Raw genomic sequence first — 143,130 nt, 5'->3', positions numbered from 1 at the left:
CTGGGGGATTCGGGTAGTGACAGTGGAGGTGACATTTCCTGCGCCAATGGGACGGATATGTGTCATCGTCCACTCCTCTACCTCTCGTCTGGCCCTCAATTGCTCCCCAACACCAACCCCTCTTCAGCATCCTACCCACAACCCCAGAGCCCCTCTGACCGACTTCATCACCATCATCCACATCATAATCATCATCATCACCCGCACCACCCCATGCATGGCCATCATCATCATCATCATCATCATCACCTCCAAGTAATTAATATGGTCAGGGGGCATGACAGTATGAAACAAAATATAGTAGAATAACCAAGATAAGAGAAACGAGAAGGCTAGCAACAACAGCGCCAGTACTGGATGGAGCAGGAGCATATGGGAGAGGGGAGGGAGATGTGATAGAGGGATCATGCTGTAAAGGATTGGGATTAGAACATTAGAACATGATTAAGTGTGCTTGCCGTGTACCTGCCATAAGTATAGAAAACATGCCTCTACTCTGAGATGACAATGAGTTTATCTGTAGACATTCCTTGTTTAAAAATGCATTGTTTGTCCTGCAGGCAAGTACAGAATATTGGAGTAAATGTAATAAAGGGAGCAATAATTCTCCTTTTAATAGATACAAGCAATTGTACTACATCAACATTGATATATGAACTGTGTTAAAGCTAATACTTACTAGGCCACATCAATAACTCCAGGGCTTTGAATTGATTTGATTTTGATTTTCCTCTAGCTGTTCTATGGTTGAAGGAGCTATGTGTGGGGCTGGTAATGCTATTGTGTATGGAATGTTCAGTACTGTTCTATAGCTGCATTCTCCAACCAGGTGTCTGAGAGAATCTCTGTGCAGTATGTGGAGCACAGTGTGAGCTTATGATAATATCTGCTATTATTGCCGTGTATAACCCTGATTACTGTCACTTTCAATCAGTCAGATTATCTGACAGATTATGGACATGTGATACCAAAATGTGCCCCCTGACACACACAGCTAGGCACGATCTCACATCACACACAGAACCACACATGCACAACTCAGACACACACACACACACACACACACACACACACACACACACACACACACACACACACACACACACACACACACACACACACACACACACACACACACACACACACACACACACACATTGAAAGTCAGTCAAAATGTTTTAAGTCCTATCTATTCTGTATAACCGTAATTCATGTCAACGTTCGGAAGTAACCATCTCTCCCTGTGTCTGTGTGCAGTGTGGTGGGCTGGATGAGCGTTTCTCAGACGAACAGCTGGTGAGCCTATCAGTGCGGGAGCTGAACAGACACCTGCGTGGCGTCAGTAAGGATGAGGTGGTGCGTCTCAAGCAGAAACGTCGTACGCTAAAGAATCGAGGCTATGCCCAGTCCTGTCGCTACAAACGCTTGCAGCACCGCCACGCACTGGAGTCCGAGAAACACGTCCTTACACAACAGGTAGGATAAACACACACACACAACAAAAACACACCACTGCCAACAACTACAAAATAAAAGCTCTAATAACTCTCTCCTGTCCGTCTCTCTCCTCAGTTGGAACAGCTGCAGTGTGAGCTATCTCGGGTGCTGAGGGAGAGGGACGCCTACAAGGCTCGCTACGAAAAGCTTGTCAGCACAAACGATGCTCCACCTACCCACGCCAACAACCCCCCCTCACCACCACCTGACTACTTCCTCTGAGGACATACCCAGAGGAGAGGACATAAAAATTGAGGGATGAGAGTGGGGTAAAAGAGCAGGTCAGCCTAAATAAGGCCAGCACTGGGAAATCAGTCTTTGGGAGGAAGGGAGGGAGGGTTGGGGGTGTGTGTGCGTGTGTGGAGGTTGTCAGGCAGGTAGTGGGGTTAAAACTAGGCCATATATGACTGTGAAATCAACCTGCTGAGCTGGCACTTGACTGTTAACTTAGGGTTAGAATTGAGCCCTAGATTGCTTCATAAACCGGACTAATGGTGAAGATTTCAGTTTTGATATCACAGTGACGTTCATAGTAGCACAAAGACTCAATGAAACATCTTCAGGATGCATCCTGCACTGGTCAAATCAGGGCATGGAAGGTCATAGGTCATCCTCAAACTGAACAAACTCCATCGTAGCATTCATCAACCTTAACACTATCAACCTATCTATGCACATTTATTTCAAGCAGAACAAATTAAAAGATGAACTGATATCCAAACAATGGTTGGGTTGAATCCAGCCCCTGACATGCACACTGTGATGGTGTAGGTTGACTGGGCTCATTGGAAACTCAAAGGTCTGAGTAGTGCTGTGGTATTGGATGTGTAGTGGTGTATGATCTTCAAGTGTCCATGGCATGCAGTTGTACTCGCCAGCAAATATTTCACAGTTGCCTACCAAGGTGTTTTTGCTCACCAAGACTTGTTACCCACTATCACATTTCTAAGATGAATAATCATAGAAAAATAACGTACAAGGATCCTTTTTCTGATAGAATTCCTGTGGTTGTGCTAAATGAAAAATTGACATAAACACTCATGTATAAAGTAGATACATAAAAAAAGAAAAATGAAAAGATATCCATACTAAAATAACATACATTTTTGTCATAATGAATATGAAGAATAATTGCAGTGTGATATCTGTGATTTGTGAACGGACCTCCAAGAGACTTCTTCTGTCAACCTGTACTGTAGGATTTCCACAATCAATCAGTTTACTCTAACATGTGAAACAAGAAACTGTGGTTGTTGCAGTTGTTGTCGTCAAATAGGTCTGTACAATGAACATCCCCCCAAAAAGGCAACAGAGGGCTAAATGGACTGTGTTACTATGTTTTGTCTTCAAGCTTTTATAATACAATCTAGGTTGTGCTGAAAACACTTTTGTAAGAGAGCGACAACCTTAATGCAACAAGCACCACAGAGCTGGACACTGTGGATTCTTAAAAAGTGGGGTGAAATGCAAGAAAATGTGGACATTCAAAGACACCTCTCTTAACCAGCTCATGAAATGTTACCAGGGTAGCTACATTAGAGCTAATTGTTTTGGCTAGGTGTAGGTTAATTAATTGATTTATCTGTTTTATTTATTCACTTATTCATTCACAGTATTTATTAATTGTTTATTTATGTACCGATTTATTATTATTTTATTTTACTGGTTTACAATTTAATCTACAAGCTTAGTGTGTACATTTATTTTCAAGCAGGATAAATCCATATTTTAATTATTTTTTTGATTATTTTCAATAGTATGACTACAATCATTATTGCAATCATGGTTGATGTTCCTACTGTAGTGTGGTTTCCTATGAAATAAAGACAATATTTTTATCATCCTTGGCAGTTTTGTTAATTTTCCAATCTTTTTCTGAATTTCTCTCTTTGTCTCGGTTTCACGTGTACTTTAAACACCTAGTAATCTCTCTCTAGCCCTTCTCTGTCCCTCCCACTTTTTCAATCTCCTGTAGACCTGTTCTATTTACCTCATCCCCTCTTCCATTTTTCTCTCCCTCCATCTCTCTGTCATTCTGTGTCCCTCTATAGAGAGGCAGTGACCCCGGCAGAGCGCTGTTTGGGATGACCTCACCCTCGGCCCTGCCTCCCTCTCTGTGGCTCTCGCTCTCTCTGGCCTGTATAATAGGGACAGGATTAGGGCTATAATAGCGCCCTGACTGCTCACTGCCGGAGTCCATTGTAGCATTGTGTGCAGAGGACGTACACAGAGTAACATGAACACTCACCCTACTCACGCTGCTACAAACAGCTACTCACACTTACATTCACTTACAACACGCAAATTCACATTCATACAATCTCAGCTTGCAAATATCAGAGATGAAAAATTGCTCCCTTTTTTCCCCACAGTGTAAAATAATATTTACAGAGAGAGACAAGAAACACCAACAACAGGAAACCCAGTGCTAAGATTTAGATAGCCTAAGAAGGGCTAATAGGAGAGAGGCAGACAGAGAGAAAGAGAGAGAGCGAGAGAGTATGTTAGAGGTTACTGCCCAAGGGATAAAGTGACCGCAGAAACGCACATGTGTATGAACACATGTACAGTACTTTGAATGCCCAAAGACACAAACATGTATATACACACACACACACACACACACACACACACACACACACACACACACACACACACACACACACACACACACACACACACACACACACACACACACACACACACACACACACACACACACACACTCAAAAGGGCAATACATGGTAGAGGTGCTGGAAGAGAAAACTGTACTCTGCTGCGCCCTAGTGCCAAAATGTACACCTATTATTCCAAATTCTGCAGCATCCAAAATAGAAATTAGTGGAGTGAAATGAGCATCTTATCAACAGATGATGATTTATGTTTTATCTGACCCATGTAGCTCCTGCATTCAAACATTTTATAGAGATGGACTCCACATGACATTTTCTCTACAGAGAAAATCCAGTCAACGCAGCTTTACATTCAATAGCCTAAATCAATTTTGTCTAAGAAAATAAAAAGCTGGCAATGAGCATTTATTTACACGTCATGTAAGTGAGTCATAATGCAGAAGAAACACTGCAGGAGGACCTAACTTACTGTACGAAAGCACACTATGGGGGAGAGAGAAGTGTGTTGTCTGTGTAGCCTCTGAGTCTGTGCATGTGATGTTTGTTTCTGAGCGCGCATGAAATAGAGAGAGAGAGAGAGAGAGAAAGTGGAAAAGAGAGAGAGGACCGTTTTTACTTGGTTGGTGCTGCGAGTCTTGTGTCAGGTGAGATCATCCTGTGGCTTTGAGGTAGAGCGCGCGGGAGTGAGATGAGTGGGAGGGCGGGAAAACGCTCGGGAGTAGGTAGTCGATTTCTGACGGGTGTATTTCACATTGCAGATGCAGACAGATGCGCTCATAGACATTATCAATATCGAGGAAACACTGGCTAAGGTAGGCGGGGATGTTTAAACACAATGTGCCGGGCAGCACGTAGCTTTTTAACTGTTTATATCGATGCAAATATGTCATAGTTTGCCTAACGGTTGCCTCACAAGACATCTGTCATCTGTGAGTGACAAAACGTAATAGAAGGGTTTTGATTATTTATTTATTTTTGAGCTTTAGATCTCACTAACATCAAATTTGTCATGGGCATACCATTTAGTTCTTGAGTGGTTCTCTGCATCTCTTAATGTGTGTGTGTCTGTGAAGCAAGAGACAGACAGATATAGAGAGATTAAAATACAAAGGGAGATGGCGAGATAGAGAAGGGGAGACAGGCAGGGACAGTGCAGGTGTTAATGGGGGTCATAGATACAAAGCGGGATACAGTAATGTAAGAGCATTCTATTTCAGGATCACACTGAAAGTGATAACATGTCAGGTAGAGAGTGACTAGCTCCCTATTACAGTCCAATTGGTGTCAAGTCTTCCTGGAGACAGATGAGGTTAAGGTAGTTCATTGGGAAGCACAGGCATGCACATGGACGCCACAACACCTTCCCTGCTTTCTAGACAATTGACCATTTCTGTCTGTGTGGAAAACTGCTACAGAGTGTGGAATGTTGATGGAAATGTGGACACAAAGTCATAATCTTGTTGGTCCATGTTGTATGTGAATGTAATGTGTATATTTATTTATTTGTCTCTTTTAGTGTGACAGTATGACTCTGTCCAGTGCCCCACCTTTACGCAGAGGAAGTACCCCTGTGCCAATCAAACACCAGCTCAGACGAGAGGAAGCAGTCCATGATGATTGTGATTGGACATCAGGGTTGGCTGGACCTTCTCCTCCTCCAATCAGTTTCAGCCCGGCGAAGGATGAGACCATCGCCTCAGCGACAGAGGGGAGACCCCCCTCTGAAGGGCCCTTTCGAATTGCCCTGCTGGGGCAAAATGGGGTGGGCAAGTCAAGCCTTGCTATCGCCTTGGCTGGAGATTTGGATAGAACTGCTTCTGTGGATTCTGAAGGTACATTGATTGGTGTTTGGATGTTGGACAGTGTTTCAACAAAAATAGGCCTATGATCCTAACAGGTAGAGCGTGTGCAATGCATAACATCCCAGCAATGTGTATGTCTTGTAAATGAACATAAGCTAAAAGCCTTCTTCCCCTCATCTCCCACCTGAAACTTGCCTGCTATGTCTCTCCTTCAGGAGAGGGCTATTTACGTACTGTTACCGTGGACGACGAGGACTGCACCATCCTTATCTACGACAACTGGAGGCAGGTGAGCCAAACTACATCTCTGTGGCCCCACTCTACCCCAGCCTTCTCTTTCCACTCCGTTACCCTCCTCCCCTGTCTTATCTCATGGGTTAACTTTTAATGTGGGGGTTTTGGTGTAGTTTTTCTCATGTTTAGTCATAAAGTATTGCCCGATCTCCTTGTCTTTGATCAAGCAGTGGAAATATGACATTCCCCTGTGGGAGTCTGTGATTGGCTGGAAAGGAAGCCTATTATCAGGTTATTTTCCACTGGATTACCTCTGTTTCTCCTGAGCGTGCTTCAAACACATGTGTTCATGGATGTGTGAGGGACAGTGGTGTAAAGTATTTAAGTAAAAATACTTTAAAGTACTACTTAAGTAGTTTTTTGGGGGTATCTGTACTTTACTTTACTATTTATATTTTTGAAAATGTTTACCTTTACTTCACTACATTCCAAAAGAAAATGATGTACTTTTTATTCCTTACATTTTCCCAGACACCCACAAGTACACGTTATATTTTGAATGCTTAGCAGGTAAGAAATTGTCCAACTCTCTACTGCTTCTGATCCGGCTGACTCACTTAACACAAATGCTTTGTTTCTGAATGATGTCTGAGTGTTGGATATGCCTATGGCTATCCATAAATCTAAAAAAAACACGAACAATTGTGCCATCTGGTTTGCTTAATATAAGGAATTTTAAATGATTTATACTTTACTTTTACTTTTGATACTTAAGTACATTTTTGCAATGACATTTGCTTTTGATACTTATGTATATTTAAAACCAAATACTTTTAGACTTTTACTCAAGTAATATTTTACTAAGTGGCTTTCACTTTTACTTGAGTAATTTCCTGTTAAGGTATCTTTACTTTTACTCAAGTATGACAATTGGGTACTTTTTCCACCACTGGTGAGGGAGGGAACTGAGCAGACATACTGGGGACATTTTTTCCCTTTTGCTTTTTCTGACTCAGCTGGAGGTTGGGTATTGCAAAATTATCTCTCTGTAGGAGGTCTCCAGTCTGGAATCACAAGAGTTTGTGAAGTTGTATCTTTCCTTTTCGTTTACCTTAATCAGTAAAATGTGAATTATTGTGTGGATTATAATTAATGGACATTTTTGAAGGGGTTGATACATTTTTGTTAGGGCAAATGATTACAAACTTTAGAAGCCTTTTTCAACCTTGATTACACTACAGGTTCGGAGTTCCTGCAATAACAGGGTGATCAAATTACAGTGTTTTTTTTATCACTTTGGTGCAATTTTCACAAGTATGTGGTACATTTTCATAACTCTAAGCATGAACATCAAAACAGATCATAAAAATGGCTCATGTTTCAAAACTTTAAGCACATTTCAATTTACTGAGTACAACAAATAAATTCACAGTCACTTGTTCACTGCACCAAATCCCTCTTCAATTCGGATGCATTTTCAATCTAAGTATCTGCTTTTCAATATTCACTTGACTTTTTATATGATTATCCTGCATTTTTTAACAATACAATTATCTATCACTTAATTAAACTGCTCAAAACTGATAACTACTGAACCATGTAGTGCCTAGTTAACATATATAGTTTGCTAACTGCTGAACACTGTCAATTTCTATATTTTAGCTTATACATTTTACATCAATTTATGTATGGATGTGGCTGTAAATACTACATAATCATTCTCCATCAGCCACTCTGCGTCAATAGGACAAAGTGGAAAGAGTCACTATGTGCTACCATTTGGAATTATAGTGCAGTATACAATGCACTGCTGAAATACCTGGGTTGTAACTTGTATATAACAACATTCAAATCATTATCTGACTTTCATTGATATGAATTTCATTGATGCACTGTAAGCTAATGAATTTCAAACAGAGACAGGCGATTCTGTATCAGTTTACAAGTCACGTAGAAAAGGTGATCTTCTAAAATGATGCATGAGGCAGAAATGGCATACAACACTGTGCTACATTTTTACAGTAGTGAACTGATGTACAATACCCTATTTCTGATGATTTGCCCTATGTACAGTACCAGTCAACATTTTGGACACACCTACTCATTCCAGGGTTTTTCTTTATTTGTACTATTGTCTACTTTGTAGAATAATAATAGTGAATGAGTAGGTGTGTTCAAACTTTTGACTGGTACTGTATGTACTGTATAAGGTTAATGAAACTGTAAGACTGACATATTTCTCAACATTCTCACAACATGCCATTGGATACAAATGATAAAATAATTGTGCATGTCAAGTTCTAGTCAAATACTGTATGGAAAATGATATTTACCCGCTAATATTCTTTCTTGCTATTGGATTAAATGGTAGTTAAAATGACTAAATCGAGCCTATCATTATCTAATGTACAGTATTGGTGACTAAGCAAAATGTTCTCATGGTATTTCACAGAAAACTTAGATTTTCCATGAATGACTCAGGGGTGAAAGATGTGTGAAACCCCAATGAATGCACAGTCTAAGTTCCTATAAGATAGGGGGATTATAAGTGCTATCCGTTTAGAGTTTTGTACTTAAGAACTTTGGAAATATACAATGTGCAGTGATTGAAAAAAACAGTAAGATCCTACATCTGTAAGTGGATCACTGACGTTCTTTGGTTGTCTTTTAGGAGATACTGATCTTGGTGATACTGCTCTGTCTCGTCTGTTCAGAAGAGTTTGAGTTAACCTTTTGATGCAGTCTCAAGAGTGAAATCTTAAATTCCGATTTTAGAAATCAAATGTAGCTTTGCTCACACAGTGTCCCTGAAGCGTTTTCAGTGACTTATGAAGGATTCGCTCAAAGGGTATCCAGTGTGTGTGTTTGTGTGTGTGTCTCATTGTATTCTCTGTGTATGTCATCAGTAATTGACGTGGTTCCCAGTTGGTGTGGTATGGTAATTTGTCTCTAGGCAGCAGGGAATCATAGAATGAAAGAGCACAGGGCTTCACTTTCACTCTTGACTGCTGCAGGCAGCAGGCTTTCACTGCATACCACCAGAACAATCGTTTGTTTGAAATGTTGAAAAAACACAAGTACACACACTCTTTGATATGACTCTGTCTGTCATAGAGCACTCATCATGCCAGAGTCATAAGGTGTATGCACCAATTTGTAAGTCGCTCTGGATAAGAGCGTCTGCTAAATGACTTAAATGTAAATGTAAATGTTATACAGTGCCTTGCGAAAGTATTCGGCCCCCTTGAACTTTGCGACCTTTTGCCACATTTCAGGCTTCAAACATAAAGATATAAAACTGTATTTTTTTGTGAAGAATCAACAACAAGTGGGACACAATCATGAAGTGGAACGACATTTATTGGATATTTCAAACTTTTTTAACAAATCAAAAACTGCAAAATTGGGCGTGCAAAATTATTCAGCCCCCTTAAGTTAATACTTTGTAGTGCCACCTTTTGCTGCGATTACAGCTGTAAGTCGCTTGGGGTATGTCTCTATCAGTTTTGCACATCGAGAGACTGACATTTTTTCCCATTCCTCCTTGCAAAACAGCTCGAGCTCAGTGAGGTTGGATGGAGAGCATTTGTGAACAGCAGTTTTCAGTTCTTTCCACAGATTCTCGATTGGATTCAGGTCTGGACTTTGACTTGGCCATTCTAACACCTGGATATGTTTATTTTTTAACCATTCCATTGTAGATTTTGCTTTATGTTTTGGATCATTGTCTTGTTGGAAGACAAATCTCCGTCCCAGTCTCAGGTCTTTTGCAGACTCCATCAGGTTTTCTTCCAGAATGGTCCTGTATTTGGCTCCATCCATCTTCCCATCAATTTTAACCATATTCCCTGTCCCTGCTGAAGAAAAACAGGCCCAAAACATGATGCTGCCACCACCATGTTTGACAGTGGGGATGGTGTGTTCAGGGTGATGAGCTGTGTTGCTTTTACGCCAAACATAACGTTTTGCATTGTTGCCAAAAAGTTCCATTTTGGTTTCATCTGACCAGAGCACCTTCTTCCACATGTTTGGTGTGTCTCCCAGGTGGCTTGTGGCAAACTTTAAACAACACTTCTTATGGATATCTTTAAGAAATGGCTTTCTTCTTGCCACTCTTCCATAAAGGCCAGATTTGTGCAATATACGACTGATTGTTGTCCTATGGACAGAGTCTCCCACCTCAGCTGTAGATCTCTGCAGTTCATCCAGAGTGATCATGGGCCTCTTGGCTGCATCTCTGATCAGTCTTCTCCTTGTATGAGCTGAAAGTTTAGAAGGACGGCCAGTTCTTGGTAGATTTGCAGTGGTCTGATACTCCTTCCATTTCAATATTTTTGCTTGCACAGTGCTCCTTGGGATGTTTAAAGCTTGGGAAATCTTTTTGTATCCAAATCCGGCTTTAAACTTCTTCACAACTGTATCTCGGACCTGCCTGGTGTGTTCCTTGTTCTTCATGATGCTCTCTGCGCCTTTAACAGACCTCTGAGACTATCACAGTGCAGGTGCATTTATACGGAGACTTGATTACACACAGGTGGATTGTATTTATCATCATTAGTCATTTAGGTCAACATTGGATCATTCAGAGATCCTCACTGAACTTCTGGAGAGAGTTTGCTGCACTGAAAGTAAAGGGGCTGAATAATTTTGCACGCCCAATTTTTCAGTTTTTGATTTGTTAAAAAAGTTTGAAATATCCAATAAATGTTGTTCCATCCACTTCATGATTGTGTCCCACTTGTTGTTGATTCTTCACAAAAAAATACAGTTTTATATCTTTATGTTTGAAGCCTGAAATGTGGCAAAAGGTTGCAAAGTTCAAGGGGGCCGAATACTTTCGCAAGGCACTGTAATTACATGTTCTTACTGACTGTCATTTATAAGGCTCTCAGCACAGCAGTGGGAAAATGTCGACACAAACCACATAAAGAAAGATTTTTAGGGAGGGAAGAGCTGCCTCCCTCTACCTCTTCACTTGTTGACTTATGTAGACCCATTGTAGTGGGGGGCGGGGTCGAGCTATTTACATATCGGGATATTCTTTATGACGATATATTGTTTTGACAATATCTCAATATTATTTTTGCGCTAGTTGGCTGTACCTGCACTAAAAATCAAGATGAGTTGTTCTCATCTTCTTTTTAAATAGGGAGCCAATTTTTTTCAGCACTTTAATTTCCTTGACTGATCAAAACTAATTTTCTCATGGCTCTCTTTTGTCCCTCTGCAGCGGACATATGGTGAGCAATATGTTTGGAACATCGAATCAGAATAAAATCACAGTATCTGTCACGCCCTGGCCATAGAGGCTTTTATTCTCTATTTTGGTTAGGCCAGGGTATGACTAGGGTGGGCATTCTATGTTCATTTTTTATGTTTTGTATTTCTTTGTTGTTTGGCAGTTGTGGTTCTCAATCAGAGGCAGCTGTCTATCGTTGTCTCTGATTGAGAACCATACTTAGGTAGCTTTTTCCCACTGGGTTTTTGTGGGTAGTTGTTTTCTGTTTTTGTGCCTGCACCAGACAGAACTGTTTCCTTTTCGTTCGTTCTCTTTGTTATTTTTGTTAATTCAGTGTTCAGTTTAAATAAAAGTATGAACACGTACCACGCTGCACCTGGGTCCTCTCCTTCCAACAGCCGTTACAATATCTAATCGTAATACTTATAGAATCTTGAGAACAGCAATACGTATAGTATCGGCACCTAAGTATCGTGGTAATTTTGTATCATGAGGTCCCTGGCAATTCCCAGCCCAAGTTTCTACCTGGTTTGAACATGCGTCCTTTGGCATGATCTTGTCCACATTCTGATTGTGCTCACAGTTTTTGATGGGTGTAGACAATTAAACAGGCACTGTGATCTGATTGTGATCAGATCTTCTTGACCACCTCTTGAGGTAGTCAGACGCATTGTGTCTGGATGTACAAGTGTAGACCGATCTGGACAGTGAAAACATTTAAATCATCATTATCCCACCCTCTAAAATCATTGACAGGCGGCACCCTTCACATATGCCATTAATGTCTTAAAATAAATAATGAAAGATTGTTTGGAAAATATAGCAGTGAAATAATTTTCTTAAAGGGAAGGACCAGGAAATCTGGTCACAATGCAGACACAGTGGATGGATATGAGACACGTTTTAATACCATGAGTATACACATTTCTGAAAATGTGGGCATAATCAGAATGTGGACAAGATCAGGACACAGAACCCATGTTAGAGCCAGATATAAATGACATATAATTACATATAAACAGAAGTTTATTCTCATAAAAATTCCTACGACTAAATGGAAGGTAAAAGTGGTATGGTTGTGCTGATATCTCTTCCTCCCTCTCTCTCTCAGGACCTGTCTGCTCTGCAGTGTGAGGTGTGTGTCCTGGTGTTCTCTGTCACGGACAGGCGTAGTTTCCACCGCACCGCCCAACTTCGCCTCCTCCTCAGGGAGACGCAGCCACAAACTCCCATCATCCTCGTGGGCAACAAGAGTGACCTGGTCCGTTCGCGCGAGGTCAGCGCTCAAGGTGAAGCAGATTGGCCCTCTCTTTGTTACAGCACAGTGATAGAGTGGTCACCCTTTGTCGCTGCAACCTTAACCTGCAGTATTCCATAGTGTATACCTTTCCCTACAGATGATCTATTCCTATAAATACTCTCTTCTCTCATTGCCTTGTCTCTGCCTGCCATCTCCACCCAGTGTGTCGACAGGCTGAGTTTTATGCTGTATCTCTGCACGGTACTGCGGTGAAGGGAGAAATATAGGAATATAGACAGAAAGTGGCACAGCATTTCAGCTGCAGTGCAGTGTGGGAGTATGGCAGGAAGGGACTGTGCGTGCTGAGAACTTTGCATGAGATACTAAGAACATACCCACTGGATCCAGGTCATCTATAAATCTTTGCTTGGTAAAGCTCCGCCTTATCTCAGCTCACTGGTCACCATAGCAACACCCACCCGTAGCACACGCTCCAGCAGGTATATTTCACTGGTCATCCCCAAAGCCAACACCTACTTTGGATGCCTTTCCTTCCAGTTCTCTGCTGCCAGTGACTGGAATGAATTGCAAAAATCACTAAAGCTAGACACTTATATCTCCTTCACTAACTTTAAGTGTCAGCTGTCAGAGCAGCTTACTGATCACTGCACATATATCACTCCAGTGTAAATTGTAATTACTTCGTCACTATTGGCCTATTTATTTCCTTACCTCCTGCACACACTGTATACACATTTTTCTATTGTGTTATTGACTGTATGTTTGTTTATCCCATGTGTAACTCTGTGTTGTTTTTGTCGCACTGCTTTGCTTTATCTTGGCCAGGTCGCAGTTGTAAATGAGAACTTGTTCTCAACTGGCCTACCTGGTTAAATAAAGGTGATATAAAATCAAAAATAAATAAAAATACGCATTAATCTATTCATCTAGATGTACATATCACCTGAGCTTGGCTGTATGGTCACCACAACCTATAACACACATGAACACAAAACTCTCTTTCACCTCCACCTGTCTATGTGATGTGTGTTGCTCCAGACTGCAGCTCCTCAGGCCTGGCTGTTTTTGGGATCATGTTATGAGTGTTGTGTAACCTCAGATCTGTGTGGCCTTTGACTTATTATGAGGCAGAGAGCAGAGCAAGGCTTTCTGCATAATTACTTTTACAGGAACTGGGTGAAAACTCACTTCCGTCTCGCTTTATAATATAGCTTAACGAGCGTGCACAGAAGAAAAAACATGAACTATACTGGTTCTCTCTTCCTCTGCTGTCAGGGATAATTTTATCTCTCTAACAAATAAGATTTTAATTAAGACAAATTTGGGCAATTGCTTCTCATCATCTTTCATCATCTGTCTTCTCATTCCCCGTGATTTCGGTGTTGCACTCTTGCACTCTTTGATATGTGCTTTTTCCATCTTTTGAATAAATGCATTCAATTATGTGTTTGTGTTTGTCCTAGGGATAGTAGTCTGTAATGACAAAAAAAATCCAGAGAGGCAGGGATGTTTATATTGTAGTGTTCCTGAGGTCAACCAGAGGGGAGCTGGGCTGAGTCACAGCACAATAAGAGAATAAGAGGTGCTTCAACATGTAACTAATATGGATGAACCTGTGACAACAGCACATCACCGTGTACCCAATCTCATCCGCAATGCCCTCATCCTAAATGGGTAATGCGTTTACCACTGACAACTGTGCTTATTCTCTCTCTCTCTCTCTCTCTCTCTCTCTCTCTCTCTCAGAGGCCTTCACCAGTGCTACTCTGTTTGACTGTCTGTATGTGGAAATGTCAACCTCTCTCGACCACCGCACAGTGGAGCTCCTGGAGTCTGCTGTGAGGTTAGCCAGAGGCCTCAGTCCGGTGCCCCCAGGGTCCTATGGGCACGACATGGCTGGCGGCCTGGAGAGCATCACCCACCGGGCCAAGCGTTTCCTCGCTAGCCTGGTCCCACGCTACCCCCGCGAGAGGGAACGAGACGGGGGCAAGTTCTTCAGACAGAAGTCCCGCTCCTGCCATGACCTGGGAGCCCTGTGATCAGGGATGAGGGAAGGATGGAATGAGGGATGTATAGAAAGAGAGAGGGGTGGCTAGAGAGCGAGCAAGAGGGAAATAGAATGTAAGCAATTGCAAAATAGAGAGAGGGGTTCAGAGGTAAATTATGGTGAAGAGAAAAGTTCATGTAAAAGTGAGTGATGAGAGGAGGATACAGTAATGGGGATGACACATGGATGAAGCAGAGAAGACCAGGAAGAGAGAATGGCATTAAAGGAGCGATGGACGTATCTGGGTTGATTCATGTAGAAATGTTGTAGTAGAGAACCATAGAGAATAGAGAATTAGCTGTTGAACCCCTGTAAATACAACCCTAAGCATCATACTGCATCATACTCCATGTGATTTCATTGAGGGCCAAATAAAATACTCTGAGAAGTCATGAGAAAGGAAAGTGACTCTTTTTTGTATCTCTGTGTGTTGTGATACTTCAAAGCCCAGAAACTTAATTGCATGCTTTTTGCAAGTGCAAGAGAGCAATCACAGTAGCAGCCCTGATATAACATGGTTTTCACAGTGATTCAGATTTTGAGGATTCACTTGCTTTTTTTAGTATCCAGACAATCTGGTATCCATGGGGATATTGAGAGGGGGTAGAGAAAGACTAAACTTAGAAAAGGCATAAGATAGAAGGATTGAGGCGATGGAGAATGGAGCCAGGATTTATTGTATGTAGAGTGATCATTGCCAGGTTACTGTTGTCAAGGAGACAAGGAGAATCTTTGTGCCATATGAATTTTGTGTTCAACATTTCCCTTATAAAATTAGGGTACACTTTAAGGAGAATTAATTACATTTCAGAATGTGTTTATTTTGGGGAGGAGGAGTGCCAGATGGCACTTTGTCAGATATCAGTATCACACAGCACCACTGTACTACCCTTAGTTCCACTCTCCATTCAATCCCACTCACACCCACACTATTGAAGAGCAAGCATAGAAACAGTATATCATCACGGGTCTTCATATCATTGTCATGGAGTTCATCAAAGAGAATGGGAGAGCACTTCTGTAATCAGGAAGAAACAGAGTTGGAAAAATCACCACCTTTAAATGGTGGCATGAAATCATATTTTCTTTGTGACTCATTCCCTTGGCTCGAAACCCCTGGCTGGGAGCAATGGGGGTGGATACTAGATACTGGATACCTGAAACAGGCAACAGGCTCCCCCCTGTGGTCAGATAGCACACTGAACCAGCATACTGTTTGTCTTAGAATACCTTTTCTACTCAAGCAGGGGTAAAATAAATGCCTGAGCGGAGTTCCCACATCCGATTTTCAGGGCAAACAGAAGCAAAGATGGTGGATAACGATGGTGATCCAGCTTTTGTCAAATTAACAAATTACTTTTTAACATTTCAGCTAACCTTCCTAACCTTAACCTGCCGTTTACCACTGAAAAAAAATGGACAATAAGTAGTCCAGAGTGTCCTCTCCCCGATCATAAAAAAGTGAGGGAATGGGGTGTCACACTTAATGGTTGTGTTTGAGAGCATCAAAACTGTAATATATCATGGGTAAATTGTGACTCACTGACGGATCGACAAATAATGAGTAGAGAGATGCAAGGTGATTTGTAGATCAGTCAGTCGGCAGCCGCCTGCATTGTCGGCTGAGCTGTAGTCAATGAATAGCATTCTCATGTAGGTGTTCCTTTTGTCCAAGTGGGAAAAGGCCGTGTGGATTGCAATAGAGATTGCATCCTCCATGGATCTGTTGTGGCGGAATGCAAATTGGATACTCGGAGTACACGTCCTGGTAATCTGTCTGGCCTGTGGCCTTGTGAATGTTGACCTGTTTAAAGGTCTTAGTCACACTGGCTACGGAGAGCGTGATCACACAGTCGTCCAGCACAGCTGATGCTCTCGCATGCTTCAGTGTTGCTTGCCTCGAAGCAGGCATAGAAGTAATTTAGCTCGTCTGGTTGGCTCGTGTCACTGGGTAGATCACGGCTGTGCTTCTCTTTTTAGTCTGTAATAGTTTTCAAGCCCTGCCACATCCTACGAGTGTCGGAGCCGGTATAGTACAATTCAATCTTAGTCCTGTATTGATGCTTTGCTGGTTTGGTGGTTCGTCTGAGGGCATTGCGGGATTTGTTATACAGGTCCGGGTTAGCATCCCGCTCCTTGAAAGCGGCAGCTTTTTTTTTTTTTTACCCTTTAGCTCAGTGCATATGTTGCTTGTAATTCATGGCTTCTATGTTGTCTTGGCTGTGTGCTTATAGTTGTTATAATTTTGGAAGGTGAACCTTCACCCCAGTCTGAGGTCTTGAGCACTCTGGAGCAGATTTTCATCAAGGATCTCTCTGTAGTTTGCTCCGTTCATCTCTCCCTCGATCCTGACTAGTCTCCCAGTCACCGTCACTGAAAAATATCCCCACAGCATGATGCTGCCACCACCATGCTTCACTGTAGGATGGTACCAGGTTTCCTCCAAATGTGACACTTGGCATTCAGGCCAAAGAGTTCAATTAGATCAGAGGATCTTGTTTCTCATGGTCTGAGAGTCCTTTATGTGCCTTCTGGCAAACTCCAAGCGGTCTATCATGTGCCTTTTACTGAGGAGTGGCTTCCGTCTGGCCACTCTACCATAAAGGCCTATTGGTGGAGTGCTGCAGAGATGGTTGTCCTTCTGGAAGGTTCTCCAATCTCCACAGAGGAATTCTGGAGCTCTGTCAGAGAAACCATCGGGTTGTTGGTCACATCCTTGACCAAGGCCCTTCTCCCCCAATTGCTCAGTTTGCCCGGGCGGCCAGTTCTAGGAAGATTCTTAGTGATTCCAAACTTCTTCCATTTAAGAATGATGGAGGCCACAGTGTTCTTGGAGACCTTCAATGCTGCAGAAATGTTTTGGTACCTTTCCCCAGATCTGTGCCTCGACACAATCCTCATGGCTTGGTTTTTGCTCTGACATTCACTGTCAACTGTGGGACCTTACACAGACAGGTGTCGGACTTTTCAAATCATGTCCAATCAAATTAATCTACCACAGGTGGACTCCAATCGAGTTGTAGAAACATCTCAAGGATGATCAATGGAAACAGGATGCACCTGAGCTCAATTTCAAGTCTCATAGCAAAGGGTCTGAATACTTATGTAAATAAGGTATTTCTGTTTTTTATTTTTAATACATTTTCAAAACTTCTACAAACCTGTTTTTTCTTTGTCATTATGGGGTATTGTATGTAGATTGCTGATTTTTTATATTGAATCAGTTTTTCGAATAAGGCTGTAACGTAACAAAATGTGGAAAACGTGAAGGGGTCTGAGTACTTTCCGAATGTACTGTACAGTCACATCTGGAATGATTTCCTCCCTTGATAAAGTTTAGCAAAAAATACTGAGCTGTAGGCCTTTTGTATACAATTTGTTGTGGGGAATTAAATTATTTTATAGTAAAACAATTGCTCAGAGAAATACATTGGATTTAACAAGTTTTAAAAAATAATTTCAAAAAGATAGGTGTCAAAATTGTTGGCACCCCTAATGATTATCATAAATACATTTAATAAAATGTACTCTGCATTAACATTCTACAGTGGCAAGAAAAAGTATGTGAACCCTTTGGAATTATCTTGATTTCTGCATAAATTGCTCATAACATTGGTTCTAATCTTCATCTAAGTCGCAACAATAGACAGCTTAAACTAATAACACACAAATTATTGTATTTTTCTTGTCTATATTGAATATATAATTTAAACATTCACAATGTAGGTTGGAAAAAGTATGTGAACCCCTAGGCTAATGATTTCTTCAAAAGCTATTTGGAGTCAGGAGTCAACAAAAGAAAATACGCCTTCTGGAGTGGCCAAGTCAGAGTCCTGACCTCAACCCAATTGAGATGCTGTGGCATGACCTCAAGAGAGAGGTTCACACCAGACATTCCAAGAATATTGCTGAACTGAAACAGTTTTGTAAAGTGGAATGGTCCAAAATTCCTCCTGACCGTTGTGCAGGTCTGATCACAACTGCTGAAAACGTTTGGTTGTTATTGCTGCCAAAGGAGGTCAACCAGTTATTAAATCCAAGGGTTCACATACTTTTCCCACCCTGCACTGTGAATGTTTACACGGTGTGTTCAATAAAGACATTAAAACGTATAATTGTTTGTGTGTTATTAGTTTAAGCAGACCATGTTTGTCTATTGTTGTGACTTACTGTAGATGAAGATCAGATCAAATTGTATGACCAATTTATGCAGAAGTTCAGGTAATTCAAAAGGGTTCACATACTTTTTCTTGCCACCGTATTTTTTAAAATTATTCTCAGTTTAAGGAACTGTGGCCTTTCCTGGCTTCTTGTTTCACTGGGGTATAAAAATGAGGTAACACATGTGTCACGATGTCATAATTGTGTTTCAGGGTGGAATTCTTTAGTCATTACCTTTAAAAATATAAATTCCCTTATCAACATGTAAAATCCATTTATCATCCATCACCGTGGGGAAAGGAAAAGAACTCAGAAAATGAAAAGAGACAAATATACCAATTGCACACTATGGTAACAATTAAAACCACAGAAACAGTGATAGACTTGGGTCCTCTACCAGGCATGTTTATCTTGTTTTTGTGTAAAGATCAGTATTTGTATTATCTATTTTATACAGTATTTCTTTCTTACCTTTATCAAAGGTGCCAATAATTTGGATGTGACCACAATACATTGCATTGCCATAGTCAAATATGGGTAGGAAGGTGTCTTGTACAAGTCTTTTCTCAATGTAATATGAGGGAAGGGTCAATGCCGCGTTGGTTCTTTTTTATTTCATTCCATTTTCATCCAAGTGTTGCTGAATCTCCCTTCTACTTAATTTAATATGAGAAACAAGACCCCCACCCCCCCAAAAAATAATAGTTGGACTTTTAGTTGCTTCAAAGACAGTTTATCATCTAACCATTGTGCATGCTGCAAGTCTTGCAGTCACTTGACAAAAAAGTCATTGTCCAACTGCCCACATAACTGAAAATAACTGCTCAGTTGTCATAAACCTTAGTCAACTCAGATAAATTTCACTCACATCTTATAATATAAAATTATTTCAACTCCCAAATGTATGTTTTATCTCAAATGGACCACCTCACATAGGTAACAACTAATGACAGTTAGATTTAATTTGTAACCCTAATGTACAGCAGTCAAGTTCTGAAACTTTGGCAACAACTTGTTTTTCATCACAGAGTCAAATGATGATGAAGAACAGCACACAATTTAATCTTTATCAGGACATGACAAGACTTATTGTTTCTCAAGAATCTGATAGGAAGAGTAAAAGAGGAAGAATGTGATCTATATAAACCCAGAGATGTCTAGAAAGAGGTATTGCTCCTGAATCACACTCTTAAACCCCTCTTCAGTTCATCACCTGATTTTGAATCCAAGCAGGTGAGTAAGTCTTCTTCTAATTGTCCAATTCATCCAGATGTGTTATCTTTATTAATCCTCTCTGTCCCATTTTCCCTCTCTATGCATATCTGCTTTCTACACTTGAATACTTGATTACAGTAGTTTAAAAGTGTCAGTTCACAGATCACAACAATCACATTTTTGTTAGTGTACTGTTCATCAAATAATTATTATGTTTCTCACAGCTGCAGCAATGGGAAATACAGGTACCCACATTGCTAATGCAACAGACGACAACATTAAGATTTTCTGCAAAAAGTCAAAGTTGGAACTCCAAGACACCACTGTTGACATTGGTGGAGAAATCTGTATAGGGCTCATGGACACCCATGCCAAAGCTACAACAGCATCAACGTTGAACTTCGCTCGCAGTAAAGACGTTTCCATCCAATTCATCCCAGCGAGAGACTACATCGACTGCCCTGCCTTCGAGGTCATGTTTGTCACTGGAAAAACAGACAATGGATATCTCTTCCAAAACTACAAGGCGGTTAATTTAATTGAACAGCCTAGATCCTTCATCATCACCGCTAACAAAGCCATCAAGTATGCCAAGTCAGGAGAGATCTGGGTGGATGACCAGGGAAAAGATCACAAGCCTAAAACAGCATATGACGTTTCTACTCAAATTAAACCAATAACAGAAGATAAGGAAGTACAGATGTCTGAAAAATAATATCTATTCTGCAATCCAAGCCAGAGATTTGCTCCAAAACCTAAATTTTTAAACATTTGTAAAATTATTTTTTCAGTTGCATGTGTAATTTGGGAAAATATATGCTTAATAAACACTATCAAGATGATCTTGCATTCTTGATAGTGTCTGTGATATTGTCACCATTTGAAATTCTAGCTAATAAAAACTGTGTGTAAATGTGTTACTCTTAATAATGTATGTCCAACAGGAAATACAGTGCATTTGGGAATGTATTTAGACCCCTTGACTTTTTCCACGTTCTGTTACATTGCAGCCTCATTCCCCTCATCAATTTACACACAATACCCCATAATGACAAAGCAAAAAAAGGTTTTGACCCAGATGCAGACACAGGAGGCGGATGGTTCAGTTCTCAGATAATTTATTATAACACAAAGGACAGGCAGAGGTTTGTAACCAGGTCCGACAGGTACAGGACGGAAGACAGCTCAGGGTCAGGGCAGTCAGAAGTTCATAAACCAGGTCAGAATCAGGCAGGTACAGAACGGCAGGCATGCTCAGGGTCAGGGCAGGCAGAAAGATCAGAACCAAAATGAAACAAGACGAAATGGCAACAGACAAACAGAAATCAGGAGACAACAGGCTGTAAGACAGAAGTTTAATCCTAGACATGTGAAAGTTGGGATGTATACGGAGGGTGCGGGGCAACAGAAGATGAACAGCAGAGGGGCTAAGAATCTTAGAGATTTGGAAAAGGCAAATAAAATGGGGGGAAAGTTTATGGGAATCCACCCGGAGGAGCAGATCCCGACTGGACAGCCATAGCCTCTTCCCGAGACGATAGCGGAGTGCAGGGGTCCGGTGGCGGTCCGCCTGTCGCAGATACCTGGTGGTGGTCTTGAGAAGAGGGGTGGTGTTGCTATCTGATGGAGGGAGACCAGTAACGAAGTCCAGGGATATATAAAGACCAGGGGCATTGAGGAACAGGTGGCAGACGGAGCTTGCTGCAGTCTTATTCTGAGCACACACAGTGCTGACGGCGACGAACACGGAGACATCAGGAACTATGGTGGGCCACCAAAAACGTTGTCATGAGAGGCCAGGGTCCGACGGGAGCCAGGCAAGTCTGGAGGAACGTGCCCATTCCAGGACCGGGGAACAGGGCAGAGTCCAGGACAAACATCCGGTTAGCCGCCCCCCCCACCCAGGGAACGCTGCGCCTCACGGACCTGGTCCTCTATACCCCAGATGAGCGCAGCCGCTAGACAAGAGGTAGGGAGGGTGGTCTCTGGGTCCAACGGTGTAGCAGCGGGGCTATAGAGGTGTGAGAGCGCATCCGGCTTCACATTCTTGGACCCCGGACGGTAGGAGATGGTACAGTTGAACTGAGTGAATAGTGTCGTGGAAATAGTTCTTAAAAATATATCTTAAACACTGGAGTTTGTGAGTTCAGAATAGGCTTTATTTCAAAGTAACAAGCCGAGCTGTTCCGCGGGCATATGCCGGTCCCAGACTCGGAGATCTCTTTATATACAGTTTCAGTTTGACACATCATACATAGTCACTCATGCCTTTTGCACACATTGTATATAGACTGCCCATTTTTTTTCTACTGTGTTATTGACTTGCTAAATTGTTTACTCCATGTGTAACTCTGTGTTGTCTGTTCACACTGCTATGCTTTATCTTGGCCAGGTCGCAGTTGCAAATGAGAACTTGTTCTCAACTAGCCTACCTGGTTAAATAAAGGTGAAATAAAAATAAATAAAACTCCTCTTTATGTAAATGACCAAAACCTTTTGGCTTTCTGACACTATTGTTTCCTAGTCTTACTTCTAATTTATCTAAGCCCATCGTTTCTTGGTTTCCCCTCCTCTTATTAGTACATACTCCAGGACGTAGATTTTATTGGTGGCGTGACCATAGTAATGATACAAAAAATAATACACATATACACACATAATGCAGGTGCATGTGTGAGGATAATTATAAGATTATGTATTAGCTTCCCTTAAACCCATAATGATTCTGTTTACTACTTTAAGATTTCACAATACATGTACTGGAAAATTACCCATAATAGCAGGGCCCATCGAGCTTGCCTAGAGCCTCCACTCCTCCAACACCATTTTGACGCAAGTAGTTCTCGATTTCCCACGTCGTAGTTTCTCTCAGCGGGGTTAAGACAATGGGAAAGGAAAGCGCAGGGATGCAGCTTTTGGTCCAGGGCAGAGCGCTGGGACAGGACGGCCCCCCCTCCGACGTCCGAGGTGTCAACCTCCATCACGGAAGCTAAGGTGTTGTAACCTGGGAGTAAGCGGCGGTAGAAATGAGCAAACCCCAGGAAACGTTGCAGCTGCACTCTCGAGGTGGGTTGAGACCAATCCCCCACCGCTCTCACCTTGTCAGAGTCCATCTTAATATTTCCAGCAGCAATGGCCTACCCTAGGAAGGAGATGGTGGTGTGATGGAATTCCTAATTTTCTGCTTTAACAAAAAGCTGGTTCTCCAGGAGATGCTGAAGGACCTGTCTTACGTGGAGGACAAGTTCTTGAACTGACCGGGAAAAAACAAGGATGTCGTCAAGGTAGACAAGCACGAACCTGTTCAACATGTCATGGAGCATATTGTTGACTAGGGCCTAGACAACTGCGTGAGCATTGATCAGTCTGAATGGCATAACAAGGTACTCGTAGTGCCTGCTAGCCATGTTTAAAGCTGTCTTCCATTCGTCTCCTTCCTGTCTCTGAACCAGATGGTAGGTGTTCCAAAGGTCCAACTTTGAGAAGTATTTGCCCCCTGGAGAGGCACGTTTTAAAAAAAACGTGATGTCATTCAGGCCCAGGAGGTCGATACACGGGCGCAGGGTTTTGTCCTTCTCTACAAAGAAGAACCCTGCACCGGCGAGGGAGGCAGATGGATGAATACTCCCTGCAGCAAGAGAGTCCTCAATGTACCTTTCCATGGTCTTGGTCTCTGGACCCGACAGGGAATAAAGCCGCCCCCCGAGGAATGTGTAGTTTCCGGGAGAAGGTCCATAGCGCAGTCGTAGGGTCAATGCGGAGGGTGAGATGTAGTGTGGGCCTTGTCAAAAACCTCCCGGAGGTCCTGGTACTCTGCGGGCATGGCGGAGAGATCCGAGGAAGACGTCCCGGGGCAGGCTGCGCCGACTTCAGACCAGTAGCCCAGTTGATCAGAGGATTGTGCCTCTGGAGCCATGAAAACCCCCAAACTACGGGTGCGTGAGGGGATTCAATGAGCAGGAACTGCATAGACTCACTGTGATTACCTGACACTCTCAGGTTAATGGGAAACGTATTGTGAGTGACTCTGCCAATAGAGCGCCCATGTAGCGCTCTGATGTCCATGGGAATGGAGAGGGGTTGTGTGGGGATTCCCAGCTCCGACACCAGGGTAGCGTCTATAAAGCTCTCTTGTACCCCAGAGTCAATGGGCACCCGGAGAGATTTGGACTGGTCACCCCAAAACAGGATAGCATGGAGAGGGGTACGAGTAATGGAAGATGGGAATCTTCCCGTACCCGTACGGCTCACCAGCGTACCTACTTGATGAGCCTGGTCTTTTAATAGATAGATTGATATGTCCTGTTGTCCACAATACAGAAAGCTCTTGGTGTTCCGTCTGCGTAAGCGTTCAGCAGGAGACAATCTGGCCCTGCACAGTTAAATGGGCTCCGGAGGAAACGATTCGAAAGCACCTTTGTTATTCCCAAGGGTACTCGGGTGACATCGGAATCTCCCGGGGACTTCTCAGATTCCTCGGAGGTGAGGTCGGCACAGTGGATGAGCGAGTGTGACCGGGAGCAGACCTCCTCTCCCTCCTATGTTCCCGTAGCAGCCCATCGATCCGTATGGTTAAGGCTATGAGAGAGTCGAGATCCATGGGAAGCTCCCAGGCTGCGATCTAGTCTTTAAACACCTCCGATAATCCATGCAGGAACATGTAGAACAGAGCTTCAGGGTTCCAGGTACTCTCGGCGGCCAAAGTGCATAAATCTACAGCGTAGTCTGCCATACTACAGGAGTCTTGACGCAGTTGCAGTAGCTTACGAGCAGCCTCTCTCCCGGACAACGAAGAATCAAACACCTTTCTAACCTCTACCACAAACTCCTCCAGACTGAGGCAAACAGTGGATTGTCGTATCAAGTACGCTATCCTGAAGCGATCCGAGAGAAACGAAGAGGGCTGCAGCTCAAAGATGAGAGAACACTGGGAGAGAAACGCATGGCAGGATCCTGGATCCCCAGCGTAGTGCTCTGGAGGAGGTCAACAGGGTTCTCGGGAAGCCGGGGTAGATTAGGGAGAAGCGCCACTGGTAGCTGGGTAACTGAGTCTGGGGGGTTTCTGTTGTGGCTTGCTGCTTAGTAGATAACCCACAGAATTGCTCCAGCAAAGCAGTGAAAGCGTGGCATTCTGCTGGAGTCCTTCCATAAGGTCTTGAAGTACTTCCTCGTGTTACCAATGGTGACTCCTTGGACGGAGACAGCGTTGCGGAGCTGGTCCGAGTCTGGTGGGTCAGTCATGGCCAGTTCGCACTATCACGACTCAGGATATGACCCAGATACAGACACAGGAGGCCGATGGTTCAGCTCTCAGATAATGTATTATAACACGGGGGGCAGGCAAAGGGCAGGTTGAGGAAATGCAGAGGTTTGTAACCAGGTCAGAGTCTGACAGGTACATAATGGCAGGCAGGCAGAAAGGTCAGGTCAGGCAGAAAGGTCAGAACCAGAAAGGCTAGAAACAAAGAACGAGAGAGCAAGGAAAAATATTAAAACAAGATGAACTGGCAACAGACAAACAGAAAATGTAGGTATAAATACACAGGGGAAAACGGGAGCCAACTATTGGGGGGTGGAGAAAAGCACAAGACGGTTGAAACAGATCAAGGTTTGACAGGTTTTTAGACAATTGAGCAAAAAAATAAATAAAAACTGAAATATTACATTTACATAAGCATTCAGACCCTTTACTCAGTATTTTGTTGAAACGCGTTTGACAGAGATTACAGCATCGAGTCTTTTTGGGTATGACACTACAAGCTTGGCACACCTATATTTGGGGGGTTTCTCCCATTCTTCTCTGCAGATCCTCTCAAGCTCTGTCAGGTTGGATGGGGAGCGTCGCTGCGCAGCTATTTTCAGGTCTCTCCAGAGATGTTCGATGTGCTTTGGGTCTTTGTCCTGTTGGAACGTGAACCTTCACCCCAGTCTGAGGTCCTGAGCGCTCTGGAGCAGGTTTTCATCAAGGATCTCTCTGTATTTTGCTAAGTTCATCTTTCCCCCGATCCTGACTAGCTCTCTGTCCCCGCCTCTGAAAAACATCCCCACAGTATGATGCTGCCACCACCATAATTCACTGTAGGGATGGTGGCAGGTTTCCTCCAGACGTGAAGCTTGGCATTCAAGTTCAATCTTGGTTTCATCAGATTAGAGAATCTTGTTTCTCATGGACTGAGAGTCCTTTCTGTGCCTTTTGGCAAACTCCAAGATGGCTGTCATCAAATCAAATCAAATCAAATCAAATTTATTTATATAGCCCTTCGTACATCAGCTGATATCTCAAAGTGCTGTACAGAAACCCAGCCTAAAACCCCAAACAGCAAACAATGCAGGTGTAAAAGCACGGTGGCTAGGAAAAACTCCCTAGAAAGGCCAAAACCTAGGAAGAAACCTAGAGAGGAACCAGGCTATGTGGGGTGGCCAGTCCTGTTCTGGCTGTGCCGGGTAGAGATTATAACAGAACATGACCAAGATGTTCAAATGTTCATAAATGACCAGCATGGTCGAATAATAATAAGGCAGAACAGTTGAAACTGGAGCAGCAGCACAGTCAGGTGGACTGGGGACAGCAAGGAGCCATCATGTCAGGTAGTCCTGGGGCACGGTCCTAGGGCTCAGGTCTTCTGAGAGAGAGAAAGAAAGAGAGAATTAGAGAGAGCATATGTGGGGTGGCCAGTCCTCTTCTGGCTGTGCCGGGTGGAGATTATAACAGAACGTGGCCAAGATGTTCAAATGTTCATAAATGACCAGCATGGTTGAATAATAGTAAGGCAGAACAGTTGAAACTGGAGCAGCAGCATGGCCAGGTGGACTGAGGACAGCAAGGAGTCATCATGTCAGGTAGTCCTGGGACATGGTCCTAGGGCCCAGGCCAGTTGAAACTGGAGCAGCAGCATGGCCAGGTGGACTGGGGACAGCAAGGAGTCATCATGTCAGGTAGTCCTGGGGCATGGTCCTAGGGCTCAGGTCCTCCGAGAGAGAGAAAGAAAGAGAGAAGGAGAGAATTAGAGAACGCACACTTAGATTCACACAGGACACCGAATAGGACAGGAGAAGTACTCCAGATATAACAAACTGACCCTAGCCCCCCGACACATAAACTACTGCAGCATAAATACTGGAGGCTGAGACAGGAGGGGTCAGGAGACACTGTGGCCCCATCCGAGGACACCCCGGACAGGGCCAAACAGGAAGGATATAACCCCACCCACTTTGCCAAAGCACAGCCCCCACACCACTAGAGGGATATCTTCAACCACCAACTTACCATCCTGAGACAAGGCCGAGTATAGCCCACAAAGATCTCATGTGCCTTTTACTGAGGAGTGGCTACCACCTGGCCACTCTACCATAATGGCCTGATTGTTGGAGTGCTGCAAAGATGGTTGTCCTTCTGGAAGGTTCTCCCATCTCCACAGAGGATCTCTGGAGATCTGTCAGAGTGACCATCGGGTTCTTGGTCACCTCCCTGACCAAGGCCCTTCTCCCCCAATTGCTCAGTTTGGCCGGGCAGCCAGCTCTAGGAAGCGTCTTGGCTCCAAACTTATTCCATTTAAGAATTGTGGAGGCCAATGTGTTCTTGGGGACTTTCAATGCTGCAGACATTTTTTGGTACCCTTCCCCAGATCTGTGCCTCGATACAATCCTCACGGCTTGGTTTTTGCTTTGACATTCACTGTCAACTGTGGGACCTTATACAGACAGGTGTCTGACTTTACAAATCATGTCCAATCAATTGAATTTACCACAGGTGGACTCCAATTATCTTTAATACATTTGCTAAAATTCTAAAAACCTGCTTTTCCTTGTCATTTTGGGGTATTGTGTGTAGATTGATGAGGATTTTTTGTATTTAATCAATTTTCGAATAAGGCTGTAACATAACAAAATGTGAAAAAAGTGAAGGGGTCTGAATACTTTCTGAATGCACTGTACAGTCACATCTGGAACTATTGCCTCCCTTGATAAAGATGAGCAAAAAATACTGAGCTGTAGGCCTTTTGTATGCAAGGGGAGGGGAATCATATTATTTTCTAGTAAAATAATAGATTTATTTAACAAGTTTTTTTTTAAAGCCCCAAAAGAAAGGTGTCAAAATAGTTGGCACCCCTAATGATTCTTATAATTAAAATTAATAAAATGTACTATACATGTCACGTGTGCTCCCTTTCTGGCCTCTACGTTACCAGGCTGCTCCTTATGGCGCACACCTGGCACAATGGTTACGGGCATCTGCGCACAATGAAGCTCACCTGGACTCCATCCCCTCCTTGATTACCTGCCTTTAAAATGTCACTCCCTTTGGTTTCTTCCCGAGTTGTCATATTTTCTGTATCATGTTGGTGCGCTGTTCATGTTTCTTGTTGTGTTTGTTTATTTATTAAATGTATTCACTCCCTGAACTTGCTTCCCGACTCAGCGTACATCGTTAAAGAACTCAGCGTACATCGTTAAAGAATGACGACTCAACAGAGGGAAGCATCAGGGAATGTTTTTTTGTTTGTTTGGTTTTTGTGTTGGAGGTGATGTCGGGTCCGGGTGTTGGAGCCGGAGCCACCTGGGAGGGCTCAGTGGGTTTGTGGGCTCCCATGCCTCAGCCGGTTCATCAGACTCCCACTCCTCAGCCTGTTCGTCAGGTTTCTACGCCTCAGCGGAGGCGATCGGCTCACTCCTGATCCCCGGGATCGTCCCTGTGGTTGGCGTCCTGCGGCTGGAGCCGAACGCGGGGAGGGGGTACTGTCACGTATGCTTTCTCTCCAACGCTCTTGGTCTTCATGCTCCCGCGCCTCAGCCGGATCGACAGGTCCCCGAGCCTTAGCAGAGGTGACTGGTCCGCTCCTGATCCCCGGGAATCGGCGTCCTAAGGCTGGGGCCGAGCGTCGGGGAAGGGGTACTGTCACTTGTGCTCCCTCTCTGGCTTCTAGGTCACCAGGCTGCTCGTTATGTCACACACGTGTTACCAGCGTTACGCACATCTGCACATAATGATACTCACCTGGACTCCATCACCTCCTTGATTACCTGCCCATATGTCACTCCCTTTGGTTTCTTCCCCAGTCATTGTTTCTGTATCGTGTTGGTACGCTGTTCGTGTTTCTTGTGTTCGTTTATGGGGCAGTAGGGTAACCTAGTGGTTAGAGCGTTGGACTAGTAACCGGAAGGTTGCAAGTTCAAATCCCCGAGCTGACAAAGTACAAATCTATCGTTCTGCCCCAGAACAGGCAGTTAACCCACAGTTCCTAGGCCGTCATTGAAAATAAGAATTTGTTCTTAACTGACTTGCCTAGTTAAATAAAGGTAAAATAAAAACATATTTATTTTTCAATCCCTGAACTGAGTACATTGTTATACTACATTAACATTCTACTTTTTAAAATTAATCTTAGTGGGGGGGATCACGTGACCCTTGAACGAGATGGCCGCATGAACTAAGAGCTCCGCACAAGTAGTTTCCAATTCCTAATCTTACCTCCACTCCAAGTTCAAACTCATTTAGCTTTAGTAAGAAAAATTCATGGCGGCTACAAAAGGCGACACTACAGGTGACATTTTTACCCGGACTTGTGTATTAGCGACGAAAAAAGCCTCCAAGAAGAAGCTAGCTTCAGAAAAAACTAGCGCCATTAGCCAGGAGCAAGAGAACCCGCTCCCCCCCGAGGCACAACGAATGCCAACCTCGCACTCTGTCGAAGACATCCTTTCTGAGTTGAGATCCCAACGTACAGAACTAAACACTAAATTAGATGCCATTAACTCTCAGCTCAGTGCGATAGGAGGCAAGGTGACAATCCTGGAAAACGCTTTGCCTGACATCATCAACAAGAACCATAAATGCGGGGCGCCTGGACGAGGCAGAGGGGCGAATCCTATCCATGGAAAACTTATTGACAGATGCCATGGAAACAATAGCATATGCTGAAAAGAAAATCGAGCATCTGGAAGAGAAAACAGAGGACCTGGAAAACAGGGGGCGAAGGAATAATTCTGTTCTATTCAATCTGGGCGAAAAAGAAGAGGGAAACATGCCACTGATCCGCTACCTGCAAGACAAACTTCCAGAGTGGCTCCACATGTCCACCGACAGGCCCATAGAACTCGAGAGAGTTCACCGAGCACTGAGGCCCCCACCAGCAGCCAGACAACCACCGCGCCCAATCACCATACATTTCCTGAGATTCACCGACAAGGAACGAGTCCTACAGGCGGCGAAAAACAACACCATCACAGTGGGAAACGCCAAACTCGCTTTACACCAGGACCTGTCAGCTGGAATATGCCGAAAGCACCGAGAATTTGACGAAGTGAAGAAATACTCCATCAACCGAGGCATCTTCAGGGGATTCAAATACCCAAACGAGCTCAGGATTCTTCACCAAGGAGCCTTGCGACACTTCAAAACTCCCGAAGAGGCAAAACGTTTTTTGAAAGACAATCCTGGCCAATGAGAAACAGACCAATGACTAAATGCGATTAATGCCATTACTAAAGGAGGTAAGATGACATATAGCCGATATCCAGAGATCCACCCCCTAAATGTCATTATAGCCGTCCAATTTATATTTATTTTCCTTTAACTGAGAGGGATGGGCTATATAGCCTAACCTAGGCCTACTAATGTTTCAGCCTACTTTTATTTCCCTGTTATTTTGTTGCTATTATTACTTGGGGTTCCCTATGTAGGCTGGGCTATTGATTTTATTTTTCTCCCCTCTTTTACTGTGGTCTGGACGGGGGCAACTGTGTCATTTACTCAATGCGGGTGGAGAGGATGAGGCATTTCTTTGGTGGGGAGAGGGAGACGTTGTGCGTTATGTACACCATTTATTTTCCTTTTATGTGAACGCAGCTGTAATTACTATCCACTTTTACCCAGCGATGACTTGCACTAAAGTTCGATTAAATCAAATCAAATCAAATTGTATTTGTCACATACACATGGTTAGCAGATGTTAATGAGAGTGTAGCGAAATGCTTGTGCTTCTAGTTCTGACAATGCAGTAATAACCAACAAGTAATCTAACTAACAATTCCAAAACTACTGTCTTATACCACAGTGTAAGGGGATAAAAAATATGTACATAAAGATATATGAATGAGTGATGGTACAGAGCAGCATAGGCAAGATACAGTAGATGGTATCGAGTACAGTATATACATATAATAATATGAGATGAGTATGTAAACAAAGTGACATAGTTAAAGTGGCTAGTGATACATGTATTACGTAAGGATGCAGTAGATGATATAGAGTACAGTATATATGTATGCATATGAGATGAATAATGTAGGGTATGTAACATTATATTAGGTAGCATTGTTTAAAGTGGCTAGTGATATATTTTACATAATTTCCCATCAATTCCCATTATTAAAGTGGCTGGAGTTGAGTCAGTGTCAGTGTGTTGGCAGCAGCCACTCAATGTTAGTGGTGGCTGTTTAACAGTCTGATGGCCTTGAGATAGAAGCTATTTTTCAGTCTCTCGGTCCCAGCTTTGATGCACCTGTACTGACCTCGCCTTCTGGATGATAGCGGGGTGAACAGGCAGTGGCTCGGGTGGTTGTTGTCCTTGATGATCTTTATGGCCTTCCTGTAACATCGGGTGGTGTAGGTGTCCTGGAGGGCAGGTAGTTTGCCCCCGGTGATGCGTTGTGCAGACCTCACTACCCTCTGGAGAGCCTTACGGTTGTGGGCGGAGCAGTTGCCGTACCAGGCGGTGATACAGCCCGACAGGATGCTCTCGATTGTGCATCTGTAGAAGTTTGTGAGTGCTTTTGGTGACAAGCCAAATTTCTTAAGCCTCCTGAGGTTGAAGAGGCGCTGCTGCGCCTTCTTCACGATGCTGTCTGTGTGAGTGGACCAATTCAGTTTGTCTGTGATGTGTATGCCGAGGAACTTAAAACTCACTACTGTTCCACCGATGTGGATAGGGGGGTGTTCCCTCTGCTGTTTCCTGAAGTCCACAATCATCTCCTTAGTTTTGTTGACGTTGAGTGTGAGGTTATTTTCCTGACACCACACTCCGAGGGCCTTCACCTCCTCCCTGTAGGCCGTCTCGTCGTTGTTGGTAATCAAGCCTACCACTGTTGTGTCGTCCGCAAACTTGATGATTGAGTTGGAGGCGTGCGTGGCCACACAGTCGTGGGTGAACAGGGAGTACAGGAGAGGGCTCAGAACACACCCTTGTGGGGCCCCAGTGTTGAGGATCAGCGGGGTGGAGATGTTGTTGCCTACCCTCACCACCTGGGGGCGGCCCGTCAGGAAGTTTAGTACCCAGTTGCACAGGGCGGGGTCGAGACCCAGGGTCTCGAGCTTGATGACGAGTTTGGAGGGTACTATGGTGTTGAATGCCGAGCTGTAGTCGATGAACAGCATTCTCACACATTGTTTTCAGATTAGCCTTGTTAAAATCCCCAGCTACAAGGAATGCAGCCTCCGGATGAATGGATTTGTTTGCAAAGAGTCAAATAAAGTTCGTTCAGAGCCATCGATGTGTCTGCTTGGGGGGGAATATATACGGCTGTGATTATAATCGAAGAGAATTCTATTGGTAGATAATGCGGTCGACATTTGATTGTGAGGAATTCTAAATCAGGTGAACAGAAGGATTTGAGTTCCTGTATGTTTCTTTCATCACACCATGTCTCATTAGCCATAAGGCATACGCCCCCGCCCCTATTCTTACCAGAAAGATGTTTGTTTCTGTCGGCGCGATGCGTGGAGAAACCCGCTGGCTGCACCGCCTCCAATAGCGTCTCTCCAGTGAGCCATGTTTCCGTGAAGCAAAGAACGTTACAGTCTCTGATGTCCCTCTGGAATGCTACCCTTGCTCGGATTTCATCAACCGTGTTGTCAAGAGACTGGACATTGGCGAGAAGAATGCTAGGGAGTGGTGCACGATGTGCCCGTCTCCGGAGACTGACCAGAAGACCGCCTCGTTTCCCTCTTTTACGGAGTCGTTTTTTGGGGTCGCCGCATGGGATCCATTCCGTTGTCCTGGTTGAAAGGCAGAACACAGGATCCGCGTCGCGAAAATCATATTCTTGGTCGTACTGATGGTGAGTTGACGCTGATCTTATATTCAGTAGTTCTTCTCGACTGTATGTAATGAAACCTAAGATGACCTGAGGTACTAATGTAAGAAATTACACGTAAAAAAAAAAAACTGCATAGTTTCCTAGGAACGCGAAGTGAGGTGGCCATCTCTGTCGGCGCCGACGCTGATTAATGCTCGATGACGATGACTAGTACCTTATCTCTATTGACATGGAACTGCCATGGTCTAGGGCATGCAATAAAACGAAAAAATATACTATGTGCTCTAAAAAAAGGAAAAAGCAGACATTGCGCTATTACAAGAGACCCCTCCTCACCTCTGTGATGCTGAACATGCCAAACTCCGCAGAGCTTGGGTGGGACAGGTGTATTTCTCATCTTTCAAATCAAACAGTAGAGGCACAGCCATACTTATCCATAAAAATGTTCCATTCATAATTGACAAAAACATATCTGATCCGGAGGGGAGATTTATTTTGATAACTGGGTCACTATATGGTCAACCAATTACTATATTAAACATATACGCCCCTAACACAGATACTCCTGCCTTCATGTCAAAAATTATAACCCTGTTCAATGAGCATTGTGTCTCCTTTGGCGTGGTGCCGGAGATTTGAATTGTACCCTTAACCCAACCCTAGACAAATCATCTCAAGTCCCCACCACAAATCCTAGATCTGCAAAGATGTTGAACTCTTACTAAAGAGATGGGACTGATAGATATCTGGAGAGAGACTAATAGCTCATCTATGGACTATACATACTACTCTAATGTCCATAACACCTACTCCCGTATAGATTACATTTTTATCCCAAAGAGTTTCAGAAATTCAGCCACTTGTACAATCGGACCCATAGCACTTTCAGATCACGCCTTTGTCCACCTCCGCTTTGACCTCTGCAAAAACATCCCGAGGTCAAAGAGCTGGAAATTCAACACCTCCATGCTATCAAATGAAGTGTTTCACACATTGGTAACTACATGGATAGACAACTACACACAAGACAACAAAGATTCTCCTGTTTCTCCGGCCACAATGTGGGACGCTTCTAAAGCCACACTAAGAGGTCATCTAATTGCATATGCTTCCTCTAAGAAAAAAGCAATGGAAGCACACAGGCTAGATCTTGAGAGGGAGCTGGAATGCTGTGAAAAAATATATAAACAATCCTTAGACAGCACCTCCTGGAGTCATCTTAAAGCAGCCAAAGCCAAACTGAATTTGGACTACACTCAGGAGATATAAAAAAAAGGTTTTCTTTACTAAACAGAAATACCATGAGTACAGCAATAGGCCCAGTAGATTGCTTGCTTACCAATTTAAAAATGAGCAGTCAGAGCGTACAATCATGGCTATCCGAACAGCAGAGGACGAGGTCACATATGACCCAAAAAATGTCAATTGAACTTTTCATGATTTTTACTTCAAACTCTATACCTCTGAGAAAAAACACATGGAGGCAGAACTCCACTCTTTCCTAGAGGGAATCTCGCTACCTAAACTATCAGAGACCGACCAAGAAGATCTCAACTCCCCCTTCACTCCCGAGGAGATCCTGGAGGCAATTACCTCCATGCCACCTAATAAGTCCCCAGGCCCAGATGGATTCCCCCAGCTCAGCCCTATCTTCATGCCAATGCTGGAGGACTTTTGCAAAAACTGAGTTCTCCCAGACTCAATGCACACAGCTCGCATTACAGTGTTGCTAAAAAAGGACAAGGACCCCCTATCCTGCTCGTCCTTCTGGCCCATAAGCTTGTTGGATTTCGACTATAAAATAATTACCAAATTGCTCACCAAAAGACTAAACACTCTTCTTCCCAAAATAATAAAAGCGGACCAAACTGGATTTATTAGAGACAGATACTCTTCTGATAACATTCACCCTCTTTTTGATATTATTGATCAAGTAAACGCACAGAAGACCCCTGTCCTGCTGGCTTCACTGGATGCTGAGAAGGCGTTTGACAGGATGGAGTGGAGCTTTCTGTTTTCAGTCTTAGAAAAGTTCAATATGGGCCCAAATTTTATTAAATTGATCAAATCACTATACTCTCATCCAAATGCCATGGTGACTAGTAATGGACTGAACTCTGACAGATTCCCTCTGGAACGGGGCACAAGACAAGGGTGCTCGCTGTCCCCACTGCTCTACTTGTTGGGGGCGGAGCCTCTGGCAGAGCTGATAAGGAGCAATCCAAGTATTATGGGTGTTTCTGCAGGCGGACTGCAGCACAAGATTTTGCTTCATGCGGATGATGTCTACATATCCAAACCTGAGAAATATCTCCCTCTCATTTTAGACACAATTGCTCAGTATGGCAAGTTTTCAGGTTATAAGATCAATTTTAACAAATCCACTGTCTGCCCTCTCAATATTACACTCACCAGCTCTATGAAGACACTTTGTCCTTTCCAATGGAAAACACAGGGGTTTCAATACCTCGGGATCTTCATAACACCAGATCTGAATAGCCTTTTTAAGGAAAATTATCTTCCACTCCTGGATCGAATCAAGAACGATCTCCAAACCTGGATCTCCCTCCCAATTAGCTTAGTAGGAAGAATTACTGTAATCCTTATGAACGTCCTCCCTAGACTGAACTACTTATTTCAGATGCTCCCATGCTATCTCCCAGTTTCCTTCTTCAAAACAACTAACCAAAGCATCACCAAATTTATATGGGGCAATAAAAAACCTAGGATCAAGTTTTCCACTCTATCGAAACCTGAATCTAAGGGTGGTCTTGCCCTTCCCTCCCTTCAATTGTACTACTGGTCTGCCCAAATCCGCAACATGCTAACATGGATCACAAACAGACAAGAGTCAACGTGGATTCAGATAGAAGCCCAATTCTGTGGTTCAATGCCCTTAAGCTCAATTATATTCATTAATACCTTTAGTGAAGTGGGCAACATAGCCAAAACCTTTGTGATTTACAGCATCCTACTAGCGTGGAGGGACTGTAAGAAATACCTGGGCATTTCCTCCCAAATATGTTCTCACTCGCCTATAGTAGGCAACCCAGACTTGCCAAAAGCCCTGAGGGATGCCAACTTTAATCTTTGACATACTCTAGGAATCAGGACCTTTTCAGACCTATTTCATCAGAAAACCACTACACTGAAATCCTTTCAAGAGCTCTGCAGTGAATTCGATGTGCCAAGATCCCATTTAAAAAAAATATATCTTCAAATTAGACATGTAATTTCCTCATCTACCTCCAAGAAGAGGTTTAGAACTCAGTTGAATGAAGTTGAAACCCTTCTTGGCACAGCACAATACATTAAAGGCTAAATATCTTACATCTATAGACTCATTTCTGAGAAAGGAAGCTCCTCCTTTACTCCTTTGAAAATAATCTGGGAAAAGGACCTTGGTCTGACTGTCAGCGATGAGTTATGGGCGGAGGTTTGCGACAGGGTATACTGCTCCTCTACCAGTGTAAAAATGAAAGAATCTAATTACAAATTTTTGTACCAATTTTATTATACTCATTTGAGACTCCATAGAATGAAAACAGATATGTCTCCTAACTGTAAAAGATGAACCTCTGAAAGTGGAACCTATATGCATGTATTTTGGAGCTGTAGAGAGATTGCCAGATTCTGCTGCACAGAAAATACTAGAGGTACAGTTTGATATGACCCCGTGTATCTATCTTCTTAATGCCCAGCAGGACTTTGTTCTTGATCCTGACAGAGAAAATTTGCTTATGACTATTACATACTTTGCTAAGAAATGTATTCTTCTATTGTGGGCCTCTAATACCCCTCCTACATTTAAAATGTGGATTGACCAGATTGTTGACTTTCTTCCTCTTGAAAAGCTCACTTATGACCTCCACAAGAGACAGCCCAAGTTTGATAGACTCTGGTCTCCACTATATTCAACTATATATCAAACTGGACAGAGTGAATGGGGTGACTAAGGAAATGCACAGATACATGTTGTGTAAGGTACTGTAAAACCTAAAAACAAATTATTGGCCCGTCGTCTCAGCGAATGCATGAAATAGCTGATAAGAACCTTGATAGTGCTGCTGCAAGTGTTGTTTTTTTGTGTTTTTATTTTAATTTCGTTTTTGAGTACGTGTGCGTGTGTATGTGTGTATGTATATATATATATATGCACCAAGGAAAATAAAGAAAAATAAATGTTTTTATTTGACTTTATCATTCATTTTAATTGTATTTTTACAAATGTATTATCACATTTGAATGTGGAATGTGTTTTGTTGGTTGATTGAAAAACAAGAAAACTTTAAACTGGAAAAAAATATATAAAAAATAATCTTAGTTTAAGGAACTGTATTGTGGCCTTTCATGGCTTCCTGTTTCACCGGGGTATAAAAATGAGGTAACACATGTAAAATCCATTTGTCATTCATCACCATGGGGAAAGGCAAAGAACTCAAATGAAGAGACATGCCAATTATACACTGGCAACAATTAAAACAACTGGAACACCACTTGTCTGGTAGAGGACCAAAGTGTATAGATCAGTATTTGTATTAACTATTTTATACAGTATTTTGTTGCTTATCTTTATCAAGGGTGCCAATCATTTTGGATGTGTCTGTACAGTACATTACCATATTTAATTATGGGTTGGAACCTTCTCAACAAGTCCATTCATCAAATTTCTGTCCTGCTAGAGCTGCCCAGGTCAACTATAACTACTGTTATTGTGAAGTGGAAACATCTTGGAGGAGCTACAGCTCATCCGCTAAGTGGTAGGCCACACAAGCTCAGAACGGGACTGCTGAAGCGAGTAAAAATCGTCCGTCCTCAGTTGCAATACTGACTAGAGTTCCTGCCTCTGGAAGCAACGTCAGCAAAATAATTGTTCGTCGGGAGCTTCATGAATTGGGTTTCCATGGCCAAGCAGCCCCACACAAGCCTAAGATCGCCAAGCGTCAGCTGGAGCTGACATTGGACAAAATGCGTTCTCTGGAGTGATGAATCACACCTCACTATCTGGCAGTCCGACAGACAAATCTGGGTTTGGCAGATTACAGGAGAACACTACCTGCCCCAGTGCCTAGTGGCAACTGTAAGGTTTGGTGGAGGACAAATAGTCTGAAATTCTAGACGATTCTGTGCTTCCAACATTGTGGCAATAGTTTGCGGCAGGCCCTTTCCTGTTTAAGCATGTCAATGCCCTGTGCACAAAGCGAGGTCCATACAGAAATGGTTTGTCGAGATTGGTGTAGAAGAACTTGACTGGCCTGCAGAGCCCTGACCTCAAAGCAAACAAACACCTTTGGGATGAATTGGAACGCCAACTGCAAGCCAGGCCAAATCGGCCAACATCAGTGCCCAACCTCACTAATGCTTGTGGCTGAATGGAAGCAAGTCCCTGCAGCAATGTGCCAACATCTCGTGGAAAGCATTCCCAGAAGAATGGAGGCTGTTATAGCAGCAAAGTGGGGAACCAACTCCATATTAATGACCATGATTTTGGAATTAGATGTTCGACGAGCAGGTGTCCACATACCTTTGGTCATGTAGTGTATACTGTATATGAAATAGAAAAACATAGTAATCTAAATCAGATGTTTATACACATGAATCACTTTATTAAGGGAATGATTAGAGAAATGTGTTGTAGGGCTGATTTTACATGGTAAATATTTCATTAGACATGACACAGCCAAGCAGTGACCCTTCACAATGCCCATCTTAGAGAGCTCTGGCAGGGTTTGGAATGGTACAGTACAGGTGGCTCCTTACAGGCTACAGGCCTGCAGCTTCTTGTCAGCCTGCTTCAGAGACACCCAGGTGTTGAGCATGGAGGCCCGCAGTTTGGACCACACCAGGTGGTCACTGAGCCCAAAGATCTGAGCTGCAAACTGGGCTGCAGCGTCAGGGGAGAGGATTGTGGAGCAGCCAAGACCTTTGGGAGAGAGGAGCAGTCAGGGTTAGGGTAACCACACAGATTCATTTCAAGGAGAATAACCATACTTTACTGTACACACACAGCAAGACAGACCACATGGAAAGATGTACTCACCGCTGGGCATGCGAAGAGATGACCAGATGTCCTGTGCCCCCCAGTCAGGGGTGATAGGAGGGCAATTGATGACTGGGTAGGCGGTGTTTCCTGACATCACTGGACCAAGGCCATTGCTTCTGCCCGCCACAGCCACAAACATAGTCGGTACTCCGTCTCCTGGGAAAATACTGCACATTAGCCCACCCATACAGAAGAGTAAAATGTATAATGTTTTATATTAGATAGCCATTATTTTAGCCAGTATACTGCACAGTTACTCCACATACTGAGCCATTATTCAAAATGTACGTACCACATAATCTTCCACTTTCAATAAACATAAGCAGGCAACAGCTTGTACAATCTATGTAGAGAGGAGTTGTTCTTGGTTTTTTGTCCACCCACACCAAACGCAATCAGGACACGCAGGTTGAAATATCAAAACCAACTCAAAACCAATTATATTAATTTAGGGACAGGTCAAAAGGCATTAAACATTTAGGGCAATTTAGCTAGCTTGCTGTTGCTAACTAATTTGCCCTATTTAGCTAGCTAATTTGTCCTGAAATGCATAAGGTTCTCTACTCTGACAATTAGTCCACAGATAAAATGGTCAACCAAATTCATTTCTCGTCATCTCCCTTCCTTACTTACTTCAGGCTTCTTTTTCTTTGGACTTTATATGGCGATTGGCAACTTTAATAAGGTGCATTACCACAACCGACCTCCGTTCATCTTTCAATCACACACGTGCGTATATACGCCTAAATTCCAACGAGGAGATGGGAGAGGCAGGACTTGGAGCACATTGAGTGTCACAAATAGAACTAACTTCTATTTTAGCACCTGGCAATACAGATGCTCGTTGGCGCGCGCGAGCAGTGTGTGTGCAATGATCGAATATCATGTATGTGTACATTTATTTTGCAACGCTCGCACATGCAACACAAGCGGCATGGTCAGCATGTTAGGGGTTGCCAGTAAGGTTAGGGCTATAAGGCTGAGCTCAGCCCACCTTCGTATTCAGCTTTGATGCGAAGAGTCTCATCTGGTCCTTTGTGTGCAGAGGTGACTCGGAGGACACAGTGGATTCCGTAGGAGCCACAGGCCTTCCTGATCTTCTCACAGTGGGCTAGGTCAGAGGTGGAGCCCATCAGAACCACCACTCTGCCACAGGCCTTGGGCTCCAGCAGAAGCTAGGGACACACACAGACACCCCATCAGTCTCTACTGAATGCCAGACCTAAATTATTTCACTATGGGCTGTACTTGTATCATGTGTGTGTCATGTGACAGATTAAAACAAACTGGGTTAAAATTGACAGAGGTTGTGAGGGAGTATGCAAATCTGAGATTACTCGGGTTGATCAAAGACTGGTCACAAAAAGGTTGAGCTATTTTAAATGCTGGGATTCACGTGAGAATCGCATAATGTCTAGGTTATAAAACACTGGAATGGACCTAAATTAACAGACAAGTTAATGTTAAACTACCTGGGCCCAGGTTCACAAATGTCTTAACTGCCATTTTTTCCTTAACAATAGATTTAAGTTACTATTCTTCAAAAAGGTTCTTATGTATTTACATTTCACCTTTAAGAAATAAGATAACATGATTGCCATTGCTAGCTAAAATAGTTGCATAGCAACAAACATCTTAAATACATAAGAAGTTTGTATGAAAATCATTCATTCTTAAAATATTGAGGAATTGCACTTACGAAGTTCTTATTTTTTTCTTAAGAATCTTTAAGTTTTTGCGTAAGACGTGTTTTGTAAATCTGGGCCCTGATCCTCTATCATTACAGTATGTTGATTCAAAACAAACTAGTTGCTGTCGTCCTGATAAGAGTTACAGCTAGTCAGCTCCTGTTATTTTAGGCTAAAGGGCACTGGACTAGTGGGATACACAAAGCTAGCCTACCATCACTCTTTCAGAGACCCACTCAAAGTTTTTCTTCACCATCTGCATGGCCTCAGGAGTCACCTCCTTCAGGTCCCGGTACACCTGCAGAGAAGAGGACACAGGTTTATACTACAGTTAACATGGTGCAACTCAAAATCTGAGGTGGTTAAATTATGGAAAAATGCTAATGTTGCCATAAAGGGAAGGCAGGATAGCAGCATTAGACAGAGCTATGCAGCAGACCATCTCACCTGTTTGTCTTTCTGCTGACTCCGATCTCCTGCAGGCCACAGCCTCCAGGAATCATTGTCAATCACGTCGGCAAGCACAATTTCTTTGGTGCGCACATTCACACCAAACTCAATCTGTCAAACAGTCAGAGAAATACATGTTAACTAACAGGAAGACATTCAATTCAAAACTTCCAAAACTAACTATGAGCAAAACAATGGTCCACTTCATTACCTCCCCTGACCATCTGAGGGTGGTGCTGAGCCACATACCTTCATGTCCACCAGTGTGCAGTTCTGGGTGGCCCAGGCCCTCTCCAGAACCTCAAAGATGGCAACAGTGCTGCGGTTCATGATGTCCAGCTCACAGCGGCCGATGTTGAGCCCAGCCAGAGAGAACTTAGTCTCCAGCAGCTGCTCCTCCGACCACTGAGGGTCATTGTTGGCATCATCCTAAGACAAACAAATAGTAACCAAGATTTCAGATAACGATGTAAACTGTAGAACGCGGAAATATTTGTATGAAGATAGATGATGGATGAAGCACCTAACTTGCAATGTTTTCACTTGAGCAGAAAATGAATGTGTGCAAATTAAGCAGGAAGATAGGATTATCAGAGACTTTCTCTGCTGGGCATGATTGGACAGATACAAATACACACAAACACCTTGAAGAACATCTCCATTTTCAGAGGGGAGAACCTGTAGCCCTCCTTGACGCCTGGGTTCCTCTTCAGGAAGGATCCAGTAGCCACCCGTCGGCAGACCCACTCAATGGGGATCATCTCACAGTGGGCTGCCACAAACGCAGTCTCCGACTGCTGCCTTACAAAGGCTGTCTTAATGCCTGAGGTATAAAAAGAACACGAGGACTTATTCAGCCATTGGTGATTAAACAGCACCACTACTACAGCTGTGAAGGAAGCCAATTATCAGTCATTCAGGGAAGCCATTGTCTTAGATGAAGGGGAGAAAAGGGGGCTGGGGTGGGTCACATTCTGTTTGATTAACAGAAGCATGTTCCGAGTCACAAGGAATTCATTTCCACGGTTTAGCTTACATCATGAGGGACACACTGGATGCAATTACCCCCATTTCTTTTAAAATTGTTGTGATATGGAGAGTCATTTCTGAACAGAGAGTGTTTATTAATGGACTACTGTGATCTCAAGGTCAAAATACAGGAATGCAACATGACCTTGATATCCAGGACAGCCCCCACCGTGGTCAGTTACAGACAGAAAACTCACTAATCATAACTGTTTGTTTGCATTCTAGCCTGTGGACAAATGCACTCATGACCGTTGGCACAGCCAGACACACACACACACATATATATATATATATATATATATATTCTCACATTACCATAAAGCTTTCAAATTGATTACAGAATATTATGAATATATGGAGGGCACATCTAAAATAGTTATCACACTCACCGACACATAACCAAACTAATCATTAACAAACTACAATCATGAATGATAATTGAAAACACTGTAGCCAGAAGACTCACCCGCTTCCTGCAGTAGCTTGAAAACACAGCTCGTGGTTCTGTTTGCTATCGCGGCCTTCCCCTCCATCTGGTCCTTCCTCACCGCATTCCCGGCCGTGATTTGGTCCTTGGACTGGACCAGAACATGGCCTGGCTCATCCACGAGCTCGAATATCTGCTTGGTCTTTCCCTCATTTAGTTTCTGTCCAAGTTTCAGCACTTTAACAGAAAGCAGAAAAACATCAGTACGAAATCGACGCAAAAACACTTATTTACGGAAACGCGGGTTTACAGTGGGAATCGAATTATATTGTCACTCCGACTTGATGCTGTTTGCAACTGAAGAAAAATATGTTGTATAAGTTTTATTTTACATGAAAGCATACCTGATGCAGGTGCCATGTTGGTAGATAATCTGAAAACCTGAAAAATAAAGCAAGTAAAGTTAAATTAAATCAAAAGTGTGGGAAATGTACACCAAAAATATCTTACTTTCATCTATAATTCTCGCCACTTTACCTGCAACTCGTGGATTCGGCGCAAAAAGAGAAATGTGCTGCAGGAGTCACGACTGATTTTCTGAATCCAGAAAAGCCAATTACAATTGAATATTGATTCAGGAATAACCAATTATAGTAGTGTAGGCCTCACCACGTGGGGAAAACTTTTTTTCTTCCGCTGCTCACCCCAACATATCAGATCATCCCAAACACTGACATAGTTGTAAAATAGGTGTCTTTGATTTTTTACTTAGTATCTGTTGAATACTTTCAAATAAATCTAATAACTTTATCACCAAAAAACATAGGGTGAATGTCTACATATCGGTGCTCAGTCAAAGTCCTAATCGATGAGTTTGTATTACTTTCGCAATTTGACACGGAGTACTCCGTCTGTTGTCAGGGACGTCAATGAAGTTCCCCATTTTGTATCCCTGTAGGTTGAGCCCGTTCGTTCAGCCGTAGCTCTGTTGTCAACACGTGGCCAGTGTTTGCAGCGTGGAGATAGATACACGCTGTGTGAAGTAGACCGGAGGCCCAGGAATTTAAGAATGAGCGAGTTCGAAGAATCTGGCATCGGAGAAGAGTGCGGAGTTTTCGGCTGTGTTGCCGCAGGAGAATGGCCAACGCAACTAGAAGTTGCCCAAGTGTTAACTTTGGGACTTGTCGCGCTACAACATAGGTGAGTTGATGTTTTCTAGGTAGCAAATTTAAATAGCGTCGTTTTGTATAGCCATCCGCTAATCACAAATTCCCACTATCTTGCCCATAATTGATTAGCTACACTGCTATAATGGTTACAACTTTCATCACTTAAAGAATGCATTGAAGTTCGCAATGTCTCAAAACAACGTGTAGGTGTGACGTCAACATTGCTTTTCAACTTTTTTATTTATTTAACTAGGCAAGTCAGTTAAGAACAAATTCTTATTTTCAATGACGGCCTGGGAACAGTGTGTTAACTGCCTGTTTGTTCAGGGGCAGAACGACAGATTTGTACCTTGTCAGCTCGGGGGTTTAAACTTGCAACCTTCCGGTTACTAGTCCAACGCTCAAAGCACTAGGCTTCCCTGCCGCCCCAACTTTGTACATTGTGTTACGTTATTTCCCGTTAAAGTATGGCGATCTCTGGACTTATTTGGATTCCAGACTGCTACATTTCTCCAGTGCAGACTCCACTCAATATCTTTCTTAAAGGTATTGTGTGCCACAACTTTCAGACATATTTACTCCTATTATATACAACAGTCAACTGGTTACAATGATGTTAACATCATTTGTAACATTCGGACGTGATTAGGCCTACCTGTTTTTGTCGGACAGAGGCTGCCACTGAGTTGATCTCTGTAATGGGAATGTTTTGTTCCTCCTCCAATTTGCACTGGAAATCAATACTCTCAGCACAGCTGCTCCCAGTATAATTTTTCTTCACAATTCTACAGGTATCTAAAGAAAACAAGGATTCAAAGGGGCTAATACATGAGAGATTGAGTTGAGGGGTTAAATGCCTTCATCATTGATTCATCAATCACTTTTGTGTAGAAGTCTGATTCTTGACCTTGGTCCTCTCAAGTTTATTGTGCTGATGTGTTCTGAGAAAACATTTCTAAATGTATACTAAAGAATGTGCAGATTGCAATCTTATTGTTCTGCGTTTTGAGCACATGGATACACTAAATTTAAATTTCAGTTTTGTAAAGAAGGCTAGTGTTTTTTGCACATTCTCAGCAGTTTTGACTCCTCTCACCAGCCCACTCTCCCATGATTAGATCAGGACTCTTATTGGTAAGTCACAGGACTGACTCACAGTCACACGTCCATCATTATTCTGTTACTGAGCCTTTGGTCGCGAGTGGATTTAAAAATGAGATGATACATAATTGTGGAAGGAGATACAATTTCAAACCTTGAATCAATGCTTTCCTTTTCAGTCCTCTTTTTGCAGTCAGATCCTGTCTTTTATCGGTATCAGAATTGTCTGGAAGGAACACAGAGGCATGCAACATCACTAATGCACAATTTCATAACTTATTTTCCCCAACCAGGTTCTACTGGCTCAAACTACCATCATTGGGGCTGATAGGGTTTATTTTTTAATGTTATAGTTTAGCTTGTTATAGGCAACAAAAGATGTGGGATATGTCTGAAGATGTAATGGCTTGTGTTGTAGTGTCTGCTATATTTTTTTATGGTCACTAAACTACAGCTATGAAGGAAGCCAATTATCAGTCAATCAGGGAAGCCATTGTCTTAGATGAAAGGGGGCTGGGGTGGGTCACGTTCTGTTTGATTAACAGAAGCATGTTCCGAGTCACAAGGAATTAATTTCCACGGTTTAGCTTACATCATGAGGGACACATTGGATGCAGTTACCCCCATTTCTTTTAAAATTGTTGTGATATGGAGAGTCATTTCTGAACAGGGAGTGTTTAATAATGGACTACTGTGATCTCAAGGTCAAAATACAGGAATGCAACATGACCTGGATACCCAGGACAGCCCCCACTGTGGTCAGTTACAGACAGAAAACTCACTAATCATAGCTGTTTGTTTGCATTCTAGCCTGTGGACAAATGCATTTATAGTGGTGACTTTTATATAGTCACCACTAAATGATTTGGAGTGACCTTAGGTTGCTCTACAAAGGAGTCACTTTCTTACCTGTGTGTGTTTGTTGGTCCTCATTCTTTGGGTTAACCTCATAGCTTTGAGCTGTGTAAGAGTTAACTGGACAAGTCATGGCATCTGTGTCATCCTCATACCCCATCATGGCGCCAGCCTCTGCTTGTTCCTCATATCCCATGGCAGGTCCACTATCCGACCTGGTCAAAATGGCATCCACCTCATCATAGAACCTCATGAGACGGCGTGGGTCTGTGCTGTCAGCCCTGCCCCTCTGTAGGGAGCGATACAGGTACTTGAGGTTCTTGTATTTGGTGTGACACTGCTTCCAGTCGCGCTCCACCCCCTGCTGCAGTAGCCGGCAGGAGATCTGCACAAAGATATCCCTCTTCCTGGTGGAGCTCTCCAGCTGCCTGCACACACCCTCCTCCGACCACACCTGGATCAGAGCATGCACCTCCTGGTCACTCCAGTTCCGGCCTGTGTCAGACACCGTTACCACGTGGAACTGCTCGGAGCTAGATTGATCCAATGGTGATAGATGGACTCCTAGGATGGGAGACAGAATGTAGAATAGAGTGAGCATAAGCAATTATGCCAAGCCCATGTACTGCACAGCATTTTAGAAGGCTTTTCTGCTATAGGTTATTTGATTATACATACCTGATTCCCTTTGGTTTTGGTCTGTGTCTAGCTCATAATTGTCACTGTTGTCATCTGAAAGATGCATTGTTCTAGAAATGTTAAAAGTAGGTCTAAGCAATGTATTCATTCAGTATCTCATCACCAGCTATAAACTTGTAGTATTATTTTTTTTGTTAAAATCTCACCATCGTCTATCTCAATGACCAGGTCTCCTTCGGGTTCTTTAGACTGAGTCTTGCCTTCCAGAGGGCCCAGCCTCCCAGCTCCCTGGTCCCCTTCAGGTCCTCTCTGCATATCCTGGCACCCTTCAAATTCCCTGTCCAGCACTATGGCCTCTACCTCATCAAAGAACTTCATGTACCTTCCTGGGCCACTTCCACTGCTGCCTGCAGCATCCTGGGCACTCTTGGCTGTCTTGTACTCATACTTGAGGTTCTTGTATTTAGTGCGGCATTGTTTCCAGTTGCGCACCACTCCGAAGCCCCTCTGCATGCAGCGGGCCATCTCCTGGAAGATGGCCTTGTTGCGTAGCGTTCCTTTGAGGCGTTGGCGGACGTGGCGGTCAGACCAGACACAAAGCAGAGCTCGCACCTCCTCATCTGTCCAATGGCGGCCTACGTATTGGGCATAAGGGAGAGCCTCGTGAAGAATCTGACACAGGCCTCATTAAACAATCACACATGCATTTTTAAAGGAATGTCAATCAGGGGGTCCATTTTTGATATTGTCTGTTACTGATACTCTGGTTTATTTAGATTCAGTGTAACCCTTTTTCTTGGCTAATGGTATGTGACTCCAGTTATGTCTGAGTCAACATTTCTGTCATGAAGCGGCCTCTTTATCTAAATGAGGGATACCTCAAAGATTATGCTAATTAGACTACTTTTGTGTATACTAAACATCTTCCGATTTTATTCTATTGTAAATTAGTCCAGTGTGTCAGCATTATACTATTTTTTTTCTCAGCCAGTACATTGTTCCAGTTACCTTCCTGTATTATGACTGAGGAAGAGTGAGCCTCTTTCTCACTGGTAAGATCCTCCTTTTCCTCCCAGTCACTTTGGTTCATTTGGGTGTCCATCATGGCTGCTTCCCCCTGGCTGTAGTTGGTGGATGTGCCTGGCTGTTCAGCCTTCATGCCCTGAAGTCCCAGCCGCCTGCACTGGGCCTGGCACTCCCTCCAGCCACGCAGCACGCTCAGCCTTTTCAGCTGCTCTGAGATGCATTCAAAAGTGGCTCTACTGCATACACCTGAATTCTGAGCTGCTCCCAGCTCCCCCCACACTGACAGAAGAGCCAGCACCTCCGTTTCCCTCCACTGCCCTGCTGCACCTGTCTCCTCCACCTCTAGAATCGCCTCCTCTTCACCTCCTCTTTGTCTCCCTGCTCCTTTCTCCATGTTTGAGCTGACCTGGAAATGCTTCTTTCTCTCCCAGCCCCCCTTCCTCTGGTGCCTGGTTCCCAAGGCAACCAGGCGGTTAAGCCGAGAGGAACGCCCACCAAATCAAAGCAGCCTCACTACTGGCTTAAGCTGTGTGGTGTGGGGGAGGAACGGATGGACTGTAATCCGAGAAGCAGCTTGGCAAATTGGCTGAGGCTGCAGTGCAAGGCCACTCCATATAAGGCAACTCCACTGCAGATACACATACCCCATCATTTTTCCTCTGTTCTAAAACACTTCTCCTTTACCAAACCGTTTTAAGTCTGCCCTAAGACAGTATACATACAGAAAAGCTAGCCTCAAACATGTTGCATTAAGCAAATTGTCTTAAGACTAGAACCTAAATGTTATTCAAGCAATTTATTTGTCTTTGTTTATTTAGGGGTCAGGAAAGTGCTGGAATCGTCACAAGTAATGGAGTCAACCCACCAACGTACAACACCCTCAAGGTAAAAATGTGTGACATACAGAACCATTCAGTAAGAAAACATGAAAGAGAAACATGGCTATAATCACTCATTCCAGATAATGATGATTACTCAACATCCTTTCAGTGTCCTCAAACTAAACACAATACCACCACTTTTCCCCCAAAACACATTAACATGTCAACTAAAGTCTCAGACGGGGAGGTAACCTGCTGTACAGAAATAAGACAACAGTTATGTCATCACGTTAAAGCTTTACTAATCACATTTTGGCTACAATTTGTATTTATTCTTATGAATGCACAAGCTTTTAGTTCAGTATGTGTGTCCAAGATGTCTGCATGTGTTATTTTTCTGATTTGGTATGTCGCTTCCCTTCACAGGGGATGGGGTTAGTGAACAATGCCTTTCCACCTGAGGACCTTCTGAAGCTGCGCTATGGTAACCTGGGCATCGGGCACACACGCTACTCCACCACGGGCATCTCTGAGCTGCAGAACTGCCAGCCCTTTGTAGTGGACACACTGCACGGCAAGATAGCTGTGGCACACAACGGGGAGCTGGTCAATGCAGCCGCACTGCGTAAAAAGGTGGGCCATGCTGTCATATGCAATGACTGTGTGTGCATTTGTTTATATTGTAGTTGATTATTGTGTATTTGTGTATAAGCATACATAACTGTGTGTATGGCAGGTGATGCGTCACGGCGTGGGTCTCTCCACCAGCTCAGACAGTGAGCTCATCACCCAGCTGCTGGCTCTGACTCCGCCCATGGAGGAGCTGGATGCCCCTGACTGGGTGGCCAGGTCCATACTATGGCCTTCTAATCCATTCCAATAATACCCCATTTCTTTTACGCCCTGTAAAGATCATCATCTTAATTGATTGTTATTCTTTCTATTGCAGGATAAAGAACCTGATGCATGAGACCCCTACATCCTACTCACTGCTGGTGATGTACACAGATGTGATCTATGCTATCCGTGACCCGTACGGAAACAGACCGCTCAGCATCGGACGCCTCGTCCCCATTTCTAAACTCCACACTGCAGGTGTTTTTGGTGCTTCCTTAGCGCTGCATGGTATTTGTGTGTCTTTGTCATGTGTATTTTTGATTTAACTCATCTACGAGCAGAGTTACTAATCTATGTAAAGTTAGTCAAATATATTAGCACACCAAATTATGATTCAGGCATTTTTTTGACTAAAGTGAAAATTCTAAATTGTATTTTTTGGTCCTGTGCAATTTGTAAATCAAAAAAATACTTGTGTGAACACAAAGTAAAAAAATATATATAAATAAGTCATATTATTTTAGAAGAAATAGTGAGTCGTGCAAGTGTGCCAATATATTTGACCGCAACTATATACAGCTCTGGAAAAAAGAGACCACTGCAAAATTCAGTTTCTCTGCTTTTACTATTTATAGGTATGTGTTTGGGTAAAATGTTTGTTTTATTCTATAAACTACTGACAACATTTCTCCCAAATAAAAATCTTGTAATTTAGAGCATTCATTTTCAGAGAATGACAACTGGTCAAAATAACCAAAAAGATGCAGTGTTGTCAGACCTCGAATAATGCAAAGAAAATAAGTTCATATTAATTTCTAAACAACAAAATACTAATGTTTTAACTTAGGAAGAGTTCAGAAATCAATATTTGGTGGAATATCCCTGATTTAAACAAAATAAATGTACCCCTCTTTTCTCCCCAATTTCCGTGGTATCCAGCACGGACTCGGGAGAGGCGAAAGTCGAGAGCCATGCGTCCTCCGAAACACAACCCAACCAAGCCGCACTGCTTCTTAACACAGCGCGCTTCCAACCCGGAAGCCAGCCGCACCAATGTGTCGGAGGCAACACCGCACAAGTGGTCAGCGTGCACTTCGCCCGGCCCGCCACAGGAGTCGTTAGTGCGCCATGAGACAAGGATATCCTTGCCAGCCAAACCCTCTCTAACCCGGACGACGCTAGGCCAATTGTGCGTCGCCCCATGGGCCTCCTCGTTGCGGTTGGCTGCGACAGAGCCTGGACTCGAACCCAGCCACCCGGGAGGCCCCATAACCATGATTTTATAATCACAGCTTTCATGTGTCTTGGCATGCCCTCCACCAATCTTGCACATTGATGTTGGGTGACTTTATGCCACACCTGGCGCAAAAATTCAAGCAGCTCGGCTTTGATGGCTTGTGACCATCCATCTTCCTCTTGATCACATTCCAGAGGTTTTCAATGGGGTTCAGGTCTGGAGATTGGGCTGGCCATGACAGGGTCTTCATCTGGTGGTCCTCCATCCACACCTTGATTGACCTGGCTGTGTGGCTTGGAGCATTGTCCTGCTGGAAGCATTTTCCTGCTGGGAAATCCGATGTTAATTTAAATGCATTCCAGGTGACTACCTCATGAAGCTGGTTGATAGAATGCCAATAATGTGCAACGCTGCCATCAAGGCAAAGGGTGGCTACTTTGAAGAATCTCATGTGAAATGTTTTTATTTGTTTAACATTTTTTTGGGGGTTACTACATGATTCCATATGTGTTATTAAAAACCCTTGAATGGGTAGGTGTGTCCAAACTTTTGACTGGTACTGTATATAAAATTGAGAGGATGGATGATTGACAAGGCCATATTGTGTCCTCTGTCAGGTGCTGGCGAGGGAGACACAGAGGGTTGGGTGGTGTCATCAGAGTCCTGCAGCTTCCAGTCAATCGGTGCCAAGTGAGCTCTCATCACCAGTGACCAACCTCTTATTGCCATGGCAACGTGTGGTCCTGTGGCTCACAAGCTTCTCTCTGTCTGTCTGTTCCTTAGGTACCACAGAGAGGTGATGCCTGGAGAGATAGTCCAGATCTCCAAACACGGTGTGAAGACCCTAAGCATCGTCCCTCGCCCTGAGGGAGACCTCCCTGCCTTTTGCATCTTTGAATATGTTTACTTTGCCAGACCAGACTCCATATTTGAAGGTAGGCATAGATAGTAGTTGTCCTGGCTAATAACACAAAAACGTTTTAAGTTGTAGTACTGAGTCAGTGAGAGTAGTAAATAGTTTGGCTGGGAGGTTACAGCACATTACTTGCTTTTAGCTGATGCCAGACTAGCTATAGTTTCCTCAGTGTTTCCACCTGGTGTTGCAGGTCAGATGGTGTACACAGTCAGACAGCGCTGTGGACGGCAGCTAGCCATTGAGGCCCCTACAGAGGCAGACGTGGTCAGCACTGTGCCTGAGTCTGCTACTCCTGCTGCACTGGGATACGCGGAGCAGGTGAGTTGTGGCACCTATTGAATGTTGATAGCAATAGGGTGCATATTCTGACTCGTGCATATTCATACAATATTCTAGGCTTCAGTTTGTACTCTTCTGTTCCATCTCTGCAGTCGGGACTGCCGTACGTAGAGGTTCTGTGTAAGAATCGCTACGTTGGGAGGACATTTATTCAACCAAACACACGCCTCAGGCAGTTGGGGGTGGCCAAGAAGTTTGGTGCGCTGACAGACAACTTTGCAGGCAAGCGGGTGGTGCTTGTTGATGATTCCATCGTCAGGGGCAACACCATCGCCCCCATAATCAAGTTGTTGAAGGAAGCAGGAGCCACAGAGGTGAGTGGCCCAGAGTTGATCATTATCTGTCCTGCTCTTAATATCAATTATACAGCATGTTAGTCTCTCTCTCCTGTTTATAATGGTTTATTACTCAAGTTTCAGTTAAGTTTTATTAGTCTTATGTATGTGATACGCATGGTATACATCGTCCAATTAAATGCTTACTTGCAGGTTCCTTCTCGACCATGAAAGACGACATCGGGTCTCACATTGTCTGTCTGTAATGACCACTCATTTTGGTTGTTGACCTCCCCTCCCATAGGTCCACATCCGCGTTGCCTCCCCACCCATCAGGTTCCCCTGCTACATGGGCATCAACATCCCCACAAAAGAGGAGCTCATTGCTAACAGGCCAGAGTTTAAGGACATTGCTGGCTACATTGGTGAGATTCGGAATACTTATTATTCGATGCACTTATTATTCGACGTGTGTGTGGTCCAGATCTTAAAACGATGTTCTGTAATATAGGTGCCACCAGCGTGCAGTATCTGTCAGTGGAGGGCCTGGTGTCAGCGGTGCAGGGGGGAATCCACTCCCTCCAGAAGGATGAGCGGATCAGCACCAACACCAAGGCCAACAGGAGAGTGGGCCACTGCACTGCCTGCCTCACAGGCAAATACCCTGTGGAACTGGAGTGGTGACCACTGACCCCAACCTCAAACCACAACCACTATCTTGACCACACTACTGCTGTTATTGTCCTAATGTCTAAAGTGTGAACCTTAACCATACTCTAACCAAGGAAGTGCCTCTTGGAGCCTACTTGGTCACAGTATGGGTGCCTAGGGCACGGCCTCACCTTGACAAGTAAACACAGAATTGCTGTAGCTACTAAATTTTTCCTGAAAGCTGTTACGGTTTGAGTGGTGCCTGGCCTGCTTTGGTCTGAAACCGTTGGGCCTTGATGCTTCCACTCTGGCAACACAATAACCTTATGCACGTCAATGTATTACATTTCAACCCAGCCTTTTCATTCCACATAATATTCCATTGCTATTAAAAACTAGCATTCTGACTCCTTTCTCTCATTGGAGAGATTAGTTACAAGTGGCCGTATCAGCTGTAAGACGCACAACTTCAGACCAAAAACGTTATGTGAAAACAACTAGCTTCCATTTAATTTAGCCTTAAACCTCTACTAAATTGACCTACAAATGTATTTTGCTTATATCCTGTATACAAAGTGGTTGAATCCTGTTTCCCTACTTTCAGACTAATCACTGTCCCTCCTGTAAAGTGCATACTACACTGAACAAATATAAATGCAACAATTTCAAGTATTTTACTGAGTTAGAGTTCATAAGGAAATCTTCAATTGGAATAAAATCATTAGGCCCCAATCTATGGATTTCACATGACTGGGAATACAGAACACGCCGTCGTACACATCGACCCAGAGCATCCCAAACATGCTCAATGGGTGACCTGTCTGGTGAGTATGCAGGCCATGGAATAATGTATAGGCCATTTTCAGCTTGCAGGAATTGTGTACAGATCCTTGCGACATGGGACTGCATTATCATGCTGAAACGAGTTGTTGACAGCGGATGAATGGCACCAACGGGCCTCAGGATCTCATTCAAATTGTCATCGATACAATGCAATCATGTTCGTTTTCCGTAGCTTATGCCTACCGATACCATAACCGCGACCATGGGGCACTTTGTTCACAACGTTGACATCCGCAAACCGTTCGCCCATACACTGCCATCGGCCCGGTACAATTGAAACCAGGATTAATCTGTGAAGAGCACACTTCTCCAGCATACCAGTGGCCAGTTACGATGCCGAACTGCACTCACGTCAAGACCCTGGTGAGGACGCGCTTGCAGATGAGCTTCCCTGAAATGGTTTCTGACAGTTTGTGAGGATGTTTTTCAGTTGTGCAAACCCAGTTACATCAGCTGTCCTGGTGGCTCATTTCCGACCATCCTGCAGGTGAAAAAGCCGGATGTGGAGGTCTTGGGCTGGCATGGTTACACGTGGTCTGCAGTTGGATGTACTGCCATAATCTCTAAACCGCTGGAGGCAGCTTACTGTAGAGAAATAACAATTTTTGGGATCTTTTATTTCACCTCATAAAACATGGGAACAACACTTTACATGTTGCATTTATATTTTTGTTCCATGAAGATTGAAAGACTGAACATTTAGTTTGTTAATTGTGCTTTCATTTTCCCCATCGTGATAAACAATTCATGAATATGTAAGAAAACAAAAGCAATTAATATAAAATACTTTTGAAAACCTTGTATTTTTTTTATTACAATTTAAGTCATTCAGTATTTATTATGCACTCAGTTATGAAACACCCATGGCAGTAATAACATCTATAGGAAATTCAATATACACTGCTCAAAAAAATAAAGGGAACGCTTAAACAACACAATGTAACTAAGTCAATCACACTTCTGTGAAATCAAACTGTCCACTTAGGAAGCAACACTGATTGACAATACATTTCACATGCTGTTGTACAGGTGGAAATTATAGGTAATTAGCAAGACACCCCCAATAAAGGAGTGGTTCTGCAGGTGGTGACCACAGACCACTTCTCAGTTCCTATGCTTCCTGGCTGATGTTTTGGTCACTTTTGAATGCTGGCGGTGCTTTCACTCTAGTGGTAGCATGAGACGGAGTCTACAACCCACACAAGTGGCTCAGGTAGTGCAGCTCATCCAGGATGGGACATCAATGCGAGCTGTGGCAAGGTTTGCTGTGTCTGTCAGCGTAGTGTCCAGAGCATGGAGGCGCTACCAGGAGACAGGCCAGTACATCAGGAGACGTGGAGGCCGTAGGAGGGCAACAACCCAGCAGCAGGACCGCTACCTCCGCCTTTGTGCAAGGAGGAGCACTGCCAGAGCCCTGCAAAATGACCTCCAGCAGGCCACAAATGTGCATGTGTCTGCTCAAACGGTCAGAAACAGACTCCATGAGGGCCCGACGTCCACAGGTGGGGGTTGTGCTTACAGCCCAACACCGTGCAGGATGTTTGGCATTTGCCAGAGAACACCAAGATTGGCAAATTCGCGACTGGCACCCTGTGCACTTCACAGATGAAAGCAGGTTCACACTGAGCACGTGACAGACATTATAGTCTGGAGACACCGTGGAGAACGTTCTGCTGCCTGCAACATCCTCCAGCATGACCAGTTTGGCGGTGGGTCAGTCATGGTGTGGCATTTCTTTGGGGGGCCGCACAGCCCTCCATGTGCTCGCCAGAGGTAGCCTGACTGCCATTAGGTACCGAGATGAGATCCTCAGACCCCTTGTGAGACCATATGCTGGTCCATTGGTCATTTTTGTGTGATTTTGTTATCAGCACATTCAACTATGTAAAGAAACTATTTAATAAGAATATTTCATTCATTCAGATCTAGGATGTTATTTTAGTGTTCCCTTTATTTTTTTGAGCAGTGTATATACTGTACCAAATGTTTGGACACTACTCATTCCAGGGTTTTTATTTTTACTTTTTTCTACATTTGGAGAATAGTGAAGACATCCAAACTATGAAATAACATATGGAATCATGTATTAACAAGTGTTAAATAAATATTTGATATCAAAGTAGACACACTTTGCCTTGACAGCTTCGCACACGCTTGGCATTCTCTCAACCAGCTTCTTGAGGTAGTCACCTGGAATGCATTTCAATTAACAGGTGTGCCTTGTTAATTTGTGGAATTTCTTTCCTTAGTTATTTTAAGCCAGTCAGTTGTGAGAAGGGTGGTATACAGAAAATAGCCCTATTTGGTAAAAGACCAAGTCCATATTATGGCAAGAACAGCTCAAATAAGCAGATAAACGACATTCCATCATCACTTTAAGACATGGTCAGTCAATACGGAAAATTAAAAAAAATTAAGTGCAGTCACAAAAACGATCCAGCGCTATGATGAAACTGTCTCTCCTGAGGACCGCCACAGGAAAGGAAGAACCAGTTACCTCAGCTGCAGAGGATAAGTTCATGAGTTATCAGCCTCAGAAATGTAATCCCAAATAAATGCTTCCGAGTTCAAGTAACAAACATCTCAACTGTTCAGAGTAGACCACGTGACTCAAGCCTTCATGGTCAAATTGCTGCAAAGGACACTACTAATGGACACAAATAAGCAGAAGAGACTTGTTTGGGCCAAGAAACACAAGCAATGGACATTAGACTGGTGGAAACCTGTCCTTTGGTCTGATGAGTCCAAATTTTTGAATTTTGGTTTCAACTGCTGTGTCTGCGAGACACGGAGTCGGTGAACGGATGCTCTCCGCATGTGTGGTCCCCACCGTGAAGCATGGAGGAGGTGTGATGGTGCTCTGCTGGCGACTTTCAGTGATTTATTTAGAATTCAAGGCACACTTAACCAGCTTGGCTACCAAAGCATTCTGCAATGATATGCCATCCCATCTGGTTTGCGCTTAGTGGGACTATCAATTGTTTTTCAACAGGACAATGACCCAACACACCTCCAGGCTGTGTACGGGCTATTTGACCAAGGAGGAGAGTGATGGAGTGATGTATCAGATGACCTGGCCTCCACAATCACCCAACCTCAACCCAATTGAGATGGTTTGGGATGAGTTGAACCACAGGGTGAAGGAAAAGCAGTCAAGAAGCTCTCAGTACATGTGGGACCTCCTTCAAGATGGTTGGAAAAACATTCCAGGTGAAGCTGGTTGAGAGAATGCAAAGCGTGCACAAAGCTGTCATCAAGGCAAAGGCTGGCTACTTTGAAGAATTTAAAATATATTTGGATTTATTTAACTGTTTTGGTTACTACATGAGTCCATATGTGTTATTAGATTTGAAAAAATCTTCACTATTATTCTACAATGTAAAAATACAGAAAAACCATTGCATGAGTAGGTTTGTCCAAACTTTTGACTGGTACTGTATATAAAAATACATTATATAAACATTTCATTATAACAAATTAGTTCATGGTTATTGGGACATCCTAAGTATGTTTTCAAATGCAGATAAACAGCAGAGATGTTTTCAACTCTGGCATATAAAAAAAAACTCAGGTAGAGGTGCAGGACAGGACAGCCTTTCTGTGGGTTGACATCATTTATACAGAAGCTGTCTCCTAGAGAAACTGGGGGAAAGACGGGTGGGTGGTTAACGTGACAAACAATGAAATGCATATATTACATATTTAAACAACAATGCAGAACGTATTACTTTCTGAACAAGGTCATGGTTACCTTGGCGAACAGCCACATTGGCACTCAGCCTTGACAATTGACTTTCCTGAGAGGGGAGGAATAAATGATCATCAGAACTAAATCCAAAGTAGTCAATCAAAGATTAGACAAATAGATTTTTTCCCCTGAGACTAGACAAACCTTCAAGTCCAACAAATCGGCTGTATTTCTCTCTCTAGACAGCAGACATAGATGAAAGCAATGTTAGAAAATAAGACATACATTATAATTTCTCTTGGACTGCATGTACATTGTTTCTGTGGAAGACCCGTACCCAAGCAGGAGAGTGCTGATCAACATGCAGGCCAGGCCAGGAGCCTTCAGCTTTCCTGACTGCTACATTTGATGAGTGATGTTGGTGATGGGGGCTGTGGTGGGTATGAGCCAGACTGGCCCTGCGGGGGCTCCAGTTGTGGGAGTCACAGGAGATGTCCCACTGGTTGGAGGACAAATGGCTGTCTGAGCGGTTCTGGCACCTGAACATTTCTACCCTCTGGCGGAGGGATCCTGGGGAGTAAGCAAAGGAGCTATCCCTGTAACGTTTGGACTCTGGGGACTGTTCTTGGACCAGCTCCCTGCGACGCTTCTTCATGACAGAGTGGTGAGGAGACAGGGCCAGGGCAGCCAGAGCAGAAGAGGAGGTTCCTCTGGTGGTCTCTTCTCTCCTCTCACATGTACAGCAGGAGGAGGATTTGCCCTGACAGACAAGACTATGGTAGAGCTTCTGGAAGTCCTTGTCAATCTGCTTAGCAGAGTTTCGTAAGAGACTGACAGATGGGGAGAAGGAATCCAGGGAATAGTGTCGCCGGAGCCTTGGCTGGCCTGCCCCAGACTCATGATCAGATGATAATCTAGACGATTGGAGTTTCAGCTGGGAGGGATTGCAGGAGTCCAGGTGGTGGGGCTTCCTGGGTGGCATCAGAGGCCTATGAAGAGAGGAGGGTGAAGACTCAGGGGAAGATCTGGGCTCCACAGTGTTTATTTGATGATATCCAGCAAAGCCTGACTTGGGGCTTCTATGGTGGGCGTTAGATGCTGCACGCTGGCTGTCCCAGATCAGCAGTCTGGCTCTGTAGGGACTCTGTACTACTGGGGAGCGGTAGTCTGAAGACATCTCCATACAGACCACAGGGCATACCGCTGTGAAAAACCTCTGATGGGGAAATGTGGGTAGGGCACACTTCCTTAGAGATGGACTGCTCAACCCTCCTGCTGTGAAGGTGTCTTCAGATCTGGCAGGACTGAAGTCCAGGGTAGTATGTCTAACCCTGGGGGATGGGGAAGAGGGCATGGACACCATGAAGGTTTGGTTTAAGGGGGGCTCCTCCGGCTCAGGGCTCTCCTGTAGGGAGGAGTCTGCAGAGGAGAGAGAAGAGGGAAGGGAGGCTGCAGAGGAGGGAGGAGAGGAGTCTACAAAGGAGGGAGCAGAGAGAAGGGAGGGGGCTGCAGAGGGAGGGGAGGAGGCAGGACTGGAGCCTGCAGAGGAGAGGCGAGAGGAGAAGTCCATCACTAGAACAGGGTGGGACGGTTGTCCGTTCCCTGAATCTGTACCCTTCCTGTGGGACAGCCTCTCTGCTGGCCATTCCTGGAGGTTGACCTTGGTCTGTGGAGGAAGATGGGTGTGGGTTGTTGTCATTTTGAGGTTCAACTTTGGACTCTTGGGATTACCCACATTCAGTATGGTGTTCTGAGGTGTTTGGAGAAAGGATTGGCCATTGTTGAGGGTAGTCTTTCTGTGAGCAGGTCTGATGTTGAAGGTGCGGTTATTGAGGTTTCTGTTAGAGAACCACCTGAGCCTGTGGTACCTCCTCAAAACGCCTACAGCCACGTCGGACATATGTTGGCGCCGCCAGGCCTCTCCTACCTGGCTGACCATGCTGGGATACTGGTCCAGTAGAGTGCTACGATGACTGCTCAGAGAGCGCTCCAGCTCCTCTGGCGCACCCCACAGGCTACTCCTAGTCCCATTCAGTTTGGAATTATCCACCACTGATGGAGGCAATATAAAGACAATTTATTAAATGAGAAATGTGTAAATGAACATGAGAAATGTGTAAATGAACATGAAAAATGCTGTTGTAATTGTATTTGATGTGTTTACATTGACATGCTCAATATATACACTACCGTTCAAAAGTTTGGGTTCACTTAGAAATGTCCTTGTTTTTGAAAGAAAAGCTAATTTTTTGTCTTTTAAAATAACATCAACTTGATCAGGAATACAGTGTAGACATTGTTAATGTTGTAAATGAGTATTGTAGCTGGAAACGGCTGATTTTATATGGATTATCTACATAGGCGTACAGAGGCCCATTATCAGCAACCATCACTCCTGTGTCCCAATGGCACTTTGTGTTAGCTAATCCAAGTTTATAATTTTAAAAGGCTAAATGACCATTAGAAAACCCTTTTGCAATTATGTTAGCACAGCTGAAACCTGTTGTCCTGATTTAAGAAACAATAAAACGTGCCATCTTTATACTAATTGAGTATCTGGAGCATTAGCATTTGTGGGTTTGATTACAGGTTCAAAATGACCAGAAACAAATAACTTTCATCTGAAACTCGCCATTCTATTCTTGTTCTGAGAAATTAAGGCTATTCCATGTGAGAAATTGCCAAGAAACTGAAGATCTCGTACAACGCTGTGTACTTCTCCCTTCACAGAACAGCGCAAATTGGCTCTAACCAGAATAGAAAGAGTGAGAGGCCCTGTTGCACAACTGAGCAAGAGGACAAGTACATTAGAGTGTCTAGTTTGAGACAGACACTTCACAAGTCCTCAACTGGCAGCTTCATTAAATAATACCCGTGAAACATCCAGTCTCAACGTCAACAGTGAAGAGATGACTCTGGGATGCTGGTCTTCTAGGCTTGTCCTCTTGCTCAATTGTGCACAGGGGCCTCCCACTCTTTCTATTCTGGTTAGAGACAATTTGGCTGTTCTGTGAAGGGAGTAGTACACAGCGTTGTACGAGATCTTCAGTTTCTTGGCAATTTCTCACATGGAATAGCCTTCATTTCTCAGAACAAGAATAGACTGACGAGTTTCAGATGAAAGTATTTGTTTCTGGTCATTTTGAACATGTAATCGAACCCACAAATGCTGATGCTCTAGATATAATCAACTAGTATGAAAGGCCAGTTTAATTGATTATTTAAATAAGAACAACAGTTTTCAGATGTGCTAACAATTGCAAAGGGATTTTCTTATGACCAATTAGCCTTTTAAAATTATAAACTTGGATTAGCTAACACAACATGCCATTGGGACACAGGGGTGATGGTTGCTGATAATGGGCCTCTGTACACCTATGTAGACATTCCATTAAAAATGAGCCATTTCCAGTTACAATAGTAATTTACAACATTAACCAGGTCTACACTTTATTTCTGATCAATTTGATGTTATTTTAAAGGACAACATTTTTGCTTTTCCTTCAAAAACAAGGACATTTCTAAGTGACCCCAAACTTTTGAACGGTAGTGTCCATAAGTCACTAGGGTTAATGTTCAAATAATTTACTTACAGTGGCTGTTCTCTGTAGCCTGCTGCATAACAGAATCATTACTGTTGACAGGGCCAGCACCCTCATCTACACAATCATCGTTGGGATCATCCTGGTGGTATGAGATGTCCATCTGTTGAAAAACATGAGAAGTACATAAGCTACAGTCAGGGTTGGGTAGGTTACTTTCTAAATGTAATCCGCTAAAGTTACCTGTCCAAAATTGTAATCAGTAATGAAATTTTTGGATTACAAACTCAGTAACAAGCCGATTACATTCAGTTACTTTTAGATTACTTTCCCCATAAGAGGCATTAGCAGAAGACAAAAATATGTGTTTCTAATGGAATGACATCTATTGCAGGATAAATCAATGTTAAAGTTTACATAGCTGGCCATATATGGATGCTCAATTTTACTTTATGGGTTGGTTATGTGGGCTTCTTCAATCTAACCAATCGCTTTCTACAACAATAAATTATATGTTTATATTAATATATGATTTATAAGTCCAAAAATGGATGTAGCAACTACAGATCGCCCCTTTTAAGTCTATAAAAAGTGTGCGAGTTTGAGCGTGTGTCCACTCCTATGGATTTACTTTTTTTAATCAGCATGAATTAGACTGAGCGATAAAAGCCCAATTTTTATTCCATAGGCTGGGATCCGCACTATGCAGCTGTTGCAAGGGCACATTTTTCACTGGCTTTCCACTGGTTTCAAAAACAATGATTGATAGGCAGCTTAACTTCTTGAATTCAACCATTATTGGGTTACAATACACATTTATATATGTGAACAGCCATCCACAACAACCACAATCCGTAAGATGCAAATAGCTAAATCGGAGAGTATCAGTGCGATTTACATCAATGCGCTATGTAGATATCAATAATAAGTGATATACATATCACCGTAGACTACACCACTGCTGTCATCCTTACCTCCAAAGCAGTCACGCCATTGGAAGACATAGCTTGGACTGTAGCCTACCAAAGCCTATTTCTGCTCTTTTCCCGTGATCCATCAAACACATTTGGTGTGACATCATAGTGGTCTCAGACTTGCTCAGGTGGAACAAACTTAAAACTTGCACCTTTTTTAAAAGCTGATTTGAATGTCGTCGAGAAAACAGAGAAGTGTCAAAATAAAAAAAATTTGCGAGCATACTTTTTGAATTTAAAAGTAATCCTTGAAGTAATCATCTAGTTTTTTATTATTAAGTATCTGTAATCTGATTACAACAGTTTTGCTGGTAATGTAATGGATTACAGTTACCATTGGAAAAAAATATTTTTAATACATGTAATCTGTTACTCCCCAACCATGGCTACAGTAATGTGGGCTGTAAACATCTGGTTAGACAAGTCTCCAAAAAGACAGATCTGTTCTGCCCACAATCAGTTGTCGCTATATGTACCTTGAAGTCTCTAATGATGTTCTGTGGCCTGTGTATTTCAGAAACATCTGAAATAACAAAAATGACATAAATATACCTTCGGATCAATTTAACAATTAAGGGCTATATTCAATCCACGTCGTGGAAGTCCAGCTTTACAGCGTGATTGAAATGGAAAGGCAATGTTCCCACTTTGGCAGAAAGTACCTTTACATTTATATTGCAGAATCTGTAACGCTTCAGTGCAAATCTCACAGAGAAACAATGCGTTGTAGTTCCTACCTCCTAGTGACAGCTCTGCCAGGTCAACATCACTCTAAAGAGGAGGGGGAGTTAGAGGTGTGAGTGTGATCCAGAAACGTAAGAGATTCCTCAGAAAAAGTACCAAGTGGGCCTAAAATAATTAGCTACAGTACATAACGTCATATCTTACAAACCTTTGACAATCCCAGCTTTGATAGTTCCAACTCTGACTTGACCATGCATACTCTCACCTCTTCTCCATCCAATGACAAGACACATGGAAATACAATAATCAGAACATTGAGCCAACTCGGTTGTGTGCAGAATTTGTACCCATTAATATAAAACTAGCAACTGTATATCGTTGTTGACAAGGCTAAACAATTATTCAAGTACTGAGAAGCAGATAATATGTGTAACCATAGATAAGGAACATGGACACTGGAGTTTAAGAATTATTAGCTAACTAGTGTAACCATAAACGGACTGTTGTTTACCTTCGGGTGTTATGTCCTCCAGGTTCACCTCAGTCCCATTGTCATGCAGCTTTGAATACTGTTGTCAAGGAAAATTGTAAATACTGGCACAATCTGAGGTTTCATCTGTTACAGGCCTAGTAGTAGAGTGACATTGCTTACAAGCATTTCGCTACACCCGCAATAACATCTACTAAATACGTGTATGTGACAAATAACATTTGATTTGATGAGGGGGTGCATTGCTTGTGCATTTCGCCCCGTGGCCTCAAGAGGGACAGTAAAAGAAGGCTAGTTGGCGAGAGACTACTAGCTAGTTACAATAATACGATTTCAAAAATGTGCCTCTGCTCTGTGCTACTACTACTTGTTGGCTAACGCTAGCTGGGTTAGAGAACATCAATAGGGTGTCTTTGCTAATATGTTTGATTATCTAACCACATCGTCAGAAGAACACTAGCGAGCTAGCTAGTTACAATGCTAGCAGGCATCTGGCTAGCACGGTTAACGTTAATTATTTAGGTAACTATCAGCACATTTTCCACATACCTTTTGAACTATTCGCTCCAAAGTGTTACTGTAAATCTTGGCATTGCTCTTAAGCTTAGTTTTGACCACGTCATCCATGTCTTCAGACAACGTTTTATCAATTAAACATTACAATTGAAGCACTTCATTCCCCTCATTCGTTTGGTTCTCTTCGGGCCCAAAGCCGACGGACGTCTTACGTTAGTCTCGAAAACCCGACGTTGGCAACAAGGATCGGGTTTTCGAGATTCACGGACGTCGACTGCGACGTGAAACATTTTCAAATTTGTCGCAATAAAATACTAAATTATGATTGGATATTTCACGATGTGACGCAATATTTTCTACACGCTGTCATCTTCATGCGACAAAACGTACTGTAATGAAGCAGGCAGGGAGCAAGTCTCAACCCTCGACCTTCTAGCCCGCTAAAGACTTTGCCCCAAGAGCATGCTCAAGCGGAATAGTCGATATACGCGTTTATAAACCCAGGGTCGTTACACTACTCCCTCCTTTCAAACAGCGCGACCTCGCGCTAGTTTGCGATTCTACGTCTTTTAGGAACGCCCCGAAATACTTTAAAGTACTACTTAAGTTGTTTTTGGGGTATCTGTACTTTACTATTTATATTTTGACTACTTTTACTTCACTACATTCCTAAAGAAAATTACATACTCTTTACTCCATACATTTTCCCTGACACCCAAAAGTACTTGTTAAATTTGAATACTGTAATGACCTGACTAGATCATAAATGAACAATTGTCCAGACAGAGGCTTGAGTTTACGAATTGACGGTTTATTACACCAACTTTACACAGGCTACTGTTTGGGCCGTAGCACACGCCAAATAGATGACAGATAACCCACAAGCCAATCGTGACCTTCTCTTGTGAAACCCAGACGTAAGAGAGAGAGAACAAAGGCTGAACCTGGTCTTAACTTCCAATGCTCCACCCCCCTGCCCAACCCCCCTCCACGCCACTCCGCCAACAATACTTAGCAAGACAGAAAATGTTCAAATGTATATACCTATCAAGAGAACATCCATGGTCATCCCCACTGCCTCTGATCTGGCGGACTCACTAAACACAAATGCTTTATTTGTAAATGATTTCTGAGTGTTGGAATGTGACCCTGGTTATTGGTAAAAAAAAATGTAAAAGTTTAATTGTGCCGTCTTGTTTGTTTAATAATATAAGGAATTTAAAATTATTTGTACATTTACTTTGATACTTAAGTATATTTTAGCAACTACATTTACTTTTGACACTTAAGTACAAACATACAAACAAGTCAGTATCCCTTCTACATCAAGAGTTTACATATTTGTACATGTATATTTGTGTATGTCAGGAGACTTTATAGGTCAGACGGAGGATGAAACCATCCAGGAGGACTCCAACTTCCTGTTTAGTGGAGGCGACTCACTGCAAGCCCTGCATCTCTGTGATGACATCACCACCACCGTAGGAGTGACTTCATCTGGGCTTCTGGAGGCTATATTGGACGGATCCTTCTCAGACGTCCTGTACCATGTTGCCACAGAAACACCGACTCTCCAGTTAGAGCACAGCTGGACGTCCCATCCTGTGGACAAGAAACATCCAGCAGACCCTGTCTTCTCAGCACAGCCCAAGAGACTGCATATAGACCCTGTCTCCTCAGCACAGCCCAAGAGACCGCATACAGACCCTGTCTCCTCAGCACAGCCCAGAGACCGCATACAGACCCTGTCTCCTCAGCACAGCCCATACAGACCCTGTCTCCTCAGCACAGCCCAAGAGACCGCATACAGACCCTGTCTCCTCAGCACAGCCCAAGAGACCGCATACAGACCCTGTCTCCTCAGCACAGCCCAAGAGACCCTGTCAGCACAGCCCAAGAGACCGCATACAGACCCTGTCTCCTCAGCACAGCCCAAGAGACCGCATACAGACCCTGTCTCCTCAGCACAGCCCAAGAGACCGCATACAGACCCTGTCTCCTCAGCACAGCCCAAGAGACCGCATACAGACCCTGTCTCCTCAGCACAGCCCAAGAGACCGCATACAGACCCTGTCTCCTCAGCACAGCCCAAGAGACCGCATACAGACCCTGTCTCCTCAGCACAGCCCAAGAGACCGCATACAGACCCTGCACAGACACCACTGGGAGTTGTCATTTATTCTGTGAAGAGGGATTTAAGATGTACTGTGGTAAGGAGACCAGAGGAGGTTGTAGAGATGGGTCATTCAGACCCTTTGAGGACCATTGAAAACACAGACTCAGAGGGACCAATCATAAGAACAAGAAATACACTCACATAGGAAAAAAGAGAGTACAGAATCCAGCCACTCCCAGACATTTGGGTCCAATAAGAGGACATAACACAACCATTCCTAGGCAGTGGAAACCAATGAGCCCAGTGCTAGCAGTGTTATCCCTCTCCTTAGAGAGGCTGTGGGTCTGGAGATGAGGGTGAGCTTGCAGTCAGACAGAGAGGTGTGTGGATGCCTCTCCAGTCCTGCTGGTCCAGAGAGGAGGCCCCAGGGCCACAGTGTTCATTGGTTCCCATTCCCACATGATGCAGGCCCTGGACCTGTCACTGGGGGGCTGTTGTGTTATAGAGGGTCTCAGGACAGGATCGAATCCTCTGCTGCTGTGTCCCGATGTGGAAGACTCATCGTAGTTGGTCAGCATCCACATAAAGCATCTGTTTTTTTGGTTATGTTTAATGTAGTCTTCTATTCTATGTCTATTCTACAGTGTATATTGAGGATCTATGCTGTGTGTTATCTGTGTTTAATCTCAGGGTGCTCTGATGGTTGTGTGTGTTATCTGCGTTTAATCTCAGGTTGCTATGATGGTTGTGTGTCTTAACTGTGTTTAATCTCAGGGTGCTATGGTGGTTGTGTGTGTTAACTGTGTTTAATCTCAGGGTGCTATGATGGTTGTGTGTGTTAACTGTGTTTAACCTCAGGGTGCTATGATGGTTGTGTGTGTTAACTGTGTTTAATCTCAGGATGCTATGATGGTTGTGTGTGTTATCTGCATTTAATCTCAGGGTGCTATGATGGTTGTGTGTCTTAACTGTGTTTAATCTCAGGGTGCTATGATGGTTGTGTGTGTTAACTGTGTGTGCAGTCTGGGGAGACAGTGGGTGTTTTAGACTGGAGATGCTGTGAAGAGCTGTCCTACTGTGGACCCCCTCACAGGCTTGGTGATGGTGGGGTCGCAGGATGGCCACGTCTATGCCCTTGACCCACAGGTGTGTGTGTGTGTATGTGTGTGTGTGTGTGTGTATGTCAAGTGTAAATCTTGCATCACATGCTCAGTACTGTATAATTGTGTTTTTGTGTGTATTCTAGGTTCGGCAGTGTGTGTGGACGCACCACTGTGGGAGTGGAGATGTGTTCTCCTCACCCTGTCTCCATCCCTCTCTGACAGCAGTGTGTCGCCACCCTTGGTGGAAACTTCCTCTGTCTCCATTATGTGAGTGTCCATGCCTTCTTGCCTGCAAAAATCACAGATGCTTGTGTGTGAATGAGAAAAGATTCAAACTCTTTTTCTGTTTCAGGACACTGGTATTGACCTGTAGATGTATTCCAGGAAGACTACATTTTTCTCCATCCCAAGCTGCTTCATTGGAAACCTAATCATCAGCTCTGTGGATGGAAACATCTGCTGCCTCAGACACACAGGGAAAATGGTGAGAGGAAGAACTGGCACTAAGATAATGTCCACTTTTAGTCTTTCTCCTTAACATGGGGTGGCAGCGTAGCCTAGTGGTAGCTTAGTGGTTAGAGCGTTGGACTAGTAACAAGAAGGTTGTGAGTTCAAACCCCCGAGCTGACAAGGTACAAATCTGTCGTTCTGCCCCTGAACAGGCAGTTAACCCACTGTTCCTAGGCCTTCATTGAAAATAAGAATATATTCTTAACTGACTTGCCTGGTTAAAAAAATAAATAAAAAAATCTTCATTTTCACCAAGTAACTATTGATATTGCTCACTTATGTGTTTCATCTTTAATACTGTGTTTTCTGCTGCTGTGGCAGTATGTGACCAAAGGCACATACTGACAAGCAGAGCACCAGACAAGCAGAGCATTGTGTGTGGGTCACATGGTGGGTGTGTGTACTGTCTGAACTGTGCTGACGGCTCATTGATGTGGCTCTACCAGAGGGTGTACTCCAGCCCCTGTGTGTTTGAGGGGTCACCCTGAGGTATGGAAGGTACATTGGTGGGCCTGGCCTCCACAGATGGGACCCTGTGTGTTCTGAATGGAGAGAATGGACCTCTGAGAGGCTCTCTCTGCCCAGGGAGCTCCTCTCCTGTGGTGTGTAAGCGCTCCTGGTGGTCGAAAGACGCAATGACTTTGTGTACTGTGTGGAGCCGACAGATGAGCTCGAATAGTTTCCTGAGATGACATGTATGACATCATGTATTTTTGTACTATGTTATAATATTTAAAAGTAATATAGGAAACAAATGCAAACTATTGATACTAATTTGGAGGAGAAATACGACTTGAGGCTTTGAGTTCAGACATCAGTATTTAATTTATAATTCATAACATTTGCATCACTTTAAAGATGTTCTCATGAATACCTTTTTTAAGTGGGACAAAAAATTGCAATTATTACCCCAATTATTTTTACATACACCACTTTGTATACTACACTATTGCACACGACCAAATGTAAAATGAAAAAAAAAAAAAAATGACAAAGTGACTGACTGAGCCTTGCAGGCTTTTTTCTGACCAATGTCCTGGTAAAACCGCCTCTAACATACATCCATACTTACATCCATACATACAGATCATTACATTGAGTAGTGAGAGGAAGATAATGATGGAAGAAATATCCATACGCTATCAGTCACAGACAGCCCAGCAGAGGTTCTCACAGCAGGGCTGATTGGTTCAAATCACATTGAGGTAAATTAAGAGGATGTGATAGAGTTTAACTCGTCCAATGATGGGATTCAGAGAATGTGACTTTCCAAATGCTGGAGGACCATGTAAAGGCCTTATGGATCATCACATTAGCAGTGACTTGAGCACATGGGATGTTACAGCAGGCAGGTAGTCTCTTTCCATAGCAAAGCAAAATCCATGACACATTAGAATGGTGAGAATACTGTGCAATTCAACCACTTGAACCTTGGTCTTTAGTGCTGTGTTTCAGTGCAGTTGAGATTTGATTCTGACAGATTTTAGTGTTATTTTACAAACTGCGGTGATTTTCAAACAACTTTGTTAAGGGATTTAAAAAAAAAATATTTCCTGCAATATAGTATCTTAGACAGCTGTCACAGTCATCACAGGCACAGTGAGAATAGTTATACTAAGTACTGCTTTTGAATACAAGTTTTTTAAAAATAAGCTTTTGTACAACGCAGACAAGGCTCAGAGATTACAAATATATTGTTTCATCACTGTTAAAATCAGTGCTTGAAATAATACCCACGAGATAAGGTAACAGAAATATTGTGGTTCTAAGGGTGATACAACTGGGTGATCATCTGTCATGTTGGTTTATTGGTTACTGGTAGCCCTTAAAACACTGTTCCCAAAGTACCCTTGAATGAAGAATCTATATCCCTTTTCAGAACTGTGGGATTGATCTTTTCAATACATAAGCTTTTTTTTTCTTGTATTATGTTAAGTGCATGATCTATTTACAGCCGTGGTGCTTTGATTGGCTACTGTTGGGAAGTAAGGGTTGGGATTGGCTATTGCAAAGGCCAGCAGTGGCCATGATTGGCTACAGTAGGATCTTTTGACTTGTTGGAAGATATTATATAGTTGATAACATACAGCCAGGTAATCTTAAACTTTGTGTTTTCAGGTGTTTGTATAAGTGCATGCTTGTACTGAGTGTTCGTGTTTGTAAATGTGTGACTGTGTTTATATTATGAACGTGAAACAAACTTTTAATCATACAAGTACATGGTTATGGTGAAATAGGGGGAGGCTTGGGTTGAGGTTAGAGTGCAGGGGCAGATCAGGGGCAGAGAGGAGAGGTCGGGAGGGTTTGGGACAGGGGTCATAGTTCATGGGCAGTGTGTCTACAGTACTGATGCAGTGTAGAGGTTAGAGAGGAGGTTATTTGATGATCTGAGGGCAGTCACTCCAGGCTTTGGCCTTGCGCTTGGCCAGAGCTAACCAGGCCGGCTCAGTGGACACCTGGGGAGAGTCAGTGGACGGGAAGCGCATGGTCACCTCCTTCACTACAGGGGGCGATGGTGTGGAGTCTGCAATCTCAACTGTAACACAAGACCCAGAGAGAAAGGGTTATAATGTATGCTGAGGACACCATAAAAGTGTATAACCCAGTTTGATAACAGATTTGTTTGATTATGATGATCCAGATGTAATAGAATCATGTTTCATATGTGAGATATCCTAACTGTCTGATCTGATCTTGGGAAAGTGTGATGACAAACAGTTGTGAATATGAAAGCTCTTACCTGTGACTGTGCTGGGCAGAGTGTTGGCTTTCTTCAGGTGGTCTCGGCGCTCAAAGCAGCCCAGGAGGGTGTCTGGTCTCTTGGCCTCCTCCGGTGTCTGTGATTTGGTAGGGCTGGTGTTTCCACTCCCCTTACCCTCTGAAGGACTAACCAACACACACTGTGAAACACATGTACCTTTTAGCGGACTGTCCCAGTCTCTCCTACTGCCCTGAATGCATTTCTCTCTCTGCATAAGCATAATCATAATGGAATGAAGGTAAGGACAGTAATGTGTGTTAAAGTGCAGTATCATACGCTGTCTTTGTCCTTGGCCTGTTTCTCAGGCAGTTTGGCCTCTCTATTGCTGCGGCGCTCGTCTCGGCTCTGCTGGTGCTCTTTGAAGCCCTTTTGTTTCTGCAGCGCCAGAGTGATCCACGGAGGGCCCGCCTCCTTGTCCTGGACCCGAACACTGTCTAACGAGTGCCTGCTCTGCAGCGATGGCTTCCCCTCTGTAAGTGGTGAGATGAGACAACCATCATACTTGACATCATACACACAAAATCACTCAAGTAATTAAAATGCAGGTGTGACATCCCTACTCGCTTAAAAAAAACAATCCATAAAATCTCTGTCATGGAGATTGGAGCACTAGCAGTACATGCGCTTCCCAAGATGACACTAACCTTTCCTGATGAGCTCCGTTTTCCTGTCAGCCTTCTCCCTCCAGGGCATAGTGATGGAGGGGAAGAAGGACCTCTTCTCCTTGGGCTCCTCCTCCCTCTGACCCCCCTGTCCCTGGCCGTTCCTGTGGAGCTGGGCCACAGCTGAGGTTTCTTCCCTCCTCTCATCTCGCTCCTCATGGCCAGCTGAATCAGACCCCACCCTTGTCCTCTGGACCACTGCATCGCTTGAACCCCCTCTGCCCACCTTGGGGAGTGGAGAGGGGGGAGGGGTGGCAGGTTTAGGAGATGTGCTCGGTCTTTGGTAGAGTGAGGGTTTGGAAGGCTTCTCCTCGCTGTGCATGGAAGGGGTGGGAGACTTGCCTGCCTTGGCCCGGGGCTTTGGAAGAGATACAACCATATGTCCAGGCTTTACCCCGGGAATGCTCTCTCTGAATGGAGACGCAGGGCTGGATCTATCAGAGAAAACTGAGGTGTCAGAGTCAGGGTCAATGGGGGTCAGAGGTGAGGGGACACCGTTGAAGCTGTCACCGGCGCTGTACCTCTTCTTCCTCTTATCTGTCGACTGATCACTGTGGAAGCGGAGAGAGTAGTTGGTCCTCCTCAGCTTGATCCCAAACGGAGAGGGCTGGCCCTGCTCCCTCCCTTCCTCCCGGCCGTCAGAGTCCTCTGATTCTCCTCCCAGGCTCACAGCGTCTGTCACTGACCCCTCATGTCTGGGGGACCACTGGGAAGACCTGGGGACTATGAACGATGGGAGGTCTTTGGCAAACATGCACTCCCCTTCTCCGTCTGCGATCCGGACGGTCTTACCACCCCTGCTCTGGGCTTTGCTGCCTGGGGCTGGTGAGGCTGCAGAGGGAACAGAGGTGCTGGAGGAGGTGTTGGAGAGAGTAGAGGCTGGGCTTCCTCCTTCCTTCTCTTCCGGATTCAACACCTCAGAGTTCCTGCTGGAGTCGGCAAACTTCTTCCTGGCCGGAGTGATGGAGAACTTGGCGCTGGCGGACATGGTCTTCCTGAGGTTGGTATGGGGGAACGGACTCTGGTCCTCACTGCTGGGTCGGCTATGGGGGTCTGGGTATTCCTCATACTTCCCCTCCTCTGCCCCCTTAAATATCTTGCAGCGGATACTGGCCCACTCTGCAAGAACGGCTGCACTGGACTGGTCTGTGGACTCACTGAGGGATTTGGTTTTTCCAGACTTACGTACTGGTGGGGTCTTGCTCTTGGTTGGTGGTGGGGTTCCCATGGCAGCTTTCTTTTCATCTGCCAGACCCAGGAGAGACTTACAAGCGATTTCGTTGATATGGTCCAGGTTGACAGCAGTCCCACATAGCTGGGCACCTGTCACCGGGATGGCTGTGTGGCGGATATACTGAGAGGACAGGAGGGTGGGGGAGTCAGCTCCTCCAAGCGATGAGGCCTTGGCTCTCTCTCTGTGTTCAGTCACAGCGCTCCCCTGCTGACTGGAGGCCGGTATAACAGGTGTTAGGTTGACCTTCTGGAACAGGATCTGCTTCTCCCCAGAGGACCCTTTGACGGTGAACGGCCTCTGTCTCTTCTCCATCTCTCTCCAGCGCAGCTCCTCAGCCCTCCTCTTCCTCTCAGGGTCCGAGCTGCTCGCAGCCGCTTCTGCACACAGCCTCTTCTCCTCCTCCTCCTCCTCCTCCTCCTCCTCCTCCTCCTCATTTTTCTTCCTCTCCTCCTCTGCAAGCAGTTTTCTCTTTTTCTTCATCTGCTTTGTCATTCTCTCCTCCACTTCTGCCTCTTTTAGTCTCTTTTCCTCATCTACACGAAGACGCTCTGCCTCCAGTTCACACTGCTTCCTCTCCTCTTCTTCTTTCCTACTCCTTTCTTCTTCCTCTTTCTCCTCTTCCTCCAGTGTCCTCTCCTTCTCCTCTCGTTGCATAAGCTCCAAATCCTCTCTCATCCATCTTTCTTCTTCTTTCTCTATCCCATCCTCTTCTTCTTTCATCCTCCTCTCCATCTCCGCTCTCTGCCTCCTCTCCTCTTCTTCTTTCATCCTCCTCTCTATCTCCTCTCTCTGCCTCCTCTCCTCTTCTTCTTTCATCCTCCTCTCCATCTCCTCTCTCTGCCTCCTCTCTTCTTCTTCTTTCATCCTCCTCTCCATCTCCTCTCTCTGCCTCCTCTCCTCTTCTTCTTTCATCCTCCTCTCCATATCCTCTCTCTGCCTCCTTTCCTCCTCCTTTTTAAGTATACGTCCCTCCTCTTGTTCGCAACATCGCTCCTCCTCTAACTCACACAGCCGCCACTCCTCTGCTTTCGTCTTTCTATCTTCCTCTTCCTCTCTGTGCCTCTGTTCCACCAGTTCTCTCTTTCTCCTGGACTCCCATCTCTCCTCCTCCTGCAGTTTCTGCTTCTTGGTTTTCTCTGGGGGTGTCTCCTTCTCAGCGTTCCTGTGTTGGCTGTCTGCTGCATCTTTCTCCTCCTGCTGTATTCCAGGGATATCCACCTCTTGCAGATCCTGGAAAAAATATGTATGCTTTATCTCACTATATTCAGTCTACATGACAATTCTATGTATGCACATTCAAACCAAAGAAAGACCACCAACTGTAAGGACCATGACCCCCTCTCACCTGTGTATACCGGTGGTGCTTGCGGGAGATCCTCTGGTTTTTGGGTTTGACAGACAGCTTATGCTTGGCAGCGGTGTTGTCCAGCCGAGGGACAGACTGTGAGACTTCATCCAGGTCGATGGACTCAATGGTGCCGATGGCTGGAAGAACTTGTTTGGACCTGGAAGATTTCACTGGAGTGCTGGGGGCTTCAGCCTGGGGAGCTCTATGGCTCTCACCGGCCTCTTGGTCCTGACTGGCCCCCTGGTTGTCATTGAAACATAACATTTTCATTCTCTTCCTATATTTCCAACAAATATTCTTTGAGTTAATACGGTATCATTATAAACTAACAGTGAACCAAACATTATGCAATTAATGATCTGCTATTACCTTTGGCTCTGTGTCCACTGGCTCAGCCTCCACTTGGGCTAAGACCCTCAGAGGGCTATTGGGCACCTCCTCTTCATCCGAGCTGCCCTCGTCTCCCTCACTCTTCCTCAGAGAGGGGTGCTTCTGGCCAAACTTGATATTCTGTGCTATCTGCCGCTGCATTTTTCACACACACACACACACACACACACACACACACACACACACACACACACACACACACACACACACACACACACACACACACACACACACACACACACACACACACACACACACACACACACACACACACACACACACAGTTAACATTGAAGACAGCAGTAACGTTAAAGTGTCTGTTATCTGGGAGCAACAGTTGACTTTCGAGTACATGGTAATTAGAGTCATCAACCAAGACTGTGAACATACATCTGAATGTGTGTTTAAGGCCCACCTGCAAGTTCCTGACTTTATCGGAGACGTTTTCCTGGGACATGGTTTGTTCTGGGCTGAGCTCCTGTACTGCTTCTTCTGGGATAAACACACTGTCGTGGGAGAGGGCTTGAGACCCAATGGGGTTCAGCTCCCTGCAAAGACATAACGGGAGCTACAGTTACAGCATGCTATTACAGTCAGTCACTCATTAATTCCTGACAAGATGTAGTATCCCTGAGCAAATTCATTTGCACAAACAGAAACCATTTCACACACTCTAAACTCCACCAATTAAAATCTAAAAGTCAGTCAAGCAGTTTATAGACCACATTTCAACTGAACTGCACCCCTTTCTCACCAGACTGAAATTTAGTCGAATCTGCCGACTCGAAAATAGATAACATTGCATGCCAAACAAGAAGCCACATGATAATATATGTGGGATCCACGTTGGGTCTTCGCGGAAATAGTATTAGAGGCTTTCTCTGTGGTCTGGGTGTGGCTTACTGGAAGGGATTAAAGACAATGTGCTCAAGTCCATGCAGTCTAAGTTATTGATAAGACCTGTGTTCAGAGCTTGTTTCATTTTGAGGTGGGGACCTGTACAAGCAATAGGGGGAAAACGGCAATGTAGAGCAACTCAACTGCATTGCATGTCCTCATGACAACATTATGAACAGTGTATAAATGCAACCTGGACTACTGGAGTATTTAATAGTATTAATATCAAACAGAATGCATGGATGTCCTGTTTACCTCAGATGTTGATTGGTCTCCTCATCATCTGAGATGACTACGTTAGACACTTCCCCTGTGGAGAAGCTAGCCTTCAGCTCTGCTGTATTGAGGTCCTGCTCTGCTGCCTTCTTCTTCCTCTTCCCAAACAGGCGTCTGAACGGCTGGAATTTGCCCTGTCGTCGCCTCTCTGCAGGCAGAAAGAGAAATGATAACCAAAGCTACACACTATCACCTTATCGCTCTTTATTATCACATCCGTGGTGGACTGTATAATTACATCTAAATGAGTGGCCCGTAGTGTGAGTGTGTGTGAATCTACACAAAATAACTCCACAGCAGATGAGGTGAAGAGAAAACCTTGGATCGGTTGATAATACTTACCTTGAATAACAGAATGTTCTAAATAAAGTAGGAATAGTCATAAGGACATGGAGGAAAACCAACATTCGAATCATAAAAAGGTGGAATCATTCTGACCTGAGTGGACCATTGGAAGTCATTCAGGAAATCACTCACTCATTGAACGACTGTCTCTCTTTCTCATATGCAAACATACATTTGTTTCACTTGAACAGATACTCAAGGCTACACAGATACTCTTATCCAAAGCAATTTTAGACAGTTCAATACTGTTCATGTTATCTACACACCATGGTGTGCTGTGGACCTTTGAGGCTCCAGGTAGTCTAATTCCACATAGATGTGATTTATCACTGACGTTTGCACATGCTCTTTCATCACATAAATACTCTTCTATCGTGGCTTATGCCAAATTGATTCCTAAATTGTCCCCAAGGAGAGTTATTATACCAACTTCACTATACAAGTACCAACAGCTGTGTCATGTATTGTCATATTATGTCTTGTTCCTGTTCTTTCTCTTCACTCCGTCTCCCTCTGCTGGTCGTATTAGGTTACCTTCTCTTTCTCTCCTCCCCCCAGCTGTTCCTCATCTTCTCTAACTACCTCGTTCACCCTTTTCCCACCTGTTCCCTTTTTCCCTCTGATTAGGTCTTTATTTCTCTCTCTGTTCCTGCTTCTTTCTTTGTCAGATTCTCGTTTGAGTTTCTCATGCCAGAACCAAACTATCGTCTCGTTTGCTTCTACCTTGTCCTGTCGGAATCTGCCTGTTCATCTGATGCTACGTGTGATCAGGTACCTCTGTCCTCTACGACCCGCGCCTACCCAGAGAGACCAGCAGTCTGTCGCTGCTAACCCAGCTATTCTCCTCTGCTGCTAAGAAGGGGGACTCTTCTGTATATATCAGAAGGACTTTTGTTTCATTTGTCGCCCTCTCTGCGGGTTGTCTATTTTTGCCATTATATACATCTGAAGAGGATCTATGTCTTCCCTGTGTTTTTACATTAAAGGACTCTGTTTTTGTTAAACCGCTTTTGGGTCCTCACTCAAGTGCATAACAAGCTGGGTCGTTTGGAGTAGAGTATTCACCACCACAATTACTCATTACAAAATCAACCTTGAAAATCCCAGCTATGTAATCGCATAACCAGAAGTTTACTACAAACACAGAAACAATGGCGGTGAAGCTCATCATGACTGCCTCCTTATCATGACTGTCATGTCTCTTGTGACCTTGTCAGATGGTGTTTCATCTGAGCAGCAACTCAGCTGACCAACATATCTCTTATTAAAGTGTAGGGAGCTCCTAATGCCAACAGTAAGGTTATTATATTTTTGTGTTTTTATTTCCATACGTTTTTTTTTTCCAAATCAGTTTAGTTTCAGTGAGTTTTCAGACCTGATTTTCTAGTTTTTATTTAGTTTAACTTCGTTTTTCGATTTAGTTTCAGTTTTAGGTTTAGTGTTAGGGACAGAAAGCATGAGTGGGAGCCTAGGAGGCATTTGGGTTATATTGTTTTTTGTTTGTTTTTGGGTTGTTACTTTATGCAACTGCACGTAAGGTCAAAGACAGAAGAGAAAGCGAGACATCTCACTGACACATTTCTTTCTGGTCGGGCAGGTATGGCGACTAGGGAGAGTTCACAAAGTAGACCAGAGCCAGCTGTTCCCTCTCTCCTGTGAGCATGTCAGATATTATGGAGGAACTGTGTGTCATGCCCTGATCTGTTTCACCTGTCCTTGTGATTGTCTTCACCCCCTCCAGGTGTCGCCTGAGTTTCCTGTCTCTCTGTGCCAGTTCATCTTGTATGTTAGTCAAGTCAACCAGCATGTTTTTTCCACCATTGGGAGACATCAGGAGTTGCTATAGGGCCTTTTGGAAGGGCTCAGTTCCTTGATGGAACGCCATGACCATGGTATAAAGGCTATTATGGAGCAAACCAGGGAGTTAGCTCAGAGACTGTCTGCCACCTCTGAAAAAAAAAACAATCACCCATTCATTTTTTCCCCTTTCTGTGGTGAGTTTGTACAGCCTATCCCGACTCCCTGTCAACCCTGCTTACCACCTCCAGAGCGATATTCAGGAAATCCTGGTACCTGCTGGGGTTTTCGTTCTCAGTGCTCGCTTATTTTTTGAGCTACAGCCATCTTCGTTTTCTTCAGACCAATCGAAGATAGCGTATATAATTATGCTAATGTCGGGAAGGGCGCTCTCCTGGGCTCCAGCAGTTTGGGAACAAGTATCTGTCATTTGGAGGAATTCATGGCAGAGGTGAGAAGTTTTTGAGTCTCCGGTACCCGGGAGAAAGGCGGCCAGCAAACTGTTTGACTTACGTCAAAACTCCCGTAGTGTGGCAGACTAAGCAGTGGATTTTTGCACGTTGGCCGCCGAGAGTGCCTGGAATCTGGAGTCTCTTTTCGATACTTTTCTGCACGGATTATCTGAGGAGGTAAGGGATGAGTTAGCTGCTCGGGAACTGCCGGTGGACCTCGCCTCTCTTATCGCCTTAACCATTAAAATTGATGGACGCCTAAGGGAACTCAAGAGTGAGAGGAGGTCTGGTCTCTGGCACACTCGTGCACCTGATATGACGTGTTCACCTTTGGAATCTGGAAGTTTCCGAAGGCAGCTTTTCCGAGAAGAGTCGAGGTCACCCGAGCTCTCTCGTGAATCTACGACAGGTGAGTTGGATACTCCTGACTGGGAGTTCCCTAATTCCCATCACCTGCACACTCCTTTTTGCTCTTGTGCTGTGGGGAGACCAATCTAAGTCTCTCTGGGTGCTCATTGACTCTGGGGCTGATAAATGACTTATGGATGCCACGATAGCTTCGGAGCTTGGTATTCCGACTCAGCCTCTCTCTGTGCCCATGGTTGCTAGGGCGCTGGACGGTCGCTCTATAGGTCACCCATAATAGTGTGCCCGTTCAATTACGGGTTTCTGGTAACGACAGTGAGACAATACAGTTCCTCCTCATTGCATCTCCCATGTTCTGGTTGTTTTAGGATTATCCTGGCTCCAACAGCACAATCCTGTGATTGACTGGACCACAAGCTCCATCCTGGGTTGGAACATATTTTGCCATTGTCACTGCCTTCAAGCAGCACAGCCTTCCCCTAGTCGTCTTCTCAGGAGGTTAACAAGACGTTGGATTTCTTTGTTTTCCCCACGGAATACCATGATCTCCTGGAAGTGTTTAGCAAGGCATGTGCTACTTCCCTTCCCCCCGCACCGTCCTTATGATTGTGCCATTGATCTTCTCCCAGGCACTACACCACCTCGGGGTTGGTTGTACTCTCTGTCCGAACCAGAGACCATTGCTATGGAGGAGTACATAGTCTCTGGCCACTGGGGCCGTCCGTCCTTCTACATCTCCTGCCGGCGCAGGGTTTTTCTTTGTAGAGAAGAAAGACAAGACCCTGCGCCCGTGCATTGACTACCGGGGGCTTAATGATATCACTGTCAAAAATCGTTACCCCCTACCGCTCCTCTCATCAGCGTTTGAACATCTTCAGGGGGCTACCATGTTTTCCAAGTTGGACCTTCGGAATGCTTACCAACTGGTTTGAATATGCGAGGGGGATGAGTGGAAAGACAGCCTTCAACACAGCCAGTGGACACTATGAGTACCAGATCATGCCATTTGGACTCACCAATGCCCCCGCTGTCTTCCAGGCTTTGGTCAATGATGTGCTTCTGGACATGCTAAACTGGTTTGTGTTTGTCTACGTGGACGACATCCTGTTTTTTTCCCGATCTGCCCAAGAACATGTAATCCATGTCAGACAGGTCCTTCAGCGCATCCTGGAAAACCAATTGTTCGTGAAAGCAGAGAAGTGTGAGTTCCACCTCTCTTCTATCCCCTTTCTGGGATATGTCATTGCTGAGGGCAATGTTCAGATGGATCCTGGTAAGGTGAATGCAGTGGTGGATTGGCCTCAAACAACGTCCAGGGTGCAGCTGCAAAGGTTTCTTGGTTTTGCAAACTTCTACCGCAGTTTCATTCGTGATTACAGCACCCTGGTGGGCCCCCCTGTCGGCACTCACCTCCCCCAAGGTACTGTTCAAATGGTCTCCAGCTGTCGACAAAGCCTTTGTGGAACTGAAGCATCGGTTCACAACAGCACCCATCCTCATCCATCCGGACCCCTCGCATCAATTTGTGTTGGAAGTGGATGCTTCGGATGTTGGAGTGGGGGCCAGCCTGTCCCAGCGATCTGTCCAGGACCAGAAGCTTCATCCCTGTGCCTTCCTGTCCCATCGTCTCAATCTTGTTGAGAGGAACTGCTGTCCGGTCCTCTGGCAGTCTCTATGGGGGTGCCACAGGGTTCAATTCTCGGGCCGAATCTTTTCTCTGTATATATCAATGATGTTGGTCTTGCTGCGGGCGATTCCCTGATCCACGTCTACGCAGACGACACCATTCTATATACTTTCGGCCCGTCATTGGACACTGTGCTATCTAACCTCCAAACGAGCTTCAATGCCATACAACACTCCTTCCGTGGCCTCCAACTGCTCTTAAACGCTAGTAAAACCAAATGCATGCTTTTCAACCGATCGCTGCCTGCACCCGCCTGCCCGACTAGCATCACCACACTGGATGGTTCCGACCTTGAATATGTGGACAACTATAAGTACCTAGGTGTCTGGCTAGACTGCAAACTCTCCTTCCAGACCCATATCAAACATCTCCAATCGAAAATCAAATTAAGAGTCGGCTTTCTATTCCGCAACAAAGCCTCCTTCACTCACGCTGCCAAGCTTACCCTAGTAAAACTGACTATCCTACCGATCCTCGACTTCGGCGATGTCATCTACAAAATCGCTTCCAACACTCTACTCAGCAAACTGGATGCAGTTTATCACAGTGCCATCCGTTTTGTCATTAAAGCACCTTATACTACCCACCACTGCGACTTGTATGCTCTAGTCGGCTGGCCCTCGCTACATATTCGTCGCCAGACCCACTGGCTCCAGGTCATCTACAAGGCCATGCTAGGTAAAGCTCCGCCTTATCTCAGTTCACTGGTCACGATGGCTACACCCATCCGTAGCACGCGCTCCAGCAGGTGTATCTCACTGATCATCCCTAAAGCCAACACCTCATTCGGCCGCCTTTCGCTCCAGTACTCTGCTGCCTGTGACTGGAACGAATTGCAAAAATCGCTGAAGTTGGAGACTTTTATCTCCCTCACCAACTTCAAACATCAGCTATCTGAGCAGCTAACCGATCGCTGCAGCTGTACATAACCTATTGGTAAATAGCCCACCCATTTTCACCTACCTCATCCCCACAGTTTTTATTTATTTACTTTTCTGCTCTTTTGCACACCAATATCTCTACCTGTACATGATAATTTATCACTCCAGTGTTAATCTGCAATATTGTAATTATTTGCCAACCTCCTCATGCCTTTTGCACACATTGTATATAGACTCCCCTTTTTTTCTACTGTGTTATTGACTTGTTAATTGTTTACTCCATGTGTAACTCTGTGTTGTCTGTTCACACTGCTATGCTTTATCTTGGCCAGGTCGCAGTTGCAAATGAGAACTTGTTCTCAACTAGCCTACCTGGTTAAATAAAGGTGAAATACATTTTTTTTTTAAACTATGATGTTGGCAACCGAGAACTCCTGGCGGTGAAGATGGCGTTGGAGGAGTGGAGGCACTGGCTGGTAGGAGCAGAACAGCCATTCCTGGTCTGTACCAACCATAAAAACTTGGAATATCTCCGTTCAGCCAAGCGCCTTAACTCAAGGCAGGTCCGGTGGGCCCTCCTGTTAACCAGATTCAACTTGACCATTTCCTACCGTCCTGGGTCTAAAAATATGAAGGCTGATGCTCTCTCCCGCCTATACAGTTCCTCTACCACACCCTCAACTTCCAAAACCATTCTCCCTACCTCATGCCTTGCTGCCACTGTGGATTGGAGTATTGAGAACCTGGTTTGCGAGGCGCAACGCTCCCAACCTGGACCTGAAGGGGGCTCGGCTAACCAGCTGTTTGTCCCTAACCCATTCCGGTCCCGGGTCCTAGAATGGGCTCATTGCTCCAGGCTGACCTGTCACCCAGGGTCCCATCGTACACTAGCCTTCCTTCGACAACGTTTCTGCCCCGCTTATGGTGCAGCATGTCTTCCGGATCCATGGACTCCCGGTAGACATGGTCTCCGATTGCGGTCCACCGCTGTCTACGTAACTGGAGAAGAGCCAGGGTGGCTATTCTCAAGACCAACTCTAGGTATCATCGTCAAGAGGACCGTCGCCGAACCCCAGCTCCCAGCTACCGCAATGGACAGAGGGTATGGCTTTCCACTTGGGATCTGCCCCTTCGGGTAGAGTCCTGCAAGCGGTCTCCACAGTTCATTGGTCCTTTTTCCATCTCCAGAGTCCTGAGTTCCACTGCTGTCCGTCTTGTGTCTAGAATTAAGCCTGTGTCTCACTGTCATTTGTCTGCTGTCTCCAGGCCCATCCTTCCCACCGGGTTATCGGTAATGATTACATTACAAGAGCAAAATATAATTTTGTTAGTATTGGCTATGTGATTTATTGACCAATAACCAGGTGTGAAATATTGTATCAGTAAATTACTGTCAAAAACATAAATCATAGCTACCTGCTACACAACCCTGGCCGATGCAACCCCCTTCACTAGCAGACACTGACAGGGCATTATTTCAGTTGGTAGTGATTGAGTATTGACAACCAAGCAGTTTCCATGCCACAGAGCTGAACTGGAGACAAGAGGACCTTTGCTTCCTATCTTTATTTCCTCATTATCTTTCCTTGCCAGTCAGTTATACACTCCCAGTCATATAAGATACACATTTCCGTGTCTAAAATATAACGTCTCACAGTTGTCTCTCAGGGATCTCCTGACTGCTGTTGAAATGATGGGGAAATCAGTGTAGATATGCTATCCATAGATATTATATTGTTACTGTATCTCAAGAGTGGAAGGAGCAGTGCTTGACTTGGGCAGGAGCTCACTGGCGCTGAGTACACCTCAAATGTTCTACTGCTTGACCTCCTGTTCCTCTTATAGATTTTTAGCTAAAAAGTATTGCGGAGCTCCTGCACCTAAATATAAGCAGTACCGGTACCCAAAATGAGTACCGGCCCCTATTTCCATCCAAGTCAAGAACTGGGAAGGAGGTTATCACTTCTCCCACTAAAATGCTTTTCTATCCTCACTGAGTGTCCTAGTTGAAAACTACACTGCTCAAAAAAATAAAGGGAACACTAAAATAACACATCCTAGATCTGAATGAATGAAATATTCTTATTAAATACTTTTTTCTTTACATAGTTGAATGTGCTGACAACAAAATCACACAAAAATGATCAATGGAAATCAAATGTATCATCCCATGGAGGTCTGGATTTGGAGTCACACTCAAAATTAAAGTGGAAAACCACACTACAGGCTGATCCAACTAGGCTTGATTACCAACAACGACGAGACGGCCTACAGGGAGGAGGTGAGGGCCCTCAGAGTGTGGTGTCAGGAAAATAACCTCACACTCAACGTCAACAAAACAAAGGAGATGATTGTGGACTTCAGGAAACAGCAGAGGGAGCACCCCCCTATCCACATCGATGGGACAGTAGTGGAGAGGGTAGTAAGTTTTAAGTTCTGTCAGGATTTGGCCAGGGTTGTTCCGGTTTTTGGTCACTAGATGCCCCCATTGTGCCTTTTGACCTTTTGTTTTCCCTTGATCCCCATTATTATTTGCACCTGTGCCTCGTTTCCCCTGATTGTATTTAAACCCTTTGTTTTCCTCTGTTCTTTGCTCTGTGTTTGTATGTTAGCACCCAGCCCTAGTACTCTGAGAACTCTTGTTGATCCCGGTGGACTCTCTTGTGGAATTCTGTTTTTTGTTCTTGTTTGTTTGTTTTTTGAGTATCTTTTGAGGCTTTTTGTGCTTTACCTTCCACCTTGTGGATTTACCTTTTTTTGTCTTGGAGGATTACCTTTGTTCTTGTAGGATTCCTTTTGAGGTTGTGGAGTTACATGTTTTCCTGAAGAACTTCACTTTTTACTTCATTAAATACACCGTCTCAAGTACTGCTGTGTCTGCCTCATCTTCTGGGTTCTGCCGACTATTCGTGGCTCAGTTGGTTAAGTGACTGTTTCTCACTCCGGAGACCCGGGTTCATAACCGGGTCCTGACAAAAACACAAAGCCAAAAATGAACCCAGAGGCAGCCAGTTCCCAGGACCTTGTTGCCATGCTGTCCCACCACCAGGAGACTGTCCAACGCCACGAAGCCGCCCTGGTTCAGCAAGAGGCCTTAATGGCTAGACATTCTCATCTTCTGTCGGAGATGCTGACTTCCATAAAGCAGATATCTCATCGACTTACCCCGGCAACAGTTCCCGTCCCAGTACCTCAGATTCACGTACCCATGGCAGTTAACCCTCTGGCTGAACCTCGTCTTCCACCTCCCCAACAGTTCTCAGGTGATCCAAGTGCTTGTAAAGGGGTTCTCACCCAATGTTCTCTCTCTTTCGAGCTGCAACCCTCGTCGTTCCCCACCGACCGGTCTAAGATCGCATATATCATCACCCTGCTGTCGGAAAAAGCCCTGGCCTGGGCTACTGCTGTGTGGGATGCCCATAGTTCCTGCTGTGCCAGCTACTCTGCCTTTGCTGAGGAATTCAAACGAGTGTTTCAAGGCCCAAGCAGTGGTCCTGACTCAGCCAAACAGCACCTGACTCTCCACCAAGGTCGGCGCAGCGTGACGGACTATGCCATCCAGTTCCGCACGGTGGCAGCAGCGAGTGGCTGGAACAACGAGGCGCTCACGGTGTGCTTTCTGAAAGGCCTTTCCGACACTATCCAAGATGAACTGGCCACTCGGGAACCACCGGACAATCTCGAGTCCCTGATCAAGTTGGCCTCACGCATTGACCAGCGTCTGAGAGAGAGAGAACTCAACCGTAGACCTCTAGCCCCTATCAGTCCCAGCTCCGAGTCCCCATCTATATCCTCGCTGGCTCCACCGGAACCCATGCAGATTGGACGCATCTCCCAGGCTGAGAGAGACCGCCGGATGAGGGAGCGACGCTGTCTATATTGCGGCAAACCGGGCCATTTCCGTTCCACATGTCCCGGGCTCCAGGGAAACGCTCTGTCCTGTACAGACCGGGGGAACTGTAACGGGAAACATACCTCCTCCCATCCGTCCAACTCCCATCTGCTCATTCCAGTCACCCTTTCCTGGGACAACCACAAGCTTCACCTTCAAGCCTTGGTAGACTCTGGAGCCGCAGGTAACTTCATGGATGGTGTCTGGGCGAAGGAGAATGGCGTTCCTCTGAACCTCTAAGTGACCCCATGAGGGTTACTACATTGGATGGAAGCCCTTTGGGATCTGGACTTGTCACTCATGTCACTACCTCCTTGCGACTTTCAGTTTCACAACACCAGGAATTGATGAACTTTCATTTGATCTCCTGTTCCGAGTTCCCTCTCGTCCTTGGATACCCCTGGCTTCACAGCCATAACCTTCACATCGACTGGTCTGTGGGCACTATCAAGCAGTGGGGTCCTACGTGCCAAGCTACTTGTATTTTCCCGAATTCCCCGAGTTCTACTCCCGAGTCTTTAGAATCCATCGACCTGACCCGAGTTCCCGAGTGTTACCATGACCTCAAACTGGTATTTAGCAAACAGAGGGCCACCATGCTACCACCCCATAGACCTTATGATTGCCCCATCGAACTGTTTCCGGGCACTTGCCCCCCCAGGGGTCGGATCTTTTCCCTATCTCCACCCGAACGAGCTGTTATGGATACCTACATCAAGGACGCTCTGGAAGCAGGCCTCATGCGTCCATCCACCTCCCCGCGGGAGCAGGGTTTTTCTTTGTGGCCAAGAAAGACGGTGGATTACATCCTTGCATCGACTACCGGGGACTCAATGCCATAACCGTCCGTAACCGTTACCCGCTACCCCTTATGGCCACAGCCTTCGAGCTGCTCCAGGAAGCAGTTGTTTTCACTAAGCTTGACCTGCGGAACGCATACCATCTTGTGCGGATCAGACCTGGTGACGAGTGGAAGACCGCTTTCAACACGCCTACTGGTCACTATGAATACTTGGTGATGCCCTTCGGCCTGACCAACGCCCCAGCGGTGTTCCAAGCGCTCATAAACGATGTGCTTAGGGATATGCTTAACATATTTGTGTTTGTTTACTTGGATGACATCCTCATCTTTTCGAGCTCTCTTCAAGAACACACTAAGCATGTCAGACAAGTACTCAAACGCCTCCTAGACAGCCATCTGTACGTTAAGCCGGAAAAATGTGAATTCCATTCATCCCGAGTACAATTCCTGGGATTTGTAGTGGAACCCGGTCGAGTCCAAATGGACCCCAGGAAGGTAGGGGCGGTAGCGGATTGGCCCACCCCAAATCCGTTAAGGAAGTTCAGCGTTTCCTGGGCTTCACTAACTTTTACAGCAAGTTCATCAAGAACTTCAGCTTGGTGGCAGCCCCTCTCTCAGCTTTAACCAAGGGTGGCAATGCAAGGTTTTTGTGGGGAAGAGAAGCTGAGACGGCCTTCCAAGGACTCAAGCAGCGCGTCCTCTCTGCTCCCATCCTGATACTACCGACTATGGATGAACCGTTTGTGGTGGAGGTAGACGCCTCAGAGGTTGGTGTTGGAGCTATCCTGTCTCAGAGGGGTGAAGAGAAGAAGCTTCATCCGTGCGCTTTCTTCTCACACCGGCTTACCCTGGCTGAGAGGAACTACGATGTGGGGGATCGTGAACTCCTAGCGGTTAAGATGGCATTGAAGGAATGGAGACACTGGCTCGAGGGGGCTTCTCACCCGTTTCAAGTGCTTACGGACCACAAAAATCTGGAGTATATCCAGCAGGCGAAGCGGTTGAACTCTAGACAAGCTAGATGGTCTCTTTTCTTCAATCGATTCCAGTTTATCCTCACCTATCGGCCCCAGGTCGAAGAATCTCAAACCGGATGCCCTGTCCCGAGTCTACACTCCTGCCATTCGAGATGACACGGACATGCCTGTCCTTCCTGCTGCTAAGATCGTGGCTCCGATCTCGTGGCAAGTTGAGGATACCGTGAGACGAGCTCAAGCTATTGAACCGGACCCGAAAGGAGGTCCTGCCAATCGGTTGTTTGTCCCCAAGGCAGTGAGGACTCAGGTCCTTCTGTGGGGGCACTCCTCTCGCCTCACCTGTCACCCGGGCGTAGGTCGCACCTTGGAGTTCATCCAGCGTAAGTTCTGGTGGCCTACCATAAGAAAAGACGTTGCCACTTTCGTCAATGCCTGCCCCGTGTGCTGCCAGGGCAAATCTTCTCACCTCCGCCCGCAAGGACTCCTTCACCCTTTACCTATTCCCCACAGACCCTGGTCCCATATCTCGTTGGACTTCATTACTGGCCTTCCTCCATCCCATGGCAATACTACTATCCTAGTCATTATCGACAGGTTTTCAAAGGCGGCCAGGTTCGTTCCTCTGACTAAGTTACCTTCTGCCAAGGAAACGGCTGAGTTGGTAATTAATCATGTGTTCCGAGTCTTCGGCATTCCTCAAGATATGGTTTCTGACATAGGTCCCCAGTTCGCCTCTAGGTTATGGAAGGCCTTCTGCCAACTCATGGGGGCTTCTGCCAGTCTATCTTCAGGGTACCATCCGGAGTCCAACGGCCAAACTGAGAGGATGAATCAAGAGCTGGAAACCACCCTCCGATGTATGACTCGTAACAACCCGTCCACATGGTCGTCCTTCATTGTTTGGGCCGAATACGCGCACAACACCTTGCGCTCCTCCTCCACTGGTATGTCCCCGCACGAGTGTCAGTTTGGCTATGCCCCTCCATTGTTCCCGGACCAGGAGGCAGAAGTCAGAGTGCCTTCAGCCTTGAAGTTCGTCAGACGCTGTCGGCTTATGTGGAGGAAGACCCGTCTTAATCTTATGCGTTCCTCACAGAGGTACCAACAACAAGCCAACAGACGTCGCCGTCCCGGGCCTACCCTGCGCCCGGCCAGAGAGTCTGGCTCTCCACAAGAGACTTACCACTACGGGTGGAGTCTCGCAAGCTGTCCCAAAAATACATCGGTCCCTTTAAGGTTGCCAGGAGAGTTAACCCAGTTTCTTATCGCCTACACTTACCCAGATCCCTTAAGATTAATCCCACATTTCACATTTCCTTATTAAAACCTGTTGTTTTTTTCTCCCCTTGTCCCGCAGACAGACCTCCCCTCCTCCTCGTGTCATTGGAGGCCAGCCGGCTTATACCGTCCATCGGATACTGGATTCCCGCCGGGTGCAGCGGTCCTGGCAGTATCTGGTGGACTGGGAAGGCTACGGTCCCGAGGAGCGCTCCTGGGTTCCTGCCAAAGACATGGGTTCCTGCCAAAGACATACTGGACCCTGACCTCATTCGTCAGTTCAGGGCCCTCCACCCTGAGAGAGCTGGTAGGAATGTCAGGAGCCGTTCCTAGGGGGGGGGGGTTCTGTCAGGATTTGGCCAGGGTTGTTCCGGTTTTTGGTCAATAGATGCCCCCATTGTGCCTTTTGACCTTTTGTTTTCCCTTGATCCCCATTATTATTTGCACCTGTGCCTCGTTTCCCCTGATTGTATTTAAACCCTTTGTTTTCCTCTGTTCTTTGCTCTGTGTTTGTATGTTAGCACCCAGCCCTAGTACTCTGAGAACTCTTGTTGATCCCGGTGGACTCTCTTGTGGAATTCTGTTTTTTGTTCTTGTTTGTTTGTTTTTTTTTAGTATCTTTTGAGGCTTTTTGTGCTTTACCTTCCACCTTGTGGATTTACCTTTTTTGTCTTGGAGGATTACCTTTGTTCTTGTAGGATTCCTTTTGAGGTTGTGGAGTTACATGTTTTCCTGAAGAACTTCACTTTTTACTTCATTAAATACACCGTCTCAAGTACTGCTGTGTCTGCCTCATCTTCTGGGTTCTGCCGACTGTTCGTGGCTCAGTTGGTTAAGTGACTGTTTCTCACTCTGGAGACCCGGGTTCATAACCGGGTCCTGACAAGTTCCTCAGCGTACACATCATGAACAAACTGAATTGGTCCACCCACACAGACAGCGTTGTGAAGAAGGCGCAGCAGCGCCTCTTCAACCTTAGGAGGCTGAAGAAATTCGGCTTGTCACCAAAAGAACTCACAAACTTCTACAGATGCACGATCGAGAGCATCCTGTCGGGCTGTATCACCGCCTGGTATGGCAACTGCTCTGCCCACAACCGTAAGGCTCTCCAGAGGGTAGTGAGGTCTGCACAGCGCATCACCGGAGGCAAACTACCTGCCCTCCAGGACACCTACACCACCCGATGTCACAAGAAGGCCATAAAGATCATCAAGGACAACAACCACCCGAGCCACTGCCTGTTCACCCCGCTATCATCCAGAAGGCGAGGTCAGTACAGGTGCATCGAAACAGGGACCGAGAGACTGAAAAACAGCTTCTATCTCAAGGCCATCAGACCTATTAAACAGCCACCACTAACATTGAGTGGCTGCTGCCAACATACTGACTCAACTCCAGCCACTTTAATAATGGAAATTGATGGAAATTGATGGAAAAAATGTATCACTAGCCACTTTAAACAATGCCACTTAATATAATGTTTACATACCCTACATTACTCATCTCATATGTATATACTGTACTCTATACCATCTACTGCATCTTGCCATCTTTATGCCAACCACTTTAAACTATACCATCACATTACTCATCTCATATGTATATACTTACTATGTACATATTCTTTATCACCATTCATACACTTTATGTACATATGTAAACCTGTAAAGTAGTAGTTGTGGAATTGTTAGGTTAGATTACTCGTTGGTTATTAGTACATAATCAGAACTAGAAGCACAAGCATTTCGCTACACTCGCATTAATATCTGCTAACCATGTGTATGTGACAAATAACATTTGTTTTGATTTGAAAATGGTCAAAGACCCCAGCCATAGACTGTTCTCTCGACTACCGCATGGCAAGCGGTACCGGAGTGCCAAGTCTAGGACAAAAAGGCATCTCAACAGTTTTTACCCCCAAGCCATAAGACTCCTAAACAGGTAACCAGATGGTTACCCAGACTATTTGCATTGTGTGTCACCCCCCAACCCCTCTTTTACGCTGCTGCTACTCTTTGTTTATCATATATGCATAGTCACTTTAACTATACATTCATGTACATACTAGCTCAATTGGCCCAACCGACCAGTGCTCCCGCACGTTGGCTAACCGGGCTATCTTCATTGTGACCCACCACCCGCCAACCCCTCTTTTTACGCTACTGCTACCCTCTGTTCATCATATATGCATAGTCACTTTAACCATACCTACATGTACATACTACCTCAATAAGCCTGACTAACCGGTGTCTGTATATAGCCTTTCTACTGTTATTTTCAAATGTCTTTTTACTGTTGTTTAATTTCTTTACTTACCCCCTGACACACACACACCTTTATTTCGCACAATTGGTTAGAGCCTGTAAGTAAGCATTTCACTGTAAGGTGTATTTGGCGCACGTGACAATAATACACTTTGATTTGACTGTTTCTCCCTCTGGGGAAGTACTGAGTGTTCTACTGTGGTTGATGCCCTATTTTTCCCAGCATTAGGGCCTGTCCTGCACTGCCTCTGCTCTGTTTCGCTGGCTGGCCCATACTACACTGCTTCTGCTCTGTTTCACTGGCTGGCCCATACTGCACTCACTGCCCCTGGCGTGCTCACACACTCATGCATGGGGCAGCAGATATCCTAGTGGTTAGATTGTTGGGCCTGTAACCTAAAGGTTGTTAGATCGAATCCCCAAGCTGACAAGGTAAAAATCTGTTGTTCTGCCCCTGAACAAGGCAGTTAACCCACTGTTCCTAGGCTGTTGTAATTAAGAATGTGTTCTTAACTGTTAAATAAAGTTTAAAAAATGAAACCAGAAAGGACATGTTTTCAGCAGAGTAGAACTACCAGTAGCATTCCACACGTCTACTTTAGGGTTAAGTCTGAATGGTCAGCATGAAACATAATTGACTACATAGTAAAGCTATTATTACTCTCTACTATCAACACAGACCTATATTTTGAACTATAGTCTAACATCACATCGGGCTGTCTGTAAATGCAGAAAGGAAATGCTTCAAGCCTAAGCCTCGAGTGAAGAGATATGGGCTCAGGCTGTGTATTGATTTATGTAGGTCCATATTCAGAGTTGTTAACTAAAACTATTCCACTGATCAATTTCAGTTATTTACTTTAGCTTGGATAATCAATCATCTACAGTGCTGCTCGCTGTCCTGATACGTTGCTTTATTTCCTTTAGTTTTTGTCCTTTCAATTACATCCTTTCAGAATGTATTAATTCACCATAGGAAAGTAGATATCAATAGGTGATAAACGTAGGTACAGAGTGCAGAAATCACACACAGGGTCACACAGAGGCCTTAAACCATCAATCTAAGATACGCCCTGTAAGCTTTTGATATCAGTTACTGTACAACCCATCACTGCATCACCACACCATGCATTTCTTAAAGAGACAGTTAAAAAGAGGTATAAATATAAGCCAACAAAGGCCTCCTTGTATTCTCCCAAGGTTATCATTAATTCTAGTCTGAGTCCAATCACTTTAAGGCCTTGTCTAAAATCACTTTAAAATATATATATATATTTACCCTGGGCTTTTGGATAAATGAGTGTCACGCTTAGTTTCCCTGGCGTCCTTAGCAATGGTAACGACACACATTGTCTGTGGTAAGAAAAAAGAGCGGGAACACGGGGGTTGTTGTCGTCTTTAGTGTGAGAGTGTGAGTCCTGTCCCGTGTAAGGAAGGAGAAAAGGAGATGACAGAGCATCACTCACTGAGTGAAGGGAGAAACATGAGAGTTCATGCAAAGTGTGCAGTTTGAATGGCACACTTGTCCCTTGCCCTCCTCTCTCTCCCTAGGCCTCTTATCCTCTACCTGGCAATGACAATTCTACCTGGCAATTTCAGGCTGTATCAGAGTCCCATAGGGTGGCGCACAATTGGCCCAGCATTGTCCGGGTTGGGCTGTCATTGTAAATAAAAATTTGTTCTTAACTGACTTGTCTCGTTAAATAAAGGTAACAAAAAATAATATATATAACGATTGCTTAGACAGCCAAACAAACACCTTACATAAGCTCAGAAAAGGGTTGCAATTCAATTAAAGTGTGAATGAAAATTACACATCTTTCAAATCAAGATAATCCTTAACTGAGCAAATCACAGAATACTCACAGTACTCTCTCTCTACTTCCCTCTCTCAACTATCTCCTTCTCTCACTGCAGCTGTGGATAACGTGTTGGGCCCAGCAGGGAAGTCCTTTGTTCCCCCAGACCTGCATTCCATTAGAGATCCTCCACCTAATCACAATGTGAATAACACCCATCACACATGACAGCAGTGCAACTTCTGAACAAAACCACATGGTTCACCATGTTCACCACTAACAGAGACAATTTAAGAAACATAATGTTGTAAAAAATAGATTCAAATGAAAGATGCTGTTTTTATCTCACCAACCAATTGTCTCAACACCTCAATCACACACACAGCCCTCTGGCTGCAACACCTCTCATCAGTCGCTGCACTTTGTTGGCTGCAACACCTCTCTCTCATCAGTCTCTGCACTATGTTGGCTGCAACACCTCTCATCAGTCTCTGCACTTTGTTGGCTGCAAGACCTCTCATCAGTCTCTGCACTTTGTTGGCTGCAACACCTCTCTCTCATCAGTCTCTGCACTTTGTTGGCTGCAACACCTCTCTCTCATCAGTCGCTGGACTTTGTTGGCTGCAAGACCTCTCATCAGTCTCTGCACTTTGTTGGCTGCAAGACCTCTCATCAGTCTCTGCACTTTGTTGGCTGCAAGACCTCTCATCAGTCTCTGCACTTTGTTGGCTGCAACACCTCTCATCAGTCGCTGGACTTTGTTGGCTGCAAGACCTCTCATCAGTCTCTGCACTTTGTTGGCTGCAACACCTCTCATCAGTCTCTGCACTATGTTGGCTGCAACACCTCTCATCAGTCTCTGCACTTTGTTGGCTGCAACACCTCTCATCAGTCTCTGCACTTTGTTGGCTGCAACACCTCTCATCAGTCTCTGCACTATGTTGGCTGCAACACCTCTCATCAGTCTCTGCACTATGTTGGCTGCAACACCTCTCATCAGTCTCTGCACTTTGTTGGCTGCAACACCTCTCATCAGTCTCTGCACTTTGTTGGCTGCAACACCTCTCATCAGTCTCTGCACTTTGTTGGCTGCAACACCTCTCATCAGTCTCTGCACTTTGTTGGCTGCAACACCTCTCATCAGTCTCTGCACTTTGTTGGCTGCAACACCTCTCATCAGTCTCTGCACTATGTTGGCTGCAACACCTCTCATCAGTCTCTGCACTTTGTTGGCTGCAACACCTCTCATCAGTCTCTGCACTTTGTTGGCTGCAAGACCTCTCATCAGTCTCTGCACTTTGTTGGCTGCAACACCTCTCATCAGTCTCTGCACTATGTTGGCTGCAACACCTCTCATCAGTCTCTGCACTTTGTTGGCTGCAACACCTCTCATCAGTCTCTGCACTTTGTTGGCTGCAACACCTCTCATCAGTCTCTGCACTTTGTTGGCTGCAACACCTCTCATCAGTCTCTGCACTATGTTGGCTGCAACACCTCTCATCAGTCTCTGCACTTTGTTGGCTGCAAGACCTCTCATCAGTCTCTGCACTATGTTGGCTGCAACACCTCTCATCAGTCTCTGCACTATGTTGGCTGCAACACCTCTCATCAGTCTCTGCACTATGTTGGCTGCAACACCTCTCATCAGTCTCTGCACTTTGTTGGCTGCAAGACCTCTCATCAGTCTCTGCACTTTGTTGGCTGCAAGACCTCTCATCAGTCTCTGCACTTTGTTGGCTGCAAGACCTCTCATCAGTCTCTGCACGTTGTTGGCTGCAACACCTCTCATCAGTCTCTGCACTTTGTTGGCTGCAACACCTCTCATCAGTCTCTGCACTTTGTTGGCTGCAACACCTCTCATCAGTCTCTGCACTTTGTTGGCTGCAACACCTCTCATCAGTCTCTGCACTATGTTGGCTGCAACACCTCTCATCAGTCTCTGCACTTTGTTGGCTGCAACACCTCTCATCAGTCTCTGCACTTTGTTGGCTGCAACACCTCTCATCAGTCTCTGCACTATGTTGGCTGCAACACCTCTCATCAGTCTCTGCACTATGTTGGCTGCAACACCTCTCATCAGTCTCTGCACTATGTTGGCTGCAACACCTCTCATCAGTCTCTGCACTTTGTTGGCTGCAACACCTCTCATCAGTCTCTGCACTTTGTTGGCTGCAACACCTCTCATCAGTCTCTGCACTTTGTTGGCTGCAACACCTCTCATCAGTCTCTGCACTTTGTTGGCTGCAACACCTCTCATCAGTCTCTGCACTTTGTTGGCTGCAACACCTCTCATCAGTCTCTGCACTATGTTGGCTGCAACACCTCTCATCAGTCTCTGCACTTTGTTGGCTGCAACACCTCTCATCAGTCTCTGCACTTTGTTGGCTGCAACACCTCTCATCAGTCTCTGCACTATGTTGGCTGCAACACCTCTCATCAGTCTCTGCACTTTGTTGGCTGCAACACCTCTCATCAGTCTCTGCACTTTGTTGGCTGCAACACCTCTCATCAGTCTCTGCACTTTGTTGGCTGCAACACCTCTCATCAGTCTCTGCACTTTGTTGGCTGCAACACCTCTCATCAGTCTCTGCACTATGTTGGCTGCAACACCTCTCATCAGTCTCTGCACTTTGTTGGCTGCAACACCTCTCATCAGTCTCTGCACTTTGTTGGCTGCAAGACCTCTCATCAGTCTCTGCACTATGTTGGCTGCAACACCTCTCATCAGTCTCTGCACTTTGTTGGCTGCAAGACCTCTCATCAGTCTCTGCACTTTGTTGGCTGCAACACCTCTCATCAGTCTCTGCACTATGTTGGCTGCAACACCTCTCATCAGTCTCTGCACTTTGTTGGCTGCAAGACCTCTCATCAGTCTCTGCACTTTGTTGGCTGCAAGACCTCTCATCAGTCTCTGCACTTTGTTGGCTGCAAGACCTCTCATCAGTCTCTGCACTTTGTTGGCTGCAAGACCTCTCATCAGTCTCTGCACTATGTTGGCTGCAACATCTCTCATCTCTGCACTATGTCTCTGGTCTCTGGCTGCAACACCTCTCATCAGTCTCTGCACTATGTTGGCTGCAACACCTCTCATCAGTCTCTGCACTTTGTTGGCTGCAAGACCTCTCATCAGTCTCTGCACTTTGTTGGCTGCAAGACCTCTCATCAGTCTCTGCACTTTGTTGGCTGCAACACCTCTCATCAGTCTCTGCACTTTGTTGGCTGCAACACCTCTCATCAGTCTCTGCACTTTGTTGGCTGCAACACCTCTCATCAGTCTCTGCACTTTGTTGGCTGCAACACCTCTCATCAGTCTCTGCACTATGTTGGCTGCAACACCTCTCATCAGTCTCTGCACTTTGTTGGCTGCAACACCTCTCATCAGTCTCTGCACTTTGTTGGCTGCAAGACCTCTCATCAGTCTCTGCACTATGTTGGCTGCAACATCTCTCATCAGTCTCTGCACTTTGTTGGCTGCAACACCTCTCATCAGTCTCTGCACTATGTTGGCTGCAACACCTCTCATCAGTCTCTGCACTTTGTTGGCTGCAAGACCTCTCATCAGTCTCTGCACTTTGTTGGCTGCAAGACCTCTCATCAGTCTCTGCACTTTGTTGGCTGCAAGACCTCTCATCAGTCTCTGCACTTTGTTGGCTGCAAGACCTCTCATCAGTCTCTGCACTATGTTGGCTGCAAGACCTCTCATCAGTCTCTGCACTATGTTGGCTGCAACACCTCTCATCAGTCTCTGCACTTTGTTGGCTGCAACACCTCTCATCAGTCTCTGCACTTTGTTGGCTGCAAGACCTCTCATCAGTCTCTGCACTTTGTTGGCTGCAAGACCTCTCATCAGTCTCTGCACTTTGTTGGCTGCAACACCTCTCATCAGTCTCTGCACTTTGTTGGCTGCAACACCTCTCATCAGTCTCTGCACTTTGTTGGCTGCAACACCTCTCATCAGTCTCTGCACTTTGTTGGCTGCAACACCTCTCATCAGTCTCTGCACTATGTTGGCTGCAACACCTCTCATCAGTCTCTGCACTTTGTTGGCTGCAACACCTCTCATCAGTCTCTGCACTTTGTTGGCTGCAACACCTCTCATCAGTCTCTGCACTTTGTTGGCTGCAACACCTCTCATCAGTCTCTGCACTTTGTTGGCTGCAACACCTCTCATCAGTCTCTGCACTATGTTGGCTGCAACACCTCTCATCAGTCTCTGCACTTTGTTGGCTGCAACACCTCTCATCAGTCTCTGCACTTTGTTGGCTGCAAGACCTCTCATCAGTCTCTGCACTTTGTTGGCTGCAACACCTCTCATCAGTCTCTGCACTTTGTTGGCTGCAACACCTCTCATCAGTCTCTGCACTTTGTTGGCTGCAACACCTCTCATCAGTCTCTGCACTTTGTTGGCTGCAACACCTCTCATCAGTCTCTGCACTTTGTTGGCTGCAACACCTCTCATCAGTCTCTGCACTTTGTTGGCTGCAACACCTCTCATCAGTCTCTGCACTTTGTTGGCTGCAACACCTCTCATCAGTCTCTGCACTTTGTTGGCTGCAACACCTCTCATCAGTCTCTGCACTTTGTTGGCTGCAACACCTCTCATCAGTCTCTGCACTTTGTTGGCTGCAACACCTCTCATCAGTCTCTGCACTATGTTGGCTGCAACACCTCTCATCAGTCTCTGCACTATGTTGGCTGCAACACCTCTCATCAGTCTCTGCACTTTGTTGGCTGCAACACCTCTCATCAGTCTCTGCACTTTGTTGGCTGCAACACCTCTCATCAGTCTCTGCACTTTGTTGGCTGCAAGACCTCTCATCAGTCTCTGCACTATGTTGGCTGCAACACCTCTCATCAGTCTCTGCACTATGTTGGCTGCAACACCTCTCATCAGTCTCTGCACTTTGTTGGCTGCAAGACCTCTCATCAGTCTCTGCACTATGTTGGCTGCAACACCTCTCATCAGTCTCTGCACTTTGTTGGCTGCAACACCTCTCATCAGTCTCTGCACTTTGTTGGCTGCAACACCTCTCATCAGTCTCTGCACTTTGTTGGCTGCAACACCTCTCATCAGTCTCTGCACTTTGTTGGCTGCAAGACCTCTCATCAGTCTCTGCACTTTGTTGGCTGCAACACCTCTCATCAGTCTCTGCACTTTGTTGGCTGCAAGACCTCTCATCAGTCTCTGCACTTTGTTGGCTGTAACACCTCTCATCAGTCTCTGCACTTTGTTGGCTGCACTTTGTTGGCTGCAAGACCTCTCATCAGTCTCTGCACTATGTTGGCTGCAACACCTCTCATCAGTCTCTGCACTTTGTTGGCTGCAAGACCTCTCATCAGTCTCTGCACTTTGTTGGCTGCAACACCTCTCATCAGTCTCTGCACTATGTTGGCTGCAAGACCTCTCATCAGTCTCTGCACTTTGTTGGCTGCAACACCTCTCATCAGTCTCTGCACTTTGTTGGCTGCAAGACCTCTCATCAGTCTCTGCACTTTGTTGGCTGCAACACCTCTCATCAGTCTCTGCACTTTGTTGGCTGCAACACCTCTCATCAGTCTCTGCACTTTGTTGGCTGCAACACCTCTCATCAGTCTCTGCACTATGTTGGCTGCAACACCTCTCATCAGTCTCTGCACTTTGTTGGCTGCAACACCTCTCATCAGTCTCTGCACTTTGTTGGCTGCAACACCTCTCATCAGTCTCTGCACTATGTTGGCTGCAACACCTCTCATCAGTCTCTGCACTTTGTTGGCTGCAAGACCTCTCATCAGTCTCTGCACTTTGTTGGCTGCAAGACCTCTCATCAGTCTCTGCACTTTGTTGGCTGCAACACCTCTCATCAGTCTCTGCACTTTGTTGGCTGCAACACCTCTCATCAGTCTCTGCACTATGTTGGCTGCAACACCTCTCATCACTCGCTGCACATTGTTGAGCCACCGGCTTTCACATGTACAGTGGAAACACATGGTGTGTAAATCCCAATCCCTTGGGCCAGAAGCCTGGCATGTGTGAGACAGTATTGAGAAAGAGAGGGGGGGAAGACAGAGAGAGAGAGGGGGTAGAGGGAAAGACAGAGAGAGAGGGGGTAGAGGGAAAGAGAGAGAGAGGGGGGTAGAGGGAAAGACACAGAGAGAGGGGGTAAAGGGAAAGACAGAGAGAGAGGGGGTAGAGGGAAAGACAGAGAGAGATGGGGGTAGAGGGAAAGATGGATAGAGAGAGATAAAGAGAGGGATAGTGACATGGAGAAAGAGAGAGAGAGAGACAGACAGAGAAAATGATCCCATCCCCAGAAGGATCAGCAACGTGCTGTACTCCCTCTGCTCAATGCTTCTCCTTCCTGAGGGTGACAGAGCCTCTCAGAAATGCCTCACTCAGAATGGCTCTTTCTACTGACTGACTCTAGTTAGCACAGAACAAGGAGATGTATGTGGAGATGTAAGAGAGGGAATGTGTTGGAGTATACTGTGTGTATTGATGTGTGAGAGAGAGATTGTGTTATTGATTGTAATGACGTGTGTTAGTGTACTGTATATTTATGTGAATGGTGTGAAAGCGTGTACAGTATGTGTGTACAGTATGTTTGTGTACAGTATGTTTGTGTACAGTATGTGTGTGTACAGTATGTGTGTGGATATGGATGTATATATGTGGTGTGTGAGTATAATAGCTTTAGCTGAACTGACCACATGAGAGTATGTTGAGCAGGTGTCTGCGTGGCAATGAGACCGTGTGTGTGTCTGTGTGTGTGTGCGTGCGTGTGTGTCTGTGTGTGTGCATGCGTTTGTCTGCATGTGTGTGTCTGTGTGTGTGTGCGTGCGTGTATGTGAGTGTGTACATGCGTGTGTGTGTCTGTGTGTGTGTGCGTGCGTGTATGTGAGTGTGTACATGCGCGTGGGTGTCTGTGTGTGTGCGTGTGTTGGCACGCAGTAGACAGACTTGAGAGCAGAGCTGCAGATAGGATGAGAGAAGCACGAGGAGTGGCTATGTGCTCTGCAGAAGCAGAGAGAGAGAGAGATGCCTTTGACAAGGGTACAGCTACAACACAGAGTGGCAGTGGTATAGCATCACACTGCTGTGTAGCCACCCAACAGCTTCACATCCCTCCTCTGTGACACAGCCCTACCCCATGGCTTCATAGCACTGGTTATAGCCATAAGCATAGTGGGACAGCTAACAGCCATAGCTCAATAGCATAACTCAGTGCCATGATAGCGCAATGGGTCGGCTAAAGTGCCGTATAGCTTTTCAGCGTAAACAGCTTGTTGTCATTGTCGAAGCGCATGGATGCGATGCAGCAGTGTAACCCTTTACCTATTTCAACGGCACAACTCGACAGGGCTGCGCACCACTGCAGTAAAATCTTAGGGAACATCGATCTGCCCTTCTGCACAATGTCTGTCTCTTTTACCCAGACCAGGCCAGCGGTGCTGCTGCTGTTGCCTCCTCTCTCTGGGGTTTTGGGAGAAACAAAGGGAAATACAAACAGAAAGGTAAACAGCAGCCTTGGGGTTGTTATTAAAGTTATTAGGGTTGCTTAAGGCACTCTATTGAGAGTTAGGGATATAGGATGGAGATAAGGTATGACATCAAGGCAACTAAAGTAATTGAAGGTATGGATGAGGAAGAAGTCTGAGTCAGTAGTACTACATGTACTGTAGCATGGTGGGAGCGGAGGACAAGAGGGACATAGAATCCATAGATTCAGGTAAGGGCCTCTTCTTGGTTCCAGAATATCAGTTGTTATTGACTAAAGTGCTAATAATGTCTGCAATGCTTCACAATACATGACAACAGGGTTGTTAGTGTAACATTTATCCCTCTCTTTGCTGCCCTCTCTCTTCTCTCCATACACTGATGAAAAATACCTGAAGTTTAGCAACCTCCGGTTTCCATGGAAAAATCCTCTTGGCAAGTCAGTAATGAAGGAGACACCAAAGAGATCAAGAGGCTTGTCCAGATGAGTTTCAGAAGAACGTTCTTTGTTTCTGCCCATTTTGAGCCTGTAATCGAACCCACAAATGCTGATGCTCCAGATACTCAACTAGTCTAAAGAAGACCAGCTTTATTGCTTCTTTAATCAGAACAACAGTTTTCAGATGTGCTAACATAATTGTAAAAGGGTTTTCTAATGATCAATTAGCCTTTTAAAATTATAAACTTGGATTAGCTAACACAACGTGCCATTGGAACATAGGAGTGATGGTTTCTGATAATGGGCCTATGTACGCCTATGTAGATATTCCGTTAAAAGCCAGCCGTTTCCAACTACAATAGTCATTTACAACATTAACAATGTCTACACTGTATTTCTGATCAATTTATGTTATTTTAAATAGACAAAAAATGTGCTTTTCTTTCAAAAACAAGGACATTTCTAAGTGACCCCAAATGTTTGAACGGTAGTGTACATACACAGAAGTATGGATGGCCAAATGATGCGGTCTGTCACCATACTGCAAGTATGGGTGGATCAGCTTAATATTGAGCAAGTCTTACCATATGCAAGTATATATGATCTATAAAACCGAGAGCGACAACATCAGCTTTAATATAACAGTTGGAGTGAAAAAGATAAAAGGATAGGCTAGAGAAAGAAAGATAGAAGGGATGAAAAAATAACATGAAGTTGAAGTCGAGATGTGAAGAGTAACAGAAGAGAGATGGTTGGATTGTGGGACAGAGCGTGAGACACACAACGCGGCAGTCACATGACCAGCAGGGTTATCGTTGCCCTACTGACCACTAGTGAGGTAATAGGCTTCCATCGTGTGCCATGCAATGACAACGAAAACAAACAAATAGGCTTTTTTTCTCTCACTGGACATCTCACAATGGCACAGTGATGTGAGGCTGACACTTCATGTGCAAACCGGTTTTCATGTTACCTACTGCAGCATACCACCCTGCATTCTACTGCTGGCTTGCCTCTGAAGTTAAGGCCAGCTGGTCCCTGGATGGGACACCAGATGATACAGAACATGGTGTTGGAGGACCAGTAGTAGGCACTCTTTGCTCTGGTCTAAAAAATATCCCAATGCCCCAGGGCAGTGATTGGGGATGTTGCCCTGTGTCGGGTGCTGTCTATCGGATGGGACATTAAACAGGTGTTCTGATTCTCTGTGGTCACTAAAGATCCCGTGGCGCTTATAGTAAGAGTAGGAGTGTTAACCCCGGTGTTCTGGCTAAATTCCCCAGCTGGCGTCATACCATCATGGCCACCTAATCACCCCTAGCTTCTAATTGGCTCATTCATCTCCTGTAACTATTCCCCAGGCCGTTGCTGTAAATGAGAATGTGTTCTCTGTCAATTTACCTGGTAAATTATTTTCATCCTATGAACTTGGAGGATACAGTATACAGTATTACATTATCTATTTACCAGGAAGAAATGTAAAATGCAGTTTTGTTCAAATATGATTTAATGTTTTTGTGTTGAGAGCATTATACAATCCTGCTATTTGTTGATTAGAGTCAAGAGCAAGCTAACAGTGCTTCTATCATTTTGTACTGTGCATACATTAATGTTAATTAATGTTAGATGATCTTGAATGATGTTTAAAGAGCAATAATGTCAGTTTCTGTGCATAACAATGCAGTCTTACCTTGCTGCTGTCGTATCTGTGTGCAAAGATATCTCTATGTGAGTGGTATGTATGTGTGGCTGTTCCACCCTCCTGCTGTGTCACAGTAACACATCTCTACCATGAAGCATGGTGGTGGAAGCATCATGCTATTGGTATGCTTTTCAGCGACAGGGACTGGGAGACAGGTAAGGATAGAGGGAACAATGAATGGGGCCAAATACAGGCAAATCATTGATGAAAACCAGCTTCAGAGTGCAAAAAAACTTAGACTGGGGTGAAGATTTACATTCCAACAGTAAAAATGACCTCAGAGCATACAGCCAAAGCAATGCTGGAATGACTTCAGAACAAGAATGTGAAAGTCCTTGAGTGGCACAGCCAAAGCCCAGACTTGAATCCCATTACAAATCTTTGGAAAGACTTGAAGATTGCTGCTCACTGCAGTGTCCCATCTAACTTAACAGCTGCTTGAGAATATCTGCAAGGAAGAATGGGAGAAAATCCCCAAATCCAGATGTGCAAATCTGATACAGTCATACCTAAAACGACTCAAATCTGTAATCGGATCCAAAGCTGTATCTACAAAGTATTGACTCAGGGGTTTGAATAGTTATGTAAATGAGATATTTCTGAGTTTCATTTTCAATAAATTTACTAACATTTCTAAAAACATGTTTTCACTTTGTCATTATGTGTAGACATGTGAGAGAGAGAAAAAGGATTGAATTCAGGTTGTAACACAACAAAATGTGGAATAAGTCAAGGGGTATGAATACTTTCTGAAGGCACTGTAAATGTGTGAGTGGGCAGGAGAAAGCGTCTCTGAGGAGAGGGAGGGAGGGGTGGTCTTTTGGCCTGTGATAGACTAGATGCCGTGTGTTCTGCTGTGTCTGAAGAGGCACAAAGTAATACTTTGTTTCTTAGCCAGATCAGCCAGTGCAGGGTGAGAACAAAGTGGCATTCATAATTTCAACTGGCTGACGCGCGCACACACACACAGCCAATCATTGTAACTGTAAATGTGTGTGTAACTGTATCTGTACCCATTATAGTCCTCATGCTTCATAATGTTATTGCAGTCTCCCATAGAACTTCTCTAATGTCAAGAGATCTGCCTTGTAGTCTTGAGGAATTCAGAGCCTTTGTGGACTCCTTCACTGAGAATATGCTGGTGGAATCATTATGTTGTCAAAGGGTTCTAACAGTAACATGATATTTCATCGGATTATACAATTCTGAGAGGGTTAGAACTCATTAGATCTAAAGAGATGTCACAGGATGATCTTAAACTCACAATGCTTTATTGGACTTAACACCAAATTCCATTATAGGGTAAAGCTATACGAGTTCCATCGAGTAATATGTTTTATTGTAATCTGAGATCATTTACAGTAACCTCAACAGATAACAAATAATCTTATTTAGCTACAAGTCACCCATAATCATTTCACAGTTGTAACGGTCTCCTCCAGCATCATAATGGGGTTGGAACGGTGTCGTGTTACAGGAGGGAATTGGCAGTAGTATCACACTACAGCCTCATAGGGATATACAGTACAGTAGTAATGATGGGGCTTTACCAGCCTGGAGGCTGGCTGACATTACAAAAGTATAACACATCATAGACTCACTGCTCTCTGACTGGCTTAATTCATAGAAACTCCGACAAAACACAGAATGGGAATGAGAGGAGAATAAGTCTAAATCATTCAACATTACATGAGCTGGGAGGTTTACAGTCCAAGATCAACAGCCTGCAGCGATGATTCTTAGTCATACAGTTGCAGCCTTTTTTTCTTATATCGTATATCGCATTAATTCATTCAGGGATCATAAGTGTGGCTTTTAATTTGAACGCAAATGTGTAATTATTGGAATTCCTCCAGTATGATTGGCCTGTCCGATGATGCATTATGATAAGCTGGTCCAATTTAGAAATGTCCTGATGGATTTAAGTCTGTGGTACTACAGGGATTTTGTCGTGTTTGAATAGTGTGATTGGATCAGATGCAATTGCAAGAGGCTCATGGATCATACTTCATAGGAAGGGCTTAGATCCACTTATGGAAGAGGGAGCCAGTACTGAATGTATATATATTTTAAAAACTCCATAGAGTAGTTTGTAGGCAATGCTGGGAAAACAGGATGCATGTCAATTCACCAAATCGGTCAAAACGTAATATTATAGTTTTATTTAACTAGGCAAGTCAGTTATGAACAAATTCTTAATTACAATGAAAGCCTACCCCAGTGACGCTGGGCCAATTGTGCACCACCCTATGGGACTCCCAATCACGGCCAGATGTGATACAGCCTGGATTTGAACCAGAGACTGTAGTGACACCTCTTGCATTGAGATGCAGTGTCTTAGACCGCAGCACCACTCAGGAGTCCAAAACTTACAGCACAGAGGGCCAGATAACAATTAGGACAGACCTGGGAAGGAGTCAAGTGATGTAATTACACTGTGTGCCACAGAGATATAATTTTCTGACATACCCTCAATATGCTATTTTAAATATACCGAGCTCATTTCCATTTGTATTTTCTTACAGTATATCAATAACACTATTTGCTACATGTAGCCTGCCCCACCATAGATGCCAAGGGTTACAGACCCAAATGTATAAACAAACAACATTTAACATTTAACATTTAAGTCATTTAGCAGACGCTCTTATCCAGAGCGACTTACTAATTGGAAAAAAAGCAATACTGTATGTCTTTGACAAATTATGTTTCTGTCTAGCAAGAGACGACTTGACTGTACAATCTGAGAAACAACAAGCACTTTGGTCAAAGGCAGAGGACCTTACACCTTCGCAAGGTAGTTACTGAAACTTTGGTTTTCCTTGATATTTGCTTTAAAGCAGTATCCAAATCCATAGGATGTAGTGATCACCAAAAAAAAACAAAGTTCCAAAGACTGGGAATGTATAGTGTATAAGAGGTCATACAAGAAGTTTTGTAGTGATTCATATGTTGATTATGTAAAGAATATTTGCTGGTCTTTGGTGTGTAATGAGGAGCAACCAGACGCTGCACTTGACACATTTATGAAACTACTTATTCCAGTTACTAATAAGCTCACAACCATTAAGAAAATGACTGTAAAAACTGTTAAATCCCCTTGGATTGATGAGGAATTTAAAAATTGTATGGTTGAGAGGGATGAGGCAAAAGGAATGGCAAATAAGTCTGGCAGCCCAACTGATTGGCAAACGTACTGCAAATTAAGAAATCATGTGACTAAACTAAATAAAAATAAACTACACTATGAAACAAAGATAAATTATACAAAGAATGATAGTAAAAAGCTTTGGGGCCAACTCAGCTCCTTCATTTATTGAATCAGATGGCTCATTCATCACAAAGCCCACTGATATTGCAAACTACTTTAATTACTTTTTCATTGGCAAGATAAGCAAACTTAGGGATGACATGCCAGCAACAAACGCTGACACTACACATCCAAGTATATCGGACCAAATTATGAAAGACAAGAATTGTACTTTTGAATTCTGTAAAGTCAGTGTGGAAGAGGTGGAAAAATTGTTGTCTATCAACAATGACAATCTAGATGGAAAATGACTGAGGATAATAGCAGACGATATTGCCAAACCTATTTGCCACATCTTCAATTTAAGCCTACTAGGGAGCGTGTGCTCTCAGGCCTGGAGGGAAGCTGAAGTCATTCCGCTACCCAAGAATAGTAAAGCCCCCTTTACTGGCTCAACTAGCCGACCAATCAGCCTGTTACCAACCCTTAGTAAACTTCTGGGGAAAAAATGTGTTTGACCAGATACAATGCTATTTTACAGTAAACAAATTGAAAACAGATTTTTAGCATGCTTATAGGAAAGGACTCTCAACAAGCACAGACTTACACAAATTACTGATGATTGGCTGAGATAAATTGATGATAAAATGTTTGTGGGGGCTGTCTTGTTAGACTTCAGTGCAGCTTTTGACATTATTGATCATAGTCTGCTGCTGGAAAAATGTATGTGTTATAGCTTTACACCCTGTGCTACAATGTGGATAAAGAACACATAGGGTGTTCTTTAATGGAAGCCTATCAAATATAATCAATTTAGAATCAGGAATTCCCCAGGGTAGCTGTTTAGGCTCCTTGCTCTTTTCAATTTTTACTAACTTTCATGCCACTCACTTTTAGTAAAGCCAGAGTGTCTATCTATGGGAATGACTCAACACTATACACGTCAATTACTACAGCGACTGAAATGACTGCAACACTCAACAAAGAGCTGCAGTTAGTTTCAGAGTGGGTGGCAAGGAATAAGTTAGCCCTAAATATTTCTAAAACTAAACGCATTGTATTTGGAACGGAACACTAAACCCTAAACTTCAACTAAATCTTGTAATAAATAAAGTGGAAATTGAGCAAGATGAGATGACTAAACTGCTTGGAATAACTCTAGATTGTTAACTGTCATGGTCAAAACATATTGATGCAGTTGTAGTTAAGATGGGGAGAAGTCTGTCTATAATAAAGCGATGCTCTGCCTTCTTAACAACACTATCAACAAGGCAGGTCGTACAGGCCCTAGTTTTGTCGCACCTTGACTACTGTTCAGTCGTGTGGTCAGGTGCCACAAAAAAAGGACTTAGGAAAATTGCATGGATGTACACAAAGAGCTAATATTAATAATATGCATGTCAATCTCTCCTGGCTCAAAGTGGAGGAGAGATTGACTTCATCACTACTTTTATTAATGAGAGTTGTCTGTCTAAACTACTGGCACACAGCTCGGACACCCATGCATACCCCACAAGACATGTCACAAGAGGTCTCTTATGGGAGGCACACAGTACTACATAGAGCCATGACTACATGGAACTCTATTCCACATGAAGTAACTGACGCAAGCAGTAAAATTAGATTTAAAAACAGATAAAAAAAACACCTTATGGAACAGCGGGGACTGTGAAGCAACACAAACATTAGCACAGACACATGCATACACACACACACACACACACACACACACACACACACACACACACACACACACACACACACACACACACACACACACACACACACACACACACACACACACACACACACACACACACACACACACACACACACACACACTATACATACACATGAATTTAGCACTGTAGATATGTGGTAGTGGTGGAGTAGGGGCCTGATGGCACATAGTCTGTTGTGAAATCTGTGAATGTTTTATAATGTTTTAAAATTGTATAAACTGCCTTAATTTTGCTGGACCCCAGGAAGAGTAGCTGCTGGGGATCCATAATAAATACAAATACAATTTATCAACTACCTACCCAACCATCCATCCAAGCAGGGATATAATTATACTCGCCAAAGCACTTTGGTCTTATTTAAGACATGGACCTAGGCACTCTAAGGTCATTTAGGGTTCGATGTACACTACCGTTCAAAAGTTTGGGGTCACTTAGAAATGTCTTGGGTTTTGAAAGAAAAGCACATTTTTTTTGTCCATTAAAATAACATTAAATTGATCAAAAATATAGAGTAAACAATGTTAATGTTGTAAATGACTATTGTAGCTGGAAACGGCAGATTTTTAATGGAATATCTACATAGGCGTACAGAGGCCCATTATCAGCAACCATCACTCCTGTGTTCCAATGGCACATTGTGTTAGCAAGAATAGACAAACAAGTTTCAGAAGAAAGTTATTTGTTTCTGGCCATTTTGAGCCTGTAATCGAACCCATAAGTGCTGATGCTCCAGATACTCAACTAGTATAAAGAAGGCCAGGTTTATTGCTTCTTCAATCAGCACAACGGTTTTCAGCTGTGCTAACATGATTGCAAAAGGGTTTTCTAATGATCGTAGCCTTTTATAATTATAAACTTGGATTAGCTAACACAACGTGCCATTGGAAGATAGGAGTGATGTTTGCTGATAATGGACCTCTGTAGACCTAATGTTGAAGTTGGAAGTTTACATACACCTTAGTCAAATACATTTAAACTCAGTTTTTCACAATTCCTGACATTTAATCCTAGTAAAAATTCCCTGTCTTAGGTCAGTTAGGATCACCACTTTATTTTAAGAATGTGAAATGTCAGAATAATAGTAGAGAGAATGATTTATTTCAGATGTAATATCTTTCATCACATTCCCAGTGGGTCAGAAGTTTACATACACTCAATTAGTATTTGGTAGCATTGCCTTTAAATTGTTTAACTTGGGTCAAACGTTTCGGGTAGCCTTCCACAACGTTCCCACAATAAGTTGGGTGAATTTTGGCCAATTCCTCCTGACAGAGCTGGTGTAACTGGGTCAGGTTTGTAGGCCTCCTTGCTCACACATGCTTTTTCAGTTCTGCCCACAAATTGTCTATAGGATTGAGGTCAGGGCTTTGTGATGGCCACTCCAATACCTTGACTTTGTTGTCCTTAAGCCATTTTGGCACAACTTTGGAATGATCCATTTGGAAGACCCATTTGCGACCAAGCTTTAACTTCCTGACTAATGTCTTGAGATGTTGCTTCAATATATCCACATAATTTTCCATCCTCATGATGCCATTTATTTTGTGAAGTGCACCAGTCCCTCCTGCACCAAAGCACCACCACAACATAATGCTGCCACCCCCATGCTTCACGGTTGGGATAATGTTTTTCAGCTTGCAAGCCTCCCCCTTTTTCCTCCAAACATAACAATAGTCATTATGGCCAAAGACTTCTATTTTTGTTTCATCAGATCAGAGGACATTTCTCCAAAAAGTACGATCTTTGTCCCCATGTGCAGTTGCAAACCATAGTCTGTCTTTTTATGGCGGTTTTGGAGCAATGGCTTCTTCCTTGCTGAGTGGCATTTCAGGTTATGTCGATATAGGACTCGTTTTACTGTGGATATAGATACTTTTGTACCTGTTTCCTCCAGCATCTTCACAAGGTCCTTTGCTGTTGTTCTGGAATTGATTTGCACTTTTCGCACCAAAGTACATTCATCTCTAGGAGACAGAATGCGTCTCATTCCTGAGCGTTATGACGGCTGTGTGGTCCCATGGTGTTTATACTTGCGTACTATTGTTTGTACAGATGAACGTGGTACCTTCAGGCGTTTGGAAATTGCTCCCAAGGATGAACCAAACTTGTAGAGGTCTACATTTGTTTTTCTGAGGTCTTGGTTGATTTATTTTGATTTTCCCATGATGTCAAGCAAAAGAGGCACTGAGTTTGAAGGTTGGCCTTGAAATTGATCCACAGATACACCTCCAATTGACTCAAATGGTGTCAGTTGGCCTATCAGAAGCTCCTAAAGCCATGACATAATTTTCTGGAATTTTCCAAGCTGTTTAAATACACAGTCAACTTAGTGTATGAAATAATCTGTCTGTAAACAATTGTTTGAAAAATGACTTGTGTCATGCAGTAAGTAGATGTCCTAACCAACTTGCCAAAACGATAGTTTGTTAACAAGAACTTTGTGGAGTGGTTGAGAAACGTTTTTTAATGACTCCAACCTAAGTGTATGTAAACTTCTGACTTCAACTGTATGTAGACATTCCATAAAAAACAGCCATTTCTAGCTACAATAGTAATTTACAACATTAACATTAACAATGTCTACACTGCCTTTCTGATAAATTGTATGTTATTTTAATGGACAACATTTTTTTGCTTTTATTTAAAAAACAAGGACATTTCTAAGTGACCCCAAACTTTTGAAAGGTAGTATATGTGCTATGAGATATGAAACTCTCTCAGAGGCCTAATGTCAACAATGCTCCCCTCCCTGGCTTGGAGACATAAACATGGCTGGCCATTTAAAATGATGTTTTTCTACAGGCTACATCACACATAAAGGTATGGGGCCTTACTGGATCATCAAATTGCTTACTCTGCAATGTGTAAGCTAATTAGTTACTCAAAAGAAGCCAACCATAACTGATAGGAACACAACTCAGCATCACCCAACCAAGATACAGTGTATTTACTGCAGATAACAGCTCTGAATGTCAATTTCTGGCTAAATTCAATTATTCATGTTCTCTATATTAAGATCAAAGGAAAAATTGCAATTTACAACGGTACATGCTGCATTGAAGAAAACGAGGCCAAAACCATTGGCAGAAACTCAACAAACCCGCGTTTAAGCGCCTTCCGTGTTACAAGGTTTGAGACAATGATTTCTGATTTTAGACATTCCATCTGATATCTGGGGATACGAGTAGAAACAATATTGCGTGAAAAGCATAATGCCATCTCTCTGGTCCATGACACAATAGGATATGGCACAGCACAGGTAGCCTACAAAGAGATGCAGGGATAAAACATAAGGGTTTATAATATAACGTAGGAGCTGCAATCCTGGTTATACATTGATATAAAAAGGCTGTCTTAAGCATATGGAGAACAAAGCATCTATCGTTTATTTCATATTTTATCACAAATATGCTTTCTGTAAATTGAAACAAGTAGCCAACATAAACGACCTCCACAATTCGAGCCATGCCAAATATATTTACGCATTTATAATCAAATGAAACGACACTGTCCTTTCCCAGTGCACACACATCTCTGAACGATGGAGCAATCGTCAGCAGGTCAATGAAAATGAAAGGCTGTGACAAGGTCAGCATCTTATTGAAAATAAAGAAACCATTTATGCCTAAGAAAATATGCAAGAGTAAAGGACAAGCTCCCACCACCTTATAAGTGATCTTGTTTGCCCGCAAATCGGTCTTGAAGTTGCCCACTGCGCCTTGTATCTCCCATCCACAGCTCTTCGACCCTCTTTGTGTTACTGATGCTGCGGGTGCTCGCACCGACACGCACGCACGGCAAAGCGCACAGACAATCGAACAGAAACCTGCAAGCACATGAGGCGGGAGGGTGGGGCTGGCGGAGGCTGTGCTTGGCACAAAAATCACCTAACGTCCACAACCGATCTCCTCTGCGATGCCGCTCATCTGTTGGTCGAAAATGGTTGCCTGTATATAGCATATATTCACACAAATAGCTTTGGCTATTGATCTTGTATAGGCCTAATATTTTATTCGGAGTGGAGGTGCTTGTTTGTCTCAGTCTGTTACGGTGCAGTGGCTATCATATTTCTGTCTTGTATAATTAGTATTGCACGAATCAAAATTTCCCTTCCGTCAGCCGTTGTGCAATGGATCTCAAAATATTATGAAAAAAATTATATGTGAAGAATGTGCGCTTTCTCAATTCATTTATGAGGCATAACGTATTCACATCGTTATTGTTCTCTGATCAAGACTGGCATGACTGACTTCTTTGTACTGTGCATCTTGAGCCAACCCTGGCAAAAGGAACCAGATGAATTACTATTTTACTTACAATGGGAGTGGGTGCTTTAATAATTCCTAAAGCATAAAGGCCTAAAGAGTTTGGGACCATTTCAGTGATTTAACACCACCCTGATAGTTCTAGGCTTAAAGTCATGAAAAAAAATGTAGGCAACCTTTTATCAGATCGATGTGCAAAAATGCTGCTGGAAGGGCATTCATAAACTAATGCAGTCAGAAACTGAAAACAGCTGCTTGCAGCTGTAGGTAGGCTGGTCTTCCAGTAGGAGTCGGTATAGGATCAATCATTTATATATACACAAGTCCTTCACTTCCTCTGTCAGCTCCCAGACTCAGGGAGAATATCAATACATTCCCTTGATTCCTCATATCCTCTCTCCTTGCCTTCTTCTCAAAACCCATTGGATGAGAAGGTCAGAGGGCCATCCCTCTGTGGCAGCTATCTGCTCCTCCTTTCTCCCTCCTGCCCCTGTGACTTCCTACCCCCCAACAAACATTTACCCTGCCCACACCCCCCAATGGACATTGTTACAGTTGTAAATGTGTATATTATTATAATTTGCATTATTGTCTCATTGACTTCACACTTCACTCCCGGGCTTCTCCCCCTATGGGCATTCTACACCCACAATAGACACTTCCCCTGCCCCCACCCCCCAATGGACATTTATCATTGCTACAGTTGTAAATGTGTATATTATTTTTTTAATAATTATTTTCTCATTCATTTCTCTTTTTTTGTACCCTGCGTACGCTGTGCATGTGACTAATAAACAAATCTAAATAAAATCTAATTGTTTTTGTCACTTGCTTTGGTAACAGGAGTAGACTAACAGTGAAATGTTTACTTTCGGCCCTTCCCAACAATGCAGAGGAAAAAAAGATAAATAATTTGAAAGAAGAACATGAGGAATAAATACAAAACGAGTAACAACAACTTGGCTATATACACCGAGTACCAGTACTAAGTCGATTTGCAGGGGTACGAGGTAATTGAGGTAGACATGTGCATACTGTATAGGTAGGGATAACGTGACTAGGCAACAGGATAGATAATAAGCAGTAACAGCAGCGTATGTGATGAGTCAAAAGTGTTAGTGCAAAAAAGGGGTCAATGCAGATCGTTAAATAGTTAACCAATAGCTACCCAGACTACCTATTCAGCAGTCTTATGGCTTGGGGGTAGCAGAGAGAACAGTCTATGACTTGGGTGGCTGTAGTCTTTGACAATTTTTAGGGCCCTCCTCTAAAATCACATTTTATTGGTCACATACACATGGTTAGCAGATGTTAATGCGAGTGTAGCAAAATGCTTGTGCTTCTAGTTCTGACCGTGCAGTAATATCTAACATCTAACTGGGGCGGCAGGGTAGCCTAGTGGTTAGAGCGTTGGACTAGTAACTGAAAGGTTGCAAGTTTAAATCCCCGAGCTGACAAGGTACAAATCTGTCATTCTACCCCTGAACAGGCAGTTAACCCACTGTTCCCGGTAGCCTGTCAATGAAAATAAGAATTTGTTCTTAACTGACTTGCCTAGTTAAATAAAGATTTTAAAAATAATCTAACCATTTCACAACAACTACCTTATACACACAAGTGTAAAGGAATGAATAAGAACATGTACATATAAATATATGGATGAGCAATGGCCAAACGGCATATGCAAGATGTAGTAGATGGTATAGAGTACAGTATATACATATGATATGGGTATGTAAATATTATAAAGTGGCATTGTTTAAAGTGACTAATGATAAATATATTGAATCCAATTTTAAAATATTGTTGTGGCTAGAGATTTGCGTCAGTATGTTGGCAGCAGCCACTCAATGTTAGTGATGACTGTTTAACAGTCTAATGGTGTTCTGGTCCTTCTGTAGCTCAGTTGGTAGAGCATGGCGCTTGTAACGCCAGGGTAGTGGGTTCGATTCCCGGGACCACCCATACGTAGAATGTATGCACACATGACTGTAAGTCGCTTTGGATAAAAGCGTCTGCTAAATGGCATATATTATTATTATTATTATTATTATTAATGGCCTTGAGATATAAGCTGTTTTTCAGTCTCTCGGTCCCAGCTTTGATGCACCTGTACTGACCTCGCCTTCTGGATGATAGCGGGGTGAACAGGCAGTGGCTCGGGTGGTTGTTGTCCTTGATGATATTTTTGGCCTTCCTGTGACATCGGGTGGTGTATGTGCCCTGGAGGGCAGGTAGTTTGCCTCTGGTGATGCATTGTGCAGACCTCACTACGCTTTGGAGAGCCTTACGGTTGTGGGCGGAGCAGTTGCCGTACCAGGCGGTGATACAGCCCGACAGGAAGCTCTCGATTGTGCATCTGTAAAAGTTTGTGAGTGTTTTTGGTGACAAGCCAAAATTCTTCAGCCGCCTGAGGTTGAAGAGGCGCTGCTGCCTTCTTCACCACGCTGTCTGTGTGGGTGGATCATTTCAGTTTGTCTGTTATGTGTACGCAGAGGAACTTAAAACTTCCCACCTTCTCCACTACTGTCCCGTCGATGTGGATAGGGGGGTGCTCCCTCTACTGTTTCCTGAAGTCCACGATCATCTCCTTTGTTTTGTTGCCGTTGAGTGTGAGGTTATTTTCCTGACACCACACTCCGAGAGCCCTTACCTCCTCCCTGTAGGCCGTTTCGTTGTTGTTGGTAATCAAGCCTACTACTGTAGCGTCGTTTGCAAACATGATGATTGACTTGGAGGCGTGCATGGTCACGCAGTCATGGGTGAACAGGGAATACAGGAGAGGGCTGTGAGCAAAGGAGTTGTTTAGTTTGTCTGGGAGCAAGACAATCGAAGAGAATTCTCTTGGTAGATAATGCAGTCGACATTTGATTGTAAGGAATTCTAGGTCCGGTGAACAAAAGGACTTGAGTTCCTGTATGTTGTTATGATCACACCACAACTCGTTAATCATGAGGCATAAGGCCCTTCTTCTTACCAGAGAGATGTTTGTTTCTGTCGGCACTATGCGTGACTAAACCAGGTGGCTGTACCGACTCTGATAACATATCCCGAGTGAGCCATGTTTCCGTGAAACAGAGAATTCAGATGAATATAGGGGAAATACTGTCACTGATTCGAATACCCTATTAGGTGAGAGAAAATAAACTGTCGATGTGCCCTCGAGCAAGGAACTTACCCCTAATTGAGCAAGTAAGTCACACTGGATCAGAGCGCATGCTAAATTACGAAAATGTTAATGTGAGAGAGGAAGCGAGGAATCAAAGAAATACCATTGAGTCACCCCCATTGGGACGATATTTAGTCCACAACTACAATTCCTACAATCCCCTCTGATTGACGCTTTCGTTTTTTTGGTTGTAGTGGCCTACTGCAGTCAGAAGTTATGGTACGTGGTAGTTCCATTTTTTTCTCCTCATAGAAACAAAACAATAACATAGGCTACCCAACAGATATCATTCAGCGACCGATGATACCTCCAGTGAAAGCAGAATTTCGGAATGAAAAGCTCTGGAGGGGCCAGGAGCAGGTACGTGATAAACTTCAGACGAACAGTGAACTGTGCAGAATGTGCAGATCCGCTGTCGGTGTTGACGTTCGCTGTCATCGTGGCGTCTGGGGGGCTTCTGTTCATGATAGAGAAAGGAATGCTGAATAGTATGGAGACACCTCCACATCGGGGAAGCAGCAAGGTCATACTACCTCAGACAAGCTCGTCATCCTGATCCATCTTTGGATGCAGAATCTCTGGTAAACGGAAGACTTTTAAAACCGTTACGATTTCCAGCAGTAGCCCACTTGAGGTACTCCCGTTACTCCTATTTTAAATTGTCTACTTGACTAATTTCTCATAATCAGCTGTATTTTTCTTCATTCTATAAACATTTAGGATATTCTTGGTTGGTAATTTTTAACATACTTCCATGTCGCCTTAATCAACAAACGACATCATACCTAAAACCACTTGGATTCTAAACATAAAAATGTTAGCATGAACAGACTGTCACATGGAATTGTACATCATGATTATCAGCCGAAGAGGCTTCTTCTTCGATGAGGTTTACTGGCGGTTGGCATACAATAAATGTTGCATTACCGCCACCTACTAGACTGGAGTACAACTCCCTTATACATTGCTTGAAAAAATAAACCTAGCATCTAACACTATACTCACAAAAAAATACCACCTTACACCACTATTTAAATATATTTAGTCCTTCCTCAGTTCAACAACCTGAAAGGATGGGACACCACCACTTAACACACCCTGTAACTCGCACACTCAAAAACCTCTGCAGCTGTCACCACAACTTCAATTTTCTGTGACTTGCATTCCATCCCTGCAGTACAGTTGATAACCATTGCTATAAATGCTAAAAATCCTACTGAAATCCTACTCACTTGTTGGCCTATCCCTCTGTACTGATACATATCTACTACTCACACCACTCCTCTCAGGATCCCTCCCCCTTGACCCATCTTTCTCTACTTTCTTCACTGCCTCAACATATGACAACTTCTGCACTACTCTAACCCTGGAAACCTCAACCTGCCTCTCTTGCACGGGACATTTCTGATCCCGAGCCCCATGGGCACCCCTACAATTAACACATACCACTACTTTCCCCAATGCAACCCATTCCTTTGTCTCATTCCATTCTGAACACTTCTCACACCTAGGAACATCCCTCCTACACGCTGTTGCCACATGCCCATAAACTTGACATCTAACAGCGTATTGTATTCGGTACAAAAGCTTGTATAGGATAAATTATATATCATGACATCACTTTGCTGGGCAAAGAATCAACATCAAAACTCAAAAGAACAGAGAACTCTTCTGTTTCACCACTCACGCCACCCTGTTTGCGTCGCACCACTGCCAAAGAGACGATTCCAACTGACTTTCTTAACTAGCTAACCTTGCTTTTAAAATAACAAAAAGCTGTGGCGTGCCGTTTTGTTTGACAAATAGTAGGCGAAAAAGACCAAATGAAGTTTGATCAACTGCCCAAGTACCAAGTTAGACGAACCTCATGATTTCAGGCTATTACTCCGCGATGCACTTCATTACCGGTAAGTCACCCGTACTTGTTTGTATCTAACTAGCAATGTGTATTGCATAAAGCTTGCTAGTTAGATTGTAGTAAGGACTAGTGAGCTATATCCATCCAAATATCAGCTCTACTATTCTTCTGCATGTGGAGATTTGGAAATGGAAATCTGGAAATTCCAACAAGTAGGTGTACATAATTAACTATTTGGTAGTATTTTCTCCCCAGCTGATCTCCGGCAAGTTGAAAGGACATAGGCAAGCCAACAATAATACATTTTTCTAAATAGCCTTTGGCCGTTCAATTTGCAAAGACTGCAAGTAGTTAGGCAATTTATCAAAGACTAGCGAATTAGATCTAGATTGACTGGCTATCGAGAGAAGTTAGTTTACTGGGGGAAAAAAAGCTGGGGGTAAACAAACAGTGACGTGAGTATGATACGATAGTTTCTGTTAGTCAGCAGGTCGGGTAACAAATTAGTGGCAGAACAAGTATCATGCAAATCATTTGTTGTTGTGACAGCCACGTATGTTAACACGTGAGGCTGCTGAAAACATTTATTGAAACGACAAAAAAAGAGTGTCAGTTTGCTTAGGATGCCAGCAAAAGTTAGGCTAATTACAATGGAGAAATATGAGTACCCTACGGGGCCATGGTCACGTTAAGCCACGCCTCGCCATGTATCTATAGTAGAATACAGGTGCAATTTCGAAATTTGGTTGTGCATCCGCAGTTTCTGTTGTTATATCAGTCACTCAATTAGATGAGTTGACTAGTTAAATAAAAAGCCAGCAAACACATTTTTAGATTGGTCTTACCAGCTATCTAAACTTGTAATCATGGTCAAATTACCTTACTCCATTGATTTTGTTAATCAGTCTCAATCAGATATCATATTCAAAACTGCAAACATTTCTCTCCACTCCATGGCAAAATGTTTAGAATTGCAGCAAACTTTCTTTAAACTGCAACATTTTCTCTGTGCCCCATAGCAAGATGTGTAGAATTGGGCTATTGCCGGGTGTGATGATGGGGTGGTGAAGCAGGTGCAACATTTTAATAAAACCAAGAACATGACACTAACATAAGGCAGTACGCCAAAACACAAGAACAATACCAACTAGTGAGTGAACATGGGAGAGTGACATATAAAGGGGAGGAAATTATGAAGGTAATGGAGTCCAGGTGTGAATCATAATGATTCACAGGTGCACGTAATGATGACTGCCAGGTGTGCGTAATGATGAATCTCAGGACCGGTGGTTAGTACTCTGGTCACGTCATACGCCGGAGGGGAGGAGCAGAAGCAGACGTGACACCGGCTGACTGCATGTGTGGGTACGCAGACCCATGAGCCACTGTTGCCCCTCATGAGTTCAGATTTGTTGCGGCTCCCACCCTATCAAAGTTGCCCATCCCTTGGCTATATCATGAAAATGTCATAATGCATTTGCTACATTGTTTACATTTTGTTAGTTGTCCACTCTTTGATGGAATGCATATCATAACATGTTGTGTAGGTATTATATTGATGTGAGTGATATTGTATTATACATGCATTATTATTTTGTGTAACTCTTACATAATAACAGTTATATGTCAAAACATTTTCATGTCCCCAATCAGATTCTCCAGGAGATCCGTAACCGCACCATCCGGACCATATGTGGTCAGAAGAACATGCCTCACAGTGTGAGGTCCCTGACCCCCTGCAGAGGAAAACCCTGCTGCAGCATGTCCTGGTGAACGACGAGCACTGCTTCCTCTGCTGCTACGTCCCCAAGGTGGCCTGCTCCAACTGGAAGAGGGTTCTGAAGGTCCTGAGTGGGACTCTGGAGAACGTGGACGTCAGCATCAAGATGGACCACAAGAGTGACCTGCTATTCCTGTCCTCCCTGAAGCCCGAGGAGATCCGCTAAAACAGACAGGCTAAAACACTACTTCAAGTTCATGTTTGTGCGGGAGCCCATGGAGCGCCTGCTCTCCGCCTACAAGTTTGGGGGGGATCAAGGCCTACCAGGAGAAGTACGGTGCTGAGATCATCAGGCGCTACAAAAAGTGTCATTCCAAGGATACAGCAGTGGCTGGGGATGATGTGACATTTTCAGAGTTTGTGCGCTATCTGCTGGACAAAGATGTGGAGCGCAAGAACGAGCACTGGATGCCCATCTACAACCTGTGCCAGCCATGTGCTGTGTCCTATGACTTCATTGGCTCCTATGAGCATCTGGAGAATGATGCTGGCTATATGCTACAGCGTATTGGTGCACCTCCACACATCCACTTCCCTGAGAGACAGATGTGGTACAAGCCTGTCACCACGGAGATGCTGCACTATATCCTGTGCAGTCTGCCACTGAAGCTACTCAGGGAACTCCTACCCAAGTACATTCTAGACTTCTCCCTGTTTACTTACCCCCTCCTCAACACCACCACTGAATACTGCAGACATTAACTGCAAGATTGAATCTTATAACTGGAAATGATGTGTGTGTGTGTGGTGTAAGTTTCCACCGTTGCTAAATCATTACGGGAAGTGAAAAGGGTGGTGGATTGGGATGCAGTCAGAGGGTTTGCTCTCCCCTGGGCCTCCTGCAGTGCCTTCTCCAGCTGGGACATGCCCCTGACCTGGCCAGGGATGACACCTGGGCCTCGTATGCCTGCAGGGCACTCGTGCTGTATGGTGGGGACAGAACAGGGGTCCTCATCACTAATTGCAACAATGCAAGTGAATTCAGTTTAGTAGGATGTTGGTTAGAGGTGAGCAAGGACAGACAAGATTTAACATATTAAACAGAACTCAAACTCTCCCCACTGGACTCTTTTCCTACAGTATTTGTCTTCATAAAAGCTCTTGGATATCAAACTTTGGTCTGTACCTGGTTCTCTCTGGTCATAGTGGCTAGGTCATCCTGTAGTCTCCTGTTCTCTCTCAGGGCAATCTCCCTGTCTCTCCCCACTCCAGACAGCTCCTCCTGGGCAGAGTCAAGTTGTCTGCGTAGACTGGCTATCTCCCTCTCAAATCTGCTCAGGTACAACACAATATAACTGATTCACTCTCCACGCACACACATTCTGGCGACATGCCTCTCACACAAATGCACAAACGGATAATTCTCCCTCATACTGAAAAAGGTTACACTTACTATAGAGAGTTCTCCATGTCTGTAACAGAGTATTTTCCTGCAGAATGAAAGACAGAACAGTGTCCCCTTTTGACTGATCTTATAACTGTACTCAGGCTCACATATACAGGTCTGTCAGTGGTACCTAGTGCCCTACCATCCTGGACAGCTCATCCTGCAGCAGGGCCAGGCTCTCAGTTTTCTGATCCACGTCATCCTGCCGGGCATCCTTCTCCCTGTCCAGAGCAGAGATAGTATTCTGAAGCACAGTCACCTCGTCCCTCTGGGTAGCGCCATGCCGATAATTACATTTTATCACTGAATAAACCAAGAGCAGAGTTTGATAACAATGTCTAATTAACCCTTTCATCCACCAAAACTCACCTATTTCTTCCTTCAGTTTCTCTATCTGCTGGTGGGCACATGGACCTTGTTTGTCTTCACAGAGAGCCTGTGTTGAATGTCAAACAAGGACTGTATCATCTGCTCTTGCAACAGCCTGAACAGACAATTTCAACACAACAAATAAATATGAACAGCACATAATGACTTCATGACACAATTACCAGACAAAGACAGACAGACAGTACCGTAGTGCACTGGACTCAGCTCTCTGCTGGGCTGTCTCCTCTACAGTCTGGACCAGGGCGGTGGACCGAACCTTCAGTGCTTCATCGACAGCCATCCTGCCCTCCTTCAGCACTGACACCTGAGGGTGCAGGTCCAACCGCTCCCTCTCCGACTGGGGACCAAAACACACCATAACTCACACTACTCTTGGTACAGTATGCATGCAAGATCAGCTGAGGTGGCAATAATGGCTGACATGATTGATAGCACAGTACAGTGGTGGTAACATCTTTGTAAGGTGTTATATCTACAAAAAGTAATATAGTCAACTGTAACAGAATCCTTTTGCTTTGATATGGTGAAAAGTTGATCAGTCTCACAGTCTTGATGGTGTTTTCAAGGTCCAGGATCCTCCTCTTCCTCTCTGTCTGTCAGAGCGCAGGTCTGAGCAACCTTTAGTCTCTCTCTGAGTGTGTCTCTCACTGAGGTGATCCTTTGCAGTGGTGGTTCTAGCTTGTACGGCTCCCTGGGCGAACCACCCCTTCAAAACATTTATTCAGACATTTGGAACAACACAAATAAATAATCATAACATTTAAAACTATATAAATATATAACTATATACAAAAATAAGACTCATAAATATAAAAAAAGTAACAAAGACAAATAGAAACAAATTATAGTATACAAATACAAATAAAAAAGAATCAAATTATTACACTATTACCCTATTGCTAACAATAAACACACATAAAACTAAATTGCACAAATCCTACATCACACAAATACACACATAGAATAGCACACTTTTATAAAGAAGAGAACCTAATTATTACACGATTGCACTTCAAACAAGAAACACACAAACTAAATTGCCAAACTGCCATCTAAACCCTGACCTTTCTTGCCTTCCTTGATGCAAAGTCATCAATTACATCATCATAGGAAATCTGCCCAGCAATTGCATGGTTAATACTGATGACAGCAAGACCACTAAGGAGTTCCTGTGGCATGGTGGACCTCAGGTAGGATTTGATGAATTTCAGCTTTGAAAAGCTCCTCTCTGCTTCAGCTACTGTCACTGGAAGAGTAAGACCAATTCTGAGAGCAGTTCACAAATTTGCATACATTTCTGAGAGCTCCCTTTTGTGTATAAATATCAGCAGCTCAAACAGGGTCATGGTCTTCAATGGCAAGTCAGGCAAGTTCTTCAGATCCTGTGCAAGCTCTCTGCCATCCATGTCTGAGTGTTCTTTATAGTGCAGTGTCACACTAAGGGCCTCACATTGTTCTGTCAGCTCCTCATTTGAGAGACTTTGGAAGGTTGACAGCACTCCAAACTTCTCTCCCACATTTTCCAATGTGTAAAATCTTTCCTGAAGGGCTGAGGTTGCAGCATCAACAACAACATTGAAAAATGTCACCTCCAGCTTCTTCAGTGCATCACTCAAAGGCTCAACAAATGATTTGTATGAAAAGTGCCGCTTTGTAGACCTCAGCCTTTTTTGTTGTAGAATATCATTGGCTGACGTGTGTGCTGTCATAAAGCCTGTTGCCCTGTAGTTTCTGAGACCTCTCTGTCTTTCTGAGAAGACTGACTGTAACATCCACATGTATACTGGGAGACTGCATCAGCTTGCTCACATGTTGGATCTGGTTCAAAATGTCATACCACACCACTGTACAGATGCTGAAGCGGTATGATCCCACCTCCTCTGATAAGGACTGGCCCTCAATCTTTATCACAGGGTCTTTGGTATTTGACTCTTTGCAAACTGGAATCCATACATCCCGAGGCTGCATTCATTGTAGCTGGGGATTTTAACAAGGCTAATCTGAAAACAAGACTCCCTAAATTGTATCAGCATATCGATTGCGCAACCAGGGCTGGAAAAACCTTGGATCATTGTTACTCTAACTTCCGCGACGCATATAAGGTCCTGCCCCGCCCTCCTTTCGGAAAAGCTGACCACGACTCCATTTTGTTGATCCCTGCCTACAGACAGAAACTAAAATAAGAAGCTCCCACGCTGAGGTCTGTCCAACGCTGGTCCGATCCACACTCCAAGACTGCTTCCATCACGTGGACTGGGATATGTTTCGTATTGCGTCAGATAACAACATTGACGAATACTGATTCGGTGTGCGAGTTCATTAGAACGTGCGTTGAAGATGTCGTTCCCATAGCAACGATTAAAACATTCCCTAACCAGAAACCGCGGATTGATTGCAGCATTCGCATGAAACTGAAAGCGCGAACCACTGCTTTTAATCAGGGCAAGGTGACTGGTAACATGACCGAATACAAACAGTGCAGCTATTCCCTCCGTAAGGCTATCAAACAAGCTAAGCGTCAGTATAGAGACAAAGTAGAATCTCAATTCAACGGCTCAGACACAAGAGGTATGTGGCAGGGTCTACAGTCAATCACGGACTACAAGAAGAAAACTAGCCCAGTCACAGACCAGGATGCCTTGCTCCCAGGCAGACTAAATAACTTTTTTGCCCGCTTTGAGGACAATACAGTGCCACTGACACGGCCTGCAACGAAAACATGCGGACTCTACTTCACTGCAGCCGAGGTGAGTAAAATATTTAAACGTGTTAACCCCCGCAAGGCTGCAGGCCCAGACGGCATCCCCAGCCGCGCCCTCAGAGCATGCGCAGACCAGCTGGCCGGTGTGTTTACGGACATATTCAATCAATCCCTATACCAGTCTGCTGTTCCCACATGCTTCAAGAGGGCCACCATTGTTCCTGTTCCCAAGAAAGCTAAGCTAAGCACTCACTTCCATCATCATGAAGTGCTTTGAGAGACTAGTCAAGGACCATATCACCTCCACCCTACCTGACACCCTAGACCCACTCCAATTTGCTTACTGCCCAAATAGGTCCACAGACGATGCAATCTCAACCACACTGCACACTGCCCTAACCCATCTGGACAAGAGGAATACCTATGTGAGAATGCTGTTCATCGACTACAGCTCGGCATTCAACACCATAGTACCCTCCAAGCTCGTCATCAAGCTCGAGACCCTGGGTCTCGACCCCGCCCTGTGCACCTAGGTACTGGACTTCCTGATGGGCCGCCCCCAGGTGGTGAGGGTAGGCAACAACATCTCCACCCCGCTGATCCTCAACACTGGGGCCCCACAAGGGTGCTTTCTGAGCCCTCTCCTGTACTCCCTGTTCACCCACAACTGCGTGGCCACGCACGCCTCCAACTCAACCATCAAGTTTGCGGACGACACAACAGTGGTAGGCTTGATTACCAACAACGACGAGACGGCCTACAGGGAAGAGGTGAGGGCCCTCGGAGTGTGGTGTCAGGAAAATAACCTCACACTCAACGTCAACAAAACTAAGGAGATGATTGTGGACTTCAGGAAACAGCAGAGGGAACACCCCCCTATCCACATCGATGGAATAGTAGTGGAGAGGGTAGTAAGTTTTAATTTCCTCAGCATACACATCACAGACAAACTGAATTGGTCCACTCACACAGACAACATCATGAAGAAGGCGCAGCAGCGCCTCTTCAACCTCAGGAGGCTGAAGAAATTCGGCTTGTCACCAAAAGCACTCACAAACTTCTACAGATGCACAATCGAGAGCATCCTGGCGGGCTGTATCACCGCCTGGTACGGCAACTGCTCCGCCCACAACCGTAAGGCTCTCCAGAGGGTAGTGAGGTCTGCACAACGCATCACCGGGGGCAAACTACCTGCCCTCCAGGACACCTACACCACCCGATGTTACAGGAAGGCCATAAAGATCATCAAGGACAACAACCACCCGAGCCACTGCCTGTTCACCCCGCTATCATCCAGAAAGCGAGGTCAGTACAGGTGCATCAAAGCTGGGACCGAGAGACTGAAAAACAGCTTCTATCTCAAGGCCATCAGACTGTTAAACAGCCACTACTAACATTGAGTGGCTGCTGCCAACACACTGACACTGACACTGACTCAACTCCAGCCACTTTAATAATGGGAATGGATGGGAAATTATGTAAAATATATCACTAGCCACTTTAAACAATGCTACCTAATATAATGTTTACATACCCTACATTATTCATCTCATATGCATACATATATACTGTACTCAATCGGTTTCCTTCATCACACCATGTCTCGTTAGTCATGAGGCATACGCCCCCGCCCCTCTTCTTACCAGAAAGATGTCTATTTCTGTCGGCGCGATGCGTGGAGAAACCCGTTGGCTGCACCGCATCGGATAGCGTCTTCCCAGTAAGCCATGTTTCCGTGAAGCAGAGAACGTTGCAGTCTCTGATGTCCCTCTGGAATGCCACCCTTGCTCGGATTTTGTCAACCTTGTTGTCAAGAGACTGGACATTGGCAAGAAGAATGCTGGGGTTTCCTTGGGTCGCTGCATGCGATCCATTCCGTTGTCCTGTTTGTAAGGCAGAACACAGGATCCGCGTCGCGGAAAACATATTCTTGGTCGTACTGATGGTGAGTTGACGCTGATCTTATATTCAGTAGTTCTTCTCGACTGTATGTAATGAAACCTAAGATGACCTGGGGTACTAATGTAAGAAATAACACGTAAAAAAACAAAAAACTGCATAGTTTCCTAGGAACGCGAAGCGAGGCGGCCATCTCAGTCGGCGCTGAAAGAATGACATCTTTACACATGTTGTCTGAGCCTGAGGATGAGGACGAACACCTGTTTGCTTCCACTTCTCCCCAGTAGGATTCTTCAGGTGTGTTTGTGGGTACACGCACATGCGTTTGTGTGCATCCCTGCATAACATAAACAATAAATAATATCCCTTTTGTTTTAAGTTTTAAGTTTCCATATTGTAGGTAACAATGCTGATTTTATTATTACTGGGTATGTATGTGGGATGTTCCACCACAATAAATGCTGTGAATGATGTATGTAAACTAATTCCAATGTGCTCTCCATTAGAAATGCCTGTAGCAGCATCCCCACCAAATCCTGCTGCTGAGGATGAACCACTTTCTACAGACCCTGCTGCTGAGGACGAATCACTGTCTACAGACCCTGCTGCTGAGGATGAACCACTGTCTACAGACCCTGCTGCTGAGGATGAACCAGTCTACAGACCCTGCTGCTGAGGATGAACTACTGTCTACAGACCCTGCTGCTGAGGATGAACCAGTCTACAGACCCTGCTGCTGAGGATGAACCACTGTCTACAGACCCTGCTGCTGAGGATGAACCACTGTCTACAGATCCTGCTGCTGAGGAGGAACCACTGTCTAATGACCCTGCTGACTGGCCTTCAGTTCTGACTGACAGAATTCAGACACAACTAGTTTGCAGAGGACCAAGTGAGGTACCACCTAACTTTGTTTTCCCAAGGAATGAGAGTGATGGAAAAAGTTGTCACCACCAGTATTTCAGGAAGACCTTGGTGAGTGGTGAAAAAATCCCTAGAAGTTGGTTGATGTATTCTGAAAGAAACAACAGCCTCTTCTGCTACAAACTATTTTCTAAGAAGAAAATAAATTTAGCAATCTCAGAACTGACAGACGAGAAACATGCAAGTTCTTTGCTGAATTCACACGACAGCAGTCCAGGACACCAAAACTGCATGAAAACATGGAATGAACTGGCAATGAGGATCAAAAAAGGGGAAACAATTGATAAACATAAGATGGCACTTCTGGAGGATAAGATGGAGAGAGGTATTGACATGTCTGACTGCAATTGTGCAGTCTGGCAATTCGAAATCTGGCACTAAGGGGACACAGAAACACTGTACTCTCCATCAAATGGACATTTCCTCAAAGAGGTTCAACTGATGGCACAATTTGATCCAGTCATGAAAGAGCACTTTAACCGTGACCAAAAAGGGACCTCGTGTCACACCACCAGCTACCTTGGCCACCAAATACAGAATGAACTCATTGATTTGTTGAGCAGCAAGGTCATTTCAATAATGGTGAGTGACATCAAGCTGGCAAAATACTTCTCTATCATTCTAGATTGCACCTCAGATGTCAGCCACACTGAACAGTTGTCAGTTGTGATTAGAATTGTGTCACTCAAGGAGGAGCCCCACATAAAGGAACATTTTATGGGGTTGTTGGAGGCAGAGGAGTCCACGGGCCAACATTTGGCATCCCTGATTCTCAAAAGATTAGAGGAGCTAAACATTAATTTTGAGGACTGTCGAGGACCGTCTTATGATAATGGGGCCAACATGAGAGGCAAAAACAAAAGTGTCTCTCATCTCATATGTATATACTGTACTCGATACCATCTACTGTATGCTGCTCTGTACCATCACTCATTCATATATCCTTATGTACATATTCCTTATCCCCTTACACTGTGTATAAGACAGTAGTTTTGGAATTGTTAGTTAGATTACTTGTTGGTTATCACTGCATTGTCGGAACTAGAAGCACAAGCATTTCGCTACACTCGCATTAACATCTGCTAACCATGTGTATGTGACAAATAAAATTTGATTTGATTTGATTTGAAGACACCTGTGTGGCTGAGGAGGTGGATGGCTCTTCATCCTGAGGCTCCGAGATCATTTCTGAAGAGGCCTGTGTGACTGAGGAGGTGGATGGCTCCTCATCCTGAGGCTTCGAGATCATTTCAGAAGAGGCCTGTGTGGCTGAGGAGGTAGACGGCTCCTCATCCTGAGGCTCCGAGATCATTTCTGAAGAGGCCTGTATGACTGAGGAGGTGGACGGCTCCTCATCCTGAGGCTCCGAGATCATTTACTGAAGAGGCCTGTGTGGCTGAGGAGGTAGATGGCTCCTCATCCTGAGGCTCCGAGATCATTTCTGAAGAGGCCTGTGTGGCTGAGGAGGTGGATTGCTCCTCATCCTGAGGCTCCAAGATCATTTCTGAAGAGGCCTGTGTGGCTGAGGAGGTGGATGGCTCCTCATCCTGAGGCTCCGAGATCATTTCTGAAGAGGCCTGTGTGACTGAGGAGGTGGATGGCTCCTCATCCTGAGGCTCCGAGATCATTTCGGAAGAGGCCTGTGTGACTGAGGAGGTGGATGGCTCCTCATCCTGAGGCTCCGAGATCATTTCTGAAGAGGCCTGTGTGACTGAGGAGGTGGATGGCTCCTCATCCTGAGGCTCCGAGATCATTTCTGAAGAGGCCTGTGTGGCTGAGGAGGTGGATGGCTCCTCATCCTGAGGCTCCGAGATCATTTCTGAAGAGGCCTGTGTGACTGAGGAGGTGGATGGCTCCTCATCCTGAGGCTCCGAGATAATTTCTGAAGAGGCCTGTGTGGCTGAGGAGGTAGATGGCCAGTGCTCCAAAATATTTCAGAAGTGCCCCTGAATTTGCATTGAAATACAGTATATGAGTCTGACACCCTAAATACATTTGCTGCACAATTAAAGATACATGTCATTATGCACAATTTATCAAACTTTCAGAATAGGAACCAAATGAACCATACAACCTCCTTGGCTAATTTTAGGCATAAGACACCCCAAAAGACTACATATATCACAAAATATACAAAATATCAGCATAATATCGATGTATTTTAAGTTAGCCTACAGCATTGGAAATTCCCCTTACTGAGCTCAAGACCTAGTCAATACAATCACAGAAAACCTTTGATGTCACCTCAATAAAAGTTAACCGAATCAATAATGTGCTATTTAGGTTGTAATCGTTTTGCTGCAGGCTACACACATTATCATGATGAAATTGTGTGAAATTATATCCAAAGTCCTGTAAGCTAGTTGGACAGAAAATGGAAAATTGTCACCCTTTGTGCAGGTAGCCTAGTGGTTAGAATGTTGGGCCAGTAACCAAAAGGTTGCTGGATCAAATCCCTAAACTGACAATGTAAAAATCTGTCATTCTGCACCTGAACAAGGCACAAGGCCAGTGCCAGAGGGTGCTCCAAAATATTTCAGAAGTGCCCCTGAATTTGCATTGAAATACGGTATATGAGTTTGAGACCCTAAATACATTTGTTGCACAATTAAATATGCATGTCATTATGCACAATTTATCAAACTTTCACTGTTCCCCGGTAAATAAGAATATGTTCTTAACTGACTTGCCTGGTAAAATAAAGGTTAAAAAATGGGCGATATGTATAGCAAATAGGCTAACAAACATAAGTGTTATACTAGCCAATTTCAATACATGCATAATATTATACTCATAAAGAGATGACATAGCTGCATATCTTTATCTTTTTCTCCTCTTCTTCTTTCCTTTTTTTCCTAAACTGGGCACCTGATGGCTTAATACTTTTCTTATCCATTTGTGTTGATTTGGCACTCGAGCATCTAATACATTACCCATCCCCCAACACTGTCGAGCAAAAGTCAAGACTAAACCAATTCACCTTGGTGGTGTGCAGACTGGTTATATATTATTCTTAACAACTTCACATAAACAAGAAAAAAAACAACAGTATGTCTGTGAAACTATATATTCACAGTATTATGAATGAATTGTGGTTTATTTGGTAGCATTTCATAGTGTGACTGATTTTACTAATCGCATTAGTACTGTATAAAGTTAGAGGTGTGCTATTTGATAGATTCCCCTGCTCCCCCTACCTCGGGTTTCCAGTGGGGAGACCTGAGGTCAACCTACCCCCGCCATCTCGTACTTCTGAGAGGGAGACCTTCCCATGCATGCCTCGCTCAGAAACTAGAATCAGGACGCCCACTCCGACAAGGTGAATTAACCCTCAGTCCCACATGGTGACATGATGTCATTGACGTGACGTGCAAATGAGCGATAGAAAACCGATAGTGCTAATGTCACCATTCTGAAAATGTTTGTGCGGGTGCCCATACCTAAATCCGCTAAGGTTTGTAGGTCAGTATCAGCTTCCTCTCACTCTTTAACCTCAGGACCTCAGTTCATAGCTCTGATCCTCTCTGGCTCTGCCTCAGCTCTTTCTGAACCTACACACACAACCAATGTCAAAGACGGATAATAAAAACTCCCAATTACTGATACACTTCGATTGAGTTGTCTTATTATTATTATTTTTTGTGTATTTTTCACCCCTTTTTTCTCCCCCATTTTCGTGGTATCCAATTGGTAATAGTTACAGTCTTGCCTCATCGCTGCAACTCCCGTACGGACTCGGGAGAGGCGAAGGCCGATAGACAAGCGTCCTCCGAAACACAACCAACCCGGAAGCCAACCGCACCAATGCGTTGGAGGAAAACACCGTACACCTGGCTACCGTGTCAGCGTGCACTGCCCCCGGCCCACCACAGGAGTCGCTAATGTGCGATGAGACAAGGATATCCCTGCCGGCCAAACCCTCCCTAACCCGGACAACACTTAACTCACACATACACAAAATAAAATCCTATTAGGTGGTACATGTATAAGATGACAGCATATAGTCATTACAAGCAGTGCAGTTAAGCCAAAAATAAAAAATTGAGTGGAGTACAGCACAGAGTAGCAGCAGATCATCAACCCAGTTATGAAGCTTGACTAGACCATTTATCCAGTATCGGCTGCCATATTTTGTAAAACAATGGACTTCTATTGGAGGTATTGTATTGAATCTTTTCCATATGTATTACATTCCCTAAATCCCGTAACCACATCTAGGTAGGTACAGTCTCCAATTTCCAAAATTGCAATATGAGCCTTTTGGCTAATAGAGTAGAAAGAGAGACAGTCTCCCCTCCTGGTTATTCCCATCAATTGTACTAAACAGAGCGATCAATGGGTCTGGGGCTAGAACTCTATTGAAGGCATTAGATAAGTAATCAAAAATGAGAGCCCAGTAAGCATGTAACTTTGGACATGTCCAAAATAAGTGGGTCAACGTCCCCTCACACAGTGGAATATTTTATGCAGTTCTACTTTTGAGTAATGTAACCTATGTATAACCTTAAACTGAACAAGGTTGTGCCTGGCATTCACTGAACTATGGTTTATATTCCTGAGAGCTTCTACCCAGTCCTCATCTGAGATTTCTGAACCAAGATCTTGTTCCCAAGCCCTTTTAATAGTGTCGGTGGATACCTCTAAGTGGGCCTGTAGCACATCATACAGTCTAGAGACTGACCCTTTTGAATGGAGTTTGAGAATGATCAGGCTATCTACCGTAGGACTATTTGGCTTAATACCATACTGTGGATAATGCCATCCTTATCCTACTCCTCCTCTGTTCCTCTGGCGATGTAGAGGTTAATCCAGGCCCTGCAGTGTCTACCTCCACTCCCATCTCCCAGGCTCTCTCATTTGTTGACTTCTGCAACCGTAAAAGCCTTGGTTTCATGCATGTTAACATTACAAGCCTCCTCCCTAAGTTTGTTTTATTCACTGCCCAGTGAATGCCCACTGCCCACTGCCTTAACTCCCTTATTTGACCTAATTTGCACTCACTGTATATAGACTTTGTTTTCTTTTTTTCTACTGTATTATTGACCGTATGTTTTGTTCATTCCATGTGTAACTCTGTGTTGTTGTATGTGTCGAACTGCTATGCTTTATCTTAGCCAGGTCGCAGTTGCAAATGAGAACTTGTTCTCAACTAGCTTACCTGGTTAAATAAAGGTGAAAAAAAATGTGTCCTGAAGAAATTCCTGATTTGGAGGTATCTGAAAAAATGTGTTGTTGGCATGTTAAACTTACCCTGTAATTGTTGAAATGAAGCTAACTGACCTTCTATGTATAAGTTACCGATCGTTGTGAGCCCCTTCTCCCTCCACTGTGAAAACACCATATCATCCAATACAGGGTGGAAAGCATGATTCAGGCAAATTGGGTTGTCAGTGTATACAGTGGGTATGTTAAGAAAATAACTAATCTGTTTCCAGATCCTAAGATTATGACAAATGACTGGGTTAGAGTCATAAGTGGCTTTCTTTCACATATGCTGGACTATTAACAAGTGCAGCTAGTGAGTAACGTTGACAGGAGGCCTGCTCAATCAAAAGCCATGAAGACATATCATGTCGCATCCCAGGTCAACTTTCCCTCCAGAAAGACACAATGTTCAGATTAGCAGCCCAATAATACAGTTTAAAGTGAGGAAGGCCAAAGCCCCCCTCTATATTGTACTTGCATAAATGCTTCTTTGAAATTCTGACTGCCTTGTTATCCCATAAAAATGGAATTACTGTTGAATCCAGTTTCTTAAAATAGCTTTGTGGTATGAAATTGTGTATACATTGGAAGAGGTAAAGAAACCTCGGTTGGAGAACCATTTTAACAGCGTTTATACGACCAACCAAGAAGATAGGCAGAGTTTTCAAAAAATCTATATTTTGTTTAAGCTGATAAATGTTCATGTCCCAATTCGCTTTCAATAGCTGATCAAGGTCTCTTGTCACTACAATGCCAATGCTTGTGAACTTGTCCATCACTGTTCTAAATGGGGTAGATTGCAGAAATTGCATATCCACAGGAAGTGATATCGGCATCAATTCGCTTTTTTGACAGTTTATCTTGGAGCCAGAGAAGGCGCCGAATGTATATATCAAGTTAAGTAACAGGTTAATTACAGTCCTCTCTCATCTTTTTAAGTGGGAGAACTTGCACAATTGCTGGCTGACTAAATACTTTTTTGCCCCACTGTAAATGTGCCTTGAATTCTAAATAAATCACCCACAGTGTCACCAGCAAAGCACCCCCACACCTCTTCCTCCGTGCTTCCCGGTGGGAACCACACATGCGGAGATCATCCGTTCACCTACTCTGCGTCTCACAAAGACACAGCAGTTGGAACCAAAAATCTCAGATTTGGACTCCAGACCAAAGGACAGATTTCCACCAGTCTAATGACGGCCCATGCACAAGTCTCTTTTTATTATTTTTGTCCTTTAGTGCAGTAGTGGTTTCTTTGTAGCAATTAGACCACGAAGGCCTGATTTGCGCAGTCTCCTCTGAACAGTTGAATTTGAGATGTGTCTGTTACTTGAACTCTATGAAGCATTTATTTGGGCTGCAATTTCTGAGGATGGTAACTCTAAAGAACTTATCCTATGCAGCAGAGGTAACTCTGGGACTTCCATTCCTGTCCTCAGGAGAGACAATTTCATCATAGCGCTTGATGGTTTTTGCGACTGCAATAGAAGAAACTTTCAAAGTTCTTGAAATTTTACAGATTGACTGCCCTTCATGTCTTAAAGTAATGATGGACTGTAATTTCTCTTTGTTAATTTGAGCTGTTCTTGCCATAATATGGATTTGGTCTTTTACCAAATAGGACTACCTTTTGTAATCCCACCCATACCTTGTCACAACACAACTGATTGGCTCAAATGCATTAAAAATGAAAGAAATTCCACAAACGAACTTTTAACAAAGCACACCTGTTAATTAATTGTAATGCATTCCATGTGACTACCTCATGAAGCTGTTTGAAAGAATGCTAAGGGTGTGCAAAGCTGTCATCAAGGCAAAGGGTGGCTACTTTGAAGAATCTGAATATAAAATCTATTTTGATTTGTTTAACACTTTTTTGTTACTACGTGATTCCATGTGTTATTTCAGTTTTGATGTCTTCACTATTATTCTACAATGAATGAGCAGGTGTGTCCAAACTTTTGACTGGTTCTGTATATATACATATGTGGTTATAACTAGTTTGTTAGCTGATTATTGTTTATTGACTAGATTGCTAGCCTGCAATAAAACACCCAATACTATTGGTTTAGCCAAATATGGGCTGTTAATGCACTGACAGTCAATGAAATGGCCTTCTATTGGACCAGAGCAAGTAGTTTACAACATGTCAAGCTGGAGCTAGCTACTACATGGCTAAATAAGTTAGCTTGTTCAGGCCAGGTAAAGTTGAGGCAACAGGGAAAACAGGGTTTCACTGACACAGTCTAGCTATATAACATCATAATAGCTATATATTCTTGTCAGTAAACTTTAACTATTAAGTTTTACTGTACTCAGAAATCCACGGCACGGTTAGCTACTGTTAGACAGCTAGCGTTAGCTCGTCAGCCTGTGATTCTTGACATGACTTCTGTAGCTATAGAAAGTTGTCGAACCAACAAGGCTGAATAGATTGCACAAGACTGAGGCTCTTTCGCGTATGTGGAATGCCTTTAAGGGGTTTGCGATGGTGGTCTCTTTTGTGGTCAGTGCATGGATTTGTCATGAATGCAAAGATCTCATTCGACTCGTCCTGACCTGAACTTGCTTTTTGTTTGACTTTGTCCGCGGTAAAGTAGTTTGAAAATGGCGCGGACATTGTCATACTGCCCACGTCTCTTTACTTTACTGCCCCAGATTTATCCCAGTTTCAACTGTACCGGGCAGATGGCAGCGGTGTGGACGAGCGGTTTGCTGATGTCAACGTGAACAGAGTGCCCCATGGTGGCAGTGGGGTTATGGTATGGGTAGGCATAAGCTACGTACAACAAACAATTGCATTTTATCGATGGCAATATCCATGCACAGAGATATCGTGACAAGATCCTGAGGAGCATGGTCGTGCCGTTCATCCGCCGCCATCACCTCATGTTTCAGCGTGATGCACAGCCCCATGTCGCCCCTCTGTACAGAATTCCTGGAAGCTGAAAATGTCCCAGTTCTTCCATGGCCTGCATACTCACCAGACATGTCACCCATTGAGCATGTTTGGGATGCTCTGGATCAATGTCTACAAGAGCGTGTTCCAGCAACTTCACACAGCAATTGAAGAGGAGTTGGACAACCTTCCACAGGCCACAATCAACAGCCTGATCAACTCTATGCACAGGAGGTATGTGCACTGCATGAGACACATGGTTGTCACACCAGATACTGACTGGTTTTCTGATCCACGCCCCTACTTTTTATTTTTTAAAGGTATCTAACCAACAGATGCATATTTGTATTCCCAGTCATATGGAATCCATAGATTAGGGCCTAATTTATTTATTTAAATGGACTGATTTCTTAATATGAACTGTAACTCAGTAAAGTCTTTGAAATGGTTGCATTTATATTTTTGTTCAGTACGTACACACACACACTTGCAATTAATGTGATTGAGCAATGCTTGAGAAGTACTCCAACATGTCTCCAATGGTAAACTCCATGGTAATTCCAGACCCAGGGTAGCAACGGCCAATCAAGCCTTCAAAGTGCTTGTACTGACGGATGAACTCATCCTGCATGGAATGCCACACCACCTAGTGGAGAAAATGGGGAACTCATTCAACTGTTGTACAAAGAACTTGGATCAACCATTACAACACATTTACATAACCAGCTATTAAACTGAACAGAATATATGTATTATAAACTGTTAGATTGTCTGTCACCTGTAACAGGCTCTCTTCCTCACACAGATGCTTGTCCACCTTCTTGTACAGGTTGTCCAGTCCCTTCTTTACCTCCTTGCCGGGGTACTCCTTTATCACTTTACGCAGCTCCTGTTTGTTGAACGCCAGCTGGTAGCTCACCTCATCCTCACGTACGCCCTGGGCCACACGTGCCTCCACTCCCTCAAAGAAGTGCTGCAAAGCATAGAGGGGCATAACTGATTACGTTTTGAGTATGTCTGAAATATCTGACAGTTCTAATGAGTTATATTTATCATACAATGTATAGATTAAATACAACTATGAAACAAATTCAATTCAGTTTCTACACCCATGGCGCACTCCCTCACAACACTGTAACATTGCCAAGTATAAACCCGCTCTCTCACATTGAGTTTCTCTAGGGGCTGTCCCAGGGAGTTGATGACATAGGACTGCAGGTGGTCTGTGTACTTGTGTTTGGCCTCTCGCCTCTCTGTCTCCAGGCAGGAGATCTTAAGGTGGGACAGTGTGGAGAAGATGTGGTGGAAGTTCTCCATCATCACCACGTCACGGGGCGTCTTCTGACTCTCATTGGCCACTTTCTCCACTGGAAACACCCCACAGCAAGACCAATACCAATCAGAGCACTGCTTCCCAACCACATGACTCTATTTAACTTGTCCACCAAATCATAAGCAAATATTAGACCCACCATTCATGAAGACAGCTCTGATGAGTTTGACATATGCCTTGTCCAGATCTCCTCTGCGCTCTGCATTACGGAAGATGGTTTCAGCCAGCTCAGCAAACTCCTCAAACCCAGCGACAAAGGGCAGGATGCCCACCTTGCTCTTCTTAGAGATCTTAACCTCCTCCATCTGTCTGATCTGACCCGACTGAGACGGAAAAATAACTGGTTCACACACAGCTAATAGTCTAACAGCACTAGATACACAGATTCCTTTAAAAAAAATTGACGTGAGCGCTACTCACAATGCACTTGTCAAAGTTCCTTTTGACGGTGACCAGCACGTTGCCGAGGGTGGTGCTGAGGTAGGAGGCAGGGTCCACATTCTCTGCCGTCCACACGTGATGACTCATTTTCACCAACATGTACAGGGAGTGGAAGGTGTCAATCTTGTCTCCCAGAGTAATGAGGCTGTTAAGTTCTGTCTCAATGCTCTGGAAGACCTTGTTCATCATCAACCGCACCATGTCCTTCCTGAGGAGGCCCAGACAGGTGATAAGACAGAAGGAAAGAGAATATGGGAAGAGTGAAGAGGATAGCAGAGAGGTGGACCATGAAAGATGACATATAGACTTGTCATATTTGTTGCATGTTTAGTGCCCCTAGTACTATTGATGGACATTAAGAGCATACAGTAAATGTCAGTAAGAAATGAGAAGCTAGCTACTCACTCAGTCGATGATATGAAGTGTCTGTACTCCCCTGGAGGTGGCTGTCTGGAGGGCACCACCCCATCCGATTCCTCCACTTCTCCCTGATAGAAAAAAACTGTGGTTAATCGAAAATTGTTCATAATCTCACTTGCAAACACTCAGCCAGTCAGATTAGCATGTAATTTACCTGAGCCAGGGTGGGGTGCTGCTGTAGCTTGAAGAACTTGCTGATGAAGTCTTGTTCTGCTAGACAGAGAGGTTCCAGCTCACTAAGAACCTGCTCAAAGATCTACAGAGATACACCTAAATCAATTGATCAACATAAATAAAAAAAACACACAAAACTAATTACGCATCTAAAATGAGAAAGAGATTAACAAAAACCCACAGGTAGTATCTGCACGATAAAGACTGTAGTATGGTGGTTATGGTCCTCTCAGTGACTATCACCTTGTCAAACTTGGTCCTGTCGGCAACATCCAAGTCTGAGGCAGACATGTTGCCCATGTCCAGCAGTGAGGAGGACTGGGAGCGCCTGCTGCTGGAGCTCTGCACTGCCAGCTTATTCAGACTGGAGGTGGAGCCTGTAAGCTTCCCGGAGCTGCCATGCAGGCCTGGGGCACGAGAGAAGTAACAGTTGAAAACATGTTCAAACCACAGGCTAAATAGTAGTCTCTGGAACACTGCCTTATCTATAGCCCCTGAGACCAAAGCTGCATTCACATTGACTTATTCTAAAAGCAGAGCAACTGTGCTGTTGAAAATAAATAACTGGCATCTGAAAGTGTGCCACAAAGCACATGTGAATATGCATCTTTAAAAAATGTTTGTTTAACAGTAATTACAAATAACATGAACAGCTGAAGACAATTGAGAGATAAGAAAATATGAAACATTTAAATGTGTGCTTGGTAATAAAGACCATTTGTAAGAGTTCAAATTAATCTTATTATGGATGTTGGACATTCATTATCAGAGAAACTTGCTGGATATGTTGACCTCAATGTATCCTTTTGTATTGTGAATGAGTAGTATCCTATGCCACAAATACAGAATGTACATGCTTATTGTTTTTGTCTGATAAATTAACATCTATGTGCTCTATAAATGGAAGGTTGGGTGTACTCTAGGCAGAGTAAGTCTGTAGGGGAGGAGGGTTCTGAGCAGGGGGAAGGGGGTCCTGGCTGTGCTGCAGTATCAGGGACATAGTAGTGGGGAGCAGGTGGGTAGGGGTGTGGGCAGGTTACAGATGTGGGACTGCGTGAACCACATGGGATACTTACTTTCAGTTTCCTGTTTGAAAGCACTCTCTTTCCGCGGAAGCGTTGCTGGCGAACGGTTAGAAAGGCAGGCATCAGAGACAAAGACATGTTAGGCTCATGACATGCAGCATGGGGGCACGTTAAGAGGTCAAAGGTAACAGACTGACATGCGCTACAAAGTCTGTAATTGCCCCGAAGACAGCCTTTTGGAAAACAAACATTTTGTTCATTTTGTTCTGTAGAAGAAAAAAATGAAATTTTGAATTTGGAAGGCAGAGCCTTGTACTCCTGCCAAACCAAAGCTCTTTAAATGAAAAGGTTGTTTTTCAGAGCATTGAAATATAAATACAGTGGCTTGCGAAAGTATTCACCCCCTTGGCATATTTCCTATAACATGGATTAAAATGGATTTTGTTGGGGGTTTGTATAATTTTATGGTCCTTCTGTGGCTCAGTTGGTAGAGCATGGCGCTTGTAACGCCAGGGTAGTGGGTTCGATTCCCGGGACCACCCATACGTAGAATGTATGCACACATGACTGTAAGTCGCTTTGGATAAAAGCGTCAGCTAAATGGCATATATTATTATTATTATATTATTATATTATATTATTTGATTTACACAACATCTCTACCACTTTGAAGATGCAAAATATTTTTTGTGTGTGAAACAAACAAGACAAAAAAAATGAAAACTTGAGCATGCATAACTATTCACCCCCCCCAAAGTCAATACTTTGTAGATTCACCAAGTCTCTCCAAGTCTCTTGGAGTATGTCTCTATAAACTTGCCAAATCTAGCCACTGGGATTTTGCCCATTCTTCAAGGCAAAACTGTTCCAGCTCCTTCAAGTTGGATGGGTTCCGCTGTTGTGCAGCAATCTTTAAGTCATACCACAGTCTGGGCTTTGACTAGGCCATTCCAAGACATTTAAATATTTCCCCTTAAATCACTTGAGTGTAGTTTTAGCAGTATGCTTAGGTTCATTGTCCTGCTGGAAGGTGAACCTCTGTCCCAGTCTCAGGAAGACTGAAACAGGTCAAGAATTTCCCTGTATTTAGCGCCACCCATCCTTCCTTCAATTCTGACCAGTTTCCCAGACCTTGCCGATGAAAAACATCCCCACAGCATGATGCTGCCACCACTATGCTTCACTGTGGGAATGGTATTCTCGGGGTGATGAGAGGTGTAGGGTTTGCGCCAGACAGAGTTCTCCTTCATGGCCAAAAAGCTACATTTTAGTCTCATCTGACCAGAGTACCTTCTTCCATATGTTTGGGGAGTCGCCCACATGCCTTTGTCGAACCCCAAACGTGTTGGCTTTTCTTTTCTTTAAGCAATAGCTTTTTTCTGGACACTCTTCCGTAAAGCCCAGCTCTGTTGAGTGTGCAGCTTAAAGTGGTCCTATGGACAGATACTCCAATCCCCGCTGTGGAGTTTTGCAGCTTCTTCAGGGTTATCTTTGGTTAGTCTATTGCCTCTGATTAATGCATTCCTTGCCTGGTCTGTGAGTTTTGGTGGGCAGCACTCTCTTGGCAGGTTTGTTGTGGTGCCATATTCTTTCCATTTTTTAATAATGGATATAATGGTGCTCTGTGGGATGTTCAATTTTTCAGATATTTTTTATAACCAACTCTGATCTGTACTTCTCTGCAACTTTGTCCCTGACCTGTCTGGAGAGCTCCTTGATCTTCATGGTGCTGCTTGCTTGGTGGTGTTGCAGAATCGGGGGCCTTTCAGAACAGGTGTTCAGTCGTGGCCAAATGTGTTGAGAATGACACAAATATACATTTTCAAAGTCTGCTGCCTCAGTTTGTATGATGGCAATTTGCATATACTCCAGAATGCTATGAAGAGTGATCAGATGAATTGCAATTCCTCTTTGCCATGCACATGAACTGAATCCATAAAAACACAATTCCCATCCATTTCAGCCCTGCCACAAAAGGACCAGCTGACATCATGTCAGTGATTCTCTCGTTCACACAGGTGTGAGTGTTGACAAGGACAAGGCTGGAGATCACTCTGTCATGCTGATTGAGTTCGAACAGACTTGAAGCTTCAAAAAGGAGGGTGGTGCTTGGAATCGTTGTTCTTCCTCTGCCAATCATGGTTACATGCAAGGAAACACGTGGCATCATCATTGCTTTGCACAAAAAGGGCTTCCCAGGCAAGGATATTGCTGCCAGCAAGATTGCACCTAAATCAACCATTTATCGGATCATCAAGAACTTCAAGGAGAGCGGTTAATTGTTGTGAAGAAGGCTTCAGGGCGCCCAAGAAAGTCCAGCAAGCGCCAGGACCGTCTCCTAAAGTTGATTCAGCTGCTTTTGGAGGATGGCCTGGTGTCTAGAAGGGCAGCAAAGTAGCCACTTCTCTCCAAGAAAAACATCAGGGACAGACTGATATTCTGCAAAAGGAACAGGGATTGGACTGCTGAGGACTGAGGTAAAGTAATTTTCTCTGATGAATCCCCTTTCCGATTGTTTGGGGCATCCAGAAAAAAGCTTGTCTGGAGAAGACAAGGTGAGCGCTACCATCAGTCCTGTGTCATGCCAACAGTAAAGCATCCTGACACCATTCATGTGTGGGGTTGCTTCTCAGCCAAGGGAGTGTGTTCACTCACAATTTTGCCTAAGAACACAGCCATGAATAAAGAATGGTACCAACACATCCTCCGAGAGCAACTTCTCCCAACCATCCAGGAACAGTTTGGTAACGAACAACGTCTTTTCCAGCATTATGGAGCACCTTGCCTTAAGGCAAAAGTGATAACTACAGTGCCCCCTTGAACTTTGCGACCTTTTGCTACATTTCAGGCTTCAAACATTCAAAGATAAAAATAGTTTTATTTGTGAAGAATCAACAACAAGTGGGACATAATCAAGAAGTGGAACGACATTTATTGGATATTTCAAACTTTTTTAACAAATCAAAAACTGAAAAATTGGGCGTGCAAAATTATTCAGCCCCCTTAAGTTAATACTTTGTAGCGCCACCTTTTGCTGCGATTACAGCTGTATTTTTTCCCATTCCTCCTTGCAAAACAGCTCAAGCTCAGTGAGGTTGGATGGAGAGCATTTGTGAACAGCAGTTTTCAGTTCTTTCCACAGATTCTCGATTGGATTCAGGTCTGGACTTTGACTTGGCAATTCAAACACCTGGATATGTTTATTTTTGAACCATTCCATTTTAGATTTTGCTTTATGTTTTGGATCATTGTCTTGTTGGAAGACAAATCTCCGTCCCAGTCTCAGGTCTTTTGCAGACTCCATCAGGTTTTCTTCCAGAATGGTCCTGTATTTGGCTCCATCCATCTTCCCATCAATTTTAACCATCTTCCCTGTCCCTGCTGAAGAAAAGCAGGCCCAAACCATGATGCTGCCACCACAATGTTTGACAGTGGGGATAGTGTGTTCAGGGTGATGAGCTGTGTTGCTTTTACGCCAAACATAACGTTTTGCATTGTTGCCAAAAAGTTCAATTTTGGTTTCATCTGACCAGAGCACCTTCTTCCACATGTTTGGTGTGTCTCCCAGGTGGCTTGTGGCAAACTTTAAACAACACTTTTTATGGATATCTTTAAGAAATGGCTTTCTTCTTGCCACTCTTCCATAAAGGCCAGATTTGTGGTCCTTCTGTAGCTCAGTTGGTAGAGCATGGTGCTTGTAACACCAGGGTAGTGGGTTCGATTCCCGGGACCACCCATATGTAGAATGTATGCACACATGCACACATGACTGTAAGTCGCTTTGGATAAAAGCGTCTGCTAAATGGCATATATATTTGTGCAATATACGACTGATTGTTGTCCTATGGACAGTCTCCCACCTCAGCTGTAGATCTCTGCAGTTCATCCAGAGTGATCATGGGCCTCGTGGCTGCATCTCTGATCAGTCTTCTCCTTGTATGAGCTGAAAGTTTAGAGGGACAGCCAGGTCTTGGTAGATTTGCAGTGGTCTGATACTCCTTCCATTTCAATATTATCGCTTGCACAGTGCTCCTTGGGATGTTTAAAGCTTGGGAAATATTTTTGTATCCAAATCCGGCTTTAAACTTCTTCACAACAGTATTTCGGACCTGCCTGGTGTGTTCCTTGTTCTTCATGATGCTCTCTGCGCTTTTAACGGACCTCTGAGACTATCACAGTGCAGGTGCATTTATACGGAGACTTGATTACAAACAGGTGGATTGTATTTATCATCATTAGTCATTTAGGTCAACATTGGATCATTCGGAGATCCTCACTGAACTTCTGGAGAGAGTTTGCTGCACTGAAAGTAAAGGGGCTGAATAATTTTGCATGCCCAATTTTTCAGTTTTTGATTTGTTAAAAAAGTTTGAAATATCCAATAAATGTCATGATTGTGTCCCACTTGTTGTTGATTCTTCACAAAAAAAAATACAGTTTTATATCTTTATGTTTGAAGCCTGAAATGTGGCAAAAGGTCGCAAAGTTCAAGGGGGCCGAATACTTTTAATTACACTTCAATATTCCATAGTAACACCTGACAAAATATCTAAAGACACTGAAGCAGCAAACTTTGTGGAAATTAATATTTGTGTCATTCTTCAAACTTTTGGCCACGACCACACACACACACACACACACACACACACACACACACACACACACACGACAGGTCATGTGACACAAATTGCACACAGGTGGATTTTATTTAACTAATTATGTGACTTCTGAAGGTAATTGGTTGTACCAGATCTTATTTAGGGGCTTCATAGCAAAGGGGTGGATACATATGCACGCACCACTTTTCCATTTTGAATTTTTTAGAATTTTTTGAAACAAGTAATGTTTTTCATTTAACTTCACCAATTTGGACTACTACTAAACGCCAAGGCAGATGAATACTTTTGCAAGGCACTGTAAATTGATTGAGTGCTGATTCAATTCTTATTGCAAAACATTAGCGTTATAGCGTGATTGACATTTAAAAGCAATGTTTCCGCGTTCGTGGAGACTGCATTCACGGTAAATGCTGCACGTCGGCTAAAACAGAACATACATTGAAATTTCAACCGTGCTACATCGCAGATCTTCCGCGCTAGGGATTGACTCGAGCCCTTACTTTGATATATATCAGTTTACTTTACAGGAAAATGTAAATTCATGTTTTCATTCTTCTTGTAATGTATAGGATCTCCAGTTAGTCTTAAAACACTCAAATAGTGAAGTCATACTCTGAAGTCAGAATGAGTAGTAGGGATAATATCAGACTTTGGTTTATGTCATGGCTTCATACAGTAAGCAGCCAAATAGGGAAATAACATTGAGCAAAACACCAGCTAGCAACACTGAGCAGGACAATGACATGACACAGGGGCATTTCCTAGGCAGTGAAAGGCTACGAAACAGGAGGCAGTATGACCAGGTAAGTACATGTTTGCTGAATTGAACCATGCAGAAAAAGCTGGTCAAATATTGAACAAATACACACACACACACTTACCTGAAAATCAAACCACATACAGTACACACACAACACAAATACAAACCATACGCAACAACCCAAGGGAAAAACAACTAATTGGGTAAACACCTCAATCAAACAACACAGCAAACTACAAGGCTACACAGAGAAAAGAAAAGAAACAATCACACACACACACACATCCCACATTTAGAAAAACACTCAAGGTCTTACCAAACTTATTTCCCTTCCCCTCCTTGGCTGTGCCCGCCATTTTGATCTTCGCCACCTCAAAGAAATCTTTGATTTCTCGTTCATATAATCTGGTCATGTAATCAACATAAGTCTGAAAATTGAGAAAAAAATATATATATATTGTTTAATTGTCATGAAATGCAATAAGACGCTATCGTTGTGCTGCTGGTGATGATGATATAAATAGAGATGTTATGGTGGTGCTGATCATAATAATGATGATACCTGATAGTGGTACTGATTATACCTGATAGAGGCACTGATGATATCAGATAGTGGTAATGATGATGACAAAGCCACTCACCCTGGACAGGCCTTCATACTTCTCTCTCTGGGTGTTCTTGAGCCACTCCATGAGCTTGGCGTAATGTAGCAGGTCCCTGTGTAGGGGGCTGTGTTTAGGCAGGGTCAGCTCTGCCATGTGCTGCGAGAGCACGGAGCTTTGGTCATGGCCCTGGACGTAGACAGCACAGGGAATTAACAAGGGCTCGACAAATAGAGAAACACAAACTCTCAGTTTCACACACTGGCAGAGACAGACTGACTTTGACTCTTTTGGACCATTTAGGGACATCCCATGCAATCATAGGGATTGGGGAGAAATGTATGGCCTAATACACCATTAAAACTGGTGTTAGTAGAAGATTAAACATTTAATAAAAACTCAGCAAAAAAAACAACAACATCCTCTCACTGTCAAATGCGTTAATTTTCAGCAAACATAACATGTGTAAATATTTGTATGAACATATCAAGATTCAACAATTGAGCCATAAACTGAACAAGTTCCACAGACATGTGACTAACAGAAATAGAATAATGTGTCCTTAAACAAAGGGGGGGACAAAATCAAAAGTAACAGTCAGTATATAGTGTGGCCACCAGCTGCATTAAGTACTGCAGTCCATCTCCTCCTCATGGACTGTACCAGATTTGCCCGTTCTTGCTGTTAGATATTACCCCACTCTTCCACCAACAAGTTCCCAATCATTTCTGGTGGGAATGGCCCTAGCCCTCACCCTCCGATCCAACAGGTCCCAGACGTGCTCAATGGGATTGAGATACGGGCTCGTTGCTGGCCATGGCAGAACACTGACATTCCTGTCTCGCAGGAAGTCACGCACAGAACAAGCAGTATGGCTGGTGGCATTGTCATGCTGGAGGGTCATGTCAGGATGAGCCTGCAGGAAGGGTACCACATGAGGGAGGAGGATGTCTTCCCTGTAACGCACAGCGTTGAGATTGCCTGCAATGACAACAAGCTCAGTCCGATGATGCTGTGACACACAGCCCCAGACCATGACGGACAGGTCTCGGAGTAACGCGCATTCCTTTGAAGATAAACATGAATCCGACCATCACCCCTGGTGAGACAAAACCGCGACTCGTCTGTGAAGAGCACTTTTTGCCAATCCTGTCTGGTCCAGCGACGGTGGGTTTGTGCCCATAGGCGACCTTGTTGCTGGTGATGTCTGGTGAAGACATGTCTTACAACAGGCCTACAAGCCCTCAGTCCAGCCTCTCTCAGCCTATTGCGTACGGGCAGTTGTTGTTGCCATTCTGTACCTGTCCCGCAGATTTGATGTTCAGATGTACCAATCCTGTGCAGGTGTTGTTACACATGGTCTGCCACTGCGAGGATGATCAGCTTTCCGTCCTGTCTCCCTGTAGTGCCGTCTTAGGAGTCTCACAGTACGGACTTTGCAATTTATTGCCCTGGTCACATCTTCAGTCCT

General features: G+C 44.2%; 7 protein-coding genes and 1 pseudogene across 15 annotated transcripts in view; 4 read left to right on the top strand and 4 right to left on the bottom strand.

The window, feature by feature from the left end:
• The window catches only part of LOC118395869 (transcription factor MafA-like), a 20,893-nt gene extending 17,553 nt beyond the window's left edge, over positions 1-3,340 (top strand). For both annotated transcript variants that reach the window (XM_035789887.2, XM_035789897.2), the window contains exons 3-5: positions 1-255; positions 1,258-1,476; positions 1,573-3,340. The exon at positions 1-255 is cut by the window's left edge and continues 33 nt beyond it. In XM_035789887.2, the coding sequence (XP_035645780.1) occupies positions 1-255; positions 1,258-1,476; positions 1,573-1,719 (621 nt within the window). In that variant the 3' untranslated portion in view covers positions 1,720-3,340. The remainder of the gene's footprint in view (positions 256-1,257; positions 1,477-1,572) is intronic.
• A 1,285-nt stretch (positions 3,341-4,625) lies between these two features.
• On the top strand, positions 4,626-15,117 carry LOC118392681 (GTP-binding protein REM 2-like). Of its 3 annotated transcripts, XM_035784725.2 has the most exons (6): positions 4,630-4,774; positions 4,889-4,942; positions 5,647-5,962; positions 6,148-6,221; positions 12,517-12,694; positions 14,413-15,117. In XM_035784725.2, the coding sequence occupies exons 2-6, from the start codon at positions 4,889-4,891 to the stop codon at positions 14,703-14,705; spliced, it is 915 nt and encodes a 304-aa protein (XP_035640618.1). In that variant the 5' UTR covers positions 4,630-4,774; the 3' UTR covers positions 14,706-15,117. The 3 variants fall into 3 exon arrangements, with proteins under 3 accessions (XP_035640626.1, XP_035640618.1, XP_035640611.1); XM_035784733.1 differs by lacking the exon at positions 4,889-4,942 and having other exon boundaries at positions 4,626-4,774; XM_035784718.2 differs by lacking the exon at positions 4,630-4,774 and having other exon boundaries at positions 4,783-4,942.
• Positions 15,118-38,702: 23,585 nt separating this feature from the next.
• On the bottom strand, positions 38,703-47,960 carry LOC118392653 (multifunctional protein ADE2-like). Of its 3 annotated transcripts, XM_035784701.1 has the most exons (15): positions 47,534-47,960; positions 46,732-47,160; positions 46,565-46,618; positions 45,941-46,450; positions 45,186-45,257; positions 44,586-44,725; positions 43,166-43,202; positions 42,801-42,998; positions 41,950-42,128; positions 41,555-41,734; positions 41,303-41,416; positions 41,070-41,153; positions 40,162-40,342; positions 39,165-39,323; positions 38,703-39,047 (listed from the first exon to the last, which is right to left on the bottom strand). In XM_035784701.1, the coding sequence occupies exons 1-15, from the start codon at positions 47,943-47,945 to the stop codon at positions 38,881-38,883; spliced, it is 2,916 nt and encodes a 971-aa protein (XP_035640594.1). In that variant the 5' UTR covers positions 47,946-47,960; the 3' UTR covers positions 38,703-38,880. The 3 variants fall into 3 exon arrangements, with proteins under 3 accessions (XP_035640594.1, XP_052316270.1, XP_035640597.1); XM_052460310.1 differs by lacking the exons at positions 44,586-44,725; positions 45,186-45,257; positions 45,941-46,450; ... (1 more) ...; positions 46,732-47,160; positions 47,534-47,960 and adding exons at positions 43,299-43,358; positions 43,431-43,570; XM_035784704.2 differs by lacking the exons at positions 44,586-44,725; positions 45,186-45,257; positions 45,941-46,450; ... (1 more) ...; positions 46,732-47,160; positions 47,534-47,960 and adding an exon at positions 43,299-43,488.
• LOC118392671 (amidophosphoribosyltransferase-like) lies at positions 43,805-54,268 on the top strand. Its single transcript, XM_035784711.2, has 11 exons — positions 43,805-43,961; positions 48,370-48,436; positions 48,799-49,005; positions 49,109-49,221; positions 49,322-49,467; positions 51,064-51,136; positions 51,230-51,381; positions 51,553-51,680; positions 51,794-52,015; positions 52,281-52,401; positions 52,488-54,268. Exons 1-11 carry the CDS (start codon positions 43,831-43,833, stop codon positions 52,658-52,660), a joined length of 1,533 nt encoding a protein of 510 aa, XP_035640604.1. The 5' UTR covers positions 43,805-43,830; the 3' UTR covers positions 52,661-54,268.
• A 2,683-nt stretch (positions 54,269-56,951) lies between these two features.
• On the bottom strand, positions 56,952-63,964 carry LOC118392634 (serine/arginine repetitive matrix protein 2). 3 transcript variants are annotated; one of them, XM_035784678.2, is made up of 10 exons: positions 63,398-63,964; positions 62,870-62,927; positions 62,567-62,625; positions 62,412-62,445; positions 62,151-62,197; positions 60,752-60,863; positions 57,496-59,210; positions 57,363-57,396; positions 57,222-57,267; positions 56,952-57,112 (listed from the first exon to the last, which is right to left on the bottom strand). In XM_035784678.2, exons 1-10 carry the CDS (start codon positions 63,473-63,475, stop codon positions 57,082-57,084), a joined length of 2,214 nt encoding a protein of 737 aa, XP_035640571.1. In that variant the 5' UTR covers positions 63,476-63,964; the 3' UTR covers positions 56,952-57,081. The 3 variants fall into 3 exon arrangements, with proteins under 3 accessions (XP_035640571.1, XP_035640582.1, XP_035640576.1); XM_035784683.2 differs by lacking the exon at positions 57,363-57,396 and having other exon boundaries at positions 57,044-57,112; positions 57,444-59,210; XM_035784689.2 differs by lacking the exons at positions 62,151-62,197; positions 63,398-63,964 and having other exon boundaries at positions 62,870-62,926.
• A 3,935-nt stretch (positions 63,965-67,899) lies between these two features.
• Positions 67,900-109,623, bottom strand: LOC118392626 (capping protein inhibiting regulator of actin dynamics-like). The gene is made up of 9 exons (XM_052460302.1): positions 109,474-109,623; positions 74,641-74,809; positions 73,904-74,036; positions 73,468-73,623; positions 73,096-73,338; positions 70,499-72,980; positions 70,131-70,324; positions 69,834-69,993; positions 67,900-69,629 (listed from the first exon to the last, which is right to left on the bottom strand). Exons 3-9 carry the CDS (start codon positions 73,943-73,945, stop codon positions 69,469-69,471), a joined length of 3,438 nt encoding a protein of 1,145 aa, XP_052316262.1. The 5' UTR covers positions 73,946-74,036; positions 74,641-74,809; positions 109,474-109,623; the 3' UTR covers positions 67,900-69,468.
• A 3,950-nt stretch (positions 109,624-113,573) lies between these two features.
• LOC118381674 (carbohydrate sulfotransferase 14-like) lies at positions 113,574-117,937 on the top strand (annotated as a pseudogene).
• Positions 117,938-132,565: 14,628 nt separating this feature from the next.
• LOC118392605 (exocyst complex component 1-like) overlaps positions 132,566-143,130 on the bottom strand; it is a 15,515-nt gene continuing 4,950 nt past the window's right edge. Inside the window, exons 8-18 of one of the 2 annotated variants that reach the window (XM_035784660.2) lie at positions 141,699-141,848; positions 141,374-141,485; positions 135,730-135,774; positions 134,897-135,060; positions 134,634-134,735; positions 134,465-134,547; positions 134,039-134,267; positions 133,758-133,941; positions 133,453-133,652; positions 133,064-133,258; positions 132,566-132,931 (exon numbers count right to left, since the gene is read on the bottom strand). In XM_035784660.2, coding sequence (XP_035640553.1) covers positions 132,779-132,931; positions 133,064-133,258; positions 133,453-133,652; positions 133,758-133,941; positions 134,039-134,267; positions 134,465-134,547; positions 134,634-134,735; positions 134,897-135,060; positions 135,730-135,774; positions 141,374-141,485; positions 141,699-141,848 — 1,617 coding nt within the window. In that variant the 3' untranslated portion in view covers positions 132,566-132,778. The remainder of the gene's footprint in view (positions 132,932-133,063; positions 133,259-133,452; positions 133,653-133,757; positions 133,942-134,038; positions 134,268-134,464; positions 134,548-134,633; positions 134,736-134,896; positions 135,061-135,729; positions 135,775-141,373; positions 141,486-141,698; positions 141,849-143,130) is intronic. The other variant, XM_035784663.2, reaches the window with a different exon arrangement.

This window comes from Oncorhynchus keta, chromosome 1, assembly GCF_023373465.1.
Source record: "Oncorhynchus keta strain PuntledgeMale-10-30-2019 chromosome 1, Oket_V2, whole genome shotgun sequence".
In the NCBI taxonomy this organism is placed as follows: Eukaryota; Metazoa; Chordata; class Actinopteri; order Salmoniformes; family Salmonidae; genus Oncorhynchus; species Oncorhynchus keta.
Note: the sequence above shows the minus strand (reverse complement) of the source record. Positions and strands in the feature narration are given on the sequence as shown.

What these genes read in the sequence shown, in the direction of transcription:
- LOC118392653 (XM_035784701.1), bottom strand. Translation starts at nt 47,945, where the DNA reads ATGGAGAAAGGAGCAGGGAGACAAAGAGGAGGTGAAGAGGAGGCGATT. An exon ending in AAATGGAGATGTTCTTCAAG is followed by an intron (nt 41,735 to 41,949) that starts GTGTTTGTGTGT and finishes TGTTTGTCTTAG; the next exon opens with GATGATGCCAACAATGACCC. An exon ending in GCACACTGGTGGACATGAAG is followed by an intron (nt 41,417 to 41,554) that starts GTATGTGGCTCA and finishes ACTGTTTGACAG; the next exon opens with ATTGAGTTTGGTGTGAATGT.
- LOC118392626 (XM_052460302.1), bottom strand. Translation starts at nt 73,945, where the DNA reads ATGTCCCAGGAAAACGTCTCCGATAAAGTCAGGAACTTGCAG. An exon ending in ATAAAGTCAGGAACTTGCAG is followed by an intron (nt 73,624 to 73,903) that starts GTGGGCCTTAAA and finishes TGAAAAATGCAG; the next exon opens with CGGCAGATAGCACAGAATAT. An exon ending in AACGGAGCTCATCAGGAAAG is followed by an intron (nt 70,325 to 70,498) that starts GTTAGTGTCATC and finishes CACCACTTACAG; the next exon opens with AGGGGAAGCCATCGCTGCAG.
- LOC118392681 (XM_035784725.2), top strand. Translation starts at nt 4,889, where the DNA reads ATGCAGACAGATGCGCTCATAGACATTATCAATATCGAGGAAACACTG. An exon ending in TGCTTCTGTGGATTCTGAAG is followed by an intron (nt 5,963 to 6,147) that starts GTACATTGATTG and finishes TCTCTCCTTCAG; the next exon opens with GAGAGGGCTATTTACGTACT. An exon ending in TCTACGACAACTGGAGGCAG is followed by an intron (nt 6,222 to 12,516) that starts GTGAGCCAAACT and finishes TCTCTCTCTCAG; the next exon opens with GACCTGTCTGCTCTGCAGTG.
- LOC118392634 (XM_035784678.2), bottom strand. Translation starts at nt 63,475, where the DNA reads ATGGATGACGTGGTCAAAACTAAGCTTAAGAGCAATGCCAAGATTTAC. An exon ending in CAAAGCTGGGATTGTCAAAG is followed by an intron (nt 62,446 to 62,566) that starts GTTTGTAAGATA and finishes CCTCCTCTTTAG; the next exon opens with AGTGATGTTGACCTGGCAGA. An exon ending in ACATCATTAGAGACTTCAAG is followed by an intron (nt 60,864 to 62,150) that starts GTACATATAGCG and finishes GTTTTTCAACAG; the next exon opens with ATGGACATCTCATACCACCA.
- LOC118392671 (XM_035784711.2), top strand. Translation starts at nt 43,831, where the DNA reads ATGAGCGAGTTCGAAGAATCTGGCATCGGAGAAGAGTGCGGAGTTTTC. An exon ending in CTTGTCGCGCTACAACATAG is followed by an intron (nt 43,962 to 48,369) that starts GTGAGTTGATGT and finishes TTGTTTATTTAG; the next exon opens with GGGTCAGGAAAGTGCTGGAA. An exon ending in TTCTAAACTCCACACTGCAG is followed by an intron (nt 49,468 to 51,063) that starts GTGTTTTTGGTG and finishes GTCCTCTGTCAG; the next exon opens with GTGCTGGCGAGGGAGACACA.